Genomic DNA, 144,179 nt, shown 5'->3' with positions numbered 1-144,179 from the left:
AAGAGAGGTCACCTTATCTATCTTCTGGCTTCTCTCCAGGACCTAGGCCTGAAATGCCCTTTCTTCACCACTCCTGCACCAAAATCCTTCTCCAGACGCCTGCCACAAGAAGCAAATTAAATACCAGCTTCCCTTCCAGAACAGCTGTAATGCAATCCTTGAAGAAGACCTGTACTGCTCAACTGTAACAAAAAGCAAGAGGGATCCAAACACTCTAGGTAAAATGGAGTCCAAATTCATAGCTTTCTGTTTACATAGACTCTGAATTAACTTTCTGTGGTTAGCTGAATAGCCTCCCTTTATGAAAAGAAAAGGGAATAAAACCTGTTATAAAAACACTGAGGACCAATGTATTTCAATATATTTTGATGGTAGATTTCTGTTCTATTAAGAATGGGACTGATTGTCTGGGTTTATAATTTTAGCACTTCCTGCTAATGGCCTCTGATTTTCTTGAGTTCTCAGGATGTGATGAAAGCCTTCAAAATGCAATATGCCATCTTTTTCCAAATGAAGAGCAAAGGTGTTAATAGCATCAGTCACAAGATATTAGTAACCAGGGTTTTTGGTAACACCGTAAAATGACACAAATTCTGACAGGGGATTCCTGTTGACACCCTATGAAAATAGGGTTGAAGTTTTCAACACACTGTGTGCCACCATCTTCCCTGTGGAGACATCCACCCAGATGTGTTCAGCTGCCACCCATGGTCCCTCCCCAGGTCCAATCCCAGACAGGTTTGTACGTATCACCTCTACTCCCTAGGCACCAAAATTACAGCCAGGACAGAGCTGCTTAGGAATTGGTGGCTGACCTAACACACCTTCCCTTCCCATCAGCAAGCTTTGAGGAGTAAACACATTTCCCAGTGGCTGCAACAAGGCACAGTAATGACCTGTGGGTTTAGGAAGAAGTTCTCTTTAGTGTATGTTTTGCTTCATAAAATTACAGAAGTGTAATGCTTAAGTGAGTCCATGCTTGTGCCCTGAAATACAATAAAAATATATTTAAACCATCCTTGACAGATTTTTGTCTTAGCAGCTCAGATATTTATCTAACCTGATCCAACACTGTTCCAGTAAAACCAGAGGACTAATGCAATATAATTAAGACACATCTGTCTCAATCTCTAGAAAATAATCAAGGGAGGACTGAGTCACTGTCCAAGACTACTTACTCTAGAATTGCAAATGGACACACAAGCGGGTTTATACTTGCAGTAACTGCAAGTAATGCAGTCAAGTATTCAATTATCTTTACTGAATCATGAAAAAGAATCAGTCGAAAGAAAGATTACCCAGATAGGCACATTCATTTCCACTAGGCAGAGCACAATCCAGCACATTTCCTATTTATGTAAGTACCAGCACTGCATTTCCTCAACTCTACCATAATTGTTTGCCTAACCTAGACCCAACAGACTATGTAGCTCTTTCTCTGTGTTTTTTATTTTCTGTCTATGATTTTCAAACTGGGGAAAATGAGTTGGACCCCTCCAAAAATCAGTTCTGGTTGAATTCCACAGAACAGCCCAAACTGATTTCATAAAAATCTCTGCAGTTGTTTTCTCCATTTGCTTTTGCAGTGAGATTTGACACAACAGAAGAGCTGCTCAGAAAAGTACCTGACGATAGCATAGTCCACAAACTCTTGTGCCCTGACAAGCCTTTGACATGTATAAAATCCCAAAGCTGTTTTTTCCTCTTCTTTTGTGCATAGCTGTTGCTCTGCATTAGTGAATGTGTATACCACACAAAGGGGTACTCATCACCTGCCTAGTGACCCAGAACAACACGGTCTCTGCAAAGCAAAGGGGAAGAGGGCTAAGGAAGGGGAATAAGCCAGAAAACAATCTGTGTCACTCACTGCCCCTCAGTTTACAATCATCTATACCCAAACCCAGGCAGACCCGCTTTCTGTAAGTCCTCCTATGCTTCCAACAAGTTCAAAGTCTCCAATGGCTCCCTAACTCTCCTCAGCTCCTTATTTTGTGCTCATAACACTCATTTTTCTCACTGAAGGAGCAGTTTATTCAGTCACTCCTCAGCACAAGAATGATCACACCAAGTCAGAGCAAATAACCACCTCCCACCATCTCCAGTAGAGGCCAACACAGAAAGCCTACCAAAGAATATAAAAATGAGGCCAGCACATAAATAGTTCTGTACTGCATTCTCCCAGCCTTCAGAAATTTTAGCTGACGGAGGTCCCAGATCTTTCCTGCTTCCCACAGTTTGCCAGAGTGGTAGTGATTAACGAAGGCAGCTGGGTAAGCTTCTCCCCTGCATTGCAACTGAGTATGACAGATGAACCTGAGGAGACTGTCTGATGCCACGCAGCATGGCAACATCAGTCATGCACCATGCACAGCTCTCTCCTAGCTCCTTTTACTACCTCTCAGCCACATGAAGACATGCCACTTGAATAGACTCAGGCTAGGGAAACTTGCATTCAAACCCCTGTTCTGTAGCTGTTTTCCTGTGTGAACATCAGCAATTTGAGATCTTTTTTTGACAATGTAAAGAGAGAGGCTCTTACACAGGTTGAGTCAAAGCAGTTTGGCTGAGAATCTCTCTAGAACAGCGTGTTTCTCTCCACTGAATTACAGCTGAAATCCCCTTTGAGTCCTCAACCTGTAAAAGGGGATAATACACCATGCTGACTCTCCAGATCTGCTGGGGAGGAAAGACATTAAAGCTTTCTAGTGTTTAAGTACAGCGTGAAGGGGTCTGTATGTAGGTAGCATCTGTTGCCCTTGCAGAAGACAGCATCATGTGGAGCAGACAAAGTGAGGTAGCGGGTGGCATCCTTGCTCTGTGAAAACAGCTGGTTCTTTGCCATGCTCCATCTTGGCCACACTGAGAATAACTGAGCTCTCCCCTATACACTCGGCACAAGAAATTTGTAACTGAGCTAGCACCAATACCTGATCGCGCCTCAAGTGGGCTGACTCATGCTCAGACTCTTTACACAACACAAAAGCCCTGATTTTGGCACTTCCACCTCTCTGTTTGCTCTCTCCTGGCTAGGTACAAAGTTGCAACAGAGAAGCCATTTGCCATGCTGGGGTGAGAGTAGGGAAGGAGGGGGCTGAGGGAATAGGGGAGAAGGTACTTGCTTTAAGCTCATTTCTCCTCGTCCCTAGCCCTGATGGAATTGTATTCTGCACACACGCTGAAACATTAGCATCGGCTGATTTGGAAGGAATATTGGAAATGAAGTGATAGCAGAGTAAATGTCAATGCATTCAGTGTGACACAGTGAGCACCAGATCTTAAACAGCTTCATCATTGTGGCATTTACTGTATCCTGAAATAATATTAATCCCACTGTTGTCCTTCTTGATGGAATCATCCATGAATATGGTTTATGGGACTGGCCAAAGTGCTAATAGGTTAAAAGAACAACCTATCCAGTGTTCCACTAAATTAAGGTCGCTTCATGGGATTTAATGAAACAAGTACTGTGTGGGGTTTCAAAGGACGTTCCTGTAATTCATGTCTATTTAGGGCTCCTGCTAACCAGAAACCTAATTTCTTTGAGTAAAATAGGTTTTTGTGAAGCCTGGCCATGTGAAAAAAGCTTTAAAGGGCAATAATCAGAAGACCTCATCTGTAACACTTTGTTATTTCAGATCAGTGTTTTGTAAGTTTGGGGGATGGAGTTATTTAAAAAAGAAAAAAAAAAAAAAAAAAGCCAGTCTGCAAATTAATCAGAACAAATGTATTACTGCTGTTTGTCTCTCAAAAATGCCCGTATGGCTAAAGTGAGACCAGAACGCCATTAAGTTACAAATGGTATAGAGGCTTAATAAGGCAGAGACCCTGCCTCACAAACTAAATTGGCTCCCGCTTGCCCAGTGAGGAGCTGATTCTCAAAAATTGTGGGCAAATGGCATCATCTAAGGCCAGGAACAGAACAGTATTTCCTTCCCCAGTTGTATACATATCATATAAAATATTGAAATTATTAGTACAGGTGTCCACTATGGAACAAAATAATACTAATTTCCTATTAATTTCCCTAATTTAAGGTCCAGCTTCCACCAATTTTTTCTCCTGTCCTTGATTCAGAGGAGCGTTTACAGCATCTTCTACAAAATACTTTTGGAAGCCACCTTAAAAATGGATGGGGCCTGCACCCAGCAGTTAACATCACTGAGCATCAAAAGAAAGCATTTTATCTTGGCAATTTCTAGGCCTACAGAGAGAAATACTATACACTGCAATTACTGCAGCTTGCGTCCATGCTTTCAGTGTATCAAACTGGAGATTGTAGAAATTAAACAAGAGCAGCCACAGCCCCTAAGGATCTTACAGTCTGAACAGTGTTTAGTCATATCTTGACGTGTTACTCTGAAGCAAATACATCACCAGGATTAAACATATCTGACTACCTGTGCACGACTGACAATCCATGAGAAAACTTTGCTGGGAAGGGAAATGAAGAAAGAATTGCTGTGCCACTGGAGACAGCAAGGGCAATAAAAGACTGGTGAGCTGCGTTTACCAGAACTAGAATTATGTCAAGACACCAAAGCTGTTACCTGCTACTGCTAAAAGCAGACCTGTAACAACCACCACAGACCAAAAATTTGATCGAAAACATAAATTCACAGTTGCCTCAGGAAAAAGAAATGTCCTCCCTTACTTTAGAATGCTTCAGTCAGTTCAGCATTCCCCAGAAGTCCAAAACAAGCTAAATAACAATAGTCACACTAAATCTATGACTTTTAGATTCAGATCTTCTATCTTTTATCTAGATCCTGGAAATAGACTGCTGATATCTGTACCCAAGCCAAGGACTAATCCTGACAGGTACTTGACATTAACATGTGATGTCAGAAAAAGATGAGGAGGCATACTGCTTACATTTCCTGCCTCAGTGACTCCTCTCAAAAACTTGAAAACATCTACTGCTAGTGCAGGCTCTTTGCAAAGGCAAAGTCGGCAACTTTGACTAGGACATCAGACTTCTGTAAGCTGCAAAATAGTCATAGCTCTGCAGCCAAGTGTGCCCATGCCAGAACTCAGGAACCCATGCTGGACTCCACTGGTGTTGTAAGAGATGCTGTGGGGATGGCAGCTATTTCCAGGAAGAAATGCTACTCCTCTGCTTCCCTACCTCCCACCTGCAGCAGGGAGGAGGTGGACTCTCTTTGACTTTCTAAAGATTTTATTCCCAGATTCACACCATTCCAGCACTGGTCCTTCAGTCCTGATAAAGCAAAATCCTCACACTGCCAAGAAATCCTGTCTCTGCCTTGCCCACAGCATGTAAGAGAACACCTACAACAAATTCCTGAAATCTAATACACATAATAACTTTTAATTCCAGCATTTCAGTGCTTACAGAAGCAAAAGGCACCTTTAATACCTCAGTAACAGAAACCAGTGACATATCTGAAAGAAATCTCTAGACTAGCTACAGATACAGCATGCTCTGCCTGCCACCCACCACTGTCTGTCCACACACCTGCCTTGGAGGCAGGCTATGTATTGACTTGTCAGGTGTACCCAGTGTGGCACAAGGAGATTTGAGGCACTTGCCTGCTTCTTGCAGGAAGGAAACTTTCCTGCATGTACCAAAGGGACAGCCTGCATGCACACGCCTTATTCAGTTTTCTCACCTTTGGAAGGAATATGGTTCCCCCAGTCTGTCACCTTCACATGGACTCAACTGTAACAGTAGACAGGCTTCAGGGGTTAAGGAAAATAAATTCAAAGACAGGACAGATTGCAATGAAGGTTGTAACTTGAAAAATGTAATTCCAAATTATACTTTCCCATAGGTTATCTTCTTAGTAGCTCTAGTAACCACTAGGCAGAACCCTTAAGCCATGCCTTAACCTTTACAGACATGATCCAGACCTCGGGAGTCATATCCTATGAGGCAGAGATTGACTGGAAATGAGACCAACATATATCATGTCTGCATGACAGACTGAAACACACACCCACCACAAGAAGAATAAAACCCTCTCTTGAATGCGACTGCATTGTAAAAGAGAGGGGGAAGATTGATTTATTTAAACAGTACTTAACTAACAATAAACACTATCAAACCAAAGCAAACTAATGCTCAGCCATTAAAGCATCCATTCAATGGCCCATCTGTCATATTGTTAAGACCTTTAGAAGTTGTTTAACAAAATGTTAAATAAGATGACATTCAGCAGCACAAAATGCTTGACTGGCTAATGCAACAAAAAGGGGTTGGCCTGCTAGTGTTTGATATACTGCTCTGTGCTACAGGCTGAAAGCTCTGGAGCACACGAGGGGGCTCCCAGGCTGTCGCTTTGTATCTGAGTGAGCAGTGCCAGAAAAGCCCAGAATCACCACAGGCCAGTGTCAGCAGCATCACACAGCAGAGAGAAAAAAATCCCAATGGAGACAGGAAAAGATGTACTATATAAGGAGAGAAAAAGGAAGCAGAAGTAACAAACTGGCCTAATATAGGGAGAAGGAAGAAAGCCCCAAATTATCATATTCTTGGTGACCCATGGCTGTTTCAAATCCAGTTGTTTGGGGTTTTTTTCTCACTCACCTCATATCTTTTATTCTACATTTAACAGTAAGGTTTTATGGATGTGCTATGAAAATACTTCAGATTGGCCATGATAGACTATTTAGTAAATATCTAACAACTTTAAAGGTGGATGCAGTCAATTCAGCAAAGATGCATGTAAGTTTTGTTTGCTTTCTTACATAAGAACAGATTGTTCTCATTTCCTTTTGAGAATAGCGACCCTCACAATATGACTTTTTAGGAACTAACTGCATTAGTGCCAGAGACTTGGACAGCTTCAAATCTATCATCAGAGTTAAGGCAGTACAAGTAGGCAAGGTAGGCAATCAGTAGGCTTCCTGCAGCAGTTGAAGAATAGATAAAATGATGCTCCCCAGCCCCAACTGCCACTAACAAAAATAAGATATGTGTAAAACAAATAGCAATGCAACATGCAAATGACTGTTAAAAATTAGTAGAATTTTCTATTACAATATAAATCTTTCTCCTGGCATTACAAGATCTTTTTTAAGACTCAACGCTTCACAGTACTATGAAATGTAACCCTTTGTCTAACAGTATCCTTCAGTATACAAGGTTTTTGTTTCCCATATTCCTTGCCAGCACATGTCCCTTACCAGTCCAGAGAACAGAGAACCCAGGAAGCCCAGCTGGCAGGTTCAAATTTCCCAGCAGTTCAGCACTGACAGTGAGTACAGAGGTCCTTGGAAAATTTGGCCTCAAGTGCCACAGGCAGAGGTACCCGGTACCACAAATGTCTGGGTTTTGTTTCAGCTTGGTGACAGCTAATAAAAGTACAGTATTAGCAGGTAGGACAGAGCTTATATGCTAGTGCTAGACTGCTGTCAACGCCAAGGCACCCCTGCTAGTCACATCAGTAGAGCAGCACCATGTTAAACTCTAGGGTAGAAGGTTACAACCTAGAGAGCTTACTGATGTTTCCACTGACCTTCAGTGGTAGCCAAATACATGTAAGGATGAAGTACGATTGAAACTAACCAATGTTTCTAGGTAGCTCATTGATTTAGAAAGTATCCCCTCTGAAAATATTATTTTAATCAAGTATTATTTAATACATCAAAACTGAGATACAATAAAATCTTAGAAAACAGGAATTTAATACATGTTAGCAAGTCTAGATGAACACCAACTGACAAATGCAGAGAGTTTATCTTGGCTTAAAACTGCACGCCTTGTTCATGCTGTGATTGATAAACAGATTTCTTATCCGCTACGAATACACGACTAAAAATAAAAAACAAAACAAAGCATTGTTTTCCCAGCCTGAAGTATATTCTTAGAAAGAAAAAGTGCTATGTCAAGCTGGCTCTAGAACCTAAATCTCCTGCCATAAAGGTGCTACTCTCACACGGTGGTAGTGGCACATTAAGTACGAACCAGATGTGGACATAGCTTCAGCTTAATAGCAAGAATGATGGGGAAACCACACAGCCCCTTCCCCTCTCAAACATCCTCCCACAGCCTGTTTCTGCCCCAGCAAGATCTATTCCAGATGAATAAGGGACCTGGGAAAAGCAAGCAAGACCAAAACAGTGTTCTGTTGATGATGTGAGTAAATAACTGTATATATATTCACTCCTTTCTCACTGAAATTATCTTGGCTGTCAGTAAAGAATACTTACAGGAACATCCTAGAATGATCATTTTCCAAACTAAGAGCTCTAAAGGTCAGCCTTCAGTTATACCAAATTCAACACTACCATGACTCCGTCACCTCTTGGGAAAGGGGGAGGGATTCTTCAGCAAAACATATGGCAACAGCAGTTTATTTTATCACACTGCTGTATTGTTTTGAAGTGAAAGAAGGCTTGTAGGGAGAGACAGTATCTTTTATTAGACCATCTATTCTTGTTTCTTCCCCACCCTTTTAAAAGTAGTTTATTTTATGGGTTAAGGGTGACTAGAGCAGAGAAAAGAGCTCTGCCGTAGTACTTACAGACAAAAGAAGAGAAATAAAGATAAAAAGGAAAAATAAAGAAGAAAAAGGAAGACAGGCTGATCTATTCAAAAGCTGGCACATGAGGGTTTTATTAGAGACTGGCAGACTAAGGGGAAACACAGGGAAAAAAAGTCTCATCCCATACAATGGGTTCTGACTACAGACCCATTCAAAGAGCCAATCCAAAACTCCAACCAGGTCAGCAGAAAGATTCCCACAAATGCCAGTCCAGCCTCTTCGGTATGGAGTTTTCATTTACAAAAACACTGCTGTGAATATTCAAGTGAGAAAGAGGAGGCTATGCCAAATTTTGGACTTTATATGCCTCCCAGTGCAAATTATATAGAGGAATACCAGCTAGCTGCCTTCTGCATGGCAAATATGTCAGCTTTTGACACAAAGGAGAAAGGATCATTGCACTGGCCTTTTTGGTTTTTCCTCCATTTTGGGAAATATCTTTGCACTGGCCTGCCCCCAAGATACTGTATGGCAGTGGAAGCTTTCTACCAACAAGCTCACCTGAATAACATCACGCAAGGTAACAGGAGAGCGCCAGCATGTGGAAGCTGCGTTGCTACAGCACCAGGGAGATCCTGGCTCCCACTGCAGATTCTTTCCTTCCATGATCATTAGTTAACTTCAAAGAAGCGGCTGACAACCTTCCACAGCGCATGAAGAAAGCTGAAAAGATCAATTACAAAAATGATTAGTATGCAAACTATACACGGGTTCTGCAGGCAGCTATTCTTCAATAAGTATATCAGAGACCAAACAAAAGGATAAATAAATCATCCCAGCCTCTGTTTACAGCAGAATCAGCAGTCAAAAAGAAACCTTGAAGGATTTTAACTCTATTGGAAACATATTCCCATCTTTCTATCAAATATATTGCACTGAAACTTAAATGAAGCTTTTAAAACTCGAAACTATGAAAACTCATTATCCCGTAAAAGGACAGATTTACTTCCTTTGTGAATTAGTCACCCAGCTAATCTACCTAATTTCTTCTCTTTAAGGCAATCTTGCTCTCATCAAAAGTTGTCATTAACTGTACCTGTGTTTTTTGTTCCAGGGACAAGGTAACACATTGTTACCATATGCGTGCTTGCATAGCATTAATATGATTGTTTTGCAGTTGTGGAACTAGGTATGTACCCAGCACCTTTAGTGTAAATACTACTTCCCTGGACCTACAATGTACATGTTAAAAAAATCCAAACAAACAACAACAAAAACCAAAACCAAAAAAACCAAACTAAACACCAACTTCTGTATAATGGCTGCTTTCCTGAGCCTCCCTCAACCTGCTCAGTGTTTTATTGATAGGATTGTGCCCTTTAGAGCAATGAGTGGTTTTTCACCTTTAGAGACAGAGTAAGAGTTTCTCAGACTTAACTCTTCCCTAAATATAGGAAGAAAACTGGTTTGTGAATGCATCAGGCAACTATATTCCTTATTCATATGAACTAGTGCAGTTGCAGAGCTGCACCTATTAATAACAGCGAAGGATCTGGGCTATAGTACCGTGCTATTCAGGGTCAGTAGGTCTCATCAGTCCTCCACTAAGGAGAAAGGGAAAAAAAATTTAAAAAATTGAAATATAAAAGCTGAAACCCAGCTACCATGACTATATCATCAGGTTCATCTTTCAGGCAACTTATGTGTGATTGTTTAACCTGAAGTGGCCTTGGATTAGTGTGAGAGACTTACAAAACCTGCAAACCACATAACGGGTCATTCATCCATGAGTCTATTTGATTCACACCGTTTCAGAATTAGCAGAACACATGCTGACTTGGTACGCTGCCTCGCCATAAAGACATTAAACCAGATGTGCAGCAACTGACCAAGAACGCCTTTTCCCAAGCATGTTCTTTCTTCCTGCTGAAGTATTTGTTATATAGATAGGTCTGCTGAAAGGTTACTGAACCACACAGCTAACAAAAACGCACAGAGATAGGAGCTGCATCTTTGACTGCAGCAGAATTCCTCGGATCCACGTTGAGCCACAGAGAAGCTGTGCTGCTGTTAAACGGCCGATTAGTTTATTCTGCCAAACATCTGAGAGCATCATTAGTTACACAAATGGCTTGAATTATGATCAAATGAGCTGAGTAACCTGCTGCCATGAAACTCCATGTGAGTCCTGTTTTATAAGGTCTCAACATGTGTTACTCAGTGCGAAGCCATGTCTCCTGGCTCTATCTGATGGCTCATCCAGGCCAGGGCTTAAGAGCCCCCTTCTCCTCCTGAGGACCACCTTTCCTACTGAATTGCTTTACCCAAAGACTGCCTCAGTATATATTTTCACCAGACAAGAAGAATTAACACATTTTCAGACATCTTTTGCCACTGCACTTTCACACACTCTTTTTGATAGTAGGTATATGGATGCGTTGCTCTCTACTTTTAGAAAAAACCACACATTTCCCTGTTTGAAAGCTCAGTGGTGATGGAAAGGAATTAATGAGATGAGTTTGTCATTTCACTAAGACAGGACCAGGCTATCTCGCTCAGACCACAGAAAGAGTACTCTGCACAATACATAAGATTTACCTCCCTCCTCTACTTTTTGCTGCCACTCCTGCAACCCAACCATTTATAGCAAAGAGGCTCTGACATAGATCAAGATACATCACCTCAACCTAATTCCAACAGAAAACAATTAAATGCCAGTATTTCAAAGCATCAGTCCTCCAGTCTGCTCTCACCTTTGAAGGCTGACACCTGCTGTGCTAAATTCCAAGGGTGAATAAATCCCTGTATTCCAGCAAATAAGAGCTTCTTGCATAAGCAAAACCATCAGTTCCAAATTATATTTCCTCTGCTGGGTCTCTAAACTCTTTGCTCAGAAAGTAAAGTATCCAGCCAGTATCATTCACAAATGTGAGACTCTGCCATGTATTTAGTTTTGTCCTGTGAGGTACTGTGCTAAACAGGAGATAGCCTGTACAGAATCAACACGGCAGAAAAACCCCTGCTGTTCTCAATCCAGAGACACTGAAACATTTTATCCTGCAATACAGAACAGTGCTTCTGTGTACAATTTACCCCAAAATTATTACATGGAAAGGTATCAAGAAATACACAGAGGTACTGATGAAAGATTTCTAAGGACAGCCACAAATCAGTGTGTTCTTTCTTAGTTTTAAGTGTCTCAAAATTAAGAGTTTTATTCTCACCTCTGGGAATAAATGGTTTCTAAAATCTGAAGGGGAGAAATGCATCACACAGAATCCACTGCTGCCACCAAGAACGTTTACACTCATTTAGCCATGACTGATCAATCAAGAAGCTCTGCAGACACTGACATGCCAGCACGGTCAGACAAGAAATAAGCAGCCAGGTTCATTCCTGAGATCAGCAGAGAGATAACCAGGCTTCACACATGCATGAAACCCTGTCCAAAGATGAGTTGTTGGAGGAGGTACAGCACAAAGCAGCTTGACCTGCTGCCCATCCCGGGACAGACGCACTGAGTGCGCTGCTTTATGACTGAGCCACAACATGCACATTTCCAGGATACACAGAGCATGCAGGGTGGCTTGGTGCCTTGCTTTGGATGACAACAGAAAGGGCTTGGAAAGGTGTGTTTCTTTTGCTAATGCAGAGCCGTGCTCTCTCACTCAGATACACGCAGAGAAGGGAATGCTCTGCACAACTCCAGTTATAAGGGTCCTCCCTCTTCTTTTACCGTCTCCTCCTCCTTGCGCTGAAGCAGCTCTGCAGCAGTTTAGCGATGTGGAAGAAAGGAGAGCATTTCCCCTACATTGAGCAGTACTTGGCCAATGGCACCATTTTGTATCTACCACACTGTTTTCACACACACTCTTGTACAAATCCCTGCAAGTGCACTGACAGAATTAATGACCTGCCTCATACTTCATTTTTTCCTTCCTGTTTTCAAGCACTTCCTGCAGAGAGCACCTGAACTAGAGTATAGCTGAGCTAGAGCTACAGCAAGCACCTGGTGAAATGCTATATACGTTATTTTGGATCATCAGGCAAAATAAAATCACAGCAAACACTATTAGTTTTAATATCAATGAGTCCAAGATTTAATCATATTGCATTCATGCGGCTGTGAATTTTCTAACAAGAGCTTTGAGTGAAACAAGTAGTTTCTGTAAAAATAAACTTTTCGTTCAAGAAATTCCCACTTATTTCTTTTAGGATAATCAGAACAAAACTATCCAGTTTCAAGGCAGATATAATTATTTGAGATCACCTGACTTACTGCAGCGCCTCATGACATTTCAGTTTTCAACTACTACACCACTGATAGAACACACATACAATGGTAACATATATTAGTCTGGAAAATACAGTAATTAGTATATTAATAATAATTAACATGATACAAAAATACCACTTTTTATCTGCCAGGAATACTTTTGTTCAAAAATATGCTCACAGATCATGTTTAATTGCAACAGCCTTACATAATGTACACAGGAAAAAAGTACACCACAAATAAATGGTGTATTTTAAACTCCAATAATTCTTACTGTATGAAGACAAGAGAGCGAACCTAACACCTGCGGGCTCCCAGCCCATAGCTGTGCAGACTTGTACCAGCCACTAAAATGAGTTGACTCATTTTCTGCCATAATACCTTTCTCTATTGTTGATGAGAAGACACAAGAATAAAACTATGGATCTTCACACTCCAAACCACCACAGATCCAAAAACAACATTTTCCCCCACTGAGGGACAGAAGTAACTCTAACAGGCAGAGTTAGTCAATAGCTCTCTTTTGCACAAACTCAACCTCTCAGATTTGTAAGAATGCTTTCATTACCCAGCTCATAGAGTGCACTGCAATTGAGATACAATTGTTTTCATTAATTAGAAAAGATTAGCAATGCTGAAGCCCTGATCTCCTCTCCTGACAAAAGAAAACATGATCAATAGAATTACATTCGCTTAAAGGTGGAGTAAAAGAGCGACCACACCTTGCAAATTTGTCACTAATATATTTTCTGCTGTTGCTGTGTGTTATTCTATTTATGGATTTGCTATGGCTTCTAAGGCGATAGCTGCAACTCCTTTTTTTTTTTTTTTTTTTTTTTTTATGAAAGGACATCTGGATCAGGCACATACCCAGAATTAGTATTCTTCTTGCAGAAGAACTCCAGCATCTGTTCCATATGCTATTGTACCCTGTATACTGACTAATTTCCAATAGCACTGGATTTTGCAGGGTTTACTACAGTGCTATTAGAGAGCTCATCAATATGTTCCTCCACTTAGAATTCAAAAACCTACTCAGCATTATGAAATATAAGCTCTACAGCTTTTTACTCCCATGAAGCCTCTCACTACTGCAGTTCTGTATCCTGTCACTCCTCTCTGCCTTTGCATCCCTGTAGTAACTGAGAGAGCAGACATTAGTTCTTTTTCTGCAATGGTCTTAAAGAAGTCTTTGTTCCAGAGCTTCTTAATGGAACCCTAAGATATGGAGGCATTTTACCATCAATAATCTGTTACTGCTTAAGGGCTATTTTTCCAGCATAACATTCTTCCGTGTTTTCTTTTTCATGCCTCTGAATGACCTGGAGTACATGGCAGTTCTAAGTAGGCTCTGATAAATTATTAGCGTCTAGATAGAGAATACAATGCTGGGAAGAGGTTTGCCAAAAGCACCTCAAAGCACATCATTTTTACGATTGCCTTTACATTTTTTTCTGACCTTATAGGAAAGTCTCATTAGATTTCCCAAATTTCAGATGTTCTTTTCCAAGTATCCCCTTTTAATTTGCAAATGACCAGAATATTGCTTGCTTTTTGTCTTTCACTTTCTTCAGCCTTTCTGCTTGAAACATAAGAAGTTTCAAGGAGTACACTTGAAATTTTGATATCAAGACCACTTTTCAAGATGCAGTAGTTCTACAATATAAGCTGCTCTGCAGACAGATAAATGTACTCACGCTCTTCTTTGCATCATCTTCTCCTTCAGATATTCCCTGCCCAGTGAAGCTACTCTTCAGTTTGTTTTCTGCCTTGCATGTAAAAAAAAAATATTTAAGCTTTTTGGGACTTTAAGATGTTACCATCTTCTAAGACTTTACGTTGTTTTCCACACAACATTCATTATTCCACCACATATCTACACTCATCTGACACCCTCCAATCCATCCTACATGTGATCTGAAATTCCTCTATGAAGTGTTCGTCAACTGAACTTCTTGTCTTGATCTCACACTGTTGCACAAAAATTACAAGTAAGTACTCGTGGGTGTATTGAGGAATTCAAACTGATTACTATCGCACCTACATCTTGTCTCTCCTGCTTGAAGACAAATGTTTCATTTACCCTCCTTTTTCTTTCTTCTTTTTTTTCCTAGAAAGGCATCATACTGAAGGCATTTTTCAAAGGTATTTTCATCTCCACTAGGGATTTTGCTGAGCAGTGAATCATAAGTGACATTTACCTTCTCACCCACACAGAGCAACCAAAGTGCAGCTTGTCATTCTGGTCACCAGTTTCAAACTGCTGCCAAAAGTTTTCTGAACCAGCTTGTCCACTGCTGCACCACTGTCAACCCAAGTTCCCCCCGCCCCCCTCCAAGCATGTTCTGTTGTGACAATACACAAGAACACTGCACTCCATTTGGGTTTTCAATCAGTTTCTCCCATGTGCAACTTTTATGTATTTTTCTTCTTACCAGATCTTAGCAAAATTTATTTCCATTTGCCTCCCCCAACTTTTATGTAGCCTGCCTACTGCATGCTTTATGACTTCCTCCCCTTTTCACTGCAGACTTCTTTGCTCTCTTGACAGTCTGTGTGAGCGGAGTTTGTATCAAAACATGACCACTGTTTTTTTGCTAGTTTCTTTTGCCCTCAATAAAAGGCAAGCACTGTACATCCCGTACATTGATTCTCCTCACATCAAATCCTCCTAATAAGTGTGGAAATATCATATCCACCTCTGGGCTCTACAGATAGAAAGCCTATCCACAGCCAAAAAAATCTGTTGACAATGTGCATGCATAACGCGCTATCTTAACATCTGTGGAGAATAGTCAAAATTGCCAAACTAGCAATTAACTTCAGATGTCTCTAGTAGGACTCCCAACAACATGTTGCCCTCCAGGAGCTGAAGGAAGGATGCCACCCATCCTCAAGCTTTCACAGCCACATCACCTCACCCAGTGAGGGGTAAGGGTATGTGACAGCAATTCCTGCCAACAGCAGCCACCTGTTTTTCACTCTTACAATTGCAGGGGAAAATGAGGGTGCCCAATGTATTTCACCAGCTTGGAGAACCACGCCCAATCATGTTTTGCCCTCCAGTTTCACTAAGGTTTGTGGCTGCATCTTCTTTGAAGTCTTTTTCCAATTTTTCCTATTCCATTTCTGGGTTATTAGGATTATTAGTACTATAGGAAGAGTAACCTGGTTCACTAAAACCCAGAGGTCCTTCATTGCCCTCAAATACACGTTCAAAAAACCAACGTTTAAATTTTGCTTGTCAAGGCATGGGATGGTTTTGTGGAGTTCACCAGGAATTTTTTAAAATTATTATTATTATTGTTTTGACTCTGTGCCTGCTGAGGAAAAAAGACCAGCAATGGAAGGGTTTTCACCTCAATATGGTGGGTGGAAGGATTATGTAAACAACTTGTCTGTCTGGAAAGAGGGGCCTTGACAGGTCCCATGTTGTCAAACGACAATTGTGACTTCTTGCATTTCAAAAGTCACGCTCAGATGGTTTCATCTGAAACCCTCTGGGTAATAGTAGCCTTTTGAGGTTATGATATCTCTGGATGGAATTCAATAAAAGAAATTCGCTTTCAATTGAAACACTGGAACACTGCCAGACAGCCCCAACAATGCGATACGTCTCCAAAGAAAATTGGACTGATCCCCCCCCTCCTTTTTTCTCCTCCCCTTTCTATTTCTCTCTCCGTCTTTATTTGTGCTTTTAACCTTGTTTGTGGGCTGCTTTTTTGATATATTTCCTCTCCCAATAAGCTTGGGATGCTGAAGCTTTAAAAAAAAAATAAACACTTGGGACTGAAACAGTAGTAGCTAGTAATAGAGAGACACAGACGCTCACAGCAGCAACGACAAGTCACTCTCAATAGCTGACCTTTGCCATATACGTGAAAGGAAATAGAATAGAACCTCTGCTCTAGGTGAAGGGGGGATATTATTACAACCACCAGCTTCCTAGTCCTCGTTAATAAGGCTGGTTGATGTACTTATTTATTTATTTAGTTTAAGGCCAAGGGAAGGGAAAAAGCTCACAGAACCTGCCTGACTGCCAGAGGCAAAAGTGTTGGCTTTTTGCTTGGGTTGTCATTCACTCTGCCTTGGGATTTTTTTTTCCCTTTCCTCCCCCTCCTCCCCGTCTTTTCCCTGGGTTTGGCAAGAGCTGCAATTGTCTTTCCTCTCTCGTTTTTGATCCTCTAAGCAGATTAACGCATGTGCATAGTTGGGAGGCTGAAGATGGAGAAGATGCATCAATCTTGTGAAAGCATTCATTTTCTCCCATATTTTCTTTAGCCAATGATCTACCTCTTATGTTGTTACTACTACATGTGATTTTCTTTTGATTTCCCACCAGGTCAAATGGGCACAGGAACTGCATAATAAAAAAATAAAAACCCCACGCCTTGGAAACAGACTGTAGATCTGTTTGGCAGATTTTGTGCTGAAGTTCCTTGTAGTTTGCATTTGATTCACCTTGGGTTGTAAATCCCTTCTTTTGTCTCAGTTCTACAATGATTTACCCTTCTTTTCCATTAGGTTAAGATTTCAAAACCAGTAAAGTAACAGCAATGTCAGAGTTAAAAAAAATCTGACCTGGTTCCTCTCCCTACAGCGTTATTTGTCCTTTTATCCCTCCAAAGCTCACAAGCTACATAGGTTCAGGTCTGGTCAAGTGTCAGCTGAGAAAACAGGCATGGGGGCGGGGGGGAAGAGGGTCATTTGTTCTGTACATAGTGCTCTCTTCTGATCAGCCACATCAAAAGAATGGCAGGGGATGCACAGCCACCGTCTTTGACAAGAGATGTCAAACCAAATTCCTGCCTCACAGGGATCCTTGGGATCCACTTGCACTTTCAAGAGAGTTGCCTGATTGCTGGCATCAAAGCCAAATCTAGATTGCAAGCTTCCAAACTGCAAGTTTAAATCCCACTCTCATTTCAGATTACTGAATGTAACCATTTTCCCTAAACTGTACATACTATTAAACAGCTGCAATAGGACTCCCTTATTTCGTAAGAGCAGTTGCAGCTAGAGGTCCTTGCAAAGACTTTGTTCACACAAATTCAGAGTGTCAGCAATAGCATTAAATGTACCTGATCCCAGTTACCTGGAGAAATTTATTTAGGTACTACAGAGGCAAGCAGATGGCAGCTCTGGATAAATTTGCATGCACAAATATTAAAGAGGGATTACAAGTCTCTAACACACAAGATTTTCCCCTAAAATTCTCAGAAGCACAAGGAAATTAAACAACTGCTCCAAGCTCACCAAAGAGCTCAGTGACCGAGTGAGGAATAGAAAGCAGGTCTTCTCACTTCCCCTCTCACACCCAGTCCTGAAAATACATCACCTCCTCAGAGTGCAGGCTTGGTGTAACAGACCTTCCCAGGGGCTAAGGTATTAACTACGTACTAAAATATTTAGGTGCATTTACTGCATCTCATGGTGTTGGATTAAAAAAAATTCCTTCTAGCCAGCAGTCTTTATGCGCTCATTGTCTCAAGTTAATACGTAAATAAAACACATGCATGTGCATCTGAGTGCAATGAAAGTTCATGGAACTCTATTCTGCTACTCGTACATTTGCCCTGCCTTAATTCTCCTGAGTGCTAGGCCTGGAAATAGAGTCTGTTTGGACTGGATTTTCTTGTTGTCATTATATTTAAGTTGAAGAACGTCAACTCTCTCCTCAAAAGATTTACAAAAAACACTCATTTGTTTGTTCATTATGGACAAACTCTGACTCTCCAGAACATTTATTCCCCTTTTTCCTCTTTGCAGGAAATACCATTTACTCACACATAACAATATATTCTAACTACCTGTATAAAGGATAGGAGTGTTCAAAGAACAATATTAGAAAATGGTAAAAAAGAAAAAAAGAGCGAGTTTAAATCACTGCAGAGCTACTTTCCTAGCCTTTTTAGTATTTGAAAGATTTTAACTTTGTTATGGAGTAGTAAGTCAAAGCTCTCCAGGCAGAGTAGTTCATGAATATCTCAACAACATTATCCCTGTTATTTACACCCCTGTATTTGAAATTTTTTAAAAGAAAAATAAATAAATAAATAAACAGTTGTAACAGACAATCATATAAGGCAACAGATTTGTGCTTTTGAAGCAATTCAGACATCTGCAGTCTAATAAGCTATGTTTTCCTGTAGCAATAATAGAAAAATAGTCCATGCAGAGTACAACATAAGGTCTAATCTGCAAAAAATTACAGGCATTCTTCACTTTATTCTTGAAAAAGAATCTTTGTCTACAGAAACAACAGGAATTTTCCATTGCTTCCTGCAGTGCCAAGCACAAGCACTCATCAAGGTGGTAAATGGTCTTACTGCCTTTAACAGGATTACCCACGCTCATGCACTCAGCGGCCGTGCTGCAATCACAGGTGTGGTGATCTGTGCTACATCTGTGCTAGCACAAACCTGGTAAGGTCAGATACTACTAAGAGCAAAGAGCGGCAATATAGTTTTTAAACTATCGAGTAAAAACCACAATCCTGGCTTGGCTTACACAGATAAACAGACCAGCTTCACGGCTAGCAAAATTTAGCTAGTGCTGGTGCATCTATACACACTGGTAATTCTTGGATGTAGGCACAGGATAAATACTGAAGTTTGGCATCAAGTAATAAATAGGTGCACTCCTACTTACCAAGATGAGCATATTCTCTTCTCTTGCCAACATGGACTTTACTTGATTGGTTAATCATAGTATGCTGCTAAGAGCTCTAACATGGAGACTGCCATGTGAGGATCAAGGTACTTTCCTCCAGTACAACTTATTTTTTAATCCTAGCACAGCTTATTCCAGTTGTCAACCCAGAGTGCACTATAAATCAAAATAAACACACACTTATTTATATGAAATAGCATCCACATTGCTAACAGTTAAAACCACATTACCCTGTAAAGTTATAAACAAAGACCTTGAAGTCCAGACCAAGAGTCTAATTTTCACCTTCTTCTTCCTTCCGTACTTCAGGTTGTTAACAAACAAGTTATTCTCACAGCTGGAAAGAATATAAAGCCTTGCTTAGAATGTATAACTTGTACTTTACTCCCATGAACAAAGATAAAATTCCTTAGGAAAAGAGCTGTGGGTTCTAAGCTGTTCAGAAGCAGAAGGGTCCAGGAGAAAAACATTTTCCTCTAGCAAAGAGAGTCCATACTGACTCAGAATCCTGGACAGCAGTGTAATTTACTTACAGCATACAATACTGGTCCTAAAATTTAAGCATCTGGGAATTCTGCAGTGAACAGACTTAATGGGATATTAAGCTGGGTGTTTTAGCTGCAGTTATAAGTAATTTCATGAGAAGAATTCGGCTGCATCCCACAAAGTTTGTGATTTTCTTTTAGGTGATTTTGTTCTAATAGACTGGATTATCACTTTGTAATCCACTAAGTTTTCTCATTCTTTTAAGATGGTCACTGCAGCATAGCACTAAGAAAGTAATTTATTATTTTAAGCTAGTGCAGCGAGTGCCCCAGGTGACCAATATTGGCACCAGAATAACAGGTCTGACTCCCATCAGCCTGAGGTGTGGGCGTTCCTGGGACCAGTTCCAACCCAGACCTCCTTCTTGCAGTGTGAACTAGGGCTGACACTGTTCCAGAGTCTAACCTGAAAAGGAGTTTTTAAAAACCTATAATTATGCTTGTTCAGCCTTGCAAAGTCATTGTGAAAATTAAACAGGATAGGCAAAAGTCTGTTCATACCGCATTCACGATAAATAATAGTGATAATAAAAGGCCAGACAAGGAAAGGAAGATGCCTACCCCTCAAAAAAATCCCACCAAAACCCCAAACAGAACTGCCCATGTACCATAATTATGTAAGACTTCTGTGAGAATGTTCGTTTCCCCCTTCAGATTTTAACAGGAGTATGATATGCCTTTAATTTTCACTTCTTGAGCCATGTTAAAAATCAGTCTCCCTTTCTGCACATGAAAACACTGCGGCCCCAGCAATGCTGAACTCAAGGAGTAAAGCGCATTTCAGCTGTCATTCCCACACGCAACAAAGCTTACCATCTTCTGGGAAGGTACTGTAAGATAGCCAATTTCTGCAAAGAAACATCCAAGAAGCAAATAGAGAACAGTCCAAAAAATCGTATTTTCCAGAAAAAAAAGAATACCCAGAAGACAGAGGAAATTTTTGTTTTGTTCTTAATAGACAATCTGAAAAAAATTAATGCAAAATAAAATCTATCCTATTTGTTGTAGTAGTACTCCTCTGAGGGGTTTTCCTGCCTGTACTGATGGTTTTCCCCATTCCCTTTTAACTTAATTGATCCTTTCCTCTCATATGTATCAGGTCTCCCGCACTGTAGGGCAGAAGAGATTGCAGCTAGAGCTACCAGCACTGCCCTGCTGTGCTCTGCAGCCACAGACTGTTTCTTACCCAGCTGTGCCAAGGAAGGAGTCTCTCTCTCTCCAGACTCTCATTTTTCCCCCTGTGATTCCACTACCATTCCCTGTTGAGTAAACAGAGTGACTAGCCACCAAACAGCAATTCTGTGAGGGCACATTTTCATGTCCAAGGCAAAAGCTAGCCAGCTAACAGCTCATACAGCTCACTCAGAGGCTGGTGAAAGCACTCATCTCTTCTACCACCATCTTCTGCTTCTGGAAAAAGATCTCTCCACAGCCTGCAGTCCTCTGGGGCCAGAAAAGTCAAATTACAAGTTAGAAATTCTCATAATAAGAAAGAAGTACAGCAACTTTTATTGGAAATCGTGCTCCAAAATCCCTTGGCACTTTTTAATCTCTCTCCCATATGATGATTCATCTCACCACCTATACAAAACTCCATCTTCATTTTAAAATTTATTAATCAATCCTCCCACTAAAGGCTAGAAGAAAGTTTCCCATAAAACAGTCTCTTTTGTAATAATATTCTCTGCACAAAAGAGTTTTCACTTCTGTTGAAAAAGGCAAGCATGCGGGCAAAAGCAAACAAGCACAACCCACCGGGATGAAATCCCAGTGAATCAGAAAACAAAAAACAACTAGCTGACAGTAACATTGGCTTTACGTACTGTAGCCACTTCACTGTTGACCTCTCAGCCCTGATCCTCTAGGATCCTCAGTCTACAAGTGACCTTCAAAATATCAGTCTGTAAACTAAAACTTCCCAACACAGTGGTTCCTAAAGACTTAAAGGATGTTCTTAGGTCTCTACATTTCCCATTACACCTCATACAGCCAACCCACCTAGCGACCTAGCTGTCTTCCCCTTTTCCCGACAAGTCTAATGACCTCAACCATTTCTCCCACTTCACATCTCAGTCCCTACATCAACCATCTTTCTCTGATTCACTGATTAAAAAACGGTAAGCAGAAATTCACTCAGAACTATGCAAGCAGTTACAAGGACTAGTTATTAATCCCATTCTTGGGATGGTCACCTACTTTTCTTCTCAGCATTTATCCACTAGAGTTCAAAACTGGAGGAGACCAGAGTCATTGCTACTCCCACTGACAAGCGTTCACCTTAAGCAGCAGCTCTTCATGCTCTTAGCTCTAGGTGTCTCTGGCTTAAATACTTCTGCCAGAAACAGGTCTGCTGGTCACCTTGCTAATAGTGTACACATTCCACATTCTCTCTTCCACGGACCAGGGCAGGTAGCTAAATGAGTCAAGTTGAATTCATTTCTGTCTCCAAGAACACTTGTTATTTCATTATTTGCCTTCAGCATTTAGCATGGAGCTCCCAAAGTACTTGTACACAAAAAACAGCCTTCCCTTGCCTTGTTTATTGAGGGCATGTTAGGCAACTGCAAAGGAACTAAGCAGGAAGACAGCTTTCCAACACTGCTGATTTTTGGTTTGTTTTCCTCTAACTTCCCCCACTTCCCTCCCATCCCAAAATCTGAACCACAGGCATGGTGCATCTGGAAGGGCAACTGTGGTCTGCAGTTCATATGGATGACTTCAAACAAGGGATCATGAGGGTGTATGAGGAGGAAGGAGGAGGGAAGTTAGAGGAGAAAAATTTTAAAATCACATGCACTAGAAATGTAAACTGCAGATGAAAGGTTATCCTTCCCTATTTGTTATCGTGTTCCTTCAAGGGACCCTGGCTTTCAGCTCTAGTTTTTGGCCGGAAAACTCCCCAAGCTTAATTTTAATGAACTCATAAAACAGGGCCCTAGGGATGATACAATGCTCTGTGCAACCTCTAAACAGCATGAATGACTAACACAAAATGACAAATGAAAGGAAATTCCACCTAAACTGTCTACTTGTGACCAAATATTCCAGTTTAGAGATTAAGTAATATCCCAAGTGGACCTGACCTCTGGGCAAACGTTGTGACAAAGACATCCTTTTCTTCCTGATTTTATTTCACTTGTTTTTAATCAGATTCCTTTATAACAGAAGTTGGGTCAAGAAAGTATTTAATATCACTGAGGTAGCTCATTGGTCTCAATTCAGATACAAACTGAAAAGTATCACTTGGATCCAAACTCATTTATTGTTTGCTTTACAGTCAGCCCAGTTTGAAAGAGAGCCCTGAAACTCTCCAAGATACTCTTGCAATTTCTCTGCTTTAAAAAAAAAGGTCCCCAAAATAACCTTTAAAGGCATAGCTCTTTTTTACAATCAAACTCAGCCATAAATACTGTACTTGAACCAAGAACCAAAAGCAGAGATCTCTTGAACTTTTGCCATGAATCATTACAGAGCAGAACGCAGGCACAGTCTGCCACACATCCCTCGGGTATGCTGGGGGAGCTGTGAAAGGAACGAAGTTCAGAGGGTGCTAGGATTAGTGCTCTGATTTTTCAGTTCAAAACACAAGAAGCCAGCAAAAGCTTGCCTTCCTATACTCTCCTCCACACTACATTAAAACGGATCTCACCCATAGCAAATTACACCTGCCCACAAAGTTGAGATTGCCTGCACCTCATCTGTTTTTTCCCCCATTTGCAATAGGTCAGTGGAAAAGAGAAAAAAAATCTGAAGTGGCAGCCAACAGTTGAGGGTTCATCAAGAGTTCTCTAACGCTGGGGATGGACAACTACAGAAGTTCTCCTAAATGCTGTGGCAAGGAATGGCAAGGAAGGCTGCATGTAGTTTTGGCAACAAACGTCAAAATGGCACAAAGACACCCAGGGTGGGCCCACTGCTACAGTGATATCAACACTGCCCAAGAGATCTGGGCAACCTGGAACGTGTTTACTGTATGCACACACACACAGGTCCCTGCAACACAACCCAACCAGCGGGACAGATGCAAGCCCTGATCAGCATGTATTCATCCGCCAGCTACTGAACTGCACATCACTCACGTCTCCTATGGATCTGGGACTCAATTACCTAAACTGCTTTAAAGGCCTCAAACCAGTGGAACTTTGTTCAGCTGAAACGGTCTTCAGCAAATGTACAGTTCTTCGTATTTCCTATCCACGAACGGGTCAAAAGCATAATCCTGCTTTAAAAGAATCTTTATTGGGTATTACCGACATGTCATTGGAAACTTTTCTTTTTGAATGGATATTTATACACACATTTTTAAAAAGTATATCTCTCTGTAAATAGACATACATATGAAGTATATAAATACTGAAGTGGAATATGACCAGACTTATCTATTGCTTTAGCTACTAGAGCAAAGTCTGACTGAAGTCAGCTGAACAGATCAGGAGAAAAAAGCTTTCTGCTAAACAGGAACTGGTGAGGAAGCAGTTTCACAAGCTTTCAGGGTGCTTCCAATACAAACCCAGCAAAAGACAGAAGTGGAAGATCCTTGTCACAATCATTTTGCAACATTTCAGAATGCTTACCATAGGCTAATGACTGGTCTAGCAAGGATTCTATTTGCTGAAGAACCTCAAATACATAAGCTTCTAAGTGGAAAATTACCTAAAAACATTCCAGGTCTACAGAGACAATGGCAAAAAGTGCTATACCAGTTACACCAGTGCTACCATAAGCGCATCGTTCCCATAGGAAGGGGGGAAAAGCACCAGTGTTGTCAAGGAAGAGAGTGCTTCTGGGAACCCTCTGTGATACACTGTGTGAAATGAGAAGGCAACCATTCAGGCTGAGGTATTGGTGCTCTCCGCATGTTTTCTCGTTGTACAATGCTATTCCAGAAGGACAGGAATATCACGCTCCAGTCTGTAAATTAATAAGGGTGAAGACCCAAAGGAACAAAACCCTCACCTTCCTCTGGGAGTACAAAACAAGTCTAAATGTCTCATGAGAGTCTCATGAGAGGGGAACATTCACTGGGGCTTCCTTGTACTCTGGGAAAAACCAAACAGAAGCGACAGCTGTGCCTTGCACAGATTTGCTAAATCCACTAGCACATGACACTCTGGGGAAAGTCATGAGCCCTGCTCCCTCACTGCCAGACGCAGGGAATGGGAGTGTACGCAGGGAATGCTGCAGGATCCCGCTTTTCCGTCTGGGTGTTTCCAGGATGACAGCCAGCACAGAAACTCCCTGTGCCACAGCATCATGCTGTGCCTCTGCGTTAGACATTACTACTGTGATTCTGGGGAAGCTGAAGCAGCGAGAGTCACTTTGCAATTGTTCCAAACTGTTGGGAAGGATCTTACCTTTCTTGATCTGCCACCTGTACAGAGCAGATGTAAGGACCTAGCTACATCGTCACCAGGAAAGGAAGGAGGGCAGTATTTTCTGGAGAATGGCTCCTGTTTAGGTACCTCAGCAAAACAGCAAAACCTCCACAACTCTCAGCATCCAACTATTCTAGCTGATAATGGCTTTTTGAGCAAGGAAGTCCTTGGCCTTTGCCTGCTTGAAAAATAATACTGCAAACGACACACAGCAAACGTACAGAGCCAACACTTCCATGGGAACTTCTGCCTATTGAACACTGATGAAAATCCAGCTGCCTGTATCCTGTATGGCACCGCCAGCTCCTTTTTCAATCCTGACCAAACAGCCCTCATTTAGCCAGAGAATATGAAAGGTGTGAAGGATGTCCTTCCTTCCAGGCCTTTCCGTATATGCTTGGCCAAACCATAAGCAGACTTATTTAAAAAGAGCTAATGGAAGCTATGCATCAACCACAGCTCACACAGGCTAACAGCCAAATGACTCTGTTTACTGTAACCTCAATGCCCAGAGAAGTTTCCTCTGTTCTTAAAATAGCATAAGTCACTGCAGAGTGGAGACACGAGGAAATTGAAGACTATATATATATACACACATGCATACATATGGCCACAAATCCTGGGGCTTGTACATAATATTCATTTTAATTATAGTTTTAATTGATTTGCATATTACAGTACTGTAGCTTCTGTAGATCAATGAATATATCAATATTAGGTGTTAAATAAGAATATTAAAGGGCTCCTCTAATGCATAATTTACTTCATGGCAAACAATCTCTTCCTCTCAGATCATTACTATTGCAAATTTGGAACCTTATCTGAAAAGGTTTCCCTAATGCATTTCCTAGAAATTAAATTATTCATACAAATATGATTTACATTATGATTTTTTAATTTGAGTTGAGTAGCACTGTGGGAATGTGCTATTTTCTTAACTGAATGAGAATGAAAACTTGAGGGAAACATAGCAAGCTCCAACTTAGAATGTTATTTATTTTGATTTTGTTATTTGTATCCCAGTAACCACATCAAAGTCCCAGCCCAGGTCAAGATCTCATGGGCCAGGAATTCTGCAAAGACATCATAAAGAAAAGGTCCCTGGCGTAAAACAGCTTGCAAAATAAACACATGATGGAAAAAGGGGAGGCAAGACCCTAACTATCATTATCCCCACCTTGAAAAGCTGGGATGGAGATGCAGACTGCTGGAAGTCACAATGAGTCAAGCCAAGGGGTCTGAACTATGGCAAGAAAATGGAACTTATGATAAATGTATCATAAGATATGATCATTGCTTACAAAGGGAATATTTCTGGTATTAAAGGTCTCATTAATCTAGTGGAAAAGGCATGACAAGATCTAATGGCCAGGAGCCAAAGCCAGGCAAATTCAGAGACACGAAGGGTGACCACTTCTAAAAAGGGAAAGTAGGCCATTAGAGTTGCGACACTGGTACGTAGGGACAGTGTGACTTCTCCAACTCCTGGAGGCACTGAAATAGAGTTGAATGTCTGCCTAAAAAGGCAGAGATGCTGTATCCCAGAAGTCGCAGGCCTCGTGGAAGAATCACTACTCATATTGCACAGTCTGTGGTCATATTCAATGTCAAACTCTTCTGGCTTTAACTGAGTCAAGAGCAAGCTCTCAAATTCCAACCTTTTATCTCAGCTACTTCCTCTCGGAGATCACATAACCACTGAAAAACACACCAGAAGCTGGACAACAGAAAGGTGCCATCAACAGCTGCTGGCGTGAAACCACACAGTGGAAGAGGAAGCAGGGAGTGGCAAAGAATTTGAGGGTCTATCTGTCAAAATACCACACCAATAGAACTTGAATATTGACAGCAGCTGACAAAAGAAAACACACGTACCCTACGTTCCCTTCCTATTGGCTGGGGAAGGAAGAATTCCCTATGCCATTCCCTGAATTTACACTGTGAAGAAGGAGAGGGTCAACAATTCCATCACCTTTGAGAAGCAGCACAGCAGAGATCTTGAGAATTCATCACTGAGGTGCAAACCAGGAATTAGCAGACACAATCCATACACATGGAGGATGATTTATGCCTGCCTTAGGCAGGGAACGGGAGAGCACGCAGCGGGTCCCCAAACAAAGCTGTCTTGCTCAAGCAGTTTCATAAGCAAAACAATCTCTAGGTCTAGAGGAAAAATCCTGGCTTCAAGAAATTCAACAGAGGAGCTGCCATAGCAGCGCAGTTGCCCCTCCCAATTCTACTCCCAGTTGAACCACTAACCTGCTGTATGACCTTGAACAGCCCTTCAGTCCCCCAGGACTCTCTGTCAGCCTTTGCTCGCCTTGGGGAGCATTGTGTGACTCTTGCTCTACATACGTGCAGTGCCTAGCATAGCAGGGCAAGAGGTCCCTGGCATTTCCACAGTACAAATGTTATTACTAATACCATTCACAGACCAATCCTACTCCAGCATTCACCGTGTGGCAGGCTGTCACCTCACCGGGCTACGCGAGTCCTGCTTTTGGGAACAAAAGTCACAGCACTGCTGTACTGGGAAGGATTGCTCACATGCTGGTAACAGGTGTTGATCTCTTCTTTGTACCAAATATGGAACAACGGTACACCCCATACACTGTTCCATAATGCCACCAAAATCACCGGCACTGCATTCACAGAGTTTGGCCTCAAAACTGACCAGTCTCCTGCCCTATACATGGCCCTTTTCTGAAGTAGCTATATGGACACTAAGGGGAGGAGGGGAAAAAAAAATACTGTAATAAGCAAGAAAACAATGCTGGAGATTGATTTGAGATCCAGCTGCACATTGTATTATGGGACAACACAGAGTTTAAATACTCACATTGCAATAATCTGACCAGCTCAAAGAAAGTTAAAAAGGTCAAGTTTGGGGTTTTGGTGGGGTATTTTTGGTTTGTTTGGGTTTGGGGTTTTTTGTTTGTCTTGAGGTTTTTTTGTTTAGTTGGTTTTTTTAAATGTCTGTCTCATAACTGGGCAGAGAGAAATTACCTGCAAATGGCTTCATGATCTGCCCACAAGAAAAAGAGTATGCGGTTTCTTTCGATACAAGGTTTTGGACAGAGCCAGTCTTAAACTACTGAGAGTTAACTTTCCACTCCAGTGCCTTGCTGCTCAGTTCTAAATAATGGCCACCAAACAGGAACAGGAGGAGAAGAAACAAGTTTTAATTAGCTGTACAGTGAGGGTCTTTGTCCCATAGATAGATTTGATTATATTGCTGATAACCTTCACAGGGCTTGTTATCGCATTACACTACGCCATTCTTCTGAGCTGAAGAAATTTTCCACACACCCCAAATAGACTTAGCAGCAGTGAAAGAATAATGTCAGAAGTCCCTTCCAGATATTTTGGTGGGATTCTTCTGTTTGACTGAGTTCGCTCAACTGGGATGGAGCCAAGAGAGCTCATCGGTGGAGTGGTGAGTGATACCAACACAGACCTCCACCAACTCCTTGTTTACAGAGCTTGTTTGTAAACCTTTTTATGAGGTTTTTATGGGGTACATGAAATGCCTTACATTAGCTCCTGAGAACAGGATCTGGTAGCTACAGACCAATGTGCTCTGCATAAACCCAGACAAGAAATACCAGCACTGATATTAACCTGCCATGCTGTGACCTTCAGGCATCACCCACTATAATTACATACCCCAAGCTTTCACAGATTTGGGCAAGTCATGGAAAAAAATGCCTCAAAAATAGAGCAGGCTGTTTTCTCAATGACTTCAGACCCTCCACTGCATTGCTGTGCACTTGTGAGCAGGACACCTGGCATTGTGCTTCACACCCCCTTACTACTGGCCTGCATATGGCACCAGGCAAGGAGCAAATCAGAACATCTGTTCTACAGCGATATTGGGAAAAGAAAAGGTTTGGATCGAGCAGAAAGCTTTTTGGATGAAGGTAAGTGATCCTGCAAATAAGCATATACAACTTAGATCATTCATTTACAGTTACTGCACCAGCCAAGAAGGAAGCCTTCCTGCTGTACTTAGATAAGTAGCTCTAATTTAGTAGGGCTCAGACAGCAGTCGTTAACACCAGGATTCCTTCTCCCCTTCCAAAGTAGGGAAACCAGAAACCCCTTGACAAACTGTCTCTCTATAGGATACAGGAGATCTGATCCTCATAGCCCGTGCACCACTTACACTGCAGGTGCAATTTCACTAAGGGATTAGCTCTAGCTCACAGAGAGACAATTGAGAGTAGGATCATGCATTGCCATCTCTTCCTTTCACTGCTACTGGGATAGATGGAGCCCTCAGTGTGCTTGCAAGGAGGCTGGCTCCACCAGTTATGTCTTATCTGCTATAAAACTGTTAGATGGCAGACTGCAAAATTCAGCAAAAGCTTTGGTGATGAGCAGAGAATGAGCTCATATATAATAATTAACAAAAAAATAAACTGGTAATAATATAAACATATCCTGAAGCAGATCTAAGAGTCACATTTTGTTTATACCTGTGGCTTCATCACTCCATTGGCCTTCTGATATCCCTGGGGGAGGAAGAAACCAACAGCCAGTAACATCCCTGGACAAAGCACAAATTGCCTGCACTGATAGGTGCATATTCCTGAGCAGGATTTAGGGTAAAAGGTTTTCTGTTCTGTTCTCTGTATGTCCAGCTATGGACATATAAAACAAGGAAGAAAAAAAATTGCACCTTTGACTTTTTACTTCAGAGTCAGTCATGAGTTCTGGCTGCTATTTACCCTCATGGCAACAGACCTCTATTACCATCACCCTTCCTCATGCACCCTTCACAAGGCTGTATTATTGCTGGTTCACATATCTGGCAGGAAGGCTGGGCAGGAATTTCCTCTCCTTGTCTCACCTCCCTGCTGGGCCCACCCATGGCAGGTTTCCCACCCAAGACTCTCTGGTTGCCTTTTTGCTGGAAATCAGTTGGGCACAAGCTCTCAAAAGGGAGGGCCCAGGGCTGCTGAACCAGTGGGGGGAGCATGTGCCCCTCTCTTGTAAGAGGCAGCCAGGACAGTTCTTCTGAGGACAAGGACGACATCGTGCTCCTCTCAGCCGGGTTCACTCTCTTTCTCAGAGAATGCAACACCACAGCATCTCAAATGGATGCCTGCTAGGCACACACATACTCCTGCCTGAACCCTGCTATTGTAGATAGTACAGGGTGGTCTAACCTCAACAGCTGTGGGGGATGGATTTGGATTTACAATTCCCCCTCCCGCCTTCCTCACCATGGGTTGCATCCTGCCTCTCCCTCCCCAGCAGTGGCCAGCCCTCTCCCTCCCCCATCACAGCAGTGACTGCCAAGCGCAGCCTCGACCATCCACACAACGCCAGCAATACGGCACCGCCACGGACTGCGGCCTGATGGAGCCCGCCACGCTGGGTTAAAAACCCCTGGACACTTGCCCCTCAGTAGCAACTGATTCCCCATCACCCCCCAAATTACACACACCTCCCGTCAACAGCAGCAGCATTTTGGCTTTGTGTTGGAGGACAAGCTCAGCTGGTGGAGGGTGCAGTCATAGCTCAAAACAGCTGTTCCCCATCTCCTCCAGGGAAGAAGCCGGTGGGCCGGATAGATCAGCGCAGAAGTCTGGCGCTGGCCTGCAGGCCGCCAGTTGGACCACACGTAACACTTTCAGCAGTTGTGGCGGGCTGTTAGCATCTCCAATGGCTCCGAGGCAACACAGGCTATCCCTTCGACTGGGGTCTTGTAACGATGTACTCACATCTGTAACACACATATAACATCTAGTCATCCTTTATAAATTAAGCTTTTATTACGAAGTCCTGTTTATGAAGCTATCCTGAAGCATGATCCTTTCCTCTAGGAAGAGGTTTTAAAGTCTTGCCTTTTCACACAGTGAAGAAAGGAATTATTTCCCTCTCCCCCTTCTTCCTGCCACTGCCTTTCTATTAACTCTTCAGCACAGCTCTGTCTGTTTGCATTAATTATTCTCTCAATCTCTCTTCCTGAAGAATTTAAAAAGTGTTTTGGAGAAAACCATGGGTCTGAGCTGAAGTCAACAGAAAAGCGTTAGTCTGGGATCATTCAGCTCCTTAAGCATCAGTTTGAAATTGTTTGCCTAAGACTTACTTTAACTCCTTAGAGCAGATCTACTGATGGCAAGCTCAAACATTCATTTTCATCTCAGTGCTGCACATATTTATTAATTTTTTTTTACTAGAAATTACTGTGATGAAAAAGCAAAGCATACGGCTAAGATCACAATTACATCAAATAATTAACCACTCAGGATTTAATATACCTCTCAGCAAATGTTTCTCTCATATTAAGGCCTTTGGCAAATTGAGAAGTATGGTAAATCATATAGCACTATGTTTGGTCATTGCAAGGTGGGGGGAAAGAGAATTCAGTTGAGATGTAAATTCCAACTTCAAACTGAGGAATGCTTTCTCTCAGCCTTGTAACATTGCATAGCACTTTTTTAATCAACTGAAACACCCTAAAAGACATAATTTAGCAACATCATCTGTTGAGCGGATCTTCAGGTACTAACAAAAAACATTATAACGTATCTTCAGGGAGTCTGACTTTCCCAGTAAAAGTCATTGCATGCTTTAGTCATTTTCACATACAGCATTTATTCAAATCCTGAAAAAGCTTTTCGCTCCAATACCAGAATTATTACTATTACAAGAAATGTTTTGCTGAAAAAATATGCAGAACCACAAACTGCTATATTATGCTTCAGCTCAAGGTGCGAGCCCTCACTTAGGGGAAAACTTATCAGGGATTTTTCAGACTTTTAGCAAGGTAATACTCTGAAACTCTTTCCAGCTTTAACCCACTTCCATTCTTGCAGAAGAGTTCATCTTCGGATGTATTTTTAATTAAAGAGAAAGAACACTTTAAAATTACTTCTTAACTATATAAAGAAGTTTAAGATCTCCTCCTCTCTTTTTTGCCCCGGTCCCAGTGGTTTTGCCATTGGTTGCATTGCTGATTGAGCCTTTCTAAGCAGCACTTTGACCACACATTTGGCTCTTCACCTTCCTACTTGATCTCTCCCACATCAGAACATACTGCTCTGGCCTTCAAAAGCAGTTTGCTAAAAACTAGAACAACGTAAAAATATAAATGGCTGTAAAGCATTAAGATTAATACTGGAGTACAGGAAATCAGAATGTTGTATTCTAATTAGTTGGCAGGTGGTTCATGATCATGATAAATTTCATACTCTAGTTGACACATTTTCAAATGTTAATGTCCTCTAGAGGAATAAACTGTGTTGTAATGACTGGAATAATGGTTTCTAAGGTGAGCATTTGGCTTATGATGGTTTCAAGCCCTGGCACTCAATGTACATAGGTGTTAGGCTACGCACTCTACAAAAAGGAAATAATTATAATCGTATAATGAAAAAAGAAGAGATCTACAGAAAAGGGGTTGTGAAGAGGATCTGAATCATAGAGAGAACAACCTTCTTCATCAGTGTGAAACAATAGTTAATCAAGTACTGTATATAACATAGCAGACAAGCACTCGTGGGCATCCCGAGAGCCACAGTGTTCTGGATAATTGCAGCAAGTTTCTTGGTGGTTGTATGGTTTCAGCAGAAGTAAAACTCCAGTATCCTGCTTCCTTCTCTCCCACCCTTCCCCCCACCCCCCCCCATTCACTATGAGCTGGTTTCCTCAGGGGAAGGAACTGAGGCAGATTGCACAAAAGAAACAACAAGCAAGAGGAAAGTTGTGCTGTAAGTTCAGTCCCATAGCAGCCAGTGACCAATGCAAGAAAGGCAAAGGCATCCCTTGAGAAGCAACAAGGACAGTTTTACAGATTGCCATTTTTGGGACTGTAACAAAGGATCTGGATCTTTTGTCTTGTGAACTACGTTACCCTTACAGGCAAGTGCTGTAACTCCACACTTTCCTTCTCCCCTAATGCTCCCACATTCTCCACCCACAAACACACACACACACACACAAATACTAAAGCCTAAGCCAGACTAAATATTTACACAACATGAACACCACCACAGCTTGTGCAGAACCAGCATCATTCCCTACACTTTTTTTCTTTGAGTATACAGTTACCCTCCAAGCACTTTCTCAATACCCAAAAGTTCCCATGCATAACCACGCAGTAGCATTCTCCTCTAACAATCTACTTGTCATCGCAAGTGGAATTAACCCAGTTTGCATCCACTGGTGATCCCATGGTCATGGCTGTATCCCACTGTCCTCTTAACAATGACTTGCATTTCAATGTCAAGGATACCATAATGATTTATGCCTTCCCAAGGCAGAATCATCTGCTGAGCAGCAGTCACGGCCTTATTGGCTGAAGTATTGCACAATCCTACCTTTGCCCCTATAACATTGCTTTAAAAGTGTCCTCTGTCAAGAGCCACTCTGCAATCAACATTGCTGACCATGTGTTATTAATTAAGTAATTTTACAAAATTAGAAATACAAATCACATTGTTTTCAACCAAAATAACGATCTACCAATTATTCTGCCAACAGAAATGACTTGTAGCTTTTGGCAGGTCTTTTCCCTTTGGCCATTGTTTTCTTAGTTATTAACAAGGTTACAGTTGGTCCTTTTGATTAAAAAGCTTTTTGGCCAGAATCACTGCTATGGGAAAACAAAACCTGAAATTCAATATCCTTCTAGAATTCTTTTGAAATTTGATCTCAGCACCAATAAGGGAGGAAGGTGAGGGGCCACAGGGGACATATTTTGTAACTTTTCAATTTTCTTTCCAGCCTAAGATTCTTAAAGATGAGGCAAATAGGACTGGAGAGCAAAAAAGAGTATTTTTGTCCACTCGTCTCCCTGTAAGGTACACACCATATTACTCCAGAGCTGACTGTAACATTAAACTTAACAAATATGAATTAGGCTCATGGAGTATACAAGCTAGAATAAGGCTGCATAGTAAGGTGTATTTCCATGACTCTTTCAAAGCAGGGCATCCACATAACCCTAGAAGATCCTTTTGTTCCCTCTAAAGGAAAATAAAATTCAGGAGAACAGAATCCATGGCCTTCTTGAACTAGAAAAGAATCATTAAAAGGTGTATTTAGAAGTGAACATATACAAAGAAATATCATGAAAAAAAAAAGATTTTTAATATGACCAAACATACCTCCAAAATCAATCCTTGTTCTTCAGCACTTAGCACCAAGGGTGCTATGGAAGCAGTTTCATCTTAGAAAGATTACTCAGAAGGTAAAGTGTGTGCAACAGGGCACTGCTGTACTCCCACTAGGGGAAAGCTTAGTGCTTAGGCCTTCAGCAAAATTAAACTTCCATGCATTTGCAGTCGTACAAGAGCCTACAGAAGTATGGACTGGCTTCACCCCCCGTGTAATACTGCAATAAATAATACCCAAAAAAAGGTGGGGGGAAGACCTGTACTTAGCTTGTTCCTTCAAAAGAGATTATTAAAGCAAGATGGTGAACTGTTCCTGTCCTATTTATGAGAGTCAGCATCATACAGAGGGACATAAACGTGCAGTAGCAGAAACAAGCAAAAGAGCAAGGAGCATTTCCAGGTTTCTCTATAAACTGGCTCATGCCAGGTATCTCAGGTGGGATGTTTAAACAAGCATGTTAAGCACTTCAAGCTTGGAAGATTTTAAGGCTTGGGTATAATTGACTAAACAATTCAGAAAATGGCACACAGGGGTGTCAACCCTGCATATCAGCAACAGCAAAGATTCAAGCCTACCCTTCTCCATTGTTTTGCTTTCTTGCTCCGTCAGAGAGACCAAGTACAGATAACAAGTCCAAACAGTAACCATGTGAAAACATCATTTTGAAGAAGTAACAGACTAGCTCTTTCTCAAGACAGACAAACTGAAGGGTGTTGGATAGGTTGGTTTTTTTTTTCCTTTTGCATCTCTCTGATATTTACAGTCAGTGATTTACACCAACGAAACATCTGGCCCCTAAAAGGAACATACCACTGTTGTAATTAGAGCTCTGGCAAACAGTACATTGCTGTATCCAAGTTACTTTAGCAGCTTTCATATCTCAACCTTTGCAGTATCCCAGCAAAAGCCCTGGTACAGCTACTGTTGGCCATCTGGAAATTTTTCCCTTCCCCAGTCATGCAGCTAGAATAAATGCTGCCTCTTCTGCTCTGACATGGTTCTTTGCCTGGGAGCGAACCAAAAAATTTCTTACTCAAGAAACCCTTCTCCAGAGCCAGTTCACTTCATTCTTGAAGGAGGAGGGGAAACCCAATTAAAAAAAAAAAAAAAAAAAAATCAAGCCCTTCAAAATTAACCCTTCAAAAGGGGACACTGAAAAGCAAATGTTGAATGTTACCATTTTCACTGCAGAGATAGCAAGGCTAAAATTAAGTTGTGGAGTAGTCTTGCTTGACCTTAGAAGAGAAAGATCATGCATTTCAAGACTTCTCGCTATTAGTAAGATTTATGCAATGCTGCACCAGTGACACTCGCAGAATGTGCATTATGCTTGGCACCAGGCCTGCAATCCAGCCACTTACTTCCATCATGTATTATAATGTAGAAACAGAGTCACACCTGCAAAGCCTGTGACAAATGACATTTCATTAACTTTGAAGACGGCTGGATCATTTTCCCAGGTTACATGTAAGCCAGGCCATAACAGTCCTTTCAACAGCCTATCATGAAAAGAAAGTCACTATAATGTCCCAAATATTTCAGGGAGTAAATACTTCTCAATTTGTTAATGATAAAGTTCTATGTCAATTAGATGTAATGGGATAAAAGCCTATCATTAGAGATCCTAGGCCACACAAATTTAGAATGGTATTTCCCATTGCTCGTTGTGTCACTTCCCCACCACCCTTTCTCTCTCTTCTGTTTATTTAATTTTTTACTGTTTCAAGTGACTAGCAGAGTGGTCCAGTACATTTCACGCAATCTGCTTTCATGTCAAACAATCTTTCCAGGTATTTTATTTCATTCCCTTGATGATTTCATGGGATCAACAAATCAAACTGTGAGGTTTTACAAACATGAAAATGTCAACAGAAGAACATAGGATATAACAACTCAGCTGCTTTCTTTCCAAATAGAAGGATTTTTTTCTCCCCAGTCTGCCTTAGCTTAGTCACAACAATCAAACCCTGTTTAAATCATACATATTACAGGTGTATTAGGACACTAGTCTGCGCTGCAGAAAGAGAAGAGCTTACAAAACAGCTCTTTGTACAACACATGTCAGTGTTTTGCTCACTGTGACTTCAGTTGCCCTGAGTAATAGCACTTCTCTCTGCTCTCATGGAAGGAGAGGTGGGGATTACTCACATGTATAAACCTAAGCACATTTTTAACAGCTTTGCTACACCAGGGCTCAAGACTCAGAACAACAAGGCTTCCTTGTGAAACTTAATACAGCTTAGACCGAGGCCTGCAACTGGATCCCTCAAGCGTGCGAGGTTCTGCAGGCAGCAGATCCATGGCGGAATTCAGCTCCTGAGGGCATTAACTGCACCCCAGTGGCCTCACAAAAATCTAGGGAGCAAGAGAGCATTCATCGCAGCTCTACAGTTACTTCTCCAGGCTGTTTTGGAGGACCTGAGGATCACAGGGTGAAAGTCCTATGGTATTCCTGTGGTGGGGAAAGAAACACTTGTAATAAACAGGCAGGTCCCTGTTGTGCCCGGCCAGAGGCAGAGCCTGCCTAGAGTAAGAGCCAAGAGTCTGGCTTTTAATGCGCACATGCTAGTCCATCAATCTCCACTCAAGCTTATCCTGAAAAAGTTATCATCAGGAACATCACCATCCTTCACAGTTAAACTATTCCCTCTGAACAGTATCGGGGTGCACACCAGATCACAGCTTGTACAGATCACTGTCAGAAAACACCTGCAGACCCTCCCTCAGAATGAGGGATGGCCCTCTATGCCATCTCATTACACATTTAGATATCAGAGCCTTCCTCTTGCTCTGAGCCTTGCTCAGCCACTGAGGAATTCAATCAGGATTAAGCTGCATGAACTGCAAAGTCCTAGAGCTGCCAGATCTCTGTCAGTGTTTGTTGGCTTCTCAAGGAATCACACTGGCAACATTTATAAGTGTACTGAAAACTATTTGCAGCTTGAAATCAAGAATCACACAAACAAAATTTTAATATTCCCTAACTACAACCTCTGGAGCCAACCAGGGACATATCTCTATTAGGAGCACTTTAATTGTGAAGATGAAAATGAACTCGACAAAATGTAAAGCACCCATGAAGAGAAATGAAGAAATTCAGGTGATAATGTGGCAACATCATGTTGCTATTCCCTAAAGAAAATGGGTAAAAGCACAGCTTTGCTATTGTAAACACGCCTACACCCAAGGCTCATACTGCCTACACTGCTCTGTGAGCTGGAAGTTACATCTCGTAGCATTCAGTACAGGAAAAAGTATCTGAAAGAAGCCTGTCATGTACAGATGGCCCATAATAATTAGTCCTATCTATTGTGTCGATCTACTTTAAACAGGCTATACTACTTTGGATCGACTCAGAAGGTTCTGAATCAAATACCACCACAATGATCTAAACTAGGTATTGACTGATTTATGTCAACATCCTCTTACCTTAAAACATACTATGGCAGGCTTCATCCATTAATTTTTTTCTGTTTAGGAGTTTGTGTGTGTCTGTATTACTACTGTATTTCAACTACACACCCTATAGTAAATAATCTTAATGATCAAATGACAGGCTTCATATCTCTCTGAGCAGAATTCATCTGATTTATTAAAGTGACACCAGACATTTACTCAAGGAGTAAACAGAGCTGACATTATAGGATGATCTCCAAGGGGATTGCTCCAGGGTAAATACTGAGGAAAAGGAGTGGTTATGCATTCCGTTCCTTTGTATTTCTTGCGTAATTCTTTACTTTCTTCTTTTAAATGTTCCTATTAGTATTACATCTTTTGTGATCTTTAGACAATAATCTCTAAAAGGGAGTCCTTGTAATATGGTCAGTCTTTAGAGAAAAAGAACAATTGGTTGAATCTGGAGAAGCATCTGGAGAAGCCCAGTGACTCTGTCTGAAATACAGTTTCAGAGAAACTGTGACCACTTGCTCTGCAGTGGAGTCCCGCCTTGACAGGGAGTCATTGAGGAGCTCTGGATAAACCTCTTCACCTCATCTCTAGTGACTACTTAAGAACAGGATTGTTGCCCTTCCTCCCCATCCCCAGAAAACATCAGTCACATTTACCTTGTCTTGTTAGGATTATGGGTTTGTGTTTGTTAATAAGAACAAAGGGAAACAAAGGGAAAAAGATGAACAATATAAATTAAAAAAGGTGAATCTTCCAGTCTAACCACAAGTGCAGTGTTTTCTCTTATGACACATAGATTGGAACGACTTGACCCAGCAATCCTGTCCCTTCTATGAATGACAGTAAGAAGTTGTGTGGCTCACTTTCAGTAGCCAATTAAATTAAAACTTAAGATAGCTATTCTGTTGTTTACATAGAAAATAAGCCCTACCCTCCTTCAAATCTAGTGCAACACAATATCCTGTTTCAAGACACTGCTCTGGTGACTATCTATCCCCCACCCGCATCAGTGCAGAAAACATACATTCTCAAAGTAAAAGGAGGAGCTATTCAGACAATCATTCGTAAATAAAGTACAAGGTTTCCCACTCAAAAATGCATGAAAAAAACCCCCTCAAGATCCTTAAAATGACACTCACGGTAGCAAAATGTTTTCCATGCTCACACTTACACTAACCAAAGCCAACAGAAAAGGAAATGGGTTACTGTCATTTTTTAAATCACAACCAAGAGCCCAACACGGTAAGATGCAGCTTAAAAGTGGAAACAAAATGGCAGATCCAGGAGAGCCACAAAGGTCTTCTTCACAGCTTTCAGTTTTACAGAGCAGACTCCTGACGGTCTGGTGACTGCTGATGAGAGGATATACTCTTAGACAATGAAACAATATGCACAGGCAGTACAACAGGCCAGGTTAGGCATGCAGCAAAGCACAAGGAGAAGCAATAGCACCTGGGAGGCAACTCTAGGTGGTCTAGCAGCATATGAGCATTACCCTCTCTCATCTTTTTCTGACAGGTGTTTTGACAGTCCTTGAACAAAGCTGAAGCAAGGCCAAACAGCTCTCATTCCCTCAAAAAGAAAGTGCTTCAAACTGGTACACAGGGAAGGGGAGAAGACTGTCACATACACTGACTATATAGACATTAAGAAACACAGTGTGAATGAGACGTATCACAAGTAAAAGTCTTGCCTTGGCAACACTAACAAGGACAATGCTAAAGCCTGGATTACCTTGCTTGACATCTATCACTAAAAAACAAAGTTTAAATGAGTTCTCCAAAAATCATAAGGTATATAAAAAATAATAAGGCCACCACAGCAAAAACACCATGTCTGACATGAACCATCCTTTCCCCGTCCATCACATGGGGGATCATCTAAACCCATTCCCTTTCATCCTCCCCACAGACAACTGTGTGGATCCCATTACATATGTAGGACAGATATATGCAGGGAGATGTCCTGTCCTCTAGGCCAGAAGGTTCAGGCTTCTTAAGGCACTGTTTTTAAGTTGAAAGTGCTTTAGCCTCTCAGCTAAAGCTTGGCTAGAATGCTGCTAAAAAACATCACTTTGCCATTCAAGATTGTTCCATCTGCAGCATGGCCCCACACATGAAGGTCCACATCTGCAACTGGCATAATTCGATATAATGCTCCTCCAGCCAGCAGCGATATGAGCAGAACTTACAGCTTCAAACTTAAAGGCCTTACCACCATAAACACTGAAGACAGCTGGAAAATTATATTTAGCTACAACCAGCAAGTTAACCTGGTGCTGTCATGAAAAATGTCTGTTTCCTTGACTCATCCATCATCAAGGCATAATAAACTTATAATCAAAATGATATCACTTCAACTGTTGCTGCCAATCTTTCCTTAATGGATTTAATTTAATAAAATTTTTAAAAAGTTTCCATGTGTGTCTATAGTAGACAACAATAGTAACAATGGCCTCATAGGGACTGTGGAAAAAACCCCAACCTATTGCACAGTGGCAAAGTGCTCTGCCTACTGGATGTTACTGGGGCACCGCAGGGCTGGAGGCACTTACCCTCACAGGGCAGAACTGAGCTTAAGTGCCCTTTCAGGGAAACGGAGAGAAAAGAGTTAATCTTTTCCGTTCCCAATTCTATTTTCTCTGCCACTGGCTGGAATCCAAGCCCAGGAGGGTTGCTTGCTGGGGTTTGGGGGGTTTAGGAGGGTGAGGTCTCTGCACCTGTAGATAACATTGCAAAGTCTCACTTTGTAACATTCATGAGATGGCAAACTGCTATTCCCCTTCGGCTATTTGCTTCATTCAAAAGTTTCGCTCTTTTATTTCTTCCTTCTTCCAATCACTCATGATGGGCCCAATCCAGTGTTTGCTGAAGTTGTGGGCCTTTCTGCTGAGCTTGAAAAGTCCAGTGATTTCTTTCACTAGATGAAAATAGCACCCACTACAAAGTAGAAAGGTAAATTAAGTTCTGCATTCAAGGCAGAGACTCACCTCCAGATCCAGGAGATTGAGGGATCTTGAAACTTATGATGGCAAAACCTGAGCCAAAGTCACTGCTAATTTTGCCTGGGTCTTGAAATCAAAGGAATGTTAGCATGATATTTTCAGCACCTACAGACCAGTTTCTACCAGTTTTAGTCCTAGTCCTTCCATCACAAAGCAAACACACAATTAACAGAGATTGTAATCAATCAAAACCAGAGAAAATTCACTTCAGTTGGAGCAAAAGCGGGTTTTCTATTTAAAGCAGTACTTTGACACACGAACAAATGGCTTTTAAGCTGCTCATGGGCACATTTTGACTTGAAATAAGAAAGATATTATTAAACCAACAGCTTAAATACAAGAATACAATTCTGGATCAACTTTCTTGGGGCCAGCAAACGTAACTCGTTAAGAATGCTGACAGGATTTTTTGACAGGACTAGGCAACATCATTGTCTAGTGGAGGACTTGATGTCCCTGACCTATAATCCATCTTAATCATTACACTGATGGCCTCCCTGTGTAACTCAGGAGTGCTACAGGAGGGAGCACAGGTATAGACACATTATTTATAAAGAAAAGGGAAGGAGAGAGAAAGTAAAAATCCTTTTTTCTCAATGGATATGCATAATAATTTGGTTTCCCTCTAAAAAAAGTCATGATAGAGCTAAAGGCTTTGGAAGCTAGTATTCATTCTCTGCTGGGTTTCTTCTGGGAGCTGAGTGCTCTGCATTCACACTCTGAGATACAAACAGGGAATTCATCTTGGGACTTGTCCACTGCAATGTTATACCAATGGGTTGATTCAGGAGCAAAATCTTCAAAGAGACTCATACTGCTGAAATTCTGGGGAGAAAAAAGGAATGACCAACATGCAAGTAACTACATGTGTCAATGGGCTGTGACTGAAGCTAAAGGACTTGACTTTGCATTCCTCCTAAATTCAATGGGGAAACTGGGGCAGGAGGGGTGAACCACCAGAAGTTTTGCTCAAGGAATGTAAAACAGAACACAAAGTCTATTGCCCCCATTGGGATTTCACAACTACATAAAACTGGTGATTTCATTAGAGCCAGCCCTGATTTATTTCAAAGCAGAATCAAACCTCAGGTCTAAGGAAGCCCTTAAAATAAGTCTTTACTAATGCCTTATTATTTTAATGGTGTAAATCCACAGGAATCAGTCAGGCTATCCAAGATTTACAGCGGTATAAATGAAAGCAAGTTTCAAGACTTAACATACAAGTTTCTCAGACCTGTGATGTGCTAGTTTAAGCACAGGCATGAAAATCATCAGTGACCAGATGTTAAGCAGAGAAAAAACACTGTGAAAATTAGACCTTTTCTCAAAAAACTTCCCAGATAAAGTGATTAAAAAAAGTAGGTATTTGGGGCTACCATCCTGTGCTGGTGAAAACCAGAATCAGTCCATTAATAGAACACTTTCGCTGGAAAAGGCTGCAGCCCTTGACCATCTTTTCCCTCCCACTGGGAAGGACACAACTCTAATCTGAATAGGGCACTGCACAGATGTGCTCACCTCAAACAACACACCTAGCATGACACATCATGGCAGCTAGGTCTGATAGGCAGTAAGCAGGGAAGACAAGTCAACACCTGCTTAGCCCTTCTGGTAAATCTGCACTGCTTCATTTCCAAAGAAGTGCAAAGCCTTTAGAGTCCACAGAGCATGCCTTGTTGCACCAGCTGGGGTCCTGTCCTCCAGTCTGCAGTTGAGAAATGCTGCCTTTTCCACTTAATATTTGCAATCGATCAGGATCCTGAGCAGAAAAATAAAGGACCTGATCTGCTTCTTGCTTACACCGTTGTAAATTAGAAACAAACCCATCAGCATTAGCAGCCTTCCATGAGTATAGAACAGGTGTGAGAGCAGAAACAGGTCTATAAACTCAGCTGAATTTAGAAGTCAATGTATTACTTTCCAATCATGCAGAGATTACATTACATTATGTACATACATACACACACATATACACACACTGGTTTTAAAACCTCTCAAAGAAATCAGACAAACTAAGCAGAGCATATAGAAATTTAACTGGTTGCTCATAAAAAGCTGCTAAAATCTGCCACAGTCAAAAGACACAGTGCAGTCTACTACACAGGCTTGTTAAAAACAAATAAGGTAAGAAAAGCAGTATTTTTAACTATGACTACCTGATGGGTGGAGCAGCAGTTTCACTTGTCTTAGAAATGCAATATTCCTGTATTTTTAAAGATTTGAGAGCTTGGGTTCTTTTCCCGTTCTTTTTTCTTTTTTTTTTTTTTTTTTTTTTTTTTTGTCCCTGAACCTCAGGAGCAGATTTCTAAGGCTTTAAAAAAAGCACTTCTCGCCGCTGCCTCCGGCCTGTTTGATACTCCTTTGCTGCCACCAAGTGGAAAAGAGACAGTAAGGCTAAAATTTGCCGAAAGAGCCTTTAGCTGACACCATGTGCCAAAGGCCTCGTCTAAATATGCTTTCCCGCTTTCCTCTCCCAGTTTTTCCCTCAGCCTCTGCCTCCTCCGGAGCTGCCTGCAGGGAGAGGGAGGTGACAGCTGCCACCATGTTAAGCACAGGGTCGTCCCCAGCAAATCCACCCTGAGCAGCCTGCCACAGCACTCCCATCCATGGCACACGCTGGGGTAACATAAAAAGAGAAGCGGAGAAATAATAACTACACAATATTACCACACAGCACCTCTAACAGACGTTGTAAGGAAGGGGCTCCTCAAGCATTTCTGAAGTAACGTACTCCCATTTTGCCTCCTTGCGGAGCTGCTGCTCCTCCACTGACATAGGTGCACCTCATATAAGTGCAAGGAAGGGTAAATCCTACCTTTTTCCTGTAGAGGGACCGAAGAACAGGTCAAAACACGCTGGGAGGCAAACACAGCACCTCACAGCCCTACTCGCGTGAGGTGAGGTGAGGTGGGGCGGCACCACCATCTTAGCCCTGGGCTTGGGTGGTGACTGACCACAAAATGGCGCACAGAGGCTGAAGCTATGTTGGGCAGGGCAGAGGGGTAGGCTGTGGCTTTTGCGCTGTTCATAAAACCACACACACAAAACCCACCAAATTCAGGATGAGCCTTGTGTGCCTTTAGGATGTGTAGGGGATGTGTGCCTCTCTCTGAAGGGCTTTGCTGGGGGAGGAAGGTGGTGGCCATTGTCTCTGAGTGGGTTTTTGTGAGGTACAGAAAAATGCCTTTCATTAAGTGCCTGAGCATGGAAGTGCAGTGGTGATTGAATCAACTAACAGCCCCATCAAGGGGTGAGTTTTGTTACACTCAAAGGGGGGGGGGGGGGGGGGATATAGTCAAGTAAGTCTTTTGGTGAACCATTTAACCTGGCTGCTGTGTTTGCTTAAACCATGCATGATGTACCTATGTGTTTAAACAAGGTAATCCATGCCAAAGCAGATACCATCAATTATTATATTCCAGGAAGGATAAAAATCTATCAGTCAACCACTGCTTGCTGAGATATTTCAAGTGGTTAAAGGAACAAACATCTGTTTTTTTGTGATATGGATGGATGGATGGTTTGGGGGCAGGAGTGCTGCCCACTCTGGAGGGGTGCAGAGACTCTGTGGAGAGTGCTGAGACACTTCAGTGCAGCTGCTGCAAAGGAATCCAACAGTGCATAGTGGTTTCAAGGGATATATATGCTGTTCACCTTCCCTTTTAATTTAAACTAATTTAACCTACTATAAGATGTTCTCCCTGTTTTAATAGACCTTGTTTTTGGAGCAATTACTGTCATTTAGGTAATATTACACAGATGTGCCCAAGGAGCACAAACTTGTGAGAAGCCCTGAAGAATTTCTGGCAGTATTTCTTTCTTTCAATCTCATTTCAGAGGCAGGAGAGCCACCCAGTTGAATCACATTGAAGGCGGGCATAAGAAAAGCAACTGAAAGACCGAAAAAGAGATTAAATATCCTTTAAGCATAAAAGAAATTAAACATGAGAATCTACACACCTTCTCTGTTGTGCTGTAATCAAACTGAAAAATGCCTCTCAAACTTATACAAGTAAGCTAACCTACTAAAATAAGGAAGTATCAGATACACTAAATAGGGAAAAATGGCAAACTTCTAAGCTCATGGTTGACTAGTTCATTTTCCGGATGCTTTTCAAAACCTAAGCTTTAAGACGTGTTCTTCAGTTACGTCAAAGAATTATTCATATATCTTAATAACATGGGGGCTACAGATGTGTTAACACCACTGCCAGCAAAGTCACTCCAGTTAACACGAGCTGAGAATCAGCTTTTGGTTTGTTGGCTTTTTTTCCTGCTGTTGGTGGGACTTTGGCTCAGATGCTTGAATAGAGTAAATTGTTGCTAATCTTTGCCAGCTGAGGTAATGGCCACTGAGGTTCCTGAGGCCAGCAGGCTACCCAATACAGGCTTTGTCTTAAATGACTCAGAACCTCAAATTCTTTTTGGACACAGATGAGCTTACCACTATGCATTAACTGAAGGTTTGGCTCAATTATGTCTTGGCTCTTTGCTATGGGAATGGAAGTGCCATGGGGTCAGGAAACTCTGCAAGTCAGAAGTCACTGTAGCTAATGTCTGAATCTGGCCTCTTCACCTTCTAAAAACCTGTGCAAGCAAATCCAAGGGCAAAACCTGGCCCTTAATTTTTCTGGCAGTACCACCTCAACTAGGTGGCAGAAGACAAAAAAAAGGTTTTCCAAGCTTATTTTGTTCTTGTTAAATTTTTTAAGTGGGCCAAGTCTCAATCTGGGCAGTTTGCCCTGGTTTCAGGAAGGAAAAAAAGAAAAAAAAGGCACCATAAGTTACAGGTACATCTAGAAATATTAACTTATGCCCAGAAATTACTCATTTATCCACCAAAATTCTTCTGTGTAATTCTATATATAAGGGATGAGGTTGAATTCTTAGTCTTTAATGATCTGAGTGTCTTCCAGAAAATAGGATACTTCATTCTACACATCCCAAGAACACCTATTAAAAGGAAAACATTAAATGGACCAGACTTAATTTTAGCAGCTCCACAGCTTAAAAAATAAACACCCCCCCTCCAAAAAACACCCCAACCAACAAAAAAAACCCCAGTATAACAACTGTAACCCTTCTTTTCATTATGGTTTGAGTTGAGACAAAAATTTAAGTTTCAGATTTCTAACACATTCAGCATACTTAAACAGTGAAAAGAGGTACACTCACACTGGAGTTACCTTTTAGGAAGGTGACACATGAATTAATTCCATTTTAGTTAAACTGCTATGAAGTTAAGTCCAGTGTGATCATAATGTAAATTAATCAGATACATACGAGAGCATCCTTTGTCTACATTAACTTTTTTAAAAATCTGAAATCCATATAAAGCTACGTTAAAACAATGCTGTTAAAAGTTGCAAAGTTGTACTAGATCTGCAATTCTGCAAATATAGTATGTTACAGAGCCCTGTCATCATCTGAGATAAATTGGACTTTAATTGCAGAGCCCATATTCCTCCCTGAGCTATTTGTGGCTTCAAAACTGTGCTGGGATCTCAGTAATGCTGATGACCATGCATGGGAAAACTGGAACACAAGCAAATTAAGGGCCAGTATCTACCATGCAGTTTTCTGAGGTTTCTCTAAAGCCCTAATCTAGACAGATTTTCACTCGGATAACTTTTCTTCTTAATTTCAGATTTTTGCCTCAATGAAGGAGAGTTACAACCTTTAGAAAAACATGGTTAGCAGTTTTAGCTAACATTGCCAATGTGGCATGTGGCAATGTGGCAACCATGTTCTTGAACAACTGTTGAAGAATAACTGCTCAAACTTTCGGGGGGGGCGGGGGGGAATAAAAAAATCATTAAAAATTCAGCCATAGCAAAGACCAAACATGAAAAAGTCCAATACAAGTACTTAAAAGCTGGTAAAATTATAAACATCTGGGAACAGAACATTAGCATAAGAAGCTGAGGCACAGTGTGGAATGATCAGTGGTAAGCCCTGTATATAATAAAAGGCAAACAAAGCTTAACAAACACTATCAAAGCATCAAGGAAGTGGACTTTAACTAACAGAGAAGTAAATTTCACTGGAAGTCAGTGACAGAATCAGCTAGATTTTTAGTGCTGTTTTTGTTACATAAAGACATTCATACCTACATAAAGCCAAATTCCCGGTTCTTTTGTGCTGGATTTTTGCTACTGTGGCCCTAACGAAATCAAGAGTTAAACTGACTTCAAGCAATAGAGAATTAAGCCTGTGATGCTATACACAGTCTCCAACAACAGCATTTCACTAATATGCACTTTGTATTCTGTAACACACCAAGAGAAGAACTTACTGCCATTCAGGAGATATATAACATGCAGGTGGATGTGTAATGTGTACATATACGGACAGCACCTCATGAGATTAACTGCCTTGAGGAAACAGTCTCTCCATGGAAACTCTGCCGGAGAAAACATGTTTTGTCTTGTGTGTGAGCTTGGGAGTCGGTTTGTCAGCCCAGAGCAACAAATTAAAAAGATTGTTTATGCTATCCAACTTGACAGTGTTTGTTACTAGGTATTTCTCCTTCTCACATTTTAATAATGGGGACAGTAACTTTGTGGCTTTAAACAATGGCTAATTTGTTCCCATGAGGCCAAAAAACACTCAAGTGACAAAGAAAAAATAAACATTCTAGGAAACAAAGACTACAACATATTCATGAAAATGAACATTCATATCGAATGAGAGAATACCAAAGACTACTGCTTTTTCAGACAACTTTTTCACTTGCCTAACTCAGCAGCTGCTCATTTACTTTAACAGACTCTGCTCAGTAAACAGCAGCTAAGAATTTGCCCCTAAAATTACTACTTTAAAAGTTTATTTGCAAGCACAGCTGAGTTGCATTTCTTTTCTGTCTATTCTGGATCATTGCTATGCTAAGATATATCACTATGAATTTGAGGTGATCCTTAGCCTGAAAATTAGTTTGTTGTTCATGTACTCTTTGGATGTACCAACTAGGTACCTTTGATATCAAGATTGTCTTGATGTAAAACTGGAACAACATAGTACCGAATTAGACCCATTTTCTATCACTTAATACAGGCTTTAAATTTGTCCATGGAATGTGTCCACACTAGACTGAGAAGAAGCCTCTTGGCAATACTGAATTATCATACTGAATTGCTTCCATCCATTTGCTGGGGCTGCCAAATTGAAATGATGCATGTCAAGGCAACCCTACACTGAAAAGTAAAAGATAGCCTCTTAAATGTTCCATTTATAAAGCTTTTTATTCACAGTCAAATTTAGTATCCCCTCTGAAATATATCACTTTACAAAATTGATACCTTGCCATTACAAGATTTCCACGCCATATTCACTCAGCTTAGTAGTAAAAACAAGCTTTTGCTCTTTTCCCTTTGGTACAGCTGATGAAAACTGAGCAGTTCAAGGTCTGCTTCTTAGATCACCAGCACTAAGTATTCCACAGATCTGTAATCTTCTCCTACAGGGAAGGTTAAAAGTCAGCAAAAAGGCGAACTGTTAGTTCCATCAGTAAAATATTACAAGTAGTGCATCGTATTGGAAAGCAGAAATTGAATAAAAAAACACCGAACTATTACTAACGCTAAGGATGCTAAGAGTGATCTGCAAAACAAAAGCATTCACATGAACTTTCTGGAACACTCTGCAAGGAGTATCACTCAAAGCAAATTAGCAAAAAGAAAAATTACACTGTCACTGCAGAACGTCAATGTGTTTTTTCCTAATATGTGTCACGTATGATTCTAAAATGACAAATTGCATTACTTACTTTCTGCATTATTTCCCCTCAATTGCTGTAGCCTAACACTTTTTTTTTTAATCACTGGCAAGTAAACTTCTAAGAAAGATATATAGTCTTTTTAACTAATGCCCTGTTTTGGCATCTTTACATCTCAGTTTATGACAAAGGAATAACCTGCTCACATTTGGGATGCAACCAGTTTCAATTATTTTGGCCCTCTAAGTTGGAAACTTTCTTTGGCTTGAAGTTTGTCAGGCTTACTCTTTTGGAGAAGCAGAACATTTCCACAAAGCCTCATGATAATTTCTCCAATTATATTCTGATTTGCATGTCACTGTTTAGCTGAAGTTAAATTTTTTCAACTTCTGATTGCATCAAAAATAGTTTGCTATTGTTTCCTTACACTTTAACGCTCTAAAACAGCCACACATTACTAGCCAGCCATGTCTGATGGATGACATTCCGATCAAGTTGTTTCATTTTTTTCATGAAAAAAAAGGCACATACCCTAGCTTGTAGTGATGTTAAAGAGAGGAAAGGGGTTTTTTCTAGGTATAAAGGGTTTTTGCAGTTGCTTGCAGTAGAGAAGCTGCGTGAATTGAGTTAGAAGTTCAGTGAGATCTTGCCAGAAGGAACCCTACGCCACAGAATGCCACTTACACCAATATACCTCCACCCGTGTTTCCAGTTGCAGATTGAAGTTTGCTGTTCATGACTCCTGAAGGCCTTCCTGTGGCCAACAGCTGAGAGAAGCCTTAATCCAGGTAACCAAGGTCTCCTCTTCTGGGGCTGCAAAACCAGGTCTTTATCAACCCCTGGGCAAAGTATGTTATTTACTACAGAAACCAAGTTTTCCCTTTACATTTGTAATGGTCCCAGCCCCACAGTTAAAAAGTGAATTTTGGTCTACCCTCTTAAATCCAAGAAAATTCTTAATTCTGAAAGAATTAAGTTTGTTTAACTTCTATCATTCCAAGTAACTGTGTTTTGAGGAGGTTTCCAATGAAACTGCAACATTAATACTTTCTGACAAAGCTTCATGCTAGTATTGATTTTCAAGGCCAGGAAAAAATAGGATGACTTAATAAAACATCCGCTCTTGAGGATGCAGTTCTCCAATAATAAAAATACTGAAGGAGTAGAAATGAGCACCAGTGATGTGTTGACTTCCTAACTCATGGCTAGCATTTATATGGGTGGGAATTTAAGTTCTGGTAAGATTCCTCCTTTGTTAGCAGCTGCAGGGAACCCTCTGTCAGAGAGAGAGGTTTTCCAGGAGTAGATTTGCAGAAACTTTACGCAGCTGGGAGAAGACTTAGTTTCTCAGGTCAAGTCCCTACTATCCAATGACCTCCAAATTTTGCCAAGCACAGAACTTCTCAGATGCCCCCAAGTGCTGTTCGCTATTTTAACGCAGTTATTCAACACTAATGCTAGCAGGGCCTAAAATCTTGAGTTGCGTTTTTGTTCGAAATTTGCAAAAATTCTGAAGTATTCTGAAGTATTTTCTTGGTAAACTTGGAAAATTCCCCATGCAACCTCATATCAAATTCTAGACATAGCTGCTAATTTCACATGCTCTTGCCAACCTCATCACTTTCTTGGTGCAAAGACTAGAAATCAAGAAAAGTTCCAAGAACAGGTAACACAGTAAAAATGCATCTATCAAAACACAATCTTTAACAAAAGAAACACAATTTTCACTTTTAACTTAAAAACCAGAACACAAAACCTTCTAATTTTGACATCATTGATTAGCTCTAGTCAGTCCAACTACATACATATTTCTACCATAACTTTTGAGTTTTACATAATTTTCTCATTGCATTAAAAACATTTTCAGAAACAACAATTTTGTTAGTGCTTCTCTTAGCTGGTATGTCTAACTAATATTAATTAACCCACAATGTATTTATAGCAAAATCAAGACGAAGTAGGGAGGTGTCACACACACCTTAATGTTCTCTTTAAGTAATTAATACTTTAATTCACTGGTACTAATAATGTACTATTATAATAGTAACTCTTTGCATTACATTGGCATTAACTAATGCAGAATTGGTATTTCTGCACCATATTCAGCACATACAGCGATGGGACTAGAAGTCTCCCAGATGTTTTCCTTCCCTTTCAGGCCCTGTAGAACCATTCTACAAACTATGGCTCATACAGATTTACGCATGCAGCCGCTGCAATAAATGTTCTCCTTGCCAGCCTCCTATTTTGAGGCAGGAAAGCTATTATTTGTTATTCCAGTAGTCATGTAGCTTTTCCATGGAGGAACTGTCATGAACAATGTTCAGTCAACTCATTTCACATTTGAGACGTCAGTAAAGTTAAATACCTATCCTCAAGTCTAGATGTTCCATGAACACTGCAGTGATACAAAAAACAGTTAGCATTCATGATTTAGTATTTCGAGCCTCTTTCTAGTAGGGCTGTTAATGAGTAACAAGCACACAGTGACACTTCTTAGTTTGTGGGGCACCTGTCTGGGTTGTTTTCTTTGTGTTAGAAAAGCCACAAATCCAGGCTGTGAACAGACATACTGAATGATACAATCCTTAAAAAAAAAGTTTACAAAGTTGCATTTGTTACATCTATTTAAACTGCCCTATCACAAATGCCAAATACCTGTATATAATTAATTATACTAGATGGACTCCTACCTCAGTTAAGTCTTAGCTAATAGCCTTGCATTATTCTTGTCTAAACATTTACCAATGAAACCTGTGTACTTTACTGGACACTGAATTATGATCCTTTTCAGAAATTATCCTTTTAAAACAAAAGCTATAATTGAAGCTTAAGAGGAAAATCATGTAATGGAAATGTCCTTCAATCCCCTTTTAATTAACAGCACTGTGCGTAAATACAAGCTGAGCTACTCATTTCCTCAAGACAATGCCTCTCAAAGTAAAAGACGTTATCTCCCAGAAAATCTCTATATTAAATTGCTCCGGCTTGTGCCACTTCAGACCACTTCTATCCTATTGTTTTCCCAATTAGTTCACAGGACACCTGGCCTTTTTTCTTTTTTTAAATTGATGGTTTTGAGATTAATATTTGAACCTCATGCTTTGCACACGCAGACCTCTACAGCCAAAGTTTGTTTCTAATAGTCTACAGCTGTCATTTGCAGTATCAGGTTGAAAAGGGTACAAGAGAGGACACACAGACTTTCAAATAAACTCTGTCCAAACCTACTGAGCACACCAAGAGAAGAACTGCTTTACACAAGTATTGCTATCTTTGGTCAAGAACACACTTCGGGTCTTTTGCATTTTTAACCTTAATTGCACAAAAAAAGACTCCCGAGTCCAACAGCTCTTTCAGTTGGCATAACCATGACATAAAACTGTAGAAATAAAGCATTCTCATTTTAGCTTTCAGCTGGCTAATGTTTGTGGGCCCTTGGTGTGCATACTCACATGTCCTGTAGATCTGAAGCAGCAAAGTTAGGTAGCTACATGAACATATATGTAATCAAGTTCTCTTCTTAGTTGGATTGAAGGAAATGCTATTTATTCAAAGCGTTTATCATGAACAAAAATGTGTAAATTTATACCAGTCACTGAAAAAGTTTCTGGAGATATGCAACAATTATTTGATTTTAATAAACTTGTCAATGTATTGAACTTTTACTTTCAAATATATATTTTGAGACAGTCAATGACAAGAGGACCTTCATTTTAGCACCTAATTTCATTTAGTTCATATTCTGCATCGCATGATGCAGTACAACTCTGCAAGGACAATAACCATCCACTGTACATGATTCAGCTTGCAGTACTATAGGTATACTGGATTCATTTGTTCTTATCATTTAGTCTTTCACACTAACAGGATTTCCTAACCGGTTTTGTAGACTGCTACCCAAACTGCACTTTAGTGAACTAAATTGTTTATTTTTCCTTCATAAGTAGTTAGGTGACTGCTAATTGTTAAGTAGCTTATGGCAGATAATTGAGTTTTGCTTTGCAGTGTGTTGAAAAATGAACTAGTGAGGTTCTTCTGAAGAAACCAACACATCTTCCCTCCTAAATGACTAAGCTTCACATTATGAGAAAAACAAATGGATTATTTGCAAGACAGAGCAGTAGTTTTTACTGCACCAGAGAATGCTTTCCCTGATGAAGATTTGAGAAATAGCAATGGGTGACCACGCTCCTACCACCTCAGAGCACATTTCTCTCTCTCTGTCAGCAGTAAGGGATGAACACTGCAGCCAAAATTCCAATCAAGTTCCTGCATGTGCTGTTTCCTAATAGCTGTCCCCAGACTGCTCCTTTCAGACCCTACAAATTGCCCTTTGGGGATATCTATTTTTTTCCATTGACTAGACACAGTGGCTTAGAGTGGAATCCAGGCTGTTTGCTTGTGGCCCTTGAAGCTTGGTTTTCTCAGAGGCAACAGAAGTAAGGGAATATGGCATACGTTCAAGTTCAGAAGCTGAAAAGGAAATACACAGTGAATAAACCTTACAAAAGTCTATAAATACAGCATTTCACACAGTGATGTAATGAGAAAGTAAACATGGCTCTTTCATAAATACCACAGACTGGAGAGCATTGTTTGAGACTTTTTAATATTTGGGAGATTAAGGACATATAAAAAAGTGTCAATCATTCAGCAGTAAAAAAAACGGAATTCTTAGGCATTATGAGCAAAACACCACTAGTACCTATTACCAGCAAGCGTATGTCAGGTCATTATCATTTTAATAATGAAATGTTACTTCTCTCACATCAAATGGCACCTTCAGATACACATACAATGCAATCACCTCAGTGACAAGTGTTCTAGACAAAATACAATCCTGTAAAATTCTTAAGTATATCTTCATCAGGATGTTGCTATACAGCACCTCTGCAAGATGCATGCAGTATTCAAAACACATTTTGAAATAAGTTCTAGGTGTCTCTAATTTATATAAGAGGAAACAAAAATTTAGTCCATCTTTCTCTTTTTCCCTTTAGCAGGAGTTTTGGAGGTACGTTCTTTTTCAGCGTTTGGTTCCCAGAGTGCATTTCTTACAAATCTAGAAGCAGCTCCTTTATCAAGTTTGGATGCCTTTTTCTTGTCTGCTATTTCTCTGACCTTGTTCATGTATGTTCTTATTCTCTCCTAGGGGATTAAAAAAAAAAAAAAAAAGGAAAAGTATATTTCACACCATTCTTCCAAGATTGCTGCTAAAATAAAATCAGTGAGTAAAAGCTCTCCACACTGTACATTTCTGTAACTATAATACCTAGGAAAAAAGCACCATTTAAATATATATACCACGCTCTTTGCAAACTGGAGGCTTTCCCTTTAGCAGATTTTCCATCACGGGTAGCTACCACACTAATATCTGCATGACATCCACTGTCATAGGAACATGAAGTCCTACTGAGATTAAGACTCTGCATCTAATTTGCATTGAGATGAGAATTGTTCTTGCAAGCAAAGTTAGAAAACAAAATACTGAACTGAATTTGGAGTTTGGCCTACCTAAAGATGGCAAAATAATACTTAGGTATTCGACATCTTTACAGATGAATTATACTGCCTGACTACTGTCTACAAAAAAAAAAAAAAAAAAAAAAGAAAATTCTGCATATCCAAGCAAAGCCAAAAAGCATCTTACACAAAATCAAAGATGTTACAAGCATTATACAGGCAATTACGCAGAAGTCTTGTGGTTAAGATCCTGAAGGGGACTTACCTATTTAAGGCAGCCTGATGAATTTCCAGTTATACCAGAAGTTCCTTTTATGACCATAAATAACAAAAAATGCCTGTTCCTCTGTCATTCCATAATGCAAGGGGTTATCTTCTTGCCATCTTAGCCTACCATACTCATTTGGTGTATAAAGTTTTTTTTGAACAAAGCATGGCTTGGATTCAGCCTCACCTAAGAATACTCTCCCAAATTAACAGTCTCCTTTATGTGCCTACTCATCCTCATCTACTTCTGCAATTAATAAAAATTACTTTGAGAGGGTAACTAAACCCCTCTAAGATGGGAATCACCCTCTGTTAAGTGCCTGCTTCTCTTTACTGACTAGAGAGGACACTTACAGTAATTCTGTAAAATACATAAAAGTTTGGTTGATAGATTTCATGTCTACATATTTATCCTACTATGGCCTTCAACTCTAGGGCCCTGAGGTGTCACCGTAATACAAACAACAGTAACATACATATAGCACTCTACCTGATACCTAAATTGTACATGTGGATTAACAGAACGTTTATGGATACTGCTAACTAATAAATGTTGGTATGATGTAATCCACACGTTTCTCACACAGCCATTGATAGCTCTTTGAATCTGGAACAAAAGTTACAAGACCTACACTACAGAACTGATTTTCAGTTCTTCAGTGACCATTATAAGCAACGATTTGTCAAAAAGTTGGCCACTCCTTCTGTATCAAAAATACAGCTTTAATGAGGAGAGCTTTACAGGGTCTGAAATCATGATAGACTGTAGTATTTCTTTGGTGATCGAGATGGCTAATGAGAACAGATGGCAAACCTACATGTATCAACATGAGAAAAAGGAGCTGACAAATGTCAACGTGACAGAAGAAATGAACTCTGATAGCTTGAATGTGAGTTTTATTAATACAGTTTGAATCCCCTTGTATTCCCTCTATGTACACAAGGAGAGCAATTCTAAAAACAAAACAATCATGACAGAACAGGGGTTTTTTATTCCCTTTCCACATGAATAAGAACATCACAATGCTCTTGGAAGGAAGGAATGTGCCATTCATTCACCTTGATACTTGTAAAAATAAAAGAGAACTGGCTAAGAATCTAGGCTATGATAATTCACTCATTCTTCAGAGTTAAAACGACTGGCAATTGTGAAGTAAAATACCAGCATAAAATATCCACAGCAGAAGAGGTAAAAGTTATTTTTTAGTATCGCTAAATTAACACAATATTCAGACACTATATAATATAGGAGGAACAAGAAACTGACTGAAAGCCCATGAAATATTAACCGATTCATTTTTTAATATGATACAGTCTAGACTAGTGAAAACCTCACAAAATTAAAAATAGAAGTATTCTTGTTATTCAGGCTAGCTTTCCACATTTTTCAGTTCTATCTTCCGTTCTACTGGTTATGTAAGGATTACATTTAAGCTAAGTATTTTACGATTGCCCAGATTTAATATTTTCATTTATACAGGAATTAAAATGGGTAGCTATAAGTTTTGATTTCTATTTTTTCTTCAGGCTAAATGATTTGATTTTTTAAGTCAGCAGAATTTTCAAGATAGCCGGCCTTCTATACTGTAGTCATGCATCTAAATGGAATATAAAGACAAACCTAAAAGATTTATTATAGGTTGTAAATATGTCACTAATGCAGAATTACTGGACAATACACATACAACTGGTGCCAAAAAAGCTTTTAGCTTTGTTGCTGAACTGGATTCTTTACTGCTGAGAAAATGAATTAATGGAGGACTTGGAAGGGGGAGGGGGGCTCTTTCCCGTCTTCGCTAGTAAATCAACCACACTATACTTTTAGAGTCATACAAAAGTAAGAAAAGGCAGCCTCAGAGATTAACATGATTCCAAGTATTTATAAGAAAAAAATGCCGTACTGGAAGTTATAAATTATTATGAGACATGTAACATTTTTCCATTTAACAGATACAAGTGAAAAGCTGCTCTGTTCGGAATCCAGTTCTCAAACAAAGGTGAAGAAAAGATAAGATGACACCATTCATCTTCTTGTTCTTTTCTAATTTCAGCAGACTCTACAACTTTGCTTTAGACAGTACTGTTTGGAACTAAAAATATGACTTTCTTAATTTAGAGAGCCCAGCAGGGCATATGAACAGTTATAAAACACCGTGTAGCATATGCCTGCTATTATGGCAACATATCAATTTTAAATGTAGATATAAACATTTTTTTTTTATTTCTATATGAGTTAACTGTCCCGGGCAAGTAAGATATTGCAGTGCATGCAGTGTAAGAATCTTACCAGTTCTTGTTTCACTGGATGTTCCTTTGGATTGATTCCCTGAGTAGCCAAGTACACTACAAGAAAAAAAACATTTTTTTTTTTTTTTTAAACTGAAGGCTGTCATGACTGAGGACCCAATTAATAAGTCACATAGGAAAACAGTAGTTTCCACATGAAACCATTAATAAGAATTTGAGTTAACTGTGTTGTTAAGTACCTGACAAATTATTATCATCACATACTGCAGCTAAAAAAAGAAAAAAAATAAATCTAACACGGTTAAACTTTCTGTTCTTAGAAGGACAGAAGAGGTTGCCACGGAAAAAGAGAAACAACCTCATGCATATACAAAGTCAGCTTTTGCAAATACCAATTTTTGATTTGGAGTACCAACATCATATACCCTATGGATGGCAATAACTTGGGTCCTCAGGGTAATTACAAGTTTCTAATGATTTGGCTATGAAATATGATTATTTAATATTTGCAGCTGTCTAGGTGTTCAAATGGCAATTACAAAAACTCCTCCTACCGCATACTTACCCCAGAACATTGAATTTAACGTGTACACCGAAACCAAATCCAGCTTTGCTTGCTCAAGAGGCTCTAGCTAGAATGAAAACAAACCACCACATTGCATATTTTTAGGCAAGATGTGCACACGTTTTAGTAATATGCACATTTTATCATTGTGAATATATTTATTAAAAAAATACACACTGAATGAGCACGTTTCTGCACCACAAGTTCACTGAGACCATGTCTATGGCTATTTCCATGCCACCACAGAACCATTCTCTCCTCTGCAAGCATTCATGTAATTTTCCCAGTTTGATGTTAAATGCCACAGTCCCATATGGCCAAAAGCACAAAAACCCCTTGGCACATAGCTCTTAAAGACTACTGTTCCTATAGTCAGAAATAAGTCTCTATTTTTCTACAGAACTTAATTCAAAATAGTTGTTGCTATCAATGGGAGAAAAAAAAAAGAAGTCGTAAGATTGCTGAAGCTCAAATGTGAACATAGTATGCTACAATCAGTGAACTGCACTACACATGGTAGACTCTGTGTTCAACGCATGCTGGAATACTTAGGGCTGTAAAGCAAAGGAAGAATAAAGGTAATGAAGGGTTTTTTTCCTTGACTGTCAAAGTCAATTTATTATTTTAGTCCTACAGGATTTCCAGAAACTCTGATAACATCATTGTACAGCTCACTAGTTCTAACATGGATACTGTCAAAAGATTGGTGTTGTCAAGACTGTTTTCTTCATAATTTATTTGTGTTAGAAATCCTCAGAGGATAAAGAAGTTCCCTCATGTGCTGGCTTTTTCTTGCCCTACAGAAAGAATTTACATGTTAGGCTTTAAATGTTAAAATATGGAGAGGATTGTATGAAGTCTTCGGGCAGTACCTTGCTCTGTCTTTATGCCCTGATAAAAACCCACATTTTACAGACTTATAACGTAGCTAGAGGAGACAGCACCAGGTTCTGCAAGTCTAGACTTCCAGCATCAGATCAATTCTCACTGCTGTCAATTCACCTTTACATCCTTCTGGGTATACTAAGTTCCATTAAGTTTGTTGTGAAAAGGTCTCAGACAAAAATGTGAACGACCTCTCCATTATGAAAGAGCGCTCAGCAGGCACTTTAAGGAAGGTCAGGAATAAGCCAGAATGTCCCCTACCTAAATGACTCACTGGTAAGATCATCACTTTTCAGCTTGGAAGAGCATATATTTCACTGTTTAGTTTGTAAGGCTGTCTGGATATCTTAGAAACGTAAGAATTTCACTATTAGGTATCCGGGGTAGGAAGTGTCATATTTGTTATTTCTCTGTGCAGTGGCTAGCCTAGTACACCCTTTTATTTCAGTTCAGGCTCCCAGGTGTTCCTGTATTAATAACAAAAAGGTTGTCAACAGGAAAGTTACCTTTTGGAGAAGCTCACTCCTAGAAACTGACATCATTGTCTTCAGCATCTCATCTACAGAACCAAGAGATTTTTCAAATGCTGCAAGATAATCATGAATTTCAGTGGGGTATTCTTCTGTATTAATATCATCTTCTGACATTTCCATCTGGAAAGAGGAAACAAAACTAATAATCCTTTTCATTAAGTCCCTATAGAGTCAAAAGACTGTATATTACAATCCAAAGCATTAGCATTCATTCATTAAACATTGTAAGAAATGCTTACTTCTGAAGAGTTCTAGCAGGTAATGTCAATAGTGACAGTTAAAGGTCCTGTAATTTCAGGGATATCTCCTAACCACCGTGCAAAATGGCACGAAGGAGCATTACAAATTACATGACTGTAGTACCTATTCTTGTAACAGTCCCAAACCAGTATTTAGCTTTTATGGTGTGTGATAGAAAGAAATTATTTGCTTGTTTAAAAGAAGTGCTCTATAAATCACAGTATATAAAGAGCTACACCAAGCAACAGGCAGGACACTAAAAAAAAGAAAAACCACCACCAGAGATACGGCTTCAGCCTGTCTTAGGAACAGACATTACTTCAGCTTTAAAGCGGTTATGCAGCACTGGTTATGTCAGGGTCGGTTACATCTTCCAATACTAAATTTAGGAGTTGGTCCAAGAAATTCTTCTTGTGAACCCTGAATGCAGTTCTCTGAATTCTCTATGGAGCATTATAATCTGAGATATAACTCTACCAGTAACAAAGCTGAGTTGATTTGAGGATTTCAGAATACTCTGGAAATCTTGTAGACACATCCATGCACAGCAACTGCGAAATAATCAAAGATGTGAAAAATCCCAAAACTCCCTTTTCTGATCCCAGTGTTCACGGTAACATGGCACAGCTACTGCCAAGCCATCTGGCTGCTGGCTTACAATAGATATCTTTAATTCCTCTCAAATCATAAATCACATATTATTATCTTGGGGAGTTAATGTTACTTAAAGCTATGTTATTTTCTACAACTTCTACTGATTGAGCAACAACTTTTGGAACATTGTAAGGAAAGAAGAGAAGAAATAGCTGATTTTCCTGCCCATTTGGTGAGCTGCATCAAGAACAGTTGGGAGCACCTGGATCACTGCAGTCCTTCCGACTCAGGATCAGCGTGATAATCCCGCTACCCAACCGCTGAGTACAGAGGGCGGGGACATAAATTGGAGAAACTCCACTTTATCTATGAACACCAAGCCACACAGCCAGTGCAAACAGCAAAGGAAACAGCACACAGCTGTCACATCACTGGAGTTTGTTTTAGATAACAACTCGATCTTTCCCTTTTCCTGGCAAAAGCATGGTATGTGTGAGAGAGGTTTCTTTTTATTTATATGTCTCCTGGAGGTCAAACAGGAGGAAGACTGGGAGGAAAAACAGTGTGGAGCTACTCAAGCTTGTCTGCAACTCCAGTTTTAATCGCACCAGCGTAATTCCAGAAATATGATCAGCCAGTTAACAAGCCCAGTTTCACTGCTGTTGTTTGCACAGTTTAGAATTATAATCCTACCCAGCTGCATGACTTTTCATCCTGGTCAGAGCCATTTTTCAGATTGAGTACAGAATCACAATGCTAACCATGACATATTGAAGGTCCCCTCCCTACCCCAGCATGTAACTCACACACGTAAATACTGTTTCAGCCAGCTGCAGCAAACCTAAGCAAGAAAGCGGAGCTAGACCTACAAGATGCTGCCCACAGAAAGGCAAAATACCAATACAATTATTTCTGTCATTTACAATAGTATATTGTTTGCGTTTCGCTCTGATCTGGTCATCTGCATTATAATCACCCTTCTTAGGTTGATTAAAAGAGCCCAGAAACAATGTTTGTTTTTAACTTTTAGTCACAGAATCACAGAATTGTCTAGGTTGGAGAAGATCATCCAGTCCAACCATCAACCCAACAGTATTCATATCATACAGCATAAAAACCACTCAAAGCTACAGAAGAATCTAGATTTCCCCAGCTGTTAATACAGATAAGCTTGGTTAGAAGGTGTCTGTCAATACACATTTACTATACTTACACATACAGGGAGAGAGGTGCAATCCAATCCAACAAATCATCTACAGAGCTTACCATCACTACAACACTTAATCTACTGTGGTCTTAATTTGACGGACAGGCATGAATGTAGTGATAAATTCCAACTTTTCTCCCTCCCTTTATCAGGGCATCCAGCACCAACAACTGCAGGAATAAAAAACTCACCAACAAAAACCTGTAGCAGGAATGTGTTACCAATCAAAACTAACTCAAGCTTTTTTCCAGACTTGCAAGGATAAACAGTCACTAAAGCCTATATGATGTTCTTTCCAATATCCCAAGCTAGACCTAAAGAATGAAACAGAAAAAGAATGGGAAGATAGAAGGAAAGACAACAGATACAGTCCAAAATATATTTTTCTGTAATTGCTATCTTGTGAACCAGAAAGAATTAAGTTTCTCCTCATATCACAAAGTATTTACTTGACACTCAATTACCAAGGAAAGGGAAAAAAAAATGCATCAGCCTTCAATGGAACAAGGCTGCACATTAGCTCGTGTACAGTACCCTTCATTGATAAGTCCACTCCTTCTGCCCAGGGAGGGGGAAGAATTTGTTGAACTTGTGTTTTCTGTTCATTTCAACAGGAACTAGCAAGCTCCTACTCCTGCTGCGTAGGGACCTCTCTCTTTTCATTAGACTGTTGTTTCAGCATTACTAATCTCTAAGCAGGATATGTTACAGTGTTGGCACATGCCAACAATAAGGCAGCAGTCAACAGCCTAAAATAGTTTTGATAACATTAAATCAACGAGAGCAAACTTACACTACATTAGAAAACATGTACACCGGAAACTCCACAAAATTGTTTCTGCCAAAATCAACACACAGACTGCACAGTCACACCTGCAGAATGACAAAGCCAAGGATGGGAGGAACTAAGGCCACATTGGTGATTCTCTAAACATACCTAAAGGCTATACTGCCCTCAGTAGTTACATTTCGGTTATTAAACCACAAACAAAATTTTCCTCAAAGTTTTACAAGTGTTTATATATTTTGAACAAGTCGATGTTTACTACACAGGTTTTCCCTGTTGAATTTGCTGACTTTCAACCAAATTTTATTTGGCACAGTGATCCCACTTAAAAAAATTAAGGACAGCACAAATGCTGGGTAAGCTTGTGAATAATGGGGAAGTCTAAGGGAAATAAGGATAAGACAGCATTTTCATTATCAAGTAATAACATTTATGATGCAGAACACATAATCTGTGGTTGTGTGCATGATGAGAATACTTTATAAGATCTTAATTCTGAGAATGCAAAGGAAAGTTCACAAGCCATAAATATGAAGTAGAAGAGGAAGGACCTACTTTGATTAAGGACACCAAGGCAAACAAATAGCAATAAAAAATGCAGTATGACTTCATAACATCAATGTACCAGAAACAACTTTCCCTTTTAAGCCTGAGCTCAAAAACTGCCGTGTAGTTTTTGGGAAAACAGCATCAAAGAGAAATAGATTTGAGGAAGGAAAGGACTTTGAATAACAAAAGTAAACCATTTTCATGAGAAAACTTATACATTGCTTTTAAGTCTGGTCAAACAGAATTAGTTTCCACAGGTGAAAAATTTCTGAGTATTCTGAAATTTCTGAAAATGTCTGAAATTTCTGAAAATTTCTGACTACATTTAAGTAAACTTCTGCAAGGAAACAAGGAACACCTTGTTTTCTCTCCAGTCTACATAGTCTAAACCAGAGCAAGTAATACACTCAACCTGCAAAAAGGGGAGGGAAATATCAGACATTATGAACCACATGGAAGACACAAATATGGAAAGGACAAAGCAAGAGAAAATACATCATCTTCTGCAGACTGTATAAAAAAGACTAAACGGGTGTCAATCAGATGCAGTTTGTTATTGTGCTAACGTGGCTATTGATTGAAGATCCAACTGAGTTAAATGCTGTATTAAGGAAGTTTAAATAAAAACAAACAAAATACAGATGATTGTGCACGATACAACTAGCAAAGTCGTCCATCTTCGTATTTATCTTTCAGGAGAATAAAGAGAAGAATTCAGCAGACTCCTTTCAAGAAAAGCATGCCCATGACTGGCATACAAAGGTAAGAAAAGGAAAAAAGGAAACTGCAGACAATTTGCAGGTGGCTTTTACGAATAATCTTTGAAGATATCTGGTGCTTTAGCACAAGCCTTAGAAAATAATTGCCAGCTGTCTTAAAAAGCAAAACCAAACCTCCCTTCCTACCCACCCCCTCAGCAAAACTATATCTGTCATACTGAAAGATACAAACTCTAATTAGGCCCTGGGTACCTCTATGAGAGATTCTGCTGAAGATGCATGGTGAAAATAACGGAAGCTACACACATATATCAACATGGCAATAGGAAACCCCAAAAGACAGAATTAAAAAATGCTCGGTGTTAGTGTCATGCACACGCTTTTCAACTGGAATTAAAACTGCAAGTTCAGGATAAAAATTGTGTATTTGAAATATTTTGTAACATGCAAACAGAAGACAAAAGTAATTCAGCATCCTTCATTCTGCTTAATATTGCAACTCACTTCATACTTCATGTTAATTCTTACCTATTTCCTAAGTGCTAGAAGGCCTTGCCTTCATACTGAGCTCAGATCTTTTGTTTTTTCAGGTTATTCATCTAAGAAAAATCAGATTAGACTTTCCTTCTTTTCATGCATATTTACAGATTATACAGAGAAAGCCAAAACAAACCCAAAACCTTTTGGTTAGGGCATATAAAAATGCTCTCAAATTCAAAACAAATGCATTAGCAACATCAATATGACAAACCATCTCTATCAGCTCCTAAAAACTAACACTGTCCTCCCTCCTGTGAGTTCTGACTCACAACCTGCAGTGAATGTAGCTGATGTGCAAGCCCAGCACAGGTGTCCCTTCTGCTCTAACACTGTAGTTCACTGCTGTGGCTACAGGACAACAAAGCAACGAGGAACAAGCATCTTAAATTTAAAGCTACCAGAGATCATGACTAAGTTCTTTGATCACAAACCTCTGCTGGGCAGAGAAATCCACTTCATTCCATGTTTGCAAAAATCTAAGCACGACAGGCTCTAATTTGTGACAGACACTCCTCAGCATTACTGCTGCATAATAAATAATTAGTTGCCCGCTAGTCATCACTGTACCCACAGATCTGTTTTGCTACTAATGCCTTTCAAGCCAGCTCGGGGCAGCTGGAGAGCACATCCAGTACAATTAGTCAGAGCGCTCTTGCAACGCCAACTCACAATCTTGTTTGCAAGAAAGATTTCCATTGCAAAAGTAATTAAGCCTACCATGAAATACCAAGTATGCACGAACAGGCTTATCTTGATCCCCTTAAAAATATCCCAACACAACCCATGGTAGTTACCCAATGCACTATTTGCACTATATTACCCGAGCAATCATTTTTAGCCCTGCCTTCGAAGTTAAGCTCCAGTCAGCATCTCAACGTGCACAGAACCCTACAAAACAGCTCACAGCCATCAGGCTCTTGCTGATGCCACTGAGATAAAGTCTCTTGAGCCTGAAAGAATCTGCAAAGTTTATTCTGATCCTCTTAAACAAAAATTAAAATTTAAAGGGAGGGAATAGTATTTTTGACGCTCACTTTACACTTCAGCCCATGGTGGATATCACATGAGAAATCAGGTATCTCAGCTTGGCTTAAACAACCCATATTCACAACAGCCCCAGCCACACCCACACAAACCAACTGATATAAACCTTCAACTTGACCCACATGATTCATAAAACATTTTTATTCTCTGTAATCAACCGTCCTAGATTCCACGTCTTTGATGACAGTCGTTTCCTCTTCTGAATAAATCCAACATACTCTGGCTCTTGTTCAGCTCCAACCTGTCAGGACACCCATCAGCAAGTACAATGATAAAACCAGCTTTCTTTAGGTACGTCCGGAACACTTCTTAGCGAGAGGTTTTCATAAAGTTCTCAGACTATGCTACCACAGCTCAGTTCAAGACTGGGGCTTTAAAGTGATGTTAAATTTGTACGTCTTAAACTGGTCTTTAAAACATATGCTTTCGGTTGCACTGAACCTAGCGAGAACTTCTTGTACAGCAAAATACTGTCTCCTTGCACAAAACAGTTTACACACAGTGGGTTTTTGTTCGTGACAGCAATCAATACTGAATACTTCTGTCCTGCCAAATTTGCAGCGAACGGGAAATAACCTGCCTCCAGTCTATAGCCCCTATATGCTCTAAAACCATGGAGTTTACTACCTCTTCTAAAATTTGCTGCCACTCTCCACTGGTATCAGCACCATGAATATCCAGAATCAAAGCCAAGGAATTTCTTAACCCTTTTAAACTGCTGACCTCCTTTGTTTCCTTTAGCCACTAGTTCCACAATGTGTGAAAAAGTACTTCCTTTTATCAGAATTCAATTTCCTGTATTTGCACTTCATGCAGTACCTTTCTCTACTGTTTAGAACAGCGACCCCAATCTATTTTTGGCTGTCCATTACTTGACTGTGCCAACAAGACTCTGTTCAACTATTAGAACCATATTTACCCATATTTTTATTGGTTGAATATAACGCAGTAACTGTGGGATGTTGTGTTCTACGCATCAATCTTATTGATGCAGGAGAAAAACAGGGAAAATCTTTTCTACCTATTTCCTAAATAGAATTTAAGAGCTGATAACCTGACAAAAAGGACACCAACTAATAGCAGAAAAGAAAAGGGATGTGCAAAATCACAGAAGTGAGGGAGTAACAGGGAACACTCATTTGGGAACATGGAGTTTTTACAGGGTTTGAAATAGATGAAATAGAACATTGTAGTATGGAGAACAGAGATAGATGCACTCTCGTCTGGCACAGGAAGAAAGGGCACGGTAGTAACCACAGCCTGACACGGAAAGGAGAAAAAAGAACCTGGAGAATAGAGGAAGAAGAGAAAAAGGAACCCAAGTAATTTCCCAGCACAGAAAAATGGAGCTTCTACAGAACAGCATAGATGGGGAACACTGCCTGCGTGAAGGGATAGCTACAAGTGGTGTGTGTCCCAAGGCCCAGCAGAATGCCTCACAGCAAGCCTGCACGGAGAAAAGCAAATAGTTAGAGTGAACGGAGAGCTCAAACAAAGGTAATAAAGCCTACAATCTCAAAGCTTTCATAGTCTGTTAACACATCCCCTTAGCATCACCTCTAAAGTTAACAATATTCACTCTTGTCGTTACGCCTCAGTCAGACACCTTTGTTTCTTATTTCTGTGCTGCCTTTTCCAGCTCTGGTTCTGCAACATCTACCTGGAGCTGTGGCGACCACTGGTACCACGTGGTACCATTCCAGTGCAGTTTATTTATTTAAAGGAAGTGATGTTCTCAGTTCACCATTCCGTTCCATACACATCCTACAATTTTGTACTGCTGCCATTAAAAACAATCTTTACTAAATGCAGGCAGTTTACATGAAAAGTAGACCAACTGTGCACAGATAAAGAATTGATTCTAAAAATCTTAAGCCACTTAAAAGAGAAAGGCACTTATCAGAAAGGTTTGTGCGACTTCTGCACCACATTTCTGATAGGAAGCCTAAGAATTCTAACTACCACTTTCAAGTTTCTCATGTTCTGGGGTATAGCCTTGCGTTAAGTGCTTTCCAATTTCTTTAGCAAGGGTCATACTGCCACAGGATTAGCAATATCCAAGTATCTTAGATTGGAACTGTTCTTTTATATTTCTAAAGCCAAGAAATGTACCAGACACCTTTCAATTTTGATTTACTTTACAATCAAGTCTTTCCATTTTTGTCTCAAAAATGAGGCCTTTTAATTAGCATAATCTAAAGTTTAATTTGCAAGTCAAAGTCCCTTCTAAGTCGCTAGCAGCAAGTATGCTTGCTATCAGAAATCTGTGACAAAGTGTAAGGAAGGGGGTATCTTCACCTTTGCAGCAACATGAGAAAACCGTAAGATCCACTTTATTACAAAGTACTTGAGCTTAGTAATTTTAAGTATCACCTGCCCTTCTGCTAAGGGAAGAGTGCTGCTGAACTATTTTAACCATGGCCTGTACGTGCAAACTGTATTTTCTCTCTGAAAAACACCCTCTTCTTACAACAATTACCAGGTTCTCAAGGCTCCTCGAGTTGCAACACTATTTTACTGGCTTTTAATAGGAACATGACCGTTTACTGCCTGCAGTACAGCCTTCCCTAGGTACAACGATCCTCAAGCATGACTCCAGCTGAAAAGCCATATTCTTTTTTTCATGGTAACTAAAGTCATGAATTAAACTGCTCACTAACAGAATCGGCACTCCACCCTCAGTTCTGGGAAGTTATTTGGGGCAGTGACAACAGAACAACTTGGACTGTTTCACATCGACTTCCAGCTGCCCTGGAAGCCAAGTTTAGCTCTTGGGCCACACACAGGTTTCTTGATACGCTTGTGTACCAGGTGAAATAGATATACATGCAAATCGAGGCTTTCCCAACAGTTTATAACCAAAACCCCCTGTCCTAACACCTCTTTGTGAAAGATGACATGGTAAAATGGGACTTTAGCATCTGACCCGAGTTCCCGAATGCGCTCGGTCACAGGATTTCCTAAGGGAGCGGGATGTACCCTCGAGGCCCGCAGAGGCCTGCTGCCCACAGCACACCGCCCCGGTTTGGCGCCAGCCTTTTCTGCCAGCCTCACCTCCGCGTCTCTGCTCAACAGACTGAAAAACCTACGGGGCCGAGATCACCCCCTTGCGAACAGACTCTCCTCTTTTTCAAACGGTTTCTGAGAAACCCCAACGCCCCACGAAGCGATGCGACCGCCTTCCCAACTCCCGCCCCACCGGCAGGCCGCCACGTCCCTGCCCCGGGCCCACCGCCGCCCCCGAGCCGTTCCACAGGGTGGGGAAGGCGGGCAGGCCCATCTCGGGTTGGGGAAGCGCCTCTGCAGCCCCACGCGCGGGGTGAGGACACGGGGGAGGCGGGAGCAGCCGCTCTTACCTCGGGGCAGGCGGCCTCGCCCCGCGCGTGGGGCGGGGGACAGCGACGAAGGGGTGGGGCCTCCTCCGGCGCGCCGCGGCGACGTCAGCGCCAGGGCCGCTGGGCGCCAGGGGCGGCCGTTGTCACACGCGTGTCGCCGTGGGGTGACGGGGTGGCGGGGCGAGCGTGTGACCGCCCCTCCGCGTGGGGCGGGTGTGCCCCGCCCGCGGGCGGGAGACTAGTGACGTGCCGGGTACGTGGGGCGGCCGCTTCCGGCCTGAGCTAGAGAGAATCGGGCCCGCGCTTTTAGGGCAGAAAAGGGGTTTTTCGGCAGCCAGCTCGGCTAGGGTGAGGGGGTGAACAGCCGGCATGTCTCCCTGGAAAAAAGGGAAAAACCCTGGTTTTAGATCCTTTGGTGCCAGAGATCCCTCGTGTACACGGGGGCAGCCCTGGGGAGGGGGGGAGCTCCGCCTCATCCTCCAGTGGGGTTCCACTTCTAACTGCGTTGTGGGCTGCAATTCTCACCGTGTTCCTCCTCACGATTTCAGCAAATCCGGGTTCAAAAGGTGGCGGATTAATATTTCCCTGCTGCGAGAGCTTGCTGGCTGGAAGATTGTTACAAACACATCCGCGGCGCCTGAAGATCAGGTCGCATTTTACAGATTGACGTTCTGACAAGCAGTAAAACAGAAGTCGGTATCTGCATCCAAAGTCTTGCCGTGACCAGCCAAGGACCTTTTTCACCTCCTTTCTGTTCACAATCTCATCTGAAGCTTACCGTAACTAAAGCCTGCGGCCTAGCCCCTCCGAGGCAGGTCAAGATAGGATCGCTGGATCCTGCAGTGTGGTTGAAGAGGGCCTGTGCTCAACTACCGGTGACGCAGGAGTGTAGCAGGAGTGTATGTGGTTGATTAAGTTGTGGCTGGTTGCCTGAAGGGAATGTGCTGAGCTGGCTTACTCAGCGAGGGGGTTTCTAGAGGAAGAGAAAAACTGGTCCAGTCTGAAGAAGGACAAGGCCAAGGCTGGGGAAGGTGGAAGAATGTATTCGTAGGGGGAACAGGACTAGAAGTTTGGGGTCTTATCCAGCTTCAGTGCACTTCTCTGTGCCTGCAGAGCAATTTAAAATATTGCAAAACTGAGCATCCTTTTAATAAATTGGTTTACATCAAAGTGCTACGTCTATTCTAATTAAACCAGTATGAACTGCAAATGAGAGTCTTTCTCCCTACTCCCAGTTGGAAACGTATCTAAAGATCTTCAAATGGAGTAGTTACTTGTTTACCTCTTGTCATCTCCTTTTCCTCCAGGATATTTAGAGGTTTAGGTTTTCAGTTTCAACCAAAAATGGCTGCAAAAGCAATACAAATATTTTTTTTTAAATAACAGAGTATTTATGAAAGCAGCAAACACAGGGATTCTTTAAGAGCCTTTCAGCTCTGTGTGGGATGCACATATGGATAGTAGAACCACTGGGGTAGGGAATGATATCTCCACTGTCTGCTAATATTTTAATGTTTCACTGAATTTTCATAACCATTTCTTATTTTAAAAAAACACAGTCTTAATTATTTTATCTTGTTCATTTTTACTAGCACAACGACAGAATTATGCACTGTAAGTAAAAGAGAATTTAGGAGAGATTTTTTTTCAGAAAATTCAGAAACGCAACAGTCTGAAGGGTAGCAGAGAAACAGCAAGACTTGTACTCCTAAATAAAATAATACTTTGTTTGCACTTACAGTGTGTCAAGTGTCTACAAGGACCTCAGAACACTTGACATATGTTTAGTTCATTCTTACCGCAGTATTCACATCTCACAGGTTGGGAAATACAGAGAGGGAAGTTGATTGATAGACTAATTGATTTACCAAATGTTAGGCAGAAGTTTCTGCCAGAGTCTTATTTCCTAAACCCAATATTTTGTTTCAATTACAAGATCAAAGGAGAATGCAATACATGCTGATCAATGTTCAGATTCAGCCAACTCTATTTGTAGAAGATTGTAAGCATGTATAGCATTAATGCAGTGCAGGTTGTAGTGAGTGTTTCACGGTCATACAGTGTGGCTCTCTGTCTCCTTCTAGCGGTTTACATTTGTTATAGATTTGCTACTGGGTCCAAACTACTACAGATTTATACTTTTGTTTGGTTAACGGGAGTTCCTATACCGAGTACCATAAGGCTTGAAATTTCTTGAGGCAGTTCACTCAGAGGATTACTAGGTATATAAGCACTCGTTTTCTGCTTAAATTGGCTGGGTTGCTTGGTTGGTTTTCAAGAGCAGGGAGTGAGGAGTTAAGGATTTACATTTATCCCAGACAAAATCTGATTGAGATACAGCTCATATAATTCAATTGTTTTATGCTGGTGCCACTCTGAAAATATATTATGATTTTATATATGGATATCTATACAAAAATCTATCCAAGTAAAGCTATACTGCTGTCCGGTACTTAATGGAAGCCATTTCATTTGAGAGGCCTGTGAATGATTATTGATTTTTCTCCATCATTCCTAAAACAACAGAAAACAATCCTGAATATTTTCTCCAAAGCAGTCAAAGTGACAGACATCTTTAACATAATTACTCCTTTATTATGATGTATCTCATTCATTGTACACACTATATATTGACTCCTGCAGAATCAACGTTCTTTGCGGAGCAGACGTAGAGGCCAAATCCTGTTGTCCTGACCTCACTGGAAACATTACGCTTACAGCCTGGATCATGCAAAGCACCACAGCCTGACGTACTGACCAGCTGTGGCAACTCCAGCTCCCAGAAACAGTGCCACTGAAAAAGCTTCTGGAAATGCTCATATAGAAGACAAGATAAAAAAATAGCCTAGAATCTTCTGCTGTGAATCCAGTGCGAATAGAGAGAAGGATGCTAGAAGCTACTTGTAACAAAGGGGTTAATAAATCATCGGCAGGATAAAAATACAGATGCTAAAATCAGACCAAAAGCAAAAGGTGGTTCTAACAGGCATCTATAGTCATCCTAAGGGAGAACATAAAGCAATAGAATTGCTTTGTCTGGAAGTCCAGCTTCTTCTGACACTAATTGCTCTTTTTGGCCTTTTAATGTGAGTCTTAATGAGAGCAGCTGAGATACTTCATTAAATAATTCAGCCTTTCTAAGTAGACACTTTTATCAGGTGTCCACCATAAGCCCTTTCTAGCAATTACCGGAAAGCCTCTACATCCAAACACAGAGAACATTCCCTTTTATTCTGTCTGTCTCTGCCTTAAACCTCTGGAGATTCAGCAGTTGTGCTGAAAATGCTAAACCAACGCAGATTTAAATGTGATTAAGTCAGTGAGAGTGCAGCTACTCTGTGTTGAAACTAAACTGAGAAATTTTGTTACCTCTGGTCAGTCTGTTACTTGAGTTTCAAATGTGTTTGTCTCAACTTGTGCAACATCACGATTTAAACTATTTCAAGAGTGAGTTAGTCTGCACCTGCGTTACTTGAGCTGCAGACCATTTCACGACAGTTCCTGGCCCAGCATGTTTAAAGTCAAGTTATTGAACTATTGAACTATTGAACAATGACTATTGAAGTCATTGAAAAGCAGAGTATGGGGCGGTACCTTTTAAAATCCCAGCTTGGAGCAAGCAGACCAGTTTGGGAGGTACCTGTGTAGTACACTTGTGGCTGAAGGGCCTCAGCCACACTGGGCGTTTCTGGGATAGGCATTTTGTGGTTGTGAGGCCTGTTTCCTCGCAATGTAATCTAATGAATTTGCCATCACCTGATGTGTGGGCAGACCAGCAAGTTACCAGAAGAGGGTGTAGCAGGAGTAAGCTGAAGCTTGAACATCCATCTGCTTGCCAGTACCTGCCTGCCTACGTGCTCTTGCCACTCAGTGGAAGAGGGGTGAGTACCTGATGTTTCCTCTGGTAAATCAGAAGACAAACATTCATAAAAGGGCAGTTACAGGCAGCTGCCTGGCTCAATGGCATCTTTATGGCAACTTAGATCTCTGCCTGCATTCTACAGAGACCAGATACAGGCAGGGAGCAGAGAGGCAGGGCAGGAATAGAGATTTTACAGTGATTTATTACAAGGCAGAAGGTGAGTCCAGAAGAGAGCCCAGGTTTGCGCCCAAGCCACTAGATAGGGTAAGGAGGGGAACAGAGTTTTGAGGCTAACCCACAGGGATGTCTCGCATCTTTAGGAATAAAAAAAACTGTAGCAGTGACACTTAGGACAGTGGAAAAAAGGGTAGCGTCCAAAATTTTCTATGTTGTGATACAGTTTGATGGATTTGTGGACAGCGTAGGTGGCAGCCTAAGCCCAGGTGAACTTAGACTCACCTTTCAGTTAAAATGCTCTGGAAATGTCTTTTTTTTCTGCAGTCAAATTAAATTAGAATGACTTTAAACCTACTAAACACAGACTCTTTTCCCTTTTGAAAACATAACATTTCTAATCAAAATACAGATGTGAAAGTACATGGAAAGAAGGAAACTGAGCTTGATGTAGCTTTGTTTTAGGGAGGAAAAAGAATATAATTCAATAAGACTAGCTTAAACCCTCTGATTAAAGCTTATTTAACATAACTGATAGGGAGGATGAGATGTACACTGAGATAAAGATAGTTAGTACAGATCAAAAGAGCTTGTGTTCATGCCAACTAGATTAAATGACAGGATGTGGTAGAGTGCTGGGTACCTTATCTGGTTACTTTACATACAAAGCTTTATTTGCTGAATGCAGATATATCTATTAGGTTATATGCATTTATATATGGAAACAGTAGAAATAAATTGAAAGCAATCTACCATGTGTAGAGTATTTGGTCTGATACTGTTCTAAGATTGCATTTCTTCCAATTAGTATGTAAAGCTGTAATTTTTTATAGCTGTCTCTCTCACTAAGATGGTGGAAGTAAATTGTATTAGAAAATGAGGCTTATTTCTAAATGCATTAGCATTACACCATTCTCACTTGTTAGCTTCTGTGCGTAATTCAATAGAACCATATATTTCATACTCCAACTTCATTTTAGCAGGAAGCCTAGGACAACTAGTAAATCAAACTTAGGACCCAAACTGCAGTTGTCATTTTAAAGCGTGTTTTTTTATATTTATTTATCTGCACATGGCCCCTGAAGAGGTGGGATACAGGACTGGAAGGCTGTTTGGTCTAACCCAGTGTGGCTGCTCTTACGTTTCTCATACACTCTGCGACAGCAGGATGTGGGAGGAAGGGAACATGAATGTGAGGAAGGGAAAACACTGCCGGATATGAAGATGCCACAGGCCCATGCTACTGTGCACTTCTGCAAGGCAGCAGGAAGGGTCTGTCCCCCACATCTGCTGAACAGGCCGCAAAGTCCTGCCCAGTCGAGCTACGACAGAAAGAAACATGAAGGAAAGACTCTGTCATCTCTGCAGGAAGATTGATGACTCAGAAAATAAAAGGTTTAGCATGGGATGCAACTGAACAGAACAGATTTCATTAGCTGCACCTACATTTTATTGTTATTTTTCATTGTTTCTGCAGCGTTGCCTAGAAACCTGAGCTTCATGGTGCTCCAAGCTGGAAATGCTCATAAGAAGATTGCCTCTGTCTCACGAATCTTAAAGAGTAAGCAAAAGACAAAAGATGAAGAGAGCTGGAGGAAAAAGCCTTTAGTACACAGAGGACATCACTAGCGTTGGATTATTTCTGGAGGACAGATGCAGGACAGGCTGAAGCAACATCCCAGCATAACCAGAGCCAGAAGCAGCTACAACTGCAGCAGGAGAGGTGCACGGTTCTGTTACGATCAGTGACACAGGGAAGGGGGCAAGAAGTTGCAGCTCCCTTAGCCCTCCCAGCAAATCCACAAATCAGAACAACTTAAGGCTTTACAACATACATAGTCATTCACATCGGTGCAAAGTGAAGATAAAGGAGCATTTCTGTGCTGATGGAAACGTTCACGCAAAAAAATCAGGCCCTCGTTATTTTATGAAACACAAATATTGCCAGTGGTGGGTTTTAATGTAAGCAGCCTCTGCCTGTAAGAGAAGGAACTGGAAGCAGCTGGGACTTGGAGACTTAACCAGTAATTTACTTGAAAGAAAGAGTAGTTTCAACTGCAAGGCTGTAACAGTCAGTCTAACAGTGGGCAACTGATACAATGCAATCTGGTAAACAGGCTGAGCTACTATTTCTGAATCACTGCCACATAAAAAGGTCCCATCAGGTCTCGACTGCTGTGCAGTTCTGTGGGCCTTACTGCCATTCTGCAACTCACGTGTCCTCTGCCTTCAGAGAATCTCTTAAATGTTTCAGAACCTTAAAATCCCAAGCAACCTCGGAGAGCTTTCCTCTGCTTGTTTTATTTATGTTGCTGATGGGTTTTTCATAGTGATGAAAAACATTCAGCTTCACTGCCATGCTTAAGAAGGTCAGGGTGTAAAGTTCTGATCAGGAAGTATCCTGAGAGGTGCTGGCAACCTTGGGTGGCCTCTCGCACGCCGACAAGAGAGGAAGAAGCCATTGGTCTGCGAAGGGAATCCCAATCTGTGCAATCAGCACAGGCTGTTTTCACTGCCAAGCTCAACAGAGGAGGGAACTTACAGGTGCCTCCACGTGGTTCTGCAGCTCAGAGCTCTCTGCACATCCCCAGACATGGAGGTGGTGACTAAAGATCTACTAACATTGTGGAGGCAGGGAGTACAGGCAGGAGGGAAGGAGATCTCTTGGAAGCAGGAAAAACTGGAGCAGACTCATCTGTCCCAGAGGCTGTAGCTGTACTACTGAGCTAAACAGCGATGGGCTTGTTCCCTGGCTCGGAGACCAGTTGGCACAGCTTGTGACCACACTGTTAAACAGAGCTGGTCTCCAAAGTCAGGCTGCCACACACAGGTTGCCTACTCGGAGCAGCCCCTGCTCATGCTACAGTCCTGAATCACACCAGCAAATTATTGGGCCACTTGCTAGTTGACCCAGATCAACTAGTTAAGAGTGTAACACTGAAGAGTATTACAGGGAAGAGATATTCTGCTGTGATCCCCTTTGCTGCAGGGTTCTACTAAATATCTCTGCCTCTTTGCTGGCAATTGCCTTATTGGTGGCTGAGGAAGAGGAAGGCCAGAGCGTGTGGCAGCTCTCACTGCCCTTGAGAGCTAAGATACTCCTGCAGTCCTCAAGCAACACCGACCCACTTCCAGCATCCTCTGCAGTCAGTGCTGTGCAACTGCAAGGGCAGGCTGTGCAGTGAGAAGCAGATCCTCCCAAAAAGGCCAGCAAGGAATGGAAACCTTTTACAGCCAAGGCTAGAACTGGCCACATCACCAAGTCACCAAATAGCTCTGGCCCAGTTCCACAGAAATCCCACCTGGTCTTTCCTCTGTGCTGCCACAGGCAGTGCCACAGCCCTGCTTTACACTGCACACAAAAGGACCCAGCTCTCAGCTCCTGAGTTAACAGCTGCCCCTACCCAAAGTACTGGGACTTGTGCTCACTACTACAAAATATCTTGCATGCACAAAGGCTTTAAATACACTCTAAACATACAGACTGTGATTTGGAGATTCTTTGAGGAGTGGGCAGTTGTTCTGTTCAGAGTGCTTGCTACTGAAAATACAACAGCAACGGCATCAGGAGCAAGAAAATGCAGGCTTAATAACTGAAAAAAAAATAGTAAATCAATGTATTTTCTGTCATTTTGTCGATACCAACTTTACAGTTAGACAACTTTATTACAGTGATGAATATGCAGGCCACAAGTTAGTAGCTTCTTACTTATAAATCAGCCAGCTTAGCCAAACAGTCCCTATTTGCTACTGAATATATTTGATGGCAATAATTTAGGGAAGATGAACTGAACTGTATTGGCAAGCTGTATCTGCTGTGTCCGAAGTTATCGCTGAAGGTCAGATGTCCTTTTTCCACATAATCCCCCATTTTCCATCTCTGCACCAGTTCCGTGATGTCCCCACCAGCCCCAGTGGTTGTGAAGGGGCAAGGGCACGTGCACTTCCAAATGTCAGTATATGCTGTGCACCTCACAGGTTTGCCATTTATTCCCTGCTTCAGCTCTGTCCTTCAGAGTTACAGTTGCTATCTTGGAGGGCACAAGCAATAAGTTATTATAAACTAATACAGTTCACACATGAGCCATTCTAACTTCATTGGGTCAATTCTCAAATGCTGGCATGCTACTTAACTTTTTCCTCAGTCCTTTCTTCTGTCATGGCTCTTCTGTTGCTGATTTTGGTTTTTAATACCTTCTATATCACAGCTGAACTTTGGAAAAATCAGAGACAATAGGTGATGTTTCACCCACCTTGACAGCACACTGTATTGTAGCTTCCCATACAGAACCATAACTTGCCTTACTTTGCTTAAAATTCAATCCAAGTCATGGCTAAGCTGTAAATATTTTTTTTTTTGGTGATAAAAACGATATACTGTAGGCCAAATATAGACTACCTGCACAGAAACCTTGGAGGGCTGTAATGTCCAAGGATCTGTACAAACGGTGAAAGTCAAAGTAACTATACAGATGTGAAAGAAAAAAACCCTGATTTGTAATAGCTGGGGATTGGGGCAACACCTGGTAAAAAAACCAAACCCACTATGTAACACATATATTCTGGCTGCAGTCATGCCCATAAACAGGTATTTCTGTTCCGTGTGCATACAGGGATGGTTTACACAGGAAACAAGAGATAGCTGCCAAGCAGATATACTGGTTAAATGCGGTCACTGGCGGTAGAGCCAAACTCGGTAGCACATTCCATTCCCTGGCGCTGGGCGAGGCAGGGGTTTTCCAGAGCACGCCTTGGTGCTGCGTCAGAGAGGATTTGGCCCTGTGCATTTCATCTCTGATACATTATGGTTTTATTTAGAACACACTTTAGTTCTTCAGCTTCCAGGCTGCAGAGGCAAGGTGCCAGTCTCCAGCAAGAGGGGGAAGGAGTATAAATAGAGCAGGCTAGGCTGCCACAGGCAGCTTTTGGTCTGCTTAAGTTTCTTGTTTAGCCTGGAAGAAGCAGAAATCCAATCTGCTGAGGAGATACGTCATAGTACAGGCACTAGCAACAGCTCTTCTCTCCAGCCAGTAACTATCTTCCATTTTTTGGGTACACAGATACAGCCGCTTCCCTTCCCTGAACAAGGACAGCACTACCAGTCATCTGTACTTCCCTCCAGCTCTCTTTGCTTTTTCCAAACTCACGCCATGCAAACCATCATGTATTTTAAAATACATTAAACCAGCTACTCATGAGGGAAACGCATTCCTGCATTTTCAAAACAACAAGTAAAATGAATCCCAAAATTAAGTACCCAGAGGTAACGTCACACATTTCATCTTTTGGAGGCCCCTGGAGCTTTAAGAAGTGTTTTTCACTAGTTCTTGCTCTAATTTGTATCACCATCATGTAGGCTCACTAGGAGTTCTCCCTCGAATTGTTTGTATAGGGAAAGGCCATTTTTGCTGCAGGCCAAGTACGTAACAGAAATACCACCAAGAGCCCAGTCTTGCCCTCAAGAGTTCTGTTTTCCCTCACAGGTACCTATGCCGAGAGCTTTTTCTTCCCTTACTCTGTGCTTGACTCTTAGAGAAACCATATTTCCACAAATTTCTGCTGCCCAGCATACCTTTCAGTGAGTATATTTTATTTACAGCACAAAGCTAGTGGAGGCCATCTCCAAACAGTGCATTTTAGACTCAAAGCACTAGAATTAATTCTTTGAACTCCACACGCCCAGCTTTTCAAAGCAAGCTGCAGCCGAGATTGCACAGCAGTAGTTCCCCCTACTCCCTCCTGCTGGGATGCACCCTAAGAGGGACAACATTTAAAATAATTTCAGAATATGCTCTCAGCATTATGCTATGCACACAACCAGATGGGATTACTCGTGTCAAAAAAAAAAAATCATCATATTCTAAATGTTACACTTGAAAGCAAACCATCAAGTCTTAAGGAAGACAGCTGGATCTCATAAATCTTTGCCTTCCACCAAATATTTAGCCTACATGCCTCGAAAGAGCACTTGCAGGCCTACGTGCATCTAACATGCTACCCAATGTGCCATTTGCTTGTCAAGCCAAAGTGAAACCTGGATGCCCACCTGCACCAGCGGTTAGCACAGTACAGTTTTGACAGATGGACAGACCTCACTAGCCCTTGCTCAGGAATCCTGAAATTCTAGACTCAGCCTTAGCAGCTTTGGTGCAAGCCCACAGCACTGGGAACGCACCTTACCAGGGCATCCCCATGGTTCTGGCCATGCTGAGGCACCCTCCCAGCGCCAAGCCGCAGAGCAAGATGCCTCCTTCATGGAGGGATGGATTCCCACTGGTCAAACGTAAGGCCTGCCTTTCTGGAAGTAAGCTTTTTTTAGTTACAGATACCTCCCCAGTTTGTTACTATTCCTTTCATCCATCCTGGCCCTTGCTAAACCTGAGATACAAGAGGCTAAATTTGAAGGCTAGAGCCTGACCTGCTAAAATCATGGACTTCTACAGACACGTTGGGTTTATGGTTGATTGCAATTCTCCTGCTGACCCCTCTCTGCTACACAGGCATTGATTTCTACATTCCACAAGGTTTAATATCCTGTGAGCCTTTTCTACCCACAGGTGCCTGCTCTCTTTTCCCTCAGCTGGTTTAATAAATGAAGATACCCAGGAGTTAGTAAGGACAGTTTTATCTCGCTTGTATTTAGCTGGAATCTGAGAGAAAAAGTCCACAAGTCTCTCAGCCCTAAGATCGTCACCATGTGCTCTCCAAAACAGACCTGACTGACAATACACAGGCAAATTTGCATCCCATTTCCCTTTTAAGTTTGTGATCTAGCTATCCCAATATCATTTCTCTGACACAATCTGTTATTTGGAGGGGCATTGTTTCTAGATTTTGGGAAGCTGGTGGGACACTGTAATTTCTTATTATAAATAACGGTAACACAGTGGTAGTGCAGCAAGGTCCAGTTTGGATCCATCAGCACATTCAGACCTTTTAGACCTGCCTCACCCTATAGGATGTGACTTGCTGCAGTAGAGAACTCATCGGTCCCCAGCAAACTGAAGGGACAGCCAGCTTTGGAAGAGGTTTCAGAGCTATTGCCCAAGCAGCCTGAGGACATCACATAGCGCCAGGTCAGCGAGGGATGGCAGACACACGATCTGTCTCACTAGCTCACCCCAGCCTCAGCGTCACCCTTCTGCTACAGCTCCTCACCTCTCCTTTCAACCCAGCTTCCCCTTCTACTTCCAGTAGCCTCCAACTTCCCCACTGCTTCCCCCATTTGCCGCTCGCCCTACCTTAACCTTCAGTATTTGGCCGTTGCCTCTTCCTCCGGCATCTCGCCGGTCGGTGGCAGGACCTGGTCAGACACAAGGCCCCGGCCCCTCTCTCTCCGCAGACCAGCCTCTGGTTTTCCGGAGCGGTGGCTTCGTGCGACACAGGTGACTCACCGGAATTTGCCAGATACCAATTCCTCATTCTGAAGTCTGAGAAAATAGAGCTGCTTTGCCAACGGCCACACAGGGACTCTTTTTTTTGTTACCCTGGACAAAGCTGACATTTTCCCATCACAACCTGGTTTCAGGTAAAAGTATTTAGCTGTTTCTGAAACTTGCATACGCACATACAAGTCAGCTGAGAGCTAATACCAAAGAAGTGGCAAATGAAATCATTAGAGCTTACTAATATTAGGAAAGCCCCCACCATACATCCACAAATAGAGGACAGTAACTGGATGTGCCTCCTAAAAAGAACTGGCACCAGCACACACTGGTAAAACTCAGAAAAGAAACAGGCTGGAGACAAGGGGAGTTACAAAGAGAAGCTCAAGTGAAACTACAGTAACAAAGTTACTCTGTCATGTCTGGTTTTGAAGAAATACTGAATCTGTTAAAAAAAAAAGAAAAAAGAAAGAGGCAGTACTTTGGCTACCTTAAAGTTTTTCACAATGGAGGTAAGTTTTAGTGACTCCTGCGGCAAAATGAGTTAAGTTTTACCCAAGTACTGCACACTGTTCCTGTAAACCTATACAAGTACATTCCTTCTCTAGATCTCTGGATGTTTGAATAATATACTTTGTTCATATTAAGACAACACTCCATATAATTTTATTTGTAGAATACCAAGTTGCAAACAGATATAGAAACAACAGTACATAGAAACTTGTTAGGAAACCAAACTGAAATAACAAAACAGTGCATTTTGCCCAATGGTTTAATTTCAATATGATTTTCAGTAAAAAGCTTACTCTGTTAAACCTGAATATTTCAGCATTCACTATAGTTTCTCTAGTGTATTGAAGAATCCTAAGTCACTCTGACAAACACTCTAATATATCCAATAACACAAAGGGTTTCTGTGAGGGAGTATATAGTAATTTCCACTGCATGAATGCGTATGGACAATACTATATATGAAAAAGCCAAACCATTTAACAAGTATGAACAGATGTGCGCTGTGATTAAACTGAACACAAACAATTTAAAGCGATTTCTAAAATTACAGGTTGTGCTAACACAAAGGCACATTTTATTTTAAATGTAAATTCACATTTCTAGAAGGGAAAAGTTTTGTGCCCAGGCACAATCAAACAACTCTAACTGCACGTATCTGAACTTTCAATAGAAAGATCTGGTTCCTATTTCTTTAATCCAGTTTTAATAAGGAAGAAATTAAATTAGAAACAGGAGGGCTCTCCCTCCCATATTTACAGACCGTAAACTATACTGCCTTCTCATCAGAAATTCTAGTTTTCCTGTCAAACTTTGTTAAGCTTTGTAACTATCAGCACCCTCACGGTTTGGTCAAAGGCACCACAAACACACAGTCCCTTTTTGTCAGGGCTCCAGTCTAGGCTAGAAATCGGCTGCGTTGACAGAGTCACGTTCTGCAAGAGACTGACAGAACCTGCCACCCCCATCTCAGCTCCTTCAGAATCCTTCTTCGAGCGCTGAGCTGGGTACTCACTGGCAATAAGAGAAGTACAACAAAAACACGCACTTAGGATTTACTGATACAAACACATCATTATCCTCTTTATTTTCAAAAGCAGGGTTTCCTCTGTTCTATAGATAAGGCAAATAAATGTCTTGCAAATAATGAATAATCATATCCAGCCATATCCACACTGCATACTTAGTAAATATTTCATGAAAGAAAAAATAAGGCAGGAAGTTTTTGAATCCTGACACCTCTCCTACAGCCCTTCATTTTTTAACTGCTTGGCTTTTGCCACAGACAAGAAAATTTAACCTCAGCTATTCCTCTGAAACTTAATGCACCTACTTCACTGCATGTAGGAGGATTATTTTGCCTTGTGATGTAAGAAGATGTAGACATAAGAATCCTTAAAAGTTCAGCCTTTCAATATTCTTCTCAAACATTACTGCTGCCATAAGAGCATTTTAAGAAATCTGTTTTCGTCTGTTTATCATCTTGTTAACCAAGGATATAATTAGACCTTGATTATGTGAAGAAAACTAACCAGGGCAAAATTCACCTGTGCTGTTCTCACATTCTTTTAGGGATTAATTCAAGATTCCAGATCAAGTACTGACACCGAAATCGTCCTTTCTACCACATTTGTAAGCAATAATTTCAACTAGATATTCTGAGGTTGGAAGCAGGACCCCACTCATCATTTTCAGGAAGATTCTTTCTTAAGACATTAAATGGTTTGTTTCTTATTCTCCCTGTTGCAGGCTGGAGAGCAATCACTTACTATTTCCAGAGATGAAGGCTCCCAGCTCCTCCACTCGTCATAAATATATCCCTGTTCTGTGGTAGGTGCCGAACCTGCCATATGGTTGATTTTTGTGCCTAATAAAAAAAAAAAAAAAAAATCAGTGTTGTATAGAAATCAGTGCTTCACAAGAAAGGATGCAGAATCTTAGAACAGCAATGGCTCGTATGAAGAGAACCTGACTGCTGAGGGTGGGTACCAGAACATTTCTTCTGGGGTACCATTCCTCCCCCTGGCCTTGCGACCTGCTGCCACAGGAGTGGCCAGTGCCCGCGCCAGAGAAGCCAAGCCAGGCCTCCAGCGCACTCCGCTCTTCCGCAGGGATTCAGCGGCAGACCCACCAAGGCTTCCACTCACTACTGCTTCAGCTCCTTTGGGGCTGGCCACGCGAGCAAGGCTGAAGACAGGTAAGGAGGCCACGTAAGCACGGCTTCTGGAACTGCTCTAGAACTGCAGGATTCCCAGGCTCTCAGGTGACACGGTCACCACAAGGTTAATTTCACATCCCTTAAAATCATTACTGGAAGGGAATATACTACAAGTACTGTGCAAACACAACAATCAATCTACAATTCAAATTTAAATCTCAGCCAGGGCACGGCAAGCTCACACAGCAACAAAAATCTCTTAGGGAAAAACCCCACCACACGAACTCTGACTTATTGTGTATCTGTCTGCAAATGTCCAAAAGGAAAACCTGAAATGCACCAAATGAAAGGTAAGAAATTCCATTTTCTCATTTTGATTAATACAAACACTAATTCCGTAAATATTTTTGTGTTATCTAATCAAAGTACTTCTAACATCTGTTTTGAATGGTGGCATGGAAAATATTAATTTAAAGGTATTAAGTTGAAACTCAGCTTTCTCTAATGTAGGCAGCCTTGGAGAACTTCACCGCAAAAGTTCCTTTTCTCTAATTACCATCAGATTTTGTTCACCAAAAAAAAACCCCAAAAAAATACTGTTTTGTTAAGAACTTAAGCTAATGAACACAGTGGTCACAGATGGAAGACAAAAAGGTTATAAGAGTTCTCCGTATTTAACAGCCTGCAGGCCACTAAGTCTCTCCTATATATCCTTTCACTCACTCTCAATATCCTAATCCAAGAATGTTTGTTTCTGAAGAAAAATAATGATTTCTATGTCTCATATGAGGTCTGGTGACTGCAGGATGAGAAGTGTTTTGCAGAGGGCTCACTTCATTTCGGGATATATTTAAGATTCGTATCTGCATGCTCATCACAATTTAATATGGCCTCCGATAAACATGACTCCCAGACTAGGGGCACAGCTGAGCACACAGAGGTGCAGCTGCAACAGAACCCAAAGACCAGAGAAGCCCAAATATCAGGTTTTAAAAGGGAGGAAACCCGGGTGAGCGCTGGCAGCTGGATGGCCAGGAGCCAGGGCTTGTGCCCCAGTAACCTGGGCATCTCTTGCCTATCAAAGACAATCGTTTTAGACCTGTAGTACACTGACCAGTGTATATTCAAAAAGTTTGTCTCTTGTTAAGAAATTCTCTGTCTCCCCAATACCTTCTCTGAAACAGAAGCAAAACCTTTGGTTGGATGCTGAGTCCTCATATCGAAAACATGAAATTTTCCCTCAAGCGATGTGGCCACTAGCTTGTTCATATTTACATCTTTTCTGTCAAACTCCACACTGCAAACCTGGAAATATAAAACAATACATTCAGCCTTGAAATTTAGCCACTGCTAAAAAAAAAAAAAAATGGGAGGTTTGCAATTTGTTAATATGTATTAATGATTGTTACTTTTTACAATGACAATATCACCAATTTGGGAATAACAAAATCATCTGAAAACATGAATCTGCTGAAAAATACCCCATGCTATCCAGACCAAGAATTTGAGGGGTACAATCTACTGAACTTAAAGATTCCTTTGTACAATCTCAGCAGAAATGTCTTCTGGATCAATTTCAGATCGACAAAATCCTTTTAATTTTTCCACCCTGCACAGGAGCCAGAATGAAAAATACTTTTATGGTTTCCTTACCCCATTCTTAATGTTGGTCTCCCATCGTAGTGACATGGTTTTTAAGTCAAACAATTTAATGTCCCCATTGTCGTATCCAGCACACACCACACGTTCCTCTTGATTGTAAGCATTGCCTGGACACATCGGAAGAATTAATCAGAATACAGAAACCCTCTTTAGTCTGTAAATTTCAGACCTCCTAAGCACGCAATTTCAATTTATATTTATGGCAGAAAAATATTACTACTGGGATATTAAGATTTAATGAACCAGGTGGTTTTCATACCTAAAGGGTATAGAAATATATAGCTTCAAAAGCAGCAATCTGTTTCTTTTAAAAATATGAACAAAATTCGTCTTCGCCCTGCCAAGTACTGCCTAAACCGCAGACTAAAGTACTGCACGCTGTTCTTGTCAACCTACACAAACACATTCCTTCCCTTAAATCTTCATCTGCTATGAACTACGCTTCCCAGACAGCATCACGGCACCGGCACAGAAAGTAGTTGGGCAGTTCCTTAACCAGCCTCTCAGGCGTGGAGCATTAGCAGGACAGGAAGACTTTTCTGCAGACGCAGACTTGCAGGGAGGCCTCGGTGTTACCGTGGCCATCAGTGGACAGATGCCAAAGCCCGCCTCCAAAAATTCTCAGCTGACAGGATCAAGGAAACACATGAGTGTCTGGAAGAAGTTAGTTCAAGATGAACCTGGCCTTGGCTCAAGCTTCAGTAACTCAAAAGAAAACTGAAGAAAATACGAGGACGCTTTTTCCTCCGTTCGCCAAAGCAGAAGACAACGATCAACAGCGATGAGCATTACGGTTGCACCTTCTTGCCAGGAAATGTCATCTCCTTACTATCAATTTTGTTATTATAATCCATGCACTTATTAGCAGTTTGTAAAACTTACTCCCTGACTCTAGAGGCAAAAAAGGAGCTAATCCAGAGCTACCAGCTTGTGTAGGACACAAGCAGCTTGTTCCCTCCAAAAGAAAAACGCAGAGCACACATCAAGCATCGCTGTTGTCTTTAATTAGCTCTTAGCTTCAAGGATCTTCTCTTCAATTAATACCTTAATGCTTGATACTGGGAACTACACTACAAGAGCAACTGGTTCCTTGTGCACCGCAACATTTACACTCCTTCAGGACAACGCAGCTGGAGATACTGTTTTTACATTCCTAGGCACAGAAATAAAGCTTGCACAGCTTATCTGTGAAATCACAGAATCATTTAGGTTGGAAAAAACCTTTAAGATCATCAAGGCCAACTACAAATTATGACCAAAGGTGGTAAGACAATGAGTCCAAAACCCAACTTATCACAAAATCAGCTTCTTTTGAAAAAAACATTAAAAACACATAAATTTGACAATGTTGAAAAGCAAAGCCTGCTACTTATGCATCCATACAAAACAAACTACTCCATAACATCCTGGAATGATAATTATGAAAGCACAGTCATATTAGAGGGAGGATTACCAAATTTTAATTACCGAATGCCACTGTCCAGCAGTCTCTTTTGCTCTCCCCCTGCACAGGTTCCATATTAGCGACGGGAGTATCTTTCTGTCTCGGGTCCCACACCTTCACAGTTCCTGTGAAAGGAAGACAACAGATTTTGTATTATGGGTACACTGTCACGTGGCATTCATTTTCCCAGGGAAGGCCTTTGCTTTTCACCCTGATCATTCAAAACACGGGAACATCTCTTTCAATTCCAGAAAGCCAGACTGCATTTAGTGGATAGAAAAAAACCAAAACAACAACCAACAAAAACCACCAAACCAGAAAGAAAGCAAAAGTATTTAAGGATGTATTTTCTCTAGCTGATGCTTTGCATTTGTTCTGCTTTGCATTCTTTCCGTCCCATGCTCAGTAAAAAACAGTATCTTTTGCTTGTCTGTAGCTTCTAAAAGAACTAGAGAAAATTTGTCCCAAGCAAGATTCAAAAGACAGCATATGAAGAACTAGTTGCAACAGACTTGTAACTAGTTCAGATGGCAGACTGCGCCCTGCCATCAAAGCTCGCAGGCTACTTTCTCCAGGTAACTGAAAAGACTTGCAGAGTTCTCTAACTCACCATCTCGACTGCCAGTCACAATTTCTGGTGCACCTTCCCCAATTCCTAAGCCACCTACACCATCTATACTGTTTATGATTTCCTTATGACCTTTGACAGAATATACTGGTATTTCAGGAGCTTCTAAATTCCTAGGCAAGAAAGAAAAAGAACAGATAACATGGCATTTTCCTTGACACTCAGGATTTGTATAAAAATGAGAGGAAACTTGAGCACAGATTATATAAACTCAGATTAGCACTGGGAACAAAATATGGATATTGCCATTAAGAACCACGAGTCTTTGTGCGATTCCTTCTTTGGCTACTGCTTTAGACCTGGCTGGAAGTTTCTGCTCAGTTCTGGACTTCCCTGTTTGTAAAGGCAGTTGTGGGATTCACCACAGCAACCCTTAAGAACCAATTTTTATGTTGGGCTCAAAATGAATCATGTTACGGATCAAAATTCTCCAATTAGCTTTACTTTCAGTAAGTACATACAACAGCTTTATTCACTGATTCCCACCTAGCTCTGACTGCTGCTCTTCAAATGAAAGCTGCATTTCACTGTGGGTTTCCTTCCCACTGATTCTCATCCTTTGAGAATCCTTCAGAATTTTATTTTAAATTTCGACTAGTAACTAATCCATGTCATTCTTTTTATTTCAAAAAAATAAAACCAATCATTCCTTGGCAAGAGAATAATAATTATTATATTATTATAATAATAAATATATTAATAACAACAACCACCCCCTTTTTGATCCTATAACTTTACTTGTATAATTAATCCGTGTAGGTAAATTGATTGTCAAATTATTCAGAGACCTGAAAAAACATTTGAAACCAAGATTAAAAATACGTCTTTAATCTAGAAATCAAATTTAGGTTAAACACAACCTCTTGTTTGTACTCATGCATCCATTCAAAAGCCTCGTTTCAGGAAGAGGACCTAGAAGAACTTTAACAGAACTTTTTGTAGCTGCACACAGAAGATGCAAGTGAAACAGCACTGAATTAAACCACCGTGCAGAATTCACGTTGTTTTTACAAAGCAGGCATGTTCCAGTACAGTAGCCAGCGAAGCTTACGACTGGGTCCCAACCACATGCAGCACAGGGAGCATCAAAAGCCAGCCACATACAGAAACATGAAACATCGGTTCAACAGACACGTACAACATCAAATAAGAAAGCTTCAAGAGAATACGCAGGCTTACCATATATTAAGGTTTCCACCAAAGTCTCCTGTAGCTAAGTATCTCTGCTGCAGAGATGTAGCACCAAAAGTTCCACATTTTATAGGTTTAGCCTTTTCAATCTTTTAAAAAAAGGATACGTTCTGTGTCAGCACATGGGAAAAAGCAACACAACCGCAGACTGCTGCACCAGTTTCTCGAGAGTCCACAGGTGGCAGATTCAGCGAAACGTACACAGGATATTCGTCGTAAAATACAATTAAAATGCCATCAAAGGCAAATTACACTTCGTGTTTGCTTTTTTTGCGCACATAAAAGGAGGGATTTCAGCTTAATGATCTTAAACCTCTCACCTCGGCTGGCTAACGATACTCGGAGGCTGCTGCCTCTATTGACGTGCAAATATAAGGCAGAGGGAAGCCCAGCTCTGCCCCGAGCCCCGCCGGGAGGGGGAGAATTAACCCGTTATTCCTTGCGTCGGTCCGCGGCAGCACCTCGGCCCTACACAACTACGTTAACCGTGAAGTTTATTTGCTTGCGGCCCTGGGGGGTCTTCAGGCACCTGAGGCGCTGTTACCCCTGAAAATTAACAAACCCTCAAAGGTCAGTCTGCGTTAAACAAAAAAAAAAAAAACAACCCCAGCAACCCAAACACAACCTGAGCCCAGAGTCTCCGCCTTCCTGATTCCTAAACAGATGATATATAAAAAAATTAACATGGAAATTCTCATTTCAAATGCTAAGGAGAATACTGAGCCAAGACAACGTTCTTGAGATGATCGTTAAATTTAGTCTATCTTATATGAGGACTTCTATAATCCATTTTTAAATACTTTTCAATCCCTTACGTCCTATTTAAAATAGTATTACCAGGTGGTGTTACCTCTGCATATTGTATTTCACTTCTGCCTTATTGAAATGGTTAAGCTGCACACTTTGGGCACTTTCATGTAACGCGAACTGTGACACAGCGACCGCGCCCGCCAGACCACCGCGAGGGAACGCAGCGACACCAGTTACGGGATTAGCGAACGGAACGGCCAAGCCAGGCCAAATACCGCGGGTTTCTTCTCATTTTCTTCCCGCCGGCGAGTCCCGCTGGCTCCGGACAAGCACCTGGGTGTCGTGTCCCCCTCCCCGCGCCTTCCCGAGCGGGCTGCGACCGCCGGGGAAGGCCTACCGGGCCTCGGTTCGTACCGGGCCTCGGCTGGCTTGTACCGGGCCTCGGCTGGCTTGTACCGGGCCTCGGCCTGAGGCGTGTCCCCCCCCCCGCCCCGGGTCTCCCGCCCCGCCGCCGGCGCTCACCTCCCTCAGCAGCGCCAGGCGCCCGCCCCGCAGCTCGTAGAGCTGGAGGAGGCCGGTGCCGCGGGCGGCGCTGCCCAGGCAGAGCAGGCGGGCGCTGCGGGGCACCCACTTGCAGTCGAACAGGGTGTAGCTCAGCGCCTGCTGCACGTGCGCCACCACCTGCGGCCGCTCCAACCCCGACGACATCCCGCCGCCGCCACCCCGCCGGGGCTGCCCGCCCCGCCGCCTGACCCCCGCGCTCCGGCACCGCCGCGGGCACCGCAGGAAGCGGGCGGGAGGGCGGAAGTGAGCGGCGGGGCCCTTCCGGCGGCACGCGGGCTCGCGCTCACGCCGTCTTCTCCTTCCGCGCGAGCCCCTCTAATGGCGTCCCCGGGCGTCGCCATGGAGAGCGCGGCAGCGGGAGGCGGCGAGGGCGACGGTGGCTTCACCAGCGTCCTCTCCAAGCGGAGCCGGCGGAAGCGGCAAGCGGCCGCCGGCAGGGACGAGCCGCCGGCGGGGGCCGCCATGGATACGTCGGAGCCGCGGCCCAGCAAGAGGCCGGCCTTCCCGCCGGTGGCCGCCGAGGCGCTGGGGGTACGCGGGGTGGGGAAGCACCGGCCTGGCCGCGGTGCCGGGAGGGACCGAGTGTCCGGGGGCTGCCGCTCCGGGGAAGCCGCGGGGGGAGGCTGAGCGGTGTCCGGTTGTGGGCTTCCCCTGGCTGCAGGGCCTCTCTCTCCCCCCGCTAGGTCGGAAAAGGCGAAATGAGGAAGGTTCCCGTGCCCGCCAACAGGTACACTCCGCTGAAAGAAAACTGGATGAAAATCTTCACGCCGATCGTGGAGCACCTGCAACTTCAAATCAGGTTTAATTTGAAAACGAGGAACGTGGAAATCAAGGTAAAGAGGGCTCCTTCGCCTGCTTTCCTACCTGTAATGCAGTGCCTCTCCTCAAAGGTGTTCTTGTTCTGCGTGTTAGAGACGAGGGAAACGTCTAAGTCCTTGGAAAAGTGGAAACTCTGTAGTTGCACCCAACCAGAAAACCTTCACTGGGTTTCAAAATAAAATCTGTCAGTTATTGCTTAGAAGCAAGTAGCTAATACAAGTAAAATTCAAAAACGTTGTTCTCTTCAGGAGGGGGCTGGCATAAACGGGTGTGTTGGGTTTTTTTCCAATTTTTGTAGGAGAAAAGTAGATACTTGAGAATTAAGGAGGAGCCTTAGTCTGTGTGTTAGGTGTGATTTTGGGATGCAGTGGTTTCCAGCTATTTAAGGCTACCACGTACTTATGTGACAGTTTGGAGTTAACAGTGATTTTTGAGGGGGCCACCGAATCATCTGTTATTTTTTGTTTGTGGCAGAAGGGCCTGTAGTTTAATAGCTTGTGATTTTTCTTTAATGTGTTGCGATGAAATAGCTTAGGATACAAATACCAATATATAATTGTAAACCTTGTAGATTTTCATTCTTCATTCTTATTCTTTCTCAGGAATATTCAGAGTAGCTGCTTTTAAGTGTATCTCCAAAGCTCACGCTAAGTCTCTGACGTACAACTTGCTGCATTAGCAGTGTTGATGTACGAGATCTTCTAATGGAATAGCGAAAATACAGACACCAACAGTAATTTTGCTTCCTAACGTTGAAACCTTATTACAGCTTCAGTGGTAGCCACTAGAGGGGAGGTGACAGAACTACCCCTTATTTACACTTCCTAGAAATAACTTGAAGGAAAAGGTAGGGAAGAGCAGGAACTCTTGCACTTCCACTGAATAACTGTGCAGGTGAAGAACCTGGGATTTTAACTCTGCTTTTTGATACAAAACGGTGTCTGGTTGAAAAGCAAGGTAGCTTTGTTCTTGATCAAGCTGAGTTCATTTTGCCGGTATTTATCATGAATATAGGATGACTGAAAACTTTGAAATGAGTTTATCATTTCTTTGATACGGTGTGGAAGCTGTAAATGATATTTTCACAGTACCTTGCATGTATTCCAGGCCTTAAGGTATTTATCCTCCTTGAGTATTGTTTCCTGCTTTTCTTTTCATAGAGCTTCACAGACTGCTCTTTTCTAAGCTGTCCCTGTTAGGATCTGTAAACACAGATGTGCACAGATGTTTCCACTGGTAGCAGAGCAGTGCTTTGGGTAAACACAGATGTGCACAGATGTTTCCACTGGTAGCAGAGCAGTGCTTTGGCCCAGTTCTAGAACATGAACTGAACAAATGCCCCCTGGCAGCAAATCCTGTGGCCTCTGCTGGCAGTGGAAAAAAAAAAAAAGGATAAAACTTTAAACACTCCCAACACTTGCTGCTTTGTCCGATCGATTTGTTCCTGTTCCGAATATCTTGTTAATCTTGTCCCATATGTTTTATTGAACCTGCCTGGGTTTCTATTCACCTGCTAAAGCATCTTTAGAATATTGGCATTGGAGTAACTTTCTCTCCTCAAGCTGCCTCCCGCCATTGTCCTTCTCTCTTTTTCTGCAGTTCTGTGTTGCAGTTTACTTTGTGGGGGTTGTTTTCCATAAAAAGGGTTTTCTTCCATCAGTGGTGATGGGGATTTGCAGCACCTTCTCTTTTCCCTCCCCTCCAAACACAGGCTGTGGTAGCTGGTGCATTCTTGTTGTCAAGAGTCAACATTATTAAAAAAGCACAAAGTGGATTACTTGCATCTTTCAGTAAAACACAATATAGGAACATTACCTAAATGTGGCTTTTTTTAGGGTTAGACTGTATTTCTTAGATTTTTTCAAAGTCCTGATCCTGCTTGCATGGTCTTAATTTGCAAACATAACTTCTTGTTTTGCAGACTTGTCAAGAGACAAAGGATCTCAGTGCTCTAACAAAAGCAGCTGATTTTGTAAAAGCATTTATACTTGGGTTTCAAGTAGAGGTGAGTCTCCCAACAGCTAGGTTGTGAGATTGCTTGCATGATGTCTTTGGCCTCTCTGCAAATTACAGTGAGAAATAAAAATCCTTAGGTGGTTTTCTAGGAATAAATTTGTTTGAAATTGTGACTGGTAGTCTAGTTTCTTAATCTAATGCAGGATAAAAAAGTAACCTCCAAACAGCACAATTAAAATTACAAAATAAAGGACATGTTAAGCTGTGAGAGGCAAGCACGAGGCAATAATGTGGTTCTGAGGTGCTCTGCACATGTAGAGACTTCATTTTGCTTTAGTCCAAGCCAATAACCTTCAGTCTCTTCAAAACTCAAACCGTACTTGGAGAAAACAGCTGCTTTTTGTAGTATCATATGGGCTGCTCACTCTGCAGACCGGTACTGACTTCACTAGTACGGGTGAATGGGGGGGTGTAAGCATGCGTAGGGTTCTTTACACAAAAATAAGAATTTATATTGCTATTGAAAAGGTAGCTGATCTAACTTTAGGTGACTGTTGTTTGATACATTAAGTAGAGAAATACTACTGATGTCATCTGTTTATATGTATAAAAACCCCATCAGCTTTCACCTCTGTTGTGGTACTGCAACACTCACGCTGATAACAAATCTTTTCCTATTTTAGGATGCTCTTGCTCTCATCAGATTAGATGATCTTTTTCTAGAATCATTTGAAGTTACAGATGGTAAGTAGTACTGCTGCAGTATTCAAGTAGTTGTGTGCACCATCTGCAAGGATGTTTTTTCCCTCCCCCCTGCTCCACTTGTATCACTTCTCCTCCGGAATCAGGAAAACCTTTATGCCATTACACAGAATTATTGTCTGGGTATAGGCAGCTTGAAAGGGTTGTCATTTTTCTAAGATGTCCCAACAAAACCACCTAAACCTTCATCCTTAAAAGTATGTCACTTTGCCAGTGATTTGCTTTGTCTTGTCACAGTATAAATGTTTTAAACTCAGAGATGACATGGAGAATCATTAGATTTTTAAACAGGACTGGGCTTTGTTCCTCCCACTATCCCAACAGTGAGGAGGGTAGTAGATAGCAGAAATGTCCCAGTAACACATGAAATAACAGACTCCTTGGAGTCCCATTTAGAGCAGCATCTAAATCCAACTCATTTCATTTCTAGCAGGGTGAATTGTGTGCGCTTTGGCTCTGTTTCTTTCCTCAATCTCAATTGCTCAGGAATGAAAGGAATGCCTCCCACTGCAGCTCTGTATGAGAATTTCTCAGCTGTCAGAGACCTCACAGTCATATAGGACTGGATGAGATTTTTCACTTCTAATCACCCAAGGTGAAATACGTGTGTATCTGCATTCACCACAGTAAAGTTGCTTTTGGGTTGCTTAGAATGAATTGATCCCAGTAACTCAGACAAGGGAAGCAGTGCAGAAACGTGCACCACTATACTGAGCATGTTATTCTCGTTTTAGTCAAACCTTTGAAAGGAGATCATCTGTCAAGAGCAATAGGGAGAATAGCAGGAAAAGGTGGAAAAACAAAATTCACTATAGAAAACGTAACCAGGACACGAATTGTTCTTGCTGACGCGTAAGTACCAATTTCCTTCTAGGCAAAGCGTAATCCCTAAACTAATCCATGTCCTCTACCAGCAAAAAAAGGTAACTTGAATTTTTGAAACATTTGTAGAGCAGTATTAATATTTTAAGTGCTATTTTAAATGAATGTTATTTGAATATTTAACCCTCTGTTATGAGAATGATGACAATGTCACCAGCACATCTAGAATTGAGTAATTCCCCACAGCATAAGAATTCCTTCTTATGAATAATCAGAATTGGGCCCACTAACCCTGCAACAAGGTCTTCCTCCTAAAACTGCTACACTTAAAATTTGTAAAATCTCTTTTTAAAAAGGATTTAGAAGAGCACAGGTTTTACATTGTAGATTTTCTAGTTTTGAGGTGGGTTTTTATTTACAAGTGTAGAAAATGAACTACTAGACTGATCTGAAATTCCATTTTAATCTCTAACCTCCAATTCTCTATTAAGTATGTAACCAGTTTTTTTTCTTCCAGTAAACTAATGCTACTTTGACTGCTTTTTACAGGAAAATTCATATTTTGGGATCTTTTCAGAACATTAAAATGGCACGAACAGCAATTTGCAATCTAATTTTAGGTAAGTCCTGCTAATTAATCTGTTATATACAAATAGATGCTGCAGTTGGAAATGGCTTTCTGGCGGTCTTGCTTTCTTCCCTGGTGTGTCCACACCTGCAGTTGGAACAGGTAGCTTACTGGCAGTTGTCTGGTTTGCCCTTAAGAGAAGGGTTTGGGAAGAAGGAGGGAGCCTAGGGCTTGGTTTCCAGCTCCAAAACTCTCTCCACAATGGAGAAGGAAGATTTTCTGCTTTGATTTAGCTGCAGCATTCCCCAAGGGGCTGTTTGGATTTGGAATGAAGTCTAGAAAGCCAAAGGGGGCAGCCATCAGCAGAAGTTGTAACTCTGCGCTTGCAGTAACAGACAAGGTGGCTAACCTCGACCATCCTTCTCACTCATGGGCTTATTTCTCCACTTCAACGCAGACATGAGCAAAACCTCCGGCTTTGTGACATACATTTTCTTGTTTGCTGACTGAAGTTGTGCTTTCTTCTGCAGGAAGTCCCCCATCAAAAGTTTATGGCAATATTCGAGCAGTGGCCAGCAGAGCAGCTGAAAGATTCTGAGCTGCAGCATGGCTGCACCACCAAGGACTGGGAGTTGTGGTTTCTATATGCACGAGAGGCTGGGAGCTACGCAAGCACCTGGTCTTCTGCTTGATTTGGAAGCCCAGAAGAAAACTGGGACTGTTTGTACAGCCTAATTTCAAAATCAGACATGCTGTCCCACTGAAACACACTTAATATTTGTTTATAGTCATTAAAAGTTATTTTAAAGTGGTTGTGTCTATATCAGAAGTATTAGGTACCTGATTTTACATAAAAACATGCTTCATTACCGACTTTCTGAACGAAGTATGAAGAGACTGCTGTCAGAACTTCAGAAAGCCTTTGTGCTTAACATTTTTGAGCCTAAAGGAATCAGCATAGTTAAGTTCATAACCACACGTCATGGATTAGTACCTTTCTGGAAAGAGGAAGAGTCAACAGGAAGGGAAAGTTCACTGGCACGCTGCCCAGTGAGTGTCTGCTGCTGGTGGAACAAGGTACCACACAAGCATGGTAAGAGGTAAATAACATATGTGAATTCAATCCTAGAATCTGTACCTATATAGACTTCTATTTTTTTATTCTCTCAGAAATGATCTGTAAGGGCAGCCTAGTGAAGCAGAGAGCCTCTAGGTAAAGTACTTGCCAGTGTATCAGAGCACAAACAGCTGTAAAGGGCTGTTGCTCCTTAAAATGCTGCACGTGTCCAAGAGAGATGGGGCAGATGACAGAGCCCAGCCACAGTCCCAATTTGACTTAAACATGGGCCCTTTTCTCCAGCCCCTGCCGGTCTAACTTGTTACCAAGTCTCTTGCAGAATAATTAATTCAGTTTAGGTTTGTGAACAAAAAAACCTGAAATGAGATCACCAAAACCCCCAGCAAATGGAGTAAGCATTTCTCTCAATGTCTGAGTTGCCAGAGCAGTGCTCTGTAGTATGGGATTATTATTATTACAGCCAAATTCATTCAAATCACTAAGATTTAAGACTTGCCGAGTTACCTAGATGTACAGCACTCAGCAGTCTGAGCAATGCAGGGGAGATCATGGCCATTCTGAGCAGCTCAAGGTAAAACTGTGCACCTGCCTGGTGAGCACATTTTCTGTTCATCAGCTGCTTATGTCATTTATCTCAATTCACTTGGAAGATGAGAGAGGAGAGTGAGTCAAGGGCACACAGAAGTAACCTAAACTTTATCCTAAAGCAGGTGCATACCAATACAGACAAAAAGCAGCAGAGGGCAGCCCACAGAAGGCCCAGACAGCTGCACCACAGACAGCAACAGCAAACAGCTTCTGTAAAGGACATACCTGCTGCAGGGAAGACTTTTCACCAGCACAGGTCTCCGACCTTCCCTTGAGAAAGCAGCTGCCTTTCATTCCCCACCTACATTAAGGTTCGGGGTTTTTTGTTTTGTTTTTTAAACCATCTTCCACTTACCACAATCATCCTGAATTTAGTCGGATTTAACACAAGGGATTTTATCTAATTTGGACATTTAGCGAAGAGAACCAGATGTGCCTTTACAAAAAACAAACATGTAAGTGCATCCTGAAACTGAAATGAAGCCTGGGAGTATTCAGGGGATTGTCTGCACCCTGAACACTTTTTCAATAAATCTTTATAATACAAGAGGGGACAAAAACCCACAAACAGCAAGTTTTCTTTTCTTTAGAGCAGGGTGCAGAGCTGCTCTAAGCTGAACAGGAAAGGTCAAGGTAGGTACTGAAGCACCCCAGCCAAGGTTCAAATATTTTATTTTGTATTCATATAGTATGAAGGTTCTTATAGTTCCCACAACATATGATGTAGCATGCAGAGGAAAAACTAAACATTCAACATAAATCATTTTTCCCCACACAAACTAAAAAAAAAAACCTCATCCCTCCCCTTTCAGTCCCCCTAAGGAAATAACATTAGCACTAATTTCTATAATGCCAGCCAAGATATGCACAAGCAAGTAAGAGAAATCAAAAGCATTTGCTAAAATGTTTGTAACAAATACTTATGTACAAAAAATTCACAAAAGACTAGTTCCCCCTTGAAGCAGAGCACATGGCAGTTGACACTGGAACAGATACAACCACTGGCTGGGATTATAAACCACGTACTGATCCAGAGGAAGAAAAGTTACATGTAGTGGAGATTTTTGTTTTGAACATTAACATTTACCAAAGTTTGGCAACATTATCTTTTAAATTATGCAAATTATGTAAACAAGAGGAGCATTTCAAATCGATCTACATGCAAAACTTCATGTCATGCAAGGACACCAAGCACCTGGATTTCTCTCTCACAGACAGAGCCCATGATGTGCAGCACTCAGTTGAAGGAACAGCTATGGCAGACAGGTGCTCGATTGAAGTAGGTTCAGACAACCTGCACTTTCCACTGCTGATTATAAAACAATTTTTAATAGAAAAACTACTATACAGGAAAGATGTACTGTCCTAAAAAAAAATCTAGCAAATGTTTTTCTTCCAGCCAATAGTACCATTGCAGAAAAGGGAAGGGATGATATAAAGTTGTAAAACATGGCTCGCTACTTTTATATCACACAAATATATCAAGTTACCATCCATTACAAATTATGATATGGACAAATCTAGAAAAGAAAAAAAATTCTCCAGGCAAAGGACTGGAGAACCACAAGAGGTATAAATTTAGATAGTGTGAAGTTTTCCTCCTCTATGGCATAGGTTAACAAGATTTTCCCCCTGTATGAATCCTATATACATATATATATATATAAAATATTACCAGTTATTTATGCTACCTGTAGTATTCTTTAAATGCAGAGGGGAAACTATCATGGTTGAAACAAAGGAATTTAAATGGCAAGAACATTTTATAATCTAAGTACTGTATAAAATAAGTAGATGGGAATCCTGCACAGTTACGTTGATCCTAATTTCATTAAGCTAAGCGCAAGAGAAAATCATGAATGCGTCTAACACCTTGAGCAGCTGTATCTAAAGTGAATCCAGAACAGCAGATTTGCCTTAACTTCAGGACAGCTGTAACTGCTCCCAGTTCCTAGGTGACGGAATCTAGCAGCCAAAGCATTCTGCAGTTACTATATGCACACGAGGGCTAGATCTTGGCAGTAGCATTAAACTATATTCTCATATTAAGTAGAACTGTACTAAGTTATTTAGCAAAGAGACACAGTCCCTGGTAAATATATTAACAGGTATAAATAAACTTAGTCTCCTGTGTTACAAAAAATGTAATTAAGGTGAATTAATAAGAAGCAATGCTTTGTCAGCCAGTCAATATATAGAAACATCTGAACAGTCACAGGAAAAGGAAAAGAGTTGACCTAACACCCAGTTAAAATTTTACATTCTTCTACTATATATATAAAACTGTGTGAAATAAAAGTAAGGATGTATATCCATATATTGAACTGTTAATATTCTGCTTGGCACTTTGTATTCTAGTTTTGTTTCTGAATCAAGTATATTAAATTAAAGCCCACCTAGCTACTACATATAGAAAGCTACATATATATCTATATATAAATACACACACACATATATATATATAGATATTTCCTTGTTATAAAAGATGAAGAAAAATAAATTAAAAAGCCAACCCCTTCCCTTTCTCCACCACACTGATATGCTCTTTCCATCTTTGCTGTCCTTCAGACTTTAAAGTGCTACACTGAGTTATTGAGAGAATAAAAGTTCAATAACACTTAGTTGGCTTCATGAGGCTCATGTTGGAAAATGTGGCTTCACAGAGAAAAATACTTCCATTTAAATACACAGAGAGCATTGCTGGACGTCTTGAGCAGATCTTCAGAGATGGAGAAGAAAGCAAAAGTGTTGGGTGGTGCCCTACAGAGTCACACGTCTACGACCATCTTTTTGTGGATATCTAGGCCGCCTACAACCTGGGAGAAAAAAAAAAATAAGTGTTCAGAGACAGATGAGAATTGAAAGTTAGCAATATACAAAGAACACACTTTATTCAGAAGATGCATTCAGGTTGATAATTACAGCACTTCCCTGGCCTCTCCAAACTAATTTACATTTCACAAGTACTGTGAGATATGTGAATGAATTATTTATTATCCAAGGTAATTATATTGGTACAATTTACACACTCAATGGCCTGAAAGACAGTGTAAATTACACCATTTTGGCTTTCCTCCCCCATCTCATTTTCTGTCCTTGTATTATGCTTCTGCATGTTAAATGAAATGTTAACTTTACTTCTAAAACACCCTCTAAAACTCTGCACCTTTACAAAGGGCCTTAGGAAAGGCGGCGGGTTTCTGACAAAACCACACGTAGCCAAAAAAGAACTACCAGTGTTCAAAGGCGTATGACTCACGCACACAGAAAGGAAGAGGAAAGGTGCAATGTTAGAGGAACTTTTTATCATGCGTAAATAAAATTCAAAGGCCAAATGGTATGGCCAAATGCCAGGAACAGAAAAGTACTTTAGCAGACAGATGGCACCAAATTCAAAGAAGGTAAAACACGAGAAAAAGATGATAAGAGATTGCAGGAATGAAGGAGATCTTGTCAGGAGGTCAATGAAAACTGAAGAAATTAAAAGAGGAAAATCAAACAGTAGTATGAGACAGGAAGTCTGGGCAGAAGTCCAAGGACAAAAGAAAAGGCAACATCATATTTGATGGATGGCTAGAAGACAACAGTCCAGGGCAAGAAATGAACAGGTATTTCACTAAGCTGGGTGTTTGCAGGCTGCAACTCATTCCCAATTCTTTGCAGATGACCATACGTTTTCACCTTGATGCCATGAAAATAACTAAACTCTACCAAAAAAACCCACGCAGGCAGCAGAACCTTTTTACTTTAATAGTTTGAGGGAGGGCAGATTTTTTAAAACTTTTTTTAGAACTTTCATTGAGGAGTATGAGTTATGTTTGAACTGAAGTGGTAAATTCAAAGAGTAGGAAACAAAAGCAATGCCTGAGTGCCTACCAACTCAAACTGTGCTACCCAGGTGTATGTTCATTCATAGACTATTTAAAATTAATGTGTAAACACTCATTACTGCAATTTTGAAGTTTCAATGTGTCATTTTTTTTAAAGAGAGAATGTAAAAGTTGCTGTCAACTAATTAAACAAAAATATGAGTAAAAATCAACCCTTTCAAGTCTCAAGTGCTACATTCAAGCATGCTGCTCCATAAAACCCGAAGTTTTTAAAATGCACCTTTCAACTGTTTGTCCTTTGTCAAGAGCAGCACTTGAGGAGTTACTCTCCCTGTAACTGACACAAATCCCACCCCGTGTTCTGCAGATGGTGATAATCTCCCCAGGCTCTCCACACTCTGCAAAGATAAACCTTTCTAAAGGGTGATTTGGAGCAGACACCTAGTTCAGAGACTGGGAGATTAACCTAAAGTTCACCTCTGTGGAACACACCTCTCCCCTCCACGCACCACCCTGATAGAAACACTTTCTGAGCAAGAGGTCTGCTATGACATACTCTGGTTTTACAGCTTTGGGAGGTTTGAAGCATATCCCCCCACCATCAGCAGACTGTACATGCCTGCCCACCATGCTTTCATATTTTTTTTTTTTCACTCAGTGTATTCTGTTAAGCAGCTAGAGAAATTTAAAACGACCGAGAGTGCCGTTTCTTTTTTAATCAAACTGTTGAAAACAAGGAAAACCAGCCTCCTACGACAAGCCAATCACTCACAACTCATCTTTAAAGCTGCTATTTTCTACCAGCGCAGAGACTGGAATCCAATATATGGCTTCGTATCAGGCTAGCAGTTTTGTCTATACACAAAAATAATTAGGACTGGTCTTGTGTTTAGCATGTCATAAAATGACACAAACTACTTTCGTAAAAGTTGCTGCGCTCTGAACAAAACGCCCTCTTCTTCAGGCACGCTAGATCCAAAGGGAAAGCCTGCATCCCGAAGGAACCGACTCATGGTGCACCAGCAAGTCGTAAGACACGTTGCTCTACTGGAAGCCACAAGACAACAATACCACCTACAATAAAGCTGTGACAAAGGATATCTGTTGCCAGGTCAGAAGCAGCACTCTGCTTCTATATCTCTATAATCTTATCCTTTATACTGTGTACTGTTTTTCCTCGTTTTTTAAAAAAATTTCTAATTATCAAAGTTTTCTTTAGAAGTTACTTACAGCACAGAATTCTTCAAAGGATATTCTTCCATCACCATCCTTATCTGCATTAATTATGGTTTTATCTACAATTTGCTGTAACTGAGTGTCTTTGAGATTGTTCCCAACCATCATCTTCAGCACCTGGAAGAGCTCTCCATTTGAGATATAACCATCTTTGTCCATATCGTAAATGCGAAAAGCAACTGCAGAAGTACAACATATGTAAAACTTTCAGTAACAAATGTGGTCAGAAAAGAGCAATATACATTCATGTGCTTTGCATTAACAACAAGCGATGACACAATCCTGCATGAACTGCATTTTAAGTGAGATTTCTAACAGCCTTCATGTTTCATTCTGAAAAACATGAAACATCAGAAACAATACAATGAATGGTGCTACTACCAAATTTAAAATCACTTTAGAAATGTCACTGAAATGGAATTGGTTTAGCACCAGCAGTAAAAGAACTCTATAAACACTGAACTGGAAAGTCTTCACCACCACACAAAGCACCACGGTAGCAGTTCATTCGCAGCACAAAAAAATTACAACCTTCCAGGGAACAGATTAATCAAAATCCCACTTGGTTACTTTGCTGCAAACAATTTGGCATTAAGACTGAATTTACTTTTAAACATTTCAGTCTTAGTTATTGAAACCTACATCCATGACTGAAATTGTCCCCTCCTCACTCCAAAAGCTTGGGTTTTGTTGCAGTCCTGAGATGCAGTTCGCAAACAAGAACTCAGTGCTGTTCTACCATAGTAGCAAAAACTTTAATATTCTTGTTATGCTCCCATAAAACAAAGCATATTGCTATGCAGTTTTGTGCACTACATATTCTTAAATGATTTTTTTTTTCAACAGTTAACAACTGAAGACATTCAGAAGGCAACCTCCTCTAACCTTCCCTGCAGAAAAGAACACTGGCAAATTCTTCACACAAATGACAATGTGTGCAAAAAGCTTACAACCTACCTTCATTATTTCCCGCTTTTTAAATTTTTTAAATTTCAATTTGCTGGTTTCTCAATGTTAGCCAACAAAAGTATATCTCTGAGGATCAAGACACTTTTGTTAAGGGAAATCAAAATACTTACACCTCAACTTCTGTTCCTTATCTCCTTTGACACTGAACTGGGAGACTCCTTCTATAAATTCTAAAGAATACAAGAAAAACATTTACAAAAAAGGGTATTTTTTAATAAACCAAGTAAATCAACATTCAGAAATTTTAAAAAATTGTAAAAAGAATCTAAATTACCCTAAAAACTTTAAAATATTGCCTATCTTGTGACACCTAAGTGTCCACATACTTTGATACTTTAATGTTCTTTAGCAGGAAGTACTCCAAATCCAATACTGTTCACACCAGTATTTAAGTAATTTTGTTGCTAGACTTTCACAAGAATTTGATATAAAACCCCATCAAGATCTCTACTAAAGCTACTACAGGGGGGATTCTAATCATACAGCTCCTCTCAAGATTGGTTTCACAATGTAAAGCAAGAATTACATGAAAATTGAAAACTGCTCTAAAACAAATTCCTAAAAATAATATTTTTTTATAAGAAGTAGGGGGAAAAATTTACACTGTTTAACAATGAAGTCATTGTCCCATGAGCAAACTCTTGAGTTGCCAAAGAAACAACCTCCTGGGATGCAATCTGTAACTACACTTTAAAGGTTTTGGGTGGTAAAAATGACAGCAGTGCAAAACCACAAGCTAAACTAGAGTATAGAAAGAATATAGCGATATAGTAATATAGCAGTAGGTTGAAAGTCCTACTACAGTTGCAACCAGTTTTGTGAAATTAAAACAATTCCTATGATTCATCAATAAAGCACTTGACTGATAACATGATTTTTACTTTTTTTTCCCACCATTGTGCTTCATCTAAAAAAAATATTTAGATCTTTCAACAAAAGAATGCAAGCTTCCTCACACTAGTAGTTTCCTTTTTCATAGCATTACAGAGTGGTTTGGGTTAGAAGGGACCTTAAAGATCATCTAGTCCAACCCCCCTGCCACAGGCAGGGACACCTTCCACTAGCCCAGGTTGCCCAAAGCCCCGTCCAACCTGGCCTTGAACACTGCCAGGGAGGGGGCAGCCACAGCTTCTCTGGGCAACCTGTGCCAGTGCCTCACCACCCTCATCATTAAAAAAAAAAAGTCTTCCTTATGTCCAACCTCAATCTACCCTCTTTCAGTTTAAAACCTTTCCTTCGAGCTTCCCTCTGAGACAGAAATAAAAAATTTAGATTAATCAAACTTGGCCAGATGACAACAACAGAATTCACTGCCACTTACTGCATCATTTTACTCTACAAAATCGATTTTGACAACTTCCTTTTCCCACCCAAGAGGAACAGCTCCTGGTAATTATATTAATCACAGCTCAATGTCATATACAATATATCATCATCTTTCACCACTCCCTATTTTTCACAAGGGAATATTGGACAGTTACATACAATATTTAGTGCTTTGGAAACTGATACCAATAAAGTCTCAAAAACTCAACATTCCAGTCACACTGTAGTTCTCCCCACAGAAATGTAAGGGCTTTTGTATGTTAACATTTTATCTAAAATGTCAGCCTGTCAATACAAATGAGATTTAATAACTTGCTCCAATTAAAAAAAACACCTCAGGAAAAACCAATTAACCTTTTCTAGTCATGAGCAGTAAGAAATAATAAGTATTAGCTTGAAAAGAAGTTACAGACATTATCACTTCTAAGGGTCAGAGACTCTTTTAACATAAACGGGTAACGAAGATATTTAACCCGCCATCCCTTTTAATCATGAATATTTAAAATAAGTCTAAAATTTTGGAGGAATGTAATAAATTACAACTTGTTTTTCACTTGAAGTGTCTACCCAAGATCATAAAAAGAATCCTACAAAGGAAGTACCAACAGAAAAATGTGGACTCCTTTCACAATTTCGAAAAATATTTTCAAAATACTCCAAAAGACAGATCTCATAACATTTGGATGAATACAACTTATGCACAGACACACTGCTTACACAATCTACCCCACTTTTTCCAGTCTCTTCAGCCTAAGAGTATATTCCAGATAGCACCACAATTAAGAGTTTGAATGAGTGTACTTCAAGAGATACTTAATGAGTAGTCCTAAATCGTGTGACCTGGAAAGCTATTACTAAACAATCTGCTCTTTTACACATTTCTTTCAGGAGTGCATTGCCCTAAGGTGCCAGAGAAACTAGTTTTACTGGTACTCAGTTTCACTAGGAATTAGAACCTTATTTTGATTACAGAGTTTTCTTCACCCTTCCTTTCTCAGCTGAAGCAAAACTTGAATTCCAAGGCTCCAGGAATTCCAATGAAATGCCACCACCTATCACAAAGCACTGTGTCTTACCTTTGAAGTCCACTTCTCCATTTCCATCTGTGTCAAATATATCTATTACTCGCTGTACTAATGGGTTCTGTTGCAATTCAGGTAAAGACATGAACTCTTCCACGCTCAAAGAACCAGAGTTGTCCAAATCAAGTTTCTTGAATCTCTTTCCTAGTCGTTTTATCTCATCAGCATCAACTGAAAGGAAAAAAAGCCACAACTATTCTTAGATATGCTTCAGTAAACCCTTTGCCAGCTAAACACAATGCACATTTCTTCATTGCTTTCCTTCCAGAATTTCTCCTGCTTTATTACAACTATTAAACCCTCTCATGGAAGATTATAAAGATAGCGTCAAATTCTGAGGACAAGCACAAGCCTTTTCATTTTATTTTAAATAAACCTTACCTTTTTTCCTCCCTGCACCAGCCATAATAGTTAGCCTTGTGACTCACTGAATACCACATGCTGACACAACATTTTTAAGGATTGAGGATGCTTAGCTAGTTCTTAGTCAGACAGCTCTTACAAATACCAGGTATGAAGAAACTAAAGAAGAGACCCGAGTTTTCTTTGAACGAGCTAGTATTACATTTACACAAGCCTAACATAAGTCAGAAAGACAATTATATTAGTAGACCTACTACCAAAACTAGCACTTCTTCAGCACACCAAATGTATGAGATTTCCTGGGATACGTGTCAAGTTAAGCAGGTTAACACAGTCCCACTGTTGACCAGTTATTACTCACCTACTCAAAATATCACCCAGACAGACCCAAAATAATTTTTTTTTTCCCCTCCATCTCAAACAGGAAATAGAGATACCTGTAGCCATGACCTGTATACATCTACTTTTTTGTTGCAGAAATTAAGAGATTCAGGTTCTGCAGCAGTACCACTTCATCTATCCTCTTCAAATTTAAAGAGAATCTCAATTAAAGCATGTACCTCGTACCCTACTTTACACCTCTGACTTTGCCAGGAATAGCCTAAATCTGTGAATCCATAAATACCGCTAAAAAAACTTGTGCTCTGTTACTGCTGAAAAGCTTGAAAAATTATCCCTTTAACAACCTGAAAATTCCCTATCAGCAGCTTGATTTATGAGACCAAAGTAAGGTCACAAATTGCTCACCATGTTTGGGTATGAAGAAGGAACTGAGGTTCTTCGGAAGTCCTAGAAAGGGGCCAGCATACTGCAAATATATCTTATAGAACCTAAGCTTTCAAACTCCCCACACCAGTTTCTTTCCTAACACGAACAGTCTCCTCAACACTTCTTAGCTCCATCCAGTGCGTTTGCTCCAGTAGTAAAAGAAACTGTTTCTTAACTTCTACAAGGCACATACATACCACCTGATCCACTTTACATCACATTAATACCTTCTTAGGCTTTTAAAAAAGTGCAGCATGAAAACAAACAGCACTTAAGTCTTTCCAATATGTAAGGTCAGCCAACATGTAGAGCTTTATGTTTGGAAACTGTAGGCAATTCAGAGACCTGACCCTCTACCAAGGCAGTAACAAACTTCCACTTAAATTTCTTGATGTCCTTGTCTAAAAACCAGACACAAATCCAGACACACACACACAACTGCAGTATTTCAGAACAAAAGGAAAAGAGCATGCCAGAAGCCCAAGATGATTTTCTGTCAAGACTTACTTCGCCTGAATAGTAAATTCTGACATTCTGCAGTTAGTCTTGGTAACTGCTCGCAACTACAGAGGCAGGGGGCAAAAAAAGGGTCAGTACACCCAGAGAAATCTTCCCTTTGCTGTACCAGCAAGCAACAGATCTGATTCTGCCTCCAGGGCTATAAAAACAAGGCTAAAAAGCATTTGCAGAAGCTTAGTTTCCTCAGTTTCCAGTATGCAATTTGGCATTTCAGTTAATGAGGCTCTCGACTGCAATAAAACTGCATTCATTCTTCCACCAGTTTACACAGAAACCTAGAATGTGACTGAAAGCGTGCCCCTAACAGCACATCATTGCATCACAGCGTCAAGAGCACGCTACTGTCGGCATAGCTACACAGAAACCCCTCTGGATCACGCAAAAGGAGCTGTATCACTGTATGGTAAGCTGTATGTAGAGCATAACTGTGAGACCAAAAGACAACAGTCTGCAAAGCAGACCTCCACTGGCAATTAGCCCAAATAGCTGCTTATGAGTTCGACCAGCACAAAATGCTTCTCCTCACCAGTACACTGATGGTATTTGTCAACTCTTGTTTCTGTCCGCAGAAACTCCTTGGTTTCCATTTTCCTCAAAATCTTAAAAACTGTAAATGGACTCAGTCAGTCTTTGAAATGGCAAGCACTATCCACCCTCGCTCCCTGCCCTGCCACCCTGAAGTTATTGGACCCACTAAAGTTTAATGCAGAGCCAGCACCTTGGCAAGCTGTTGACATGGGAGCCTCATTTTTACTGCAAACTCTACTCCAGACTTGCAACTCACATAAGAAAGTTAATAACCTAAAAAAAAAATCCTCACAGCACAAGCATTTGAAAAAACACAAAAACATTAAGTCTGACTTCTCATACTACACATGTAAACAGATTTTCCAATGTAAAACGAATATATAGATAGAAGTAATTTATATTACAATAATGTATATAAGGACTTTTCCAGCCATGACATCAGTGTCTCTGTACTTTCATTAGTAATGTTTAAAACAATGTCCTGGTCCAACCACAACTCTCCTGCTTCCTTACCTGGATTCAGAAATCACAACATCTTCAAGTAACTGGCTATTATTTTAAGACAAATCCCTCAAAAATGATCTATTTTTGAAATCAGAAGTTTGCAATTCCATCTAAAACTCACGCTGGGAAACCCTGAAATAAGTTCTACGAAGGTTACTGTTAGAACTATTTCCTACTGGAAAAAACAAGAAAAATAAAAAAGGTACATATGTTATATATTTCCTTAAAAAAATAACTTCACTTTAAAACAACTAAGCAGCAAAGTGAAAGTATTACCTAGTGTATATAATGCACATTTCATTCTCTTTCCAGATCAGTGAAATCTCACTTCCAGTATTAATAGGAAGACTATCAGTGACTAAAATCTCAAGATTAAAGTCTCCTAAGCAGCCTGAAATACTTCATAGTTCTGTAATTTCACAAAATCACAATGGAGAAAAAAGTGAAGGAAACATTAACATAGCTGGATCTCTTCTCCCTTGCCGCACTAACTAATGAGTTAATGAACTGCAAGTTTTGAAACATAACTTACACTTAAGAAAACCCTAAGTATCAAAACACAGCTATGACAATTTTACAAATCAGGATGTAAACGGATGCTTGAGCCAAGACTGAAGACCAGCAGTCATAAGATAGCATCATTTTCTCAGAACCCAGAGGCAGCATTAAGCAAAGCCTTATTTCATGACTCTAGCTCCCAAATCAGGCAATGGACTGAAGTCCATGATATTTTTCCTCACAATAAGCAAAGACTGAAAGTGAAACCTAGAGTTCTGTCAGTGTTCTGCTATGAAGTGGCACTAATTACCACGTATACAAGTCAAACACTGCTACATAGCTTTAAATTATTACAGCTGGCACAGAAGACAGATCCCTCTGACATCACACTGGTCTGCTCCAGTGGAAATTATCTCTAGCAAGACCTATCAATATGAATTTTAAAAGAACATTTTATTGGGACATTCAGAAACTGATCCCCAGCACAAAATGTTAAGCAGTGATGCTACACTGAAGATGCATGGTCTACCATCACCTGCTGGTCATAAGACCCACTGTTAGTTAACCAGCCTTGCATTTGCAATTAGCCAGATACTTAAACTTACAAACCAGCAGTGCTTAAGAGAAGATAAAGCACAAATTTATTTTTCTTTTAAAGGCTGTAGTCAAGGACGTCAAGATTATGGATGATAAAGATAAGAATCAGATGATGGGAAGAGGAAGATGTTGCAGACATGTATAAGAATATTTCTCAAGAATGTTTGTGTTTTGCTGAGCTGTAGCAAAGCAACTGCCTAAATTATGAAAATAAAAGTGTCCTCGTACTTCTAAAGTGTTCATTACTCTTTCTCCACACATGCACACATCCAACTTCATATCTCATATGGTCAATTCCAGTTCACCTGCAATACAGAGTCCAGGTACAGATGCTGAACAGCAGTTTCTACTACAAATGGGTATTACAAATTTCTCATTCCTAACCTTGAAACATTCACGCAAAGGGTTTGCCTGCATTGGAGAGCTGAGGTTCTACTCCTGGGGGAAAAAAACAAGTCAAAGAATAGTACTGAAGAAGTTAGTATCTCTGCCAAAAGCTGACCAAATATCAATCTCGTCCAACATTTTGTTTCTGGCTACGGACACACCATGGATGACAGTACTTGGAGAAGAACATGATGAAAAATCAAAGTAATTACTGGAATAGGAAAGTTTCCTTTATTAGTTCACAAGCATAAAAGCCGCTGTTTATAGTGCACATATATGGATAAAAAAACATCTGCAGATCAGTGTTTCATAACTGACTGTATGAGAATTTCATATCAGAACAATTTAATTACTTTTTCCCTAAATACATGGCAAGGACCTCACCTACCTTTAAAATCCTTTCCATAAGCTGGAATTTAAGAAGCTTATACACTTTTAAAAAGTCATTTCAGTAACATCTTTGTCTTCATAAAACAGATTTAAAAAATAAAATAATAAGAATATAAAATAAGGGATGAATGCATTACAGTATAATCCTTATTTTAATTTTACATAGTTTTTGTCTGTTCTTTCTTCCTTTAATTCACAGTCATCACTTCTGCTGATTCCCTCTGCCTGGGCTGAACTTACTTAAAAATCATGCAGGTTTTCTGGGTTTGTGTTTTTTTGTTGTTTGGGGTTTTTTTTAATTTGTTTTGAATTTTTAAAGGAAAACAGCACACATTTATTGTAAAACAGCAAATTTCAAAAACATCCTATTTATTTTTTGTTCAGATTTCCTCCACAAATGTGCATATACAACAGTCCTCACCTATGACAGATGTGCCCCTTTTACAAGATCACTTTTTCTTCGGTATTTAGCAGCAGACTGACTTTCTTAGTATTTCACATAGCTGTCACTGAAGAACAAGACACTCGATTTATCAGAGCCTGAACAAAATATTTCTTTCCTGCAACTCTGAAGGCTCCGTAATTACAGGCAACCCAGTGCCCACACAAAAAACCCGAAGCTATCCTGGAAATGCAAGGCACAGGATAGGTTCAGATACAGCGAAGGTTTCTGAGCCGGAAGGACTCATGGTGGCAGTAGTAGACAGAATTTTACAAGACTCAAGCTCAGGAGACCAGGATAGAGATGGAAACACTAGGAAATCCAAAGGAGGTCTAAGTCCACAATAGTGTAAACAGGGTGATAACATCACTGAGCAAAACAAGGAGGATCAAGCTTTGTTTACATCATTTGAGGCAGAGTTTGCCTGTGACTCATCACAGTGGACTGAGCTTCCTTGAGCTCTGGCCATGGTGAGCGTTCCTCTAACCTCAAATTCAAGTTAGCCTTTTTTGTGCTTTGCTCACCAGCTGACACGAGGCTCTACGCATCCGATACTCTTCAGCAGAATCAAAAAGTATCTCATCCGCTTGGCACTGACGCCTGAGCTTACAAACTTACTAACGGGCTAGAAATACTACTTGTTAAATATTTTTCTTTCAAAGGCTTCACTGGTAACCCTGCAGAAACATCAAATTATTCACTGTTTTAAAGCACACAGTTATTTTTATTTCATAATCCATTTTGAATTTCATTCACCTGGCAACTAATGCAAGGTAGGTTCTTATTAAGCAGTTCCTGTATTAAGGATTTTTGGTTAAAGAACTGTCAGTATTTTCAAGATTCCTCTTTCATTCAAGTATTAAAATTCTAGAGCCAACAATACCTGCTTCATATCTTGAATACATCTGCGTGCATCTAAAAATGCGATGAATCAGGTTAAAATGTAAGAACTCCATGCTTCCAAGAAACCACATGCAAATGCTTTGTGTAACTCCTATTTTAGTACAGTAGTTTTATCTTTCAAGCTGAACACTAATATGTTGATACATATTACTGAATACCCTACTCCTTTCCCCCAAAACAGAGGATGATCCATGATGTTTTAAAACACTTGTTTGTTTCAAGCTGTTACTCATGTAACTGATGCTCAGACAGTATTGTAAAAAGCATTCAAGGGGCAATTCAAAAAGCTTAATTAAAAGCAAATATCTGCAGTGCAATATGCTCTATGTTGAGAAATGTAACTTCAGAAAATTTGTTTTAATGATATTTTTTCTAGTCAAAGTAAAGGTGCATGGCTAATAACAGTCAAAAGTAAATAATGCTTTAAAAATACAGATCTCAAATCCACTACACTCAGTGATATTATTTTAACAGGATAATTGCTTATGTATTCAGAAGCGCTGTACATCCATTGCTGCAAAGTACACAATGCTTACACAGGCATCAGCAAAGTGTACAAACCTTAGAAAAGCTGTACATCTCAGCAAAGAGGTGCTGGGCATCTTCTGAAATCTAAGTGTTTACCTAAATATTTAAACCTGTATTTAAAACGTTGGCCTTTCAGGTACTCTTCAAATACTGGCTCAGAGTTATGACTAACAAAAAACAGACCAGAGGGTGGTCACAAATTGCCTAGTTTCAACATATTTTTCAAATATGAGATCATTATAAAGAAGAATATTGCTAAAGTATTAGAAAAAGATTTTGTAAATAGAACATGTTCTGAAATTTATTTTAAATGTTTCCAGGTTCAAAAAAATTCCCCCCCCAAGAATGGATTGCAGAGATCTCAAAATAAAACAGACCTTCAGCAAAAGCTCTCACCTCTATCTACAGTCTTGTCTGATTCACGAATATAATGTTTCAGAGTGGCAACCAAGACAGCCATTTCAGTCTTGGAGATCAGATTTCAAAAAGATGACGCCCTTGAGAACACATTCAACCACTTGTCTTGTATATGCTTACACACAGCTGGCCTAATCCTTTTCATGACTTCAGATGTGTCAATTACAATTTCCTAAGTTAGAAAAGAGATACTAGGCTCCTTATCCTAAAAACAAAACATACTATAAAATACTGTTTATACTATCAAATACTATACTATAACCTATTTTCCACTATAAAATACTGTACTATGAAGTATTGCTTACTATACTATAATAGTTTTATTCACAGCTTTTTGCTATGATAAATTTTTCTTATGGATAATTTAACATAGCTTAGCTGACATCAAATTTTCACCATTTAAGACAGCACTAGATTCTCAGTAATTTTTCAGACAACACAGCTGAGAAACAAACCCATACTGTTCTAAGGAATCCAACAGCACTAGCTCACCCACTGAAAAGAAGTAATGTTCTAAAATGAAAGGTAAGGAACATTCTTGACTATTTAATGGTGTGCATGCTCTGCACAGTATCCTGAATTTGCTACCTGTAACTGCAAACTTAAAAACAAAATTATTCTTATAAAACAAGATGCCAAAATAGCAACTGTGGCACCAGCCAAAGGTTATGACCCAACACCATGCAGCAGACAGCAGAAATACATTATTGCTAGCTGACAGTCTCCCAAAAGTCTAACCATTCAAAATCCTTATCAAATGACCTTCAAAAACATTTTCTAGAATTGCTGTGAAAAACTTTTGTCCTGTCACTGACAACTACTTGGAAGCAGCATGGACATTTAACATTTGAAGAACAAGGTGAATACCTACTTAGTGAACCTCTTCAGACATGCTACTGTACACATCTGTTCCCCAAAAAAACCCTGCTCTTTGAAGATATTCAGGCATGCAGAATCTTTAAGCACAGGCAGTGATAAGGCACAGTCAAGCAAAGGGAGATCTGTGATAACTGCATCTTCCCCAGTGTATGCAGTTATGTTGCCCAGAGAAGCAGCTCACTGACTCTGTGAGAAGGGCCAAAGTAGAAAAAGCTTTAATAATGCAAAACTTCATATTTACACAACAATATCCTCAACATACAGTTTAACCACAGAACTTAATGTGGAAATCTTATCTTTCTCTGCAATAAAAAGGGGCAAACAAGCTCAGTAATAAGCCTTTAGGTTGGCAGTTGCTACCACTGAATACAGCTTGTCCTAGAATCAAAAGTTAAGGATGGCAACACGCTGCTTACAACTCTGGCAAACACCTATCTAGTTTAAATTAAAAAAAAAAATCTTCAGAAGCCACTTTGTCCCCAGGGAAAAACTGACCAATGGAGTAGTAACCTAAGATTGATATACATGATTCAGGAAAAGACTACTGAAGTCACCAAATATGAAACTTCCACCCACATACCCATATTTAACAAAATATACACTGAGAGCATAACACAGCAAAGCAGTGCTGCGCGTAAGATTCTCAAGTGTTTGCACACTGATGACTCAAAACTGTAATTCATGTGGACATGTACATTAGGCATAGAGGACTTGCAAATTACTGGCTAAAGCCTCATTTCTCTGAAAAACATTTAGAAAAAAGATTCCTCCATGATTATTTGTATTACTGTTTTGACTTTGAGAGCTGGAGTTCAGTTATGACTAGCATTGTGAAAGCAACCTAGAAGACAGTCTCTATCTTGAAGAATTTATTTTCCTGTTTAAAAACAAGATCTGATTCAGATGAGGAATTTTATCAAGCAGTCCATACATACATACCCAGGTCTACACATGATTTAGTGCTGAAGAAAAATGTTCCAGGAGAAAAGCAGTTAGAAATAAGTACATGTAGCATAACACCCCAGAGATACTTCACAAGACAACCCTTTCTCTGGTCGACTTTAGGCAAGAAGTACTTTATTTTTACAGGGTAGACTAACCTCATGAGACGGAGCAATGAAATTCATGCTCACGTGGCCAAAAGCGAACACCACCAAGTGGCTTCTCACCTAAATGTCTGGCTGCAAGCATACACAGGAAAAAAATGCTCTTTTAGCCTCAACCTCCCTTTCCTCTAAGGGTGCAAAGACAGCTTAAGCAATATACTCCCCTCCTAACACAGCACACACTGCACCACAAGCTGTTCCACATCTCTGAGGAGCTGGCACTGTGACTGAAAAAACCCCACCAGTTGAACTACCAGTTATAATGCTTCACTGTACAGACATCAAATCTATCATCTTTGTTTCGTATTCCAATAGAAAAATAAAAAACACAAAGATTTTTTTTCAAAAGATGGACTGATTTTTGATTTTACAATCTAACAGCAAAAGCTACATTTTTTCCAAAGGCAATCTTTCACCTTGTAATTTTACTCTTTTGGTTAGTATATAAACTGCCTAATTTTTCAAGCAGTAAATTCAGTAAATTCATACATGAAAGTTGTACATATTGATCTCCAAGTACAATCAACCTCTCTAACAATATAATGTAGCAATTAAAAAACTTACAGTGTGAGCACATTTCCAAAGGGTAGCTTGCCTCATTTCCCTGAAACACAAAAAAAGGACAAAGTTGTAATTATTCCCGATTTAGTTTAGAGGAACTATTAAGTTTCAGTACTGTAAAAATCTCAGGCAATACAAGTTACATGGTTATTTAAAAATATATATATTTTATATGTATAAAACCCAACAACCATGAAGAGTGTTTTATTTGGATAGGTCTATGTTGCCAAAACATACAAAGAAATATAAAACCACTGAGTGGTCTCTGATGAGAATTCCCATGAAGATATCAGCAGTCCATACAACAATAAGAACTTCAATCCCATATTCTAAACTCCAGAAATCAAATTCACTACTTGAAAAGTAGCATTTGCACAATATTTAAGTTAAAATAATTTCAAGGCTTCCCAGAATCTACTTTACCATTTTATACGCAGAAACAGACACATCCTTATGAATTACCATGACAAACCTTAATCAATTAAGCATACTTTCTCCACAAAGCCACCTGCCCACTCCCCCCAAAAGGATTCACATAGGAAGAACGATGCCAAGAAGTGGGTTACATGACCACACGTTCAGACGTTACAGCTTTACATTTAAATGTTTTTGTAATGTACTATGTCAATATGTTCCTGTTTTGTAGCTGAATGGAAAGTTAAACTAAGATTTTAAATCCTTGCTGCACTACAACACAGTCATAGCAAGAAAAATTAAAGCCTTGAGGGTACAGCCACTTTGAACTTGCACGTACTGAAATCTGTAACTACTGCAACATGAACGCCAAAAGACACTAAAATTAAAAGTTGTTATTTTTCCCCCCAAATGCCTCACTCAGAGCCAGAGAAGATCACAATACAACACATGCTTAATATTTTTTTGGAATCAGTCAAAGGAGTGACCAGATAACTGAAGAGATCCATAACCAAACATTTTCAAAAAATTATGTTTTAAGGGAATGTTTTATACAAGAAAACAAAACATTTAAGGTTAGTCTAAGACACATTCTATTCAGCAGTGTTTCTCTTATGGTGTGTAGTGTAAGGGATTCCATAGCTGAGCACTTGCACAGAAAGACTCCTCAAAATCATACAAAATTGAACAGGAATACAGATATTATTTGACAGAAGGGAAAAAAAAAAAAGGAAGAACTACATTTAGCCTGGAAGCATGCGACTGCATTTCCTAATAAGGACAGAAAGGGGCAGAACAAACATTTCATAAATCTAAACATGTCTGAAGAGATGTGTTGCTGGGGGGGTTGTTTGCTGCTTTTTTTTTACCTCCAGAACACATTGAGTTTGCTTAAGCCCCACAACCCACACACTCTCTTGCTTCTTTAAAAAAGTTAATACATTTACTTTATAAGTAGAGCAGCAAAAGATATAGCCTGAACTTCTTCCCCAATGTCTACTTTTAGCAAGACAAAGTAGCAGAATAGAAATGTGGAACAAGGACCATCAGGTCCCTAAAACCTCAAAAGCATGACTGAGATGTTCTACAAGAGAAACATTCCACTGTGGCAGGGAATCCAGGAGAACACGGCCACATGGGAAATCTTGGATGGAACCCAATCAAAGTCTTAGAAACATCATAAAGACCAAAACAGGTAGTAAAAGCCTAGTGTATGTATATAAGTATAAAAGGGTGGGGGATTTAAAATGGAGGAAAGCAGAATTTTGAAACAAGAAGAAACAGGAACCAGGGGATCCAGCTAGGCTGCTCAAGACACGAGGTCATGAAGAGGCAAGAAAAACACCAGACTGGAAGGCTGCAAATTAAAGGAGAAAGTTGAATTAAAACCAGTGCACTTATGCACATGCACACACAAATACACAATCATAACTACATTAGAAGACTGTTCTGGGCATTTACATCCTTGTTCAGGTGTTGGGAGAAAGTTAATTCTACTATAGGCTACTTAAATCAATCTGCCTAAAAAAAGCACAAAATGCTTCTGAAAATTGAGCAGGAAAAATTAAATAACGGGAATAACTTTCTTCATTTCATGAACTGAGTGTAATGTTTATAAGGAGTCTTACTATGCATCTAGATGCATATACTAAGCCATAATCAAGTTATCTAAATGAAGTAGCCTAAAAAAAAACGTATTTGGAGAGTAGAGGAAAAAAGTGAATAAACTTCAGCTTAGTTTCTGTGAAACAGTAACTGCTAAAAAGAAGTGTTAAGAATACTTACCTATCCAGGACTAGAACTTGGATATCTACAAAAAATTAGAAAAATCCAGTAAGTGACAAAGTAAAAGTTACATGATTACTCAAATTTTTGCTACACAGTATTTAAATAAGGTATTTTTAAAAGTAGTTACCTGCTATTGATGTGCTGAGTGTTCATCTTCACAGGAGAATCCAAAAGTCTACCAAGTTTTAAAAAGATTTTAATCCTTTTTTTTGGTACAAATAAATGTTCAAGCTACTCATGCCAAGATTCCTGTTTGCACAGCTGTGACCTGGACAAACACAAAGGTGTTCCTCTATACCAAAGACTTGATTCTCACAGATGAAGATTAATGATTTGGTCTTGGCGGCAGGCATTCTTCATTATATTCTGAACAGCAATACAAAAAGGTCACTTATTTTTGCCCATATACAATCAGTATGCGTACATGCTCTGAGATGCAAGTCCTGAAACTCAAGTGCTAAATAGGTTGAGTATTTTCTTGCTGTTTAAGAATAGGTAGGTAGTAAGATGGAAGGTCTAGAGCTATATCCACATTAATGTGTTATGAAAAAAAGCACAGCTATGAGACTTCATAAAGTATCAAATGAGCCCTTTAAGAGAAAAAAATCAGGTACACATTTTCATCTGTACAGTTTTAATGCAAAGAATTACCAAAGTTTAACACCAGGACTAGGTAGCATTCTAAAGAATGCTGGAAATACTACTTAGTGATTGGATGCACTAACAGAAAATTTGACAGTTACTGCAAAAAATCATTGTAATTATAAACCTTATTCAGAAAAAAAACACTGCACTGAGATACATTTATTTTGTAGTTTTAAGATGATGCTCATTTATAAAGACAAAAGTAACTGTAAAATCTCCAAACAGCATGTCATTTCATCTCTGATGCAGAAAAGTTGATTTATACAAATAAATGTATAGAGTAACAAGGTTAATATTGCCAACCTAAAAAACTCATTATAACATTAGTATTTCCTACCAGCTATATATTTAGCATACCTCACATGAAGTGAGAGTATTCTCTCATATACACCATATTGGCACATTTAGAAACGAGTGACACATGGTTTATTGAAGAAACACAGCTTGTACAGCATCAACACTCCACAAGAAGTTTACTTGGCACCTATGCCTAGTAAAAAACATGCTTTGCTCAGCTGCATCTGGGTATTACTACCCTACTGCTGGAGTTCAACTCTTTTCTCTCAAGTTACATGATTAGAACAAGTGGCTGGAATACGATGGATATTTTGAATAGCCTTATCCTTTTAGAATAATCTTGACATTTTCTTGAATGCTTGTTAGATCCCTACAAATTGCTGGTTAAACAGCAGCAAAATCATGACTTACAGACAAAAATAATTACATGATCAAGGAACAGACCAGAGTCTACTAACAGAAGGCTGACCAAATTTTGAATTCTGCAGAGGTATCAGTTTACTAGAGAGAAGTCAAAACATGTCACTACAGTATTTCAGTTCATATGACATGTGATTTGTTCCTTTAAGAAATGTTCATTGCAACTTATTTTTCTCCTTTCAGCAGCTGTGCCTTTTTACTGATTAAGGAAAACCTTCTGATTGACTTCAGTCTTTAATATCTGCTGTGGACTGTCCACAAAAATGTGTTTCTTGATTTCTTTTTCTGTGGCAGTTACTTCAACTACTAATCACTCTCTCTTCTTAAGATCAGTTTTGTACATGCTCCTTCAAGGTAGGATAGTTAAGGGCAATTATCTTGACAAGTTTCCTCTTAGCAAAGGACATGAAGAGCTGTGGATAGAAAATAAAAAAGGAAGTTTGCCATTAGCAAAATTAGCAAGAGAATCTAAATTCTTAGCTGAAGTTGTTTACACAAAACAGCTTGTACACAGTAAGACATCAGACTGCAAAACAGTTCTTCAGCACACATTAGTAGAATACACTTTCTAGATCTGTTTGATTGTATGTTACTTTCCTGCATGATTTTCTAAGAATTTCAGACACTTAAATTACAGTGTCAGTCTTTAATTAGTTTTCTGCTTTTATAAAAGCAGAAAATGTGTTTAAATGCCAGCAAGACACAATGTCAGCTTAGGATTCATCTCAAATTTAGTCCTCAAAAGGTGGTGCGTGAGGGACTACAAATAAAAATGAACTCCTGCAATGGTTTACGTGAGATTGTTTCAAATCTTTTGACTTTTTTCCATAGCCAGACAACGAATTAATTCAATAAGTGGCAAAAGATGCCTCCTAAGATCTCTTTAGTACATGCACAGTAGTTGTCAGATTTACAACGATTTCTGCAGGAACATAAAGTGGTGTAATAAACTCATCCTTGTTGTAAATGGCCTCAAACGTGCAAACTGCCTTGACACTGCAGTTGGCTGTCACACCTGTGCACCAAAGCTTCCCACAGAAACAGAACACTACCGATGTTTCTGCATTGGCGTTTTTGATGTGTGGGCACCTCATTGGGTGCTGGCAACACGCTATATGCTGTGCTTCCTGCATTTGCTCCTGCACCTTCTACATTACTAATTATCTTCGTTATTAAAAGAAAGAAACTACAGTATGCAAGTGAAACAGTTAACCAAGCCATGTCAGCTGGGGGTCAGAACTAGGGATTATCAAGATAATCAACTTCAATTCTCAAGTTACACAAAAAGATGACTTTCCATCATCCACTACAACTAGGAGTGCGAAGAAGAAAGACGGCAGAAGCTGACAGTCAGCATTTTAAAAGAGCCTACTCAAAAGACCCTTTTTCCACAAACACACAAAATGCTTCTTTCTCATTCTTCTCCATACCACCAAAATTAATGATTAATGAAAATTACCTGTTGCAGAGAATTCTTCCTCCATGTCCTCCTTCGAGCTCATTTTCCACGTATTGCCATTTTCACAAGGCTTTAACAATGAAGAACTGCCAGCTTGGTGAAAAGAAGTTTGGGGTGGTTGGGATTTTTTTTGTAAATGACCATTGTTTAACAAGTTACAAGAGCTTTGGCTGTCATGGGTTGGCACTGTATTCTTCACCAACAAACACCAGGCAAGTTGGCAAACTAAGAAGGATGGTATTTGTTATCAAGGCCCTAATTTTTGCATGAACAGAACATACCACACAGACACATCCACAGTGGTTTAAGTATTTGTTAAAATGAATTTCACACCAAGTCCAGGAGGCTTTAAGCCACTTTAATATTAGAATTTCTGAATTATATGTTGGTCACAAAATATGAAAGATCTCACCTACTATAATTTGTACATTTCATATGTGACATACCAGAGCAATTAAAGCCTAAAAGGAGTTTACCAAAGCACAGATCAAAGACATGCCCAAAGTTTCTGTAGACACCACAACACAAAACAAACAGGAATAAGGTTTGAGTGGAAAAAAGCAGCAAGAAAAACACCTTCATCTACCCCATTCAGAAACTGTGAATATACTTCGCCTTTTTTGCTTAAATCTGATTAGAAACAAAAAAACCTAAACACCCTTAAACTACTCAATAAAGAAGAGTTGTGTCTTATCCTGAGAGAAGCCCAAGAATCAAGAAAATTATCTTCCAGTATATTTAACAGGAATATCTAATTTGTACACTACAAAAGGGAACTTGTGAAGATGTCTTAGATAAGATCGCTAGGGAATTTGGCATTTGTGTTTGTCACAAAAGTCTAAAAGTCACCTTTGAGACTTTTCCTTGCAGCCACTAAAAGAAATCTACTTAAAATTGGGATATCACAACAAGGCAGTTACCCAAAACCAAGACTGGACTTAATTTAAGAGCTGATAATAGTGAAGACTAACTGCCAAGATTTAGAAATTAACATTTAAAACAACTTGGTGACTTTTACACTGTTTTATGCAAAGCAACTACTAAGTACTTGCTTTGCATGAAAGTATCACAGGCACAGAGAGTGCAACTCCACCAAATCCTAGCTCCTCAGAATTAGCAGCTCTCTACAAGACTTCTACTCAAATATTAAGAGAATAAATCTACCTCTGAGGTTCTTATGATCATATTAATGTTGAGTCAGATATTGTGATGCAAAAGAATTAAGTGAAGCCAAGCAATTAGAAAGCATGTAGAAGCTTGAGCAATTTAAGAGCAGTGACAGTTTCACTGTTGACTCCAAATTCTCAGCCTAGTTTCTAAAACCATGACCCACAGAAGGAATTAAAGAAATACATAAAAATGCCTGACACCAGCCTCTCACATTCAGTAGGTTCCAAAATTAAATATATTCTAGCAGTATCCTGTACTACACTTCTCAATCTTACATCATTTTACCACGTCATCAACAAATCCATTCACTCTTCTGAGGGACAGCCTAATTCCTTGCCCCTCTAATCCCAAAGCTAAAATAGCATGACAGCAGTTTAAGATTCAAGACTTCCAAGCTGAATCCAACTATGACAACAATTTATTGAACGTTCACAATTACACAATTTTCACAACTTCAGCTCTGCTTATGCATTTTTGTAGTCAAAGCTGTGGAAGAGTCCCACCACATATTTCATAGCCATCATCTTGTCTGTCCAAAAGTCCAGTATAGTACCTGAAAGCTGGAAACCATTTCATTTCTGGCATCTGGGCACCTTGTGTGTGAACATTCAGTCGTCCACATGTGCAACAGAAGGAATTAAATAGGTTACAAATGAGAAAGTAATTCTTACAGGTTATCCAGAAAAGCAAGGGATGACAGAAAAAAATAAGGAAAGAAAAGGCAAAGAAGAACATAGAAGCAGCAGTAATGGTACCACCTAAGTCGCACAGACCACAGGTGTGACAGTAAAGGACTCAGGCATTCAGTTGGAATTTCAGTTGTGCTATCCTGCTCTTTCTAGTAAAATTTCTTATTAAAATGGGTAATTTCTAATTATTAAAACTCCAACAGCTAGAACTGCCATCATATATTGAATTCACAGAATGGCATGGGTCATGAAAGTAACACAGAACATGGTCTTTACCAAATAAATTTTGCAATGATATGTTAGCAAAGAACAAGCAGTATTTTTATGGGAGAGTATCCACCATTGGTTTCTTTAGTTCTTTAGTCAGCCAGAAACCAGGCACATATTACAGCAATGGCTTATAGTTATTTTCTCCTGAACCTCTGAACACAAGATATATCTACAGAAGCAAACTATGAAATTTATGTGTTGACCTTAAATCTTGGTATTTAGTTAGCATTTCCTATGAGCTGTTGCACCTTAATGCAAAAATGTACACATTTTTCAACTCTAAATTTGCCAAGGGATTGCTAACATGTTCTCCTCTATTTTTTATTCACATACACAAATATTATCCAAATGTAAATTCTACAAGAGTTGAAAAAACCTGAGAAGCATGTTTTTAATGGCCCAGATAATGTAATATCTGAAGTGGCAAATGCTTTAGAAGGTGTACTAATCTTTTCTCTTTTAAAAAATAATCTTTAAGAGCTAGAGAAAATGGACCAGTTTCATTTGGGGTTAAAAATATTTTTTACAGCTGTATTTAGTTAACACTTAGTTGTCCAATCAATTTATGGTTTCGTTTTGAGGAGGCAGAGGCATTTTCCACTTTCTGGCAGCCCCAGTTTTCAAGAGGATACAATTATCCAGCATGATACATCCACAACTCCTCAGCATCCCTGTTACAATTCCACCTAGCTGTTTAAGACCAACAAGATAAGTCTGCCAACATACTCTTCCATTCCACCTTCATCTTTGGTTACAGTCTCCATTCTGGGACTACAGCATAAACCATGCTCTCTACTATACCTGTTGCCAAGTGTAATCATCATCCCTTGAAGCTTTGGTAAATTTTGCCCCCAATACTTTGTTACACTTCTTGGAAGGTTTACTAGAATTCTGATAAACCACTGAACTTGACTCAGTGCTCAGTTTTTATGTATGATCTTAACTGAAAGGCAAAACTAGAAAGGTACAAGGGACAGGTCTTATGGCTGTTAATATTCTAACTCAATATCTCACCTGCATGCTAACCAACAGCAAACATCAAGAAAAGCTACAAACATTTTGTAGTCAAAAAGGGCACTGCTGGGGGAAAAAAAAAAGCTTGTTTTAACTTACCTTTGTAAGGAGAAGATTGGAAGTTTTAAATGTGCTACCCCCAAAGTAGCCTAAATTTGTTAATCCTGACTCTAAAGAAAACACTGTGACCTTCAGAACTGAAGGAACTCAAAAAAAGATTAATACCTAATTCTTCAATGTGGCATTTAAATTGCACGCATCAGAGATAATGAACCAAGGCAAATGGGATTGCAGGATTTGGGATTACAGCAGAGATCAAGTCAGGTTAAAGCTGTTGCAGCATTGTGGCACTGTTGTTCTTTGCAGAGTTTATGCAGAGTTAAGTGTTACACTTCCCTTTGCCACACTTAAATAAAAAGCCTTATTACAAATACCTTATTTTGGATACATTTATTCAATTTGTTCATAACAAAAGTAGTGATGATTCTTTAAAAGATTCTTCCCTCTCAGATGTACATCAGGTTCTACCACATCCCCCTTCAGGATGCAGGAGGCAAAAAAGACTATATACAAGTCTTAGGAAAAGCCTGCAGTTTACTCCTTAGTCACCACCTAATCCAGTCATGGCTCTGCTCAAGCTCTGTCAGTCATTTTAAGGGAAGCCACTTGTCCTCTGGCTGGCAGTTGGCCAGTCACTTCTGCTATGCTTTATTTAAATCCTCCACTGTCCACGGGTCTCCTCCAAAATGAGATATTAATGGCTTAAGGCCATCACAGTCAAGTAGCTATTCTAGGATATCACAGGGAAGCCCTAAACCAACGAAGCAAGAAGCAAACCTGAAATTAGAGATAGCTACTGTTGCCAAAGCCTCTACCAGACAGGAAAACTGAAGGAATAAAGAGCGTAATTGTAAGAGGATTCAGTCTTTAGCTTTAATAGGCCTTTGGCTTTATTAGTATTAAAGGAAATGGAAATAAAAAGTGCGTCTAGTCAAATAGATTAAAACCATTCATTTTAAATTTTTATGTTTTGAATTTGAAGTGCTCAGGATGGAAAATCAATCCTTGAAGTCTGTCCAGTTATAGAAGGGATTATATTATTTATATTGATATACATAAATGCCATAGCTTTTCCTATTTGAACTCAGTTACAATTGCAGAGCTTTCAGAAAAAAATCTCAACTCACATGATCCTGAAGGTATGATAGAAGTACTTGGTTTAATCACACATCTATACATACACACACACACACTATTTACTCATCTGCAGATAAACTAAAGGGTCTCCAAGAAAAAAAGTTGTCACCTAAATCAGAATGAGACATAAGGACCCAGCAGAAACACCAAAAAAACAGTTTGTAAAACTGCTTAAGAACACATGATCAAAGATGGAAAACAGTTTTACTGCAAAGTCCTCTTCCTGAATTTGGAAGAGAAAGGAGCCATCAAGTCAGAGCACACTGATAATACCATTCCCTAGGTGTATGTCTATCCCCACAAATCATCTTACACAAGTTTCATGTAGACATACTAAAAACCTAAAGGATAACTGGATTGCTTTAAACAACATAACTCAATTGTTACATTTGTAATGTGTGAATATTAAAGTCTTCTATTCTATGACCTCCCTGACAGAGTTTGCAACGTCAGGTAGGAAGATAATTAACAGTGCTGGAGACAAGCATAGTGAAGTTTTTAAAACAAGGTGAGACAGAGAAAAAGACTGTACCACATTTAGAAAATTTACTATCTTGTTATCTGAAGGAGAAAAACAAAACCTCATATGTACAAGAAACCATAAGTTCTCATACAAAAAAGAGCTCTCACTGAAAAAACTTGCATAAGCAATCTGTAAATAAAACTTGAGAGAAAAACAGTCACAGGAACAAAAGTATTAACTTTATGAGCTAAGGTACAATTCCCTGTGTGGTATTAGACAATTTCACTTTTGGCAGCTCACAGCTACTAATCTTTAGAGGCAACAACCCAGTCTACTTATGCAATCACTACAGAGTTGGCATTTCTAAAGCTTGCATCACTCTTAAAAATTCTCAGAACCCTGTAATTTTAAGTGCATAAATGAATAATGAACTCTCCAAAAGCCAAGGAGAGGAGTTTCCCAGAAAGATTCTGAAGCAACTCAACCATTAGTAGGGGAACAATAAAGTTCTGCCACCGCTAAATCAAAGTAAATTCTGATGCAATTAAGAGTTCACATTCGAAAGTCTTTGGGGTAAGACAGGTTGGTCCTCCATTCCTTCTAGAGGAGTCACAAAAAAATTTTCAAGACACTAATTTATTTGTTCCACTTAGGTTAACATATTGGTTTCACCTACAAAACCTCTTACTAGGTTTACTACATAAGCCTCTTCACTGAAGTTTATTCAGTTCCCTTAGCTAAAGAAGAGGCCACAGCAGCCTTCCTTCTCAACTTTAAAGCTAATTGCAATAAAGTTTCCCATCAGTCCACGCCAGGACTGTGCCATTACACTGACAAAATTTCACACTAGTGAAAATGAAAAGACCATGCTGTCCAACCAGAAAATTTGTAATCAAAGCGCAGAACAAGGTAGAAGATACAGAGAAGACTGCAACAGATTAAAGGACAAATTTAAAAAAAAAAAAAAAACAACATAAATCTTTGCACATAACAAAAGTGGAGTTGAAGAGTTTTAGAGAACATTTCAAAGAATGCAGTTTTGTTTGTAAGTATATACTGCAAAAGTTTATAATAACCGGTATGGAAGAAAGCATAAAACATGACTGAGGATTATAACAAGTGACTAAAGTGTCAGGGGATTATCAAGAGTTAAGGGTCAACATCTTAATAACAAAGAAATGACATCAACTTACACTTAATAGGATACTAAAGGGAAACAAAAAGTCTATTACATTACTGATGGATATAAATTGGGTATCAGCTACTTATGATCTTCTCTGATTTAATCACTTCATTCATAAACAGGAATTGTTTCCCTTCACTGGTGAATATGAACAGAGAAGATCCAAGCAACTGCAAACTGTAAATTGTGTCATGCTTGTATGAAAGAACAACAACTTCAGATCTGGAAAAGTAGAGTAACATACAGAACAAAGGAAACAAAACTTCATTCAAAACATTAAGCCAAAGTATGCAAAAGCATCACTGAGAACCTGGAGGGACTATGAACAAAGTCACACAGTTTTCACCAGTAATTAAAACAGATTATACTATTATTCGGCATCTGTCAAATGAAGAAAGACAAAACTACCCAAGAGTCAAACCACACATTTTACAGGTAAAATATTCAGTAGGCAATTAAAGCTCTTTCAGCTTCTCCTTTTCTCTGCAATGATTTTGAGATAAAACAGTTTTTGTCCCAAGTACCTTCCCAGAAAACAATGTTCAAAACTTCCACTCCCAACACAAAGCAATAAAACAGTGGTCCAGCAGAACTGAGAATTAATCACTGGCTGACCTACATAGAAATAGGAACAGAACAGTTACTTTACAAGAAGATACTAACTTGACCTCAAGCCATATTGAAATGTAATTTGGTATATATAGGTATACTCTCATGAGGCTGCTTTCAATTACGCCAATTTAATTCTCAGCACTTCCAGGTACTATAAAACCAAAAAGAACCAGGGAGCTTCAGCAAACAGCTCTCTGGAACAATCCCAGTAAAAACTCTGCCAAGTCAGTCAGCAGTTCAATACCTCCCTGCAAAATTAACAGTCAAAAAAATTAATGATATTCTCTGCAATACTTCAGTCAAGCATTCTTGCCACTAGATTGATAAGGGGTGTCAAAGGTAGGCTTTCTTTTCTCTGTATTGTTTTTTAAACATGCTTTAGTATGTTGTGGAAATTACTGTCACTTAAAGGTATAGTACTTGTATTGTGCTTGCAAAATTAAACTTACTTTTGAAATAATTTTCAAAAAGGTAAAGGCAAGTGTTATCAACATCTATAGAATCAAAAACTCTACCTCTTAAAAATATGATTTGTGACACTCCAAATACAAAAAAGTGAGTGAAACTAAGGGTGGCCCAGTCTTCTGAAATTTCTAAACTTCCTGATTTTGCTTGTACGCAGATCAGATATAATACTGGAAGCCATAACTCTACAGGCAAGAAGAAAAACGATAATCATTAGATCAGCTTCACACTACTACTCTTCAGCAACACTCTGAGCATTAGAAAGGAGTAATAATACTTCTCTTTGCAAAGGGTTTTCCAAAAGCAGAAAAGGAGCTATAGTAGTCACAGAACCCTCAGCAGAGAAAACAAACCTCCTCCCTAACTTCTGCAAGAAATGGCTACAGGCCTGCTTGTGACTGATCAGATATATCTCACATACGTATCAGGCTGAGGCAAATATGAAAGATGAGAACCTAGCTACAAATGAAATGGAGCATGTTATCCTCTGACAGCAACCGACAAACATACAAATTAATGTATTTGTTCCCAACATATCTGGTAAAGGTCCCTCGCCACAAACTGTTCACCAACTTGTGCAAGCGAAGAATAGGAGATCAGTATCAGTTAGAAATTATGTTTAGAAGGCTTCATTTTTTCAGGGGGTTTAGACATAGCAGATTCACTGTACTGCTGCAAGTGGTGTTTGTAGAGGGGAAAGAAAATAGCAAAGATATATTCTAGAAATGAAGAAATGAAGGTAACAGATTATACTGCATCATGTAACAGTATTATACTACTTAGAGTAAAAGACTATACTACAGTTGAGTATAATTCCCTATTCACAGAAGTAGGTTGGAAATACTCAAGAACAATGTGACCAGCTCATCTTTCTCTACCAACTGATTATACTAAGTTTTTAGATTTTAATAGCATATTTCAGTGATGGGTTAACCACAATGCTTAAGGCTTTGGGAACAGTTGCACAGATATTTTTAAATAGATATGAGAAGGCCTGGAGGAAAAAGAAAGCTGATGCAGCTCTACTGCATACAACAGTCTACTACTAACAGAGTTAAAAGACTCAAACAGGGAAGTTTAAGTACCAATGCAGGGTATTTGAGTAGGCAAGTTTAAGTACCAATTCAGAGAATATCACCAATTCACATAGGCTATACCACAAGGACTTAAAAGACTCAGGAAAGTCACACAGGCCAGTGTCCAGTACTTGATCAAATGATCTAACGGTACAGAAACAGGTTGCAGAAATAGATGCTGTCACCAGCCTTTCTTCCCATTTAAGAAACTTATAAACAGTTTAATACCACTTAGTGCTAAAAAGGGAAATCTGAGTTTGAAAGAAGGGAGATAAGCATCTTACAGCTGCCCAACAAGAGAGAAAATGGAAGCAATACAGTAAAAAAAATTTGAAAGTAAAAGTAGACAATTACTAAAACATCACTCAGGATCTGTCTCAAAAGAGGCTGAAGAACATTGCAAAGAATTGTGTAAAGGACGTGTATCTGATAACAGAAAAGACAGTTCAAAAAATGGGATTTAATTTCACAAACTGACAAGAACAGAAAATAATGAAGGAGGCAAAGATGCAGAACTGGGCAACATGCAAATCAAAGGAATAAGCAGACCATGATGAAGGGGAATTGCTGCATAGATACAGAATCTGAAAAATAGAGATTGCATTCCAGTATTTTTAACCATCTCTAATAGTTAATGCTAATCTTCATACTTAGTTCTGGTTTGGTTTTTTTTTCAAAAGGAAAATAATTTCATCAGAACTTACACCTGTCAGCTATTAAATTGAGACATTTTAACAAGCTCTGGTTTAGTTCATACCACTCAAGGACTCATCAAGAATTCAGTAACGAATAAAGATGAGTCATACGGTTTGAAAACAGACCCTACCATCACTGTGATCCAATACAGGGGGATCAAAACCACTGTAATTAAGATATCAAGAATTTTACAAAACATTAAACAGGTCTTCTGGGCATTACCAGCTTCCATTCTAAGTGAATACCTAGAATTTCCAGCAAATTAGGAATTTATTTGCTGAAAAAGATGCACTACAAATTTCTAGTCTTCCAATTATCATTATCATAGACTTCCCGATCAAAGGAAAGCAAAATGAAACAGTAAAACACAGAAAAATACCACACTACTTTCAATTAAGGTTTTCACTGCTATGAAATATTCCAAAACCTTGAAACAGTTTTCTTTTTTGTGACCTGTGTCATGGAGAAAATACTGGGTTGTTTTTTTTAAAATCGTAACACTGAAGTAATGTTCATTCAGGAGTTGGTTATAGGACATAATATTCAAATGCAAGTAAAAAGATCTAATATTTTAGGTTAAGTTCTTCAGGGCAGAAACTAACTTGTTTCTTATATTTATGTACAGGAATGCAAATATTTACATTCAGTATCAAATAGAGACATCTAGCACTTGCTACAAGCTAATAAAGAGTACTCAAAAGATTAAATTAGAATTTAAACCCAGTTTCAGTAGCTTATAAACAATCATATGTCAAATGTTTGAAGAATTATCCAAAATCTCATTTACTTACAGATGTTAGCATTATTTTTGGTAAACATTAACAGCACTTGCTAAAGAAAAGATTCCTTCATCCTGTCAGAAATCAAAGCTTGTTAATTGCTATAACTAGCAATACAATTGAAAACAGCTGTTACAAATTTTTGTAAGTTGTAAATGTACATAAAAGCAACCATAAAAGTACACACAGAGCAGCATTAGAAAAATTACTGCTATTTATAGGGTCCACGGGTCCCAAAATAAGTCAAGTAGATGCACCCCTGCAGAGCCCCAGTGACTTCCAGTAATAATTACCAGTTGCTCTGGAGGCTCACAAGGAAGTCATCCTAGTCCAAGGCACAGTCCAAGTAACTGCATCCACCCCCCAAAGACTGACAAACATGCGTGTATACACAGTTTGCCCACAGAACCACAGGTTACCATCTTTCTCCTACTTCCCATCTTACCTCTTCATAGGTTATACTTTCAAAAATGTACTGCTTGCACACCTTAAAGGCAGCACATAATATGTATACATTTGTAAGCCAGTTTGTAATACGAACTGCAAATCAAAGAACACTTCTAATTTTAAAGTGTTTTAACTGCTCTTTGTGAGATGCTGGGTAACATGGATTGACTTTACAAAACATTTATGACACTGCACAGATGCTAAACAATACCTCTGAGAAAGCAGCCAACAAAACTATAGCTAAACACCACCCGCTCTCTCACTATCTTCCCAATTTTTCTGGAATCTTTAGCTGCTCTACCCCCGCTACAGAGCATTACAGGACATCATTACATAGAATGCCTAAACCTTAAACCACCATCTTCTACTTCGCCTCAATTTGAGTCCCTTTTACTCATGAGACTTTTTGTTTTCCCACCAAAAAAGGGAATTTGGCCACCTTCTAGCTCAGTGTTCATTTTTTCAAGGCCTCTCAAAAGAGAATTTTCCAGAATTGAACTCTGGCAAACTCAGCTGCACCAACACTAGAGTTGCACTCCAACATTCAAGACTACACACGATTAAAACTTATTAACCTTTCCTATTTTATAAATTACATTTGTCACTAATCTGATTTTTCAACACACTGTCTGAAATAAATGACACCAGCGGTACCCAATGCAAATACTTTAATCTTATTAGTAAAATAACCAAACCTAGTGTTTTGAATAAAGTATTTCAGGAAAGCTAACATCATTTTTATGAGAAACCCTGAAAACGTTTATGTAAGGAACAGGTAATTTGCTAGATACCCCTATGAAGAACTGTGATTAGAGTGCTAAGATAATCAGCTATAAAAATCAAGTCTATTTATTCATATGGCATTTTTTGTTGTTGCTGTTTAGAAGTTAGCCTATTTGTCATTATTTTTTTCCTAGACTTGCTAGCAGATCTACATGCAAATCAAGCTTTTATCTGAGAAATCTGTGAAGTGTTCCTTCAGTATTAATAACAAAATTGACTCATGACTGCTCAGATACCAAGGTGCTAAGCCTGTTAAGCAGTGGCTCAATACTAAATTAAACTTCCCCAAGGGAACATCGTTACATACACAACACCCAAAAAAACTGCTCCGACATCATGCTTACAAGGTACATGAAACATTCTTCATAAGCTCAGGCCTAAAGTCATATCCATGGAGTTTATTTTACAAAAAACCTCCTTTTAAAGTCCCCTCTGCTAGCCACAGTACCATTGAGCAGGGGGAATTCAAGCAACTTCTTTCAACTTCAGTGATGCTATTCAGAACCCACACAGCAGCGAAACAGCAGTTGTTTTGTTTTTCACTACCTATTACAAAAAAACCCAAAACACCTGATAAACGAACACAGAGAAGCTATTTACAGAGTGACAATGGAGAAGGGGTAGAAAATGAGTACTGTAGCTGAGGTCTTCCTTCCCAAAGTTTCCAGCTGCTTAAAATAGAGTTAAAAGCCTCCATATTTGTCACAGATATACAAGCAGAGGAAAATAAGTTCCACAGCATTTAAAGATGATCCTAAGATGATATTCTTGTGAGAATCACAGCTGAATCCACTTTTCTAGTAGCTGCGTTTCTTCCCAGAAACATATGAACCCTGGCCTTCATTTCTGGGCTTCCTGTCTGTTACCCCATCCCTTCCACTCCTGCCCCTCCCAAATTCTGACTGAAGTTCTTTAACTAACAAATGTCTTCCTATATTTTTTAATTCCTACTTTACCTAACTTAGACAATGATATAAAGTGTTTGTGAACTTCAAGCTGACTGCATAAGCTTTTTAAAGTAGGCACAGTATCAGTTTACTGGGGGAGTTCCGGTTCTTTGCCTTAACAGTCTGCTTAAAAATGTCCATCAACACAGACTTCACAAATATCCACCTGAGTGTATAATAACTGGCACAACCTGTTTACAGCTTGGAAGCCAAGATTTTTATTGGCAGTTCATGAGCAATGCTGTCCTTTAATCCAAAGCATTTGAAGGGTTTCTGAGACTTCTTTAATGCAGTTAAGGATTATTATTTATATCGCTAGGGATTCTTCCTTAATTGTGGAACAGAGTATCAATAGCAGGGCCAACCGACTGTCATGTTACAAGCAAGTCAGATATAGTCTCCAGCCTGTTTTACACCATCTACAGTTTTCCCAAGCAGTTAAAAGTAACAATGTACTTGTGGCTGTGCTAGGTACAGACTAAAAAGCAATATATAAAACATTTTAATGGTCTTGCTGTTTGTGGAAAAGGCCTAATAAAGTACAGTTGCCAAATTAAATTTTCTAGCTACACATTTAGTAAGTTACATAAAATGTCAAGATTAAATTTTCCTATTTAAAAGAACCATCACTCCAAAAATTACTTCACTTGAAAGATGTTTTATTCTTAGACACACCTGAAACTTTAAAAAAAACCCCACCTCTCCACAGACTTCTGCCATTCAAACTATATAGAACAAACCTGAATAGGAAGACAAGCCATAATTTAAGTTTAACCCTGGTTAAATTTACCGCAATATTCAGTATTACTAAGGAAATATAGTAATTCGCAGAGTGACCAAAATAATCTAGTTACGTCATACGGCAAGCAGAATATATTGCTTCTCGCCCTGTACTTAAATCACTACGAAATCATGAATTTCAAGTCATTTAAGCTCCCTGATCACTGATCCAGGGAAACAGCGTGAAAACATTCCCAAAATACTTCAACTGGTATACTGAAATATCTATCTATTCAACATTAAAAGATGTTGGTCCATATCCAAAGTCTGTCCCACTTCATTCAGCACATTAAGGCAATCTTTGTAGCAGATCTTTCTCAAACTGTTGGTGTCAAGATTACTATAGGCCACTGACACCTAAGAAATTGAGTAGCATTTATGGGATATAAACAGTCTGTTTCCAGGTCTAATCTCTAAGTCACTTAAGTGTCTAACACAATGCTACAAAGATGTTGAAAGAAAGTACTGTATGATCAAGCTTTCAGCCACTACACAGCATCACAAGCCTTAAGCCAAATGGACAACGCACAGCATGTTTTCTAGTGGCTGTATTCCATCTCCATCAGCCCCAAGACCTCAAAATTCATAGCAGTTAATTTGATTTAGACTTATTTATTTTCAGAGCTACAAACACATTATCCATTTCCGACATGACACACTTATGTTAACTTCTAAACAATAAGAAGGGTCTTGGGTAAGTTATTACCACGCCATGATCTCAATTTTTTTCATTTGTAGAACAAGGACAGTATTTACCAGCTTCACAAGAGCACAGCAAGATAAGCTCTTACGGTCTTTGGGAAAGAAAGAACATGTTTAAGTAATTTATATAATCAAGTCAGCCAATAAAATTCTTACAGTTTCCAGGAGTTCCAACTTTTTTTCTGGTTTAATTAACAGGGGCATGCAAGTAAAACAAGATACTTATTTTCTTACAATATCCTGCTCAGAAGGTTCCAACTGCGTAACCTTTAAGCATAAGCACTTTTCAGTCCTCTCCTTTGATGTAGATCCATGCCTCTCATCATTCCTTCCCCATCACTTCAATCTTTACTCCCCCAGCCTTGCAGTGTTCGCTCCTCCAGAAGCAGAGGAGTTTGATCGTGACAAGGACATCACACAGTAGCACCTTCCCTATTTCTGCTGATGATTCTGGCAAAGTAGCAGCATGTAGGAAGCATGGGAACAGCCAGCCCCCTTTGCCCCTGTGGTCTTTCTGTAGGGAACACACAGGAATAAACAAGCTTAGGAAAAGAGAAAAACATATAAGCCAGAAGCAGGAAAGGATGGAAAATAGGGAAATGTGTCACTAAATGAATTGGCTGCTAATCAACAGAGAACAGCACAGTGTAATTTTTCTCCCAATTAGAAGATACTACCCAAAGCAGGGAGAACAGGCTTCGGAGGAAAGAGGAGGGGCAAGGAAATCCAGAGCAAATTGCTTTCAAGAAGTCATATAGTAGCTCAAATCACAGATAAATTTTCCCTATGAACACAACTTTTGGTCACCATTTCATATAACTAAACTGAAGTCTTAACAGCATCATGCTCAACTACCATTCAGACTTGCAACATTTTAGGAGAGGATACAATTTTCTTTAAGGAAACTCAGATAAACACAGACTATAAGAAAAGAGAGAACATAAGAATTCTGTTACTAGCAGGGAAATCAAAGCCATTTTGAAAAATCTTATGGAGGTGTAATTTATGAATTACAGAAGAAGAACACTATTAAGCATACCTACAATTAAAAAAGTTACTCCTTCAGCAACACTGCCAGATGAGCACTGATTCAACACCCAGCTACAAGAAAGCTGTAAGATCTTCATTGCTAGAATCATTGCTTCTTGAAAGTATATTATGTCAATCAAAACTGATAAATAATTTTCTTATAGAAACCTGCCTATAACTTAACTTTTTGTATGTCTTTCTGACATACAAAAATGAGGGAAATGAGGTGGCAGAAGCAGACCAAGAAATGGTTTGGCGCCAAAATGTGCGTTTCTGCCTCATTTCTTTCCTCAGAAATAGCAGAATTACTGAAGCCTCCTTTTCGGGCACTGATCAACAGAATATATTCTCATCTCCTTTATGATATGAACAACTCAATTTAGATGTTATTAATCACACTCCCTTAAAGCTCCCTTTTTAGTGCTAAGTCAGATGAATATTCTGAAGTTCCTGAGGCATGCCCACCACAACCCATTTTCCCTTCAACTACTCAATTTTCATTCCTCCTGTTAAATGAATAGTTTAACCATATAAAGACAGAATTCTACTTCTCCTGCAGAAATAGTGAAAAAATACACTTTTTAAGTCTTTCCTCCTCCATCAACAGGATCTGTGCTCCTTTGAAGATCACAAAGTAAACTTACATATTCAAATTGGCATCTAAACTATGCCTCTGAAAATTACTTCCAAAATAAAATACTTTATTAAACAAATTGGCTTAAATAAGCCTACCAAATACTTCTGAATACCTACACATGAGCTTCACAGTTTGAGTCCTAGACCAGTTATTCCACCTGTGGCAGAAGACCACTAGCAGGCTGTAAAACCTAAGACAGACCATGTGAGTGCCTCTCAGTTCCTGCCACCTGTTACAAAACTTAACTGACTATTCAGATGTTTGTAATGATAGCAGTGAAATTATGATTTGGTAATGGAGTAACTATTTTTTTTCTTCAGCTAAGAACCAACTTATTTAATACCCTCCTTGCTAAATAGTAAAAAAGTAAATAGTAAACAACGATTCAAGATGGTCTTCTGGGGTTTTGCTTTACTGCAAAAAAAAAAAGTTTTGGTGGTTCTTGGTTTCACTAATTTAGAACCACTGTTAGATCAGCTTCAGCTGGAGAAAACACACCAGAAGCACCACTCCTCAAATAAAGTAAGTCAAAACAACTGACTAGAGACTAGCTAAGATGGGTGCACTACATACCATGGTTTGGGTGACTCCTGTGGAGTTGTGTGTCTTCTGTCCTACAACAACAAAGCTCAAAAGCTGGATATGAACCAGAGCACAGACCATCCCAAGAAAATAGAATTTATCTATCCAAACCCAAGATTGTTTAATAGCATCTATCTGTGCTATTTACCTTCGCCTAGAAAATACTACTCATAGGAAAAACTTGCTAAGTCAACTCTGACAGAAATAGCCTATCAACATTACTTCTAGCATTATGTAATGGACTCATCATCTTATGCTCTGCCCAATAGATTATTTTAGAACTGGCTATACCAAAACATCCAGAACTACATTCTTTAACTTACTAGATGTTTATGTTTTATCTTAAGCTACCTACTATGAACACAACAATACATTCACCTCTTTCTTCACTATAACTGTCAGCTCTCTGGTCCTGTAGGAACACAAAAAGAAGTGTTACCCCAACCTGTGAAAAAGAATTGCTCTGTTCTTTTATAGGTTGAAACAAGGTCTACTCCTTCATTAAAAGTGAACACTGTCAGTGAAAACATCCAGAGGGTGACAGTAAAAAGAACAGCAACTTAAATGAAATGGGGTTTTTTTAATGTTTATCAGCTGTTTAGTTTTAGCTTGGTTTTCAGACTACGAGGCACCTAAGATCAGGTGTTATCAGAATCAGTGTACTGATATGGCTACAGTGAAAACTCCCCTGGTGTTGTTTATGTGAGCAAGCAAACACCTTTACTGGTAGAGATAATATCCAGCATACCTTTTTGCCAGCATCTGCATTTACACATTGCAGTTGATCATAACCAAATACTGGTCAAGAAGCCAGAAAGTAATAACCCACATGATTATACCATCAACAGATGCTAGGACAGCTTTAGTTACAACAGAATGGAGAAAAAAAAAGTTAATCGTACATGAAAATTAGGGTAACTACAGGTCACTAACACCCACGTGGGCATCGTGGTTAAATAACATTTTCTTTCCTTTTATGCCTGTTAACATACCTCATCAGGCAAGTCTTTGAGAACAAAATTTTCACAGAAGACCCAACTAATGGCAGTATGAGCACAACTGTTGTGTGGAAGCCGATCACTGATCATCTATATATTCACAGCAATTAGCAGTATTGCAACCACAGCATAATTCCTCATAATAACTTTTTTCTTCTTAAGTCTCAACTTCTTTAATACCTTCTTCTCGAAATACAAGCCTTCTTTTCTCAGTCTTAATGTACTTCAAGACTGCGTGAAGGCATTCAGTAAACAGATTTAGCCCCTAATTGAAACCAAACCTTTATACATTTCAAAATATTTCTCCAAACACACATCTAACAGACATTAAAGTGTACACGCAAAGCCGGCCTGAGCATAGCACATCAGTTTCTGCTACAACTTTATTTTTTAAAAGAAGGACTGCAATCCCCTGCTTAAAAAACAAACGGAAACCCATTTTCGGCCCCCAGGCCCTGTGAGGTCCAATGTGAAATGTGATAAACAGCTGGCCTTGCTCTTAAAGGGTTAAGCACGAAAAAGGTTAAACCACTTGTATTTCTCCAGCTGTAAAACCAAAATATTGCCAGAGTCTTCCTGCAGCCAGGGTACTGGATAATTTAGGCTAAAATAAATGTTTATTAAAAAAGGGCGTTGATTTCTTGGCAGCGGTGAAAAGCAGGAGACACCCCTAGTGTCGACGTAAAATACTACAGGACTCCATACTGTATCTCTGAGTTAATTTTACGGCAATAAAAGGGAAATTTAAATCGTCATGATTTAAAAAACAGAGCGACTGTAATACACACACCTGGACATACCGCATACCTTCCCTCCTGCAGGCTCAAACCCCACATGCCTACCATATTTGAAGTGTCAGCTTTCTGACCCCGGACCAATTAAAAGTATACATTATCTAGCCCGTCTCCCTGCCATGGGCTACGTGCATTATAGCTTTCCGGTCTGCACATGAACAGAAAATCGCTGCTGCACCAAGGGCGGGGGTGGGGGGGGGAACCCTATTGAGATTGCAAAACAACCCCCACCAGACATCGCTACCAAAATGCCGGGCTTGCTCAGGGCGCTGCTGATACATCTGGAAAACAGATGAAGCGCAGGCCGGGGAAGGCGAACCCCCGGACTGAGGGGAAGGGGGAGGCGAGGGAGCGCGTTTGGGGACGGGGGTGAGGTGAGGGGGTGCCAGAGAGCGAGGCGGGGGGGGGGAGAGAAAGGGAAGGGCCGGACCCGATGAGCGCTGCCGGGGCGGCGAGGCGGGGGGGGGGGGGGGGGGGGGGGTGTGAGGCGGCGAAGGGAGTAGGCGGGGAGGCAGCGGGGCGCACGGGGGCGAGGCGGTGGCCGTGGGCGGCGGAGGGGAAATGGGGGGACGTGCCTGCCCCGGGGGAAAGGCGCGGGGCGGCCACAGCGGTGGCCCTGATGGAGGGAGGGGGAAGCCCAGCGAGGCACTCGCCCGCGGGAGGACGTGGACGGCCCGGGGGCGGGAGGCGGAGGAGACGGGTCAGAGGCAGGGCAGCAGCAGCGAGGCGGAGCGGCGGTCGGGCCGGGCCACGGGGCCGTTGCCTCGCCCCCTACCCCCGCGGCCAGGCCCGGTCTGGAATATTCCGGCGGGGCGGGAGCGGGGGGCTCTGTGGGGAGGAGAAAGGAGGGAGGGTCCTCACCATGGCGGCGGGTGGGCGTCAGGCGTCTCCCCCGCAGCTGAATCCACCGAGCCCCGGCCTACGCTGTGCGTGTTCGGCGTCGCCGCCGCCGCGCCCCGGGCCCGCCGCTGCCGCCGGCTCCGGTTCCCCTCACTGCGGCAGTGGCTCGCGCTGACCCGCAACGGCGCGGAGGGAGGGAGGGAAGGAGGGAGGGGGCGCAAGCGGCGCTAACGCTCGGGAGCGGGGGCGGAGCCTCCCACATCCGGGCACCCGCCGCGCCGAGCACCGCCCCCGCGGGGGCGGGGCGAGGCCGTGACGTCACCCACCGGGGCGGGGGAGGGAAGGGAGAGGAGGGGAGAACAAAATGGCGGCGGGGGGAGGGCAGGTAGGTGGGAGGGGTTGTGGCAGTGGCCGATCTGCTGTATATTAAGAGCAAGGGTAAGGCCGTGTAAAAGGTGGGAGTATCGGCCGAGGATCCTCTCTACTGCTAGGAGGTTCTTTTTGTAAGGTCTTGGATGTTGAGTGTTACCACAAGATAGGCCTGTGCTTGCTCCCTTAGGCCTCTCTCAAGGAAAGGTTCCTACTGGTCCTCTGAGAGCTGCTGGCTGTTGTTATCCTACACGCCCTCTGGTCTCCTTTAGCCACTTTTTAAGCTGTACTCTTAGAGCTTGTGCTTCTCTAGCTTCATTGTTCCTTATGTTACTTCAGTTCTCTGTAAAAGAAAAAATCTAGGCAGAGAGAAAGCTCAGCACAGGTGGGCCTTTAGAAGCATGGCTCTGAGTGGTGCTGCCTTTCCTCGTGTTCTGGCTGTTACTTTCATCAGGTTTTTAATCTTACATTGCAAGAGCCTATCCAGGCTGGAAGGAGCTCGGTACTTAACAGATTTTAGGGTATTGTGTTTCAGTAGTGTTAATAGTTAATTACACAAAACAGGAGCAAGTGTGCTCTGATGAGACAATTCTTGAAAGTGTTTACATGTATGTTTTGTGGTTGATGCTTTGTACCCTGGATAGTTTACATAAAATGACCGATAGAGATGGATGCAAATGAAGATGAAAGATGTAGTCTTAGTAGCCCCTTTGAGGCAAGATTTAGGGCAATGCAACTGATTGCATAAGCATGGCTGACCCTCAGGGAGTGATCTCTATATATTGTAAAGTTTGAAGTAGGCCAGATGACACCTTTAAAAACCTCTGTGAAGGGTAAAGTAAAACAGTGAGTAAAGATGGCTTGATTTCACCTTCCCTTTACTGGTTTTGCCCTTCTTTCTGTGCTCTCTCTGCTGAATATGTTTATTTTGGAGCACCATGACACAGCACATAACACTGTGACAAATGAAGTGGTGATGTGAAAATAATAATTACATATAAAATATTGTTGTGTTAATACTGCCAAAGAGAAGATTCAGTACCATGCTGATGTTGTTTTTCAGGCATTTGCTATTTGGCTCACAATAGCTAGACACTTTGCCAGGGAAATGCAGATCAATCCTGCCAAGTTCAAGGTGAATGACAACCTAACTTAGGGAGAAGGGAAGACTGGATTATTACTTTAAAACCAGGTTAATTTTTTAGGACGTAGCTGAGCATGCGCTTTCCAGTCTAAAATGGTAATTTCCTCTCCTTTCAGCTTCTTCTGGAAAAAGAACTACCTCGTCACTGTTGCCCTGTTTGTGGGAATGTAAGGTGGCCTAAGGTTAGCAAAGGTCACCTTAAGAATTCCTGGAGAAATCTGGAATCTTGAAATCAAATGCCAATGCAAAAATGCTAAGAGGAATGGAGAATCTCCTATGTTGTAACCTTGTCAGGAAACTAGTTAAATAAAGGGTGACCATGAAGTTCAAGAACAGATTAGAAGTTCTCATCTAAAAGACTGAAGCAAAGCATGGCAATAAATGTGCAGTTCTTAGAAATTGTTAATGACTGACAAAGGTTCTGTTTGGAAACTGATACTCGGCATGCGTTTGTATCTGCAGAAGGGTGAACTTGGCCAGGAAGAACGAAGACTGGATTAGGGAGATTATGTAGAAAAATCTAGCAAAAATAATTAAATGAAAAACACAGTGATGAGTGAAAGTAAGTGATGGCGAACAAAAGGTACTTTGCACTAGAAGAAAGCAAAACAAACACCAATGCATGACTGTAAACTGAGTTAATAGAAAATCAGCATAAAAGGCCTTGCTGGTAAGAACCTGGGCCTGGCCACAGTGAGAGGTTATGTGTCATAAAGTGGTTTGATCCAGGAAAGAAATTTCCTGCCTGTTCTTATTAACATATACAGGTGGCTAGGACAGCTGCTCTTTTTGGGGAGAAAAAAATTTGAGTTGCTAGGATGTCTAGGAATAAAACATTTCTAGATTTCACTGAGAACTAGTATTAAAACTGACTGGATCCTAGCCAAAAAAATAAAAATAATAATAACTTCAGATCTCCAAAAGAAAAATAAATTTTGCTGTAAAACAGTTGTGCTGCTTACCTCTCTCTCTACAGCGTTATTTAGCTGATGCATGATCTGGAGTAAAATCAGCTAAATGAAGCTGAATATGGTTAGAATTTCTATTGCATAATGTAATGGGACTAAAATAAACAGAAATGAGGAATACAATACCTTAATTGTTACCTTTTTAAGTTCCAAGTAGAGACAGCCAAGAACTTAGGAAAATATAATTTTTGTCTTGTAATACAGTTATGTCACTGCTAGTAGTTTTGAACCTCTAGATACAGTACAAAGATGAGCTAATTCATTTTTAATTCCTTTTTCTATTGTGCAAATGTTTTATATCTAATGGATAAAAGAAGTTTAAAATACAAGATAGCATTTGTTAGTGTGTAGATAAGAGTCTGTAGAAAACCAGGACTTGGAGTTAACACTTTGCATTATATTATCTGTACTTCTGACTAGTATTTCTGCAATTACCAATATTTGAATGTGTTTTTTAGAGTTAAGTTTCAGACAACACAGTATTTTGTCAGTTTCTGGTTTCAGTAAAGCTACTCTGCATCATAATTATAGCCATTCAAACTAGGATAAATTGTATCTTCATGTAATTGCAATGTGGTTTAGCTACAGATAAATAAACAGGTATGTAAACTCTGTACCTGTTTGTGTTCTTCAATGTTATTAACCTAATGATGTGGCTTGCACAGTGCTTGACCTAATGTCTGGAAAACAGTTTCTGTGCTCCTGCTTATGTGTCTGGACTCTGGCTGCAGTAATTTTCATAGCATGCTTCTTTTAAAGTGCTATTTGTGATGCTTTGTCTCTAAGTTTTGGTGTTTTTTAATATGGCACGTGTCTTTGATCCCCAAAGCATATCCTTCTTTGTCTTGCCTTGTGCTGGTCTTCACATAAACATCCCTTACTCACAAATGTAGATGGAAGCAATTTATACGGCGCATTTCCCTCTCTGTTAACCTAGGTTGAGGGCTGCCACATAATTAAATAATCTTCTGCCCTGACCCTTAACAGGCTGTAAGCAGCTTTTCCCAGCAAAGCAGGTAAACTCTTGGGATGGTGCAGTAAAGCGTGAAAATACATGATTTTTAAGCATATGTGTATTCTCATGGGCTCTAGTAGTGTTTTATACAAATAAGTAAACTCTTATTCTTCTCTAATGTTCTAGAAGGAAAAAAGGAAAGCCACCTTTTATGAACTGGCTTTGAGAGAAAGTGCTCTCTTCTACAGTGGGTGGGGAAGCTGTATTTTATCAGCAAAAAAGGAAGCCTTTTTAGATGGAAATTAAAACTGTCCTTTCTCAGCATGTTTGGATTGCCCTGTTAGTGCAGGTCCTGAACTCTAACATCTGTAAAACCAATGCACCATATTTATTCATCTCGTTTCATTTGTAATAACAGGTAGAATAATAAGCAAATCTAAATATACAATACTGACTAGAACTGACAAATGGTTGGAAAGATAAAGTGCCTCTCATTGTATCTCTCTTACACCTACATCTGTCTTTTCAGTTGAAACAAATCAAAGGGAGTTTGCCCTTATTTTCTTACATATTTGTGAGAGCGTGTATAAATTGCCAAGGTTTGGGAGGAGAGGGAGATGACACTTTTCAGATGCAGTGAGACCCAGCTGAAAAAACTGGGCAAATGAAAGGGTTAGGAATGCAGAGGAACACTGCTCTCTTTACCTAGAAAATGAGGAACAGGACTCTCCTTAAGACCAGAAGAAAGGCACGAGCCACAGAAGCCTTGTGAAGCTGTAGGTTAATAGCTGATTTTTGGTCACCCGTTGGTTCATTCTGCATCACTGCAGGATGCTGGATTTCAAACTGCTAGAGCAAGTGCAGATGTATAGTTGTCTCTAGCATATGTGCATTTACTGAAACAGTGGTTATAAATGCCTCTCATCTGAGAATCATGCTGCCCAAGGTGCTGTGAATTAAATGTCCTGACAGTAGGATTATTTCTTCGGGTACCCTTTTCAGCTCTTGGTGGTAATTAACAGCCTCCAAGGATTTGAAGCCACAGATTGAAAATCCCTGCATGAAACTTTCTTTTTCTTAACTAGGTTATGAAGAGTGGTTTTCTGATTTCCAAGACTTACTGCCAGTTCTGGCTAGGATAAACTGGGGATAAAAATGCTTTCTGTATCTCTGACCCTGTGCCTGTAATTGTTTCACTATATCAGATAGCTCTCTGCAGAACAAATATATGGAAACAATTTGCAAGAAAGATTGAGACTAAAAGGTTACATTTTTCTTGAGACTCTGCTGTTTGCATAATAATTTCATGTAGTGATCTTATTTGCCTAGCAGCTGATAAGATTTCTTGATGGCATCCAGCTGTAGCTACGGTTGGTGTAATTGGCTGCTTTTTTCTGAAGACATTTGTTCTGGGGAACTCTGATAAGAGCTGTGGGCTGACTGCTCAAAGACCTTGCAACAGCTGGAGGTAAGTGCTGCGAGCAGGAGTACAGAGTTTCATTTTTTCACTGATGTGCTTGTCTACCACCATTGTAAAGGCTTAGTGCTTTTGTTTAACTCTGCTAGAGATGCATGTATAGGTCTGACTTGTGAAGTTCTTATCTTCCTCCAGTAACTGATTAGGCAGTAGAGATTGGCCTGCACAGGATATTAATGAGCTGTTAATGTATGTAGCGATCTTGTGGAAACAATCACTTGAATTATTTTAAGGTGGTATGTGTTTTATCACTGGTCATGTGTTGGCTGACTGTTTCAGGTTCTGGCCAGTACAAATTCTGAAGGTGATGACTCAGGCAGCAAACTAGACCAATAGTTTAATAGTGAAACAACAGAGTCTGAACTGAAGCAATGCCAAAAGGTCTTAATTTGTTGTGGGGTTTTTTTTCTTGTGGTAGAGAGAAACCTGGGAAATTGTTTGATTGTTGATCCCCGAAACAGTTCGCATTGGGGACAGATTTTGAATACCAGTAAGTAACCTGACTCTCTCAAAACTAATCAACATAGATGCCGTTGTCATGTGGAGTACCTTTGACCATATGAGTATGTGTTGTGGGGAGTTTAATGAATGTAGTGTGAAGTTCTGTGTCTATTAACCCTTTTTGTTATCATGGAAGAGAAGAATAATTGCATTAACAAATGCTGTCTGTGGTGTGATATGGTAAATCGCATCCATCTTAGCTGTGCATTTTTCCATTGCTTTGATGGCCATGATCTCAGTGCTCATGTAATCTGTTTTCATTTACAGGGCTGTCAGCTGTGTGAAAAAATAAGTAGCTTGTTAAGAGCTTTCAAGAGAAACATAATGCAGCATGATCACATGTATTCATGTAAATGTTCCAGGCTGCCTCAGCTGAGGAGATGAGACCGCGCTGAGGTATGCACTGTGTATGTGTGAATCTCCACTCTGTGCCTCTGTTCCATGCAGAGATTTTCTTGGGAGTGTATATTGAGGACTGTGTGTTTGTAGTTTCAATTTGAGAAATAGGAGGGAGTATAACCCCATAGGCCAACTAGGTCTGTTTGCCACAGGATGTGATTTTTTTTTTTTTTTTTTTTTTTTTGCCACAGGAATTCAGACATGCATCTAAGAACTTCCCAGGAACTAATTTGGTGTTCATACTACCTGTATTTTTATAGCTGTGACAGATTTTACTACTTTAGACGTGGTGAAACTGGTTTTGGTGATGCTCTTTTCTTGAGGAGCAAAGCACCTAGTTATCAACTGTGCCTGTCTCTCAGTGTTTGGATCATTGGATACTGCCTTTTTCTTACCCTGGTAGTCTTCAGATATTCTGGATCTGCAGCACAGGACTAGAAAATTGTCTCAGCTCTTTGGTGGTGGGCAAAGATTTTGTCCTGCTTTGCTGTGTTCAGTAGAAGAGTGGAGTTACTCTCATGCTGCTGGATGGGGGTTCTGTGTTTTGCTGCCATAAAACAGGTTCAGGTCCTGAATCCAAAGTGTTTGGACACTTTAGGTTTTATCCTTTCATCCTGATGCCAGAAGGGATAGACTGCCACTGAATGCCTGGTCTTCACACTTCTGGCACAGTATGGTCACCTAAGGAATCATAAAAAGATTTAGCTTCCTGATTTAGCTAAATAAAAAGATTTAGCTTTCCTTAGAGAAAGAGTAGTTAAAAGGCTGCAACTTTCTTTGTGCAGAGTCATTACAGCTGCTGGCAGCTCTTGCCTTGCACAGAGATTAAAGAATCCCTTACAGGAGTTAAAATTTAGCTGGATTTGCTGTTAATCTGTGCTATTCTGAGATTTTGTGTGATTTAAGTCTTTGGGTGTTCATGTTGCAAGAGACTGCCTAATTAAAAGGGGCGCTTGCCAGGGATGGGGTGCAGCTTGTTACCGTGGTACGCTGTAAGTCATGATGCTTCTGCCTTCTACCTGTTTGGCAAAGTACCATCCACTTTCTGGTGTGGAATGGCTTTATAACTCCAGTGGATTTAATATTAACTTCTGATATTCGGATCAATCTGATATTCTGATCAATCATGCTGTTGTTGAATTCTCCCACAAGAAAAAATGGAGATTTTCCTTTCTGGAAGGACCTGCAGAGTTTCCAGAGGAGATTTCAAAAGTCAGAATGAAGGCATTTGCTCATATTTTCATATCAGACTCTCCCTGCACCCTCCCCCCGCCCCATCTCCCAGCAGAGAAAAGGTATACATAATGAAAGGTGAAGTTCCTAAGTAAATACCATGAAATTTTAGGTTAGTCATACAGTACTATTTTTCATTCCTCTGTCAATAGGGAAGAATTCTGCTCTCTGGAAACTGTGCGCTTTATTTTGCAGCCTGCTTCGCACACTGAAAATAACTTCAGATTTTGTACTGTGAAGTGCTACCACTGGAATTTTACTACAGCCCAAACATTTTTACCACTGGCTGATAATCTCAAATGTGCTGTCCCTAGTTTAAGCGGCATATATCATACAACGAGATACTCCAGGCTGTCCTCAGTGTGAAATCTAGTTACAGAAAACCCACTCCTATAAGCATTGTCTGTGGCAGGAAGAATAAGACCAGTAGTGATTCTAATGCCTTTCAGCGGGTGGGGAACTCAACAGAACACTTTGTGTCTTGGGTGCATGAGCTTATGCAAAAATAACCAAATAGCGGTTTAAGAGAACAGTATCACACAAAAAAGAACAGTGCAGATTATTCATTATCAGGATAATACTAATGACATGAGACTATTTGTGTTGAAGTTTTTTCCACAGTAATATGATTTTTTTCAACTTTATCTTTTGCCATTCAGCTGAAGTTATTATGTGACTCTTTCTTCTTTCTTAGGGATAGCTGGTAAAATTGTAATGGAGAGGTACTTCACAATGCCATGAGAGCTCTGTAATGCATGTAATCTTGGTATTAAAAAAAAAAAAATGGAAACTTTAGTGTTGTAATAAGTATGTTACCTCTGAGTAATGCTACAGCTGCGTGGATTGAAACTGGACGAAGATTTACTGAGGTGTATACAGTTCTGCTGGACTCCCTCTTCCCAAGGTGACAGCAGCCTGTGGATGAGGCAGTACTGCCATTCTGACAAACCTTCTTAGTGTAGTTGCAGTCAGTGTCTTTTTCCTGTTATAACTCTTGCCAATTTTGGACTAGAATAAACAACACTGTAGTGGCTTTTTGGTCAACGTAATTTGCAGTTTTCTGGCTGACTTGTGCTCACAGGAGTATTTTGCTACCTTCCTGTTGCTAACCAGCAGAGCTAAAAGTGTAGGACATGTCTGGGAAATGTTTATGTTCTGGCCCTCTTGCAAATAGAAACCATTCTGAGAAACACCCTCGTGGCATGGTGAGGCAATGTGCTGCTTACTGATTTTGGCATATGAATGGCATATGATTTTGGCATATTCTTTTGGCAAAGAATAAACACAGGTCATCAATACTGTCTTGCCCTGCTGGATGTGGACTCTCCAGCTCTAGCGATACTTTGAGCAAGACTTCAGTAGCAAGAACTGAAAGCTTTCATTCCCTGTGTCTGCATCCTGTAATCAGACCCTGCAATGAAGGGGACTAAGTACCTCAGTACCAGGGAATACATACCCAGTCTTCTGATGATCAAATACAGTGGCAGTTAGTACTGGCTTTAGTTTAGGGTCAGGGAAGAGAGAAGGACTGCTGTTAGGGAGAAGGAGAAGCACATGTGTCATCCTCTTGGGAGTGAGCCCATTTCTCCCTCTGCTGACCAGGACAGTCTTGATCGATAGCATGTCAGATGTACCCACATCTGGTACAGTGACAG

At 40.2% G+C, this 144,179-nt stretch overlaps 4 protein-coding genes and 1 long non-coding RNA gene across 6 annotated transcripts; 2 read left to right on the top strand and 3 right to left on the bottom strand.

Moving 5' to 3' along the window:
• Positions 1–53,163: 53,163 nt before the first annotated feature.
• C1D (C1D nuclear receptor corepressor) lies at positions 53,164–67,735 on the bottom strand. 2 transcript variants are annotated; one of them, XM_074817272.1, is made up of 5 exons: positions 67,570–67,735; positions 58,507–58,653; positions 57,116–57,182; positions 56,591–56,646; positions 53,164–53,721 (listed from the first exon to the last, which is right to left on the bottom strand). In XM_074817272.1, the coding sequence occupies exons 2-5, from the start codon at positions 58,651–58,653 to the stop codon at positions 53,545–53,547; spliced, it is 447 nt and encodes a 148-aa protein (XP_074673373.1). In that variant the 5' UTR covers positions 67,570–67,735; the 3' UTR covers positions 53,164–53,544. The 2 variants fall into 2 exon arrangements, with proteins under 2 accessions (XP_074673373.1, XP_074673374.1); XM_074817273.1 differs by having other exon boundaries at positions 58,507–58,672; positions 67,570–67,692.
• Positions 67,736–79,612: 11,877 nt separating this feature from the next.
• Positions 79,613–88,082, bottom strand: DNAAF10 (dynein axonemal assembly factor 10). The gene is made up of 8 exons (XM_074817268.1): positions 87,835–88,082; positions 86,551–86,651; positions 85,354–85,484; positions 84,767–84,868; positions 83,291–83,406; positions 82,808–82,942; positions 81,249–81,346; positions 79,613–80,493 (listed from the first exon to the last, which is right to left on the bottom strand). The coding sequence occupies exons 1-8, from the start codon at positions 88,018–88,020 to the stop codon at positions 80,286–80,288; spliced, it is 1,077 nt and encodes a 358-aa protein (XP_074673369.1). The 5' UTR covers positions 88,021–88,082; the 3' UTR covers positions 79,613–80,285.
• Positions 88,083–88,088: 6 nt separating this feature from the next.
• PNO1 (partner of NOB1 homolog) lies at positions 88,089–93,614 on the top strand. Its single transcript, XM_074817271.1, has 7 exons — positions 88,089–88,407; positions 88,560–88,709; positions 90,617–90,700; positions 91,335–91,395; positions 92,148–92,265; positions 92,785–92,855; positions 93,334–93,614. The coding sequence occupies exons 1-7, from the start codon at positions 88,195–88,197 to the stop codon at positions 93,399–93,401; spliced, it is 765 nt and encodes a 254-aa protein (XP_074673372.1). The 5' UTR covers positions 88,089–88,194; the 3' UTR covers positions 93,402–93,614.
• Positions 93,615–95,124: 1,510 nt separating this feature from the next.
• On the bottom strand, positions 95,125–135,752 carry PPP3R1 (protein phosphatase 3 regulatory subunit B, alpha). The gene is made up of 6 exons (XM_074817270.1): positions 135,500–135,752; positions 112,306–112,345; positions 102,907–103,083; positions 100,615–100,674; positions 99,530–99,714; positions 95,125–97,285 (listed from the first exon to the last, which is right to left on the bottom strand). Exons 1-6 carry the CDS (start codon positions 135,500–135,502, stop codon positions 97,238–97,240), a joined length of 513 nt encoding a protein of 170 aa, XP_074673371.1. The 5' UTR covers positions 135,503–135,752; the 3' UTR covers positions 95,125–97,237.
• A 209-nt stretch (positions 135,753–135,961) lies between these two features.
• On the top strand, positions 135,962–142,905 carry LOC141920479 (uncharacterized). Its single transcript, XR_012622352.1, has 5 exons — positions 135,962–137,553; positions 140,247–140,382; positions 140,810–140,881; positions 141,160–141,288; positions 141,483–142,905. It is a non-coding gene; the product is annotated as an uncharacterized LOC141920479 (long non-coding RNA).
• The last annotated feature ends 1,274 nt before the right edge of the window (positions 142,906–144,179 follow it).

This window comes from Strix aluco, chromosome 3, assembly GCF_031877795.1.
Source record: "Strix aluco isolate bStrAlu1 chromosome 3, bStrAlu1.hap1, whole genome shotgun sequence".
NCBI classification, from domain to species: domain Eukaryota; kingdom Metazoa; phylum Chordata; class Aves; order Strigiformes; family Strigidae; genus Strix; species Strix aluco.
Note: the sequence above shows the minus strand (reverse complement) of the source record. Positions and strands in the feature narration are given on the sequence as shown.

What these genes read in the sequence shown, in the direction of transcription:
- DNAAF10 (XM_074817268.1), bottom strand. Translation starts at nt 88,020, where the DNA reads ATGTCGTCGGGGTTGGAGCGGCCGCAGGTGGTGGCGCACGTGCAGCAG. An exon ending in TGTGACTGGCAGTCGAGATG is followed by an intron (nt 84,869 to 85,353) that starts GTGAGTTAGAGA and finishes TTCCTTTCACAG; the next exon opens with GAACTGTGAAGGTGTGGGAC. An exon ending in CTGCTGGACAGTGGCATTCG is followed by an intron (nt 83,407 to 84,766) that starts GTAATTAAAATT and finishes CGATGTGTCCAG; the next exon opens with GCAATGCTTACAATCAAGAG.
- PPP3R1 (XM_074817270.1), bottom strand. An exon ending in TTTGGAAATGTGCTCACACT is followed by an intron (nt 103,084 to 112,305) that starts GTAAGTTTTTTA and finishes TTTTCCTTTCAG; the next exon opens with TTGATGCTGATGAGATAAAA. An exon ending in TAAGGAACAGAAGTTGAGGT is followed by an intron (nt 99,715 to 100,614) that starts GTAAGTATTTTG and finishes GTACTTCTGCAG; the next exon opens with TTGCTTTTCGCATTTACGAT.
- C1D (XM_074817272.1), bottom strand. Translation starts at nt 58,653, where the DNA reads ATGGAAATGTCAGAAGATGATATTAATACAGAAGAATACCCCACTGAA. An exon ending in GGAGTGAGCTTCTCCAAAAG is followed by an intron (nt 57,183 to 58,506) that starts GTAACTTTCCTG and finishes TTTTCATTCTAG; the next exon opens with CTAGAGCCTCTTGAGCAAGC. An exon ending in ATCCAGTGAAACAAGAACTG is followed by an intron (nt 53,722 to 56,590) that starts GTAAGATTCTTA and finishes TTAATCCCCTAG; the next exon opens with GAGAGAATAAGAACATACAT.
- PNO1 (XM_074817271.1), top strand. Translation starts at nt 88,195, where the DNA reads ATGGCGTCCCCGGGCGTCGCCATGGAGAGCGCGGCAGCGGGAGGCGGC. An exon ending in TGGCCGCCGAGGCGCTGGGG is followed by an intron (nt 88,408 to 88,559) that starts GTACGCGGGGTG and finishes TCCCCCCGCTAG; the next exon opens with GTCGGAAAAGGCGAAATGAG. An exon ending in TACTTGGGTTTCAAGTAGAG is followed by an intron (nt 90,701 to 91,334) that starts GTGAGTCTCCCA and finishes TTCCTATTTTAG; the next exon opens with GATGCTCTTGCTCTCATCAG.